Genomic DNA, 144,179 nt, shown 5'->3' with positions numbered 1-144,179 from the left:
CTTTAACTAGAGACTTTTAAAGTTTGTTCAGAAAATGATATTTTTTTTTATAAAATGATACATATGATTTTAAAATAGGTATTTTCTTAGTAAACGTGTTTGCATAATACTGTGTTTTGCAGTAGTGAATAATTAAATGAGAATAATTGTAAATATCATAAACAATGATATTAGTTTATAACTCTAGGATGAAAAGTAGTTTAAATTAAATTATTTAATTAAATTAAATAATTTAAATTATTTATTTTTTAATTTAAGGGAAGAGAAAGCTACTTACTACCAAAACTTTTCAGTTAGAATGATTTTTTTTTTTTGTCAACAGAAGAGACCATTATGTATCTTTTTTTTTTTTTGCTTTTTGGGTCACACCCAGCGATGCTCAGGGGTTACTCCTGGCTTTGCACTCAGGAATTACTCCTGGAGGTGCTTGGGGGACCATATGGAATGCCAGGGATCAAACCCAGGTCGGCCGCATGCAAGGCAAACGCCCTACCTGCTGTGCTATCGCTCCGGCCCCCCATTATGTATCTTATAAAAAACAAACAGAAAAAAATATTTGAGTATTAACTTTGACTGGATAGATATCCAAAAATGTACTTTAAAAATACGCATTCCAGCTCTCTTAGTGAAGGATACACACAAAACCAGAAGGAAATTTTGAACATGTTTTATCTAATTTAGTTTGGATAGTTTGGTTGTACCAGAAAAACATTTCAGATGTTCTTAAAAGAAAAATAACATTCCTTGGGCTGGAGAAATAGTATAGCAGGTATGGTGCTTGCCTTGCACATCTGTTCTGGACTGGAGTTAATCCCAGGAACTGTTGCACTGTCATCCCATTGTTCATCGATTTGCTTGAGCAGGCACCTGTAGTGTCTCCGTTGTGAGACTTCTTGTTACTGTTTTTGGCATATCGAAAATGCCACGGGTAGCTTGCCAGGCTCTGCTGTGCAGGCAGGATACTCTTGGTAGCTTGCTGGGCTGTCCAAGAAGGGCAGAGGAATCAAACTGGGGTCAGCCGTGTGCAAGACAAACGCCCTACCTACTGTACTATTGCTCCAGTCCCAGACACCCTATATAATTTCCCAGTACCTGTCAGGAGTGACCCCTGAGCCAGGTGGAAGCCTCAAGCACAACCACATGGGGACCCCAAACAAAGCAAAGCAGAACGAAATCTACTATTAACACCTTGACATATTTAAAGGTGCCTTTCTTTGCAGTCAACACCTAGTTCCAGTTAAATATTTATACATCTAAGGCAAAATTACTCAGGTTAGCCTAACAAAATTGCCTACATTATATACGTGACAAGGGTCATGGAGTTTTAAGGATATTTCACCCATGATTTATTCTCATGATCTTTTCCACCATTCCATCAATTCACTAAAGTGTAATTTTACGTTAACTTTGAAAAAAAAAGAAAAATTATTAAATGCATATTATTACTTCTGCTTCTCCTTCCCATGAAACAGAATGTCCTACCTTAACCATTTAAAAATCTGGCTTTACTTAAAATTTATTTTAATTTTAAACTTTTTAAAAAATCATGCAAAAAATAATATATATTTATATTTATATATTTTGTACTTGTAGTGCTGCTGCATCAGATCTACTTTCAGAGTGCCAGGTTCCCTCCACTATTATCTCAAGGTTACTACCCTCCAAGCACTCTTAGATTGCAGCTTTATTAAGAGGAAAACCAGGACCTCACAGGCTTTATGGAACCCTATCACTTGTATCACTTGTTACCCCATTGATCTTTGATTTGCTCGAACAGGCGCCAGTAATATTGCCATTCAACCCTGTGTTGTGCCAGTGTAACCCAATGGTATCTGCTCGTTCCAAGAACACAAAGAGCCTCAAACCATTCATTAAGGGTTTTGACGAAGAAGTCTGACCATCTCCTAGATGGGCAGCCACACAGTCTTTTGATGTCTTGTGGAATCCAGTTGGTAACAGCTCTAGTCCAACAGTCATCTCCAAGTCGCATTACATGTCCGGCCCATCTGATTTTCTATGACTTGGCAAACAAGACAGTGTCCCTGATTCTTGATCGTCAACAGAGGTCAGAACTCTGGTTTCCTTCTCTCACTTGAGTGAAATGTGACATTCCAAGCATAGCTCTTTCAATTCCTCTTTGGGGTACCCAAATATGTTCTCATCCTGTTTTTGTAGGGCCCAGGCCTCTGAGGCATATGTTAGTGCAGGAAGAACGGTGGTGTCGAAAAGATGTGCCTGGAGTCGGAGGTTCTTTGTCCTCTTAACCACTTATTTGACGCTCTTGAAAGCATTCCACGCTGCTCTCTTCCTCCTGCACAGTTCTGGCGCCTAGTTGTTCCTCATGTTGATTTCTCGACCCAGGTACACATAGCTGCTGCATTTGGAGATGTTCGTTCTGCCGAGAGCAAATGGAACATCAGGGACTAGTTCATTTTTCATGAACATTGTCTTGGTGAGATTCAGCTGCAGTCCAGCATTTCCACACTCTCAGTGTGGAACCCTAAGTAATCATTAAAAAGAAGCTTTTCTTTTATTTAGTGACCCAAAGGTTTTTGAGCAACACATTGAAGGAAGATTTGGGATGGGTTTAAAAAAGGCTTTTGTGAATACAGACAGAATCTTGTTTCAGTTCAGTAAAACTCCCCATACTTACAAACCTTTAAAATAGCCCTGCTGTGAAGATTCTTGAGTACACACTTTCAGTTTTAGTGAGTGCCCAATTGCCCTCCTAGGTAATTATACTTCTGCCACCCATCTTTGAGAATTCCCATCAGTCTAGATACTTGCCAACATTTGACATCAAACTCTGACATTTCTGTCAGTTTGGTAGGTAAGAAATGTTGTTCATGATTTTTTTTTTTACATTTTCTAAATTTTTCTAAAGGTTTTCTGTTCACCTTTCTTTGGTACCTTAATTTTCATTTTCTAAATGTTAATAAATTTGGGCCTATATGTTTGTCAGCCTTCTATAATAGTGAATCAATTGTCTTATAGTTACTTTTTTATATTATTAACACTAAATTTTGCAGTTCTTTTTCCATGTTAGATATTTCCATCTTTTGTTTGTTTATATATTGTAAATATTGTCAATCCATCTGTCACCATCTTATAGTTAGAATTTTAGATTCATCACTGTCACAATCATTTTAATATTAATAGCAATATAATTATAGTATAGTGTGTGCTTAACTTATACTAGGTGTATTTAAGTACCTTATTTGCATCACCTTACTAGATTCTCACAGCCCCCCACCAACTAGGTGCTGATTATATTCCCATTTTGTACATATAGAAACTGAGGTATAGAGAGTCTTTTTTTTATTATTAGTTTATTTTTAATTAGAGAGTCATCGTGAGGGTACAGTTACAGATCCATACATCTTTGTGCTCATGCTTCCCCCATACAAAGTTCAATAACCCATCCCTTCACCAGTGCCCATTCTCCACCACCCGTAAACCCAACATCCCTCCCCCCCTCCCCAGACCCGTCTCCCCCCACCCCACCCTGCCACTATGGCAGGGAATTCCCTTTTGTTCTCTCTCTCTGATTAGGTGTTGTGGTTTGCAATAGAGGTGTTGAGTGGCCATTGTGTTCAGTCTCTAGTCTGTATTCCGCCCGCCTCACCCTTCCCCCACATGACCTCCAACCACATTTTACTTGGTGGTCCCTTCCCTGAGTTACCCAGAATGAGAGACCAGCCTCCAAGCCATGGAAACAATCTCCTGGTACTTATTTCTACTATTCTTGGGCATTAGTCGTATAGTCTATTATTCTATATTCCACAGATGAGTGCAATCTTTCTATGTCTGTCTCTCTCTTTCTGACTCATTTCACTTAGCATGATACTTTCCATGTTGATCTACTTATATGCAAACGTCATGACCTCATTTTTTCTAACAGCTGCATAGTATTCCATTGTATAGATGTACCAGAGTTTCTTCAACCAGTCATCTGTCCTAGGGCACTCGGGTTTTTTCCAGATTCTGGCTATTGTAAACAGTGCTGCGGTGAACATATAAGTGCATATGTCACTTCGACTATACTTTTTGGCTTTTCTGGGATATATTCCCAGCAGTGGTATTGCTGGGTCAAATGGGAGCTCAACCTCTAGTTTTTTGAGAATCGTCCATACTGTTTTCCAGGTATAGAGAGTCTTAAGGAAAAAGAAATTAGGTTGTTCAGCCACCAAGATGGGCAGGGGGCAAGACTGCTGTAACAAATCTGTTTCCAGAACTCTCATCCTTAATAACCATACTGTTTTGTATAATTTCATCTTAATATAACACAATATCACAGAATGCAAATAACTTTGTACTAGTATAAATGACATTGAGTTTTTTTAATTAAAAATTAATTTTTATAAAGTTGTCCACAATGATTTATTACATTCAATATTCCAACACCAATCCCAACACCATTGTGCCTTCCAACCACCATTATTTTTAATTTTCCCAACCACCACCCAAGCCTGCTCCAATAGCAGACCCTATTTAATTTAATATTGCTTGTTATGAATAATTCACTATAAATGATCAAAAAAGATTTCCTTAGAAGAAAGTATGGAAGATTGTTGTATCCCACTCTGGAGCCATTAAGCCCTTGTATAAGAGATTACGAATGTGTTGCTACAGGTTAAGTCTTGTGTGTTAATATTTTCTTAATCGAAATTGGTTGCCTTATACTTCACATCCCATCCAATGTGGTGTGTTACTCTTAGTATATTGGTGGTGGTAGAATTTGAGATGTCTAGTGCACTCAGGGGAATTTTAAAAATTTGAATGGGGTAATACAGCTGAAGCTAAATTTTTAAATGGATGGTGACTTCGGGGTCTGGAGGCATCTCTGCAGCTTGCTGATCTCTTCAATACTTATTTATGAGTCTTTGGATCATGGCTGGTTAATGAGCTTATACTGTGTCAGAGGCAGTTCACAGGCATGACTGCCAGGCTCCTGGAAGCACAGGGAGATGGGGAGAGGTTGCTCATGCCTGACTCCATGAGAGCCTGGAGAATTTGGTCACAAAACCTACATACCTGAGGTTTTTTTTAGCACATTCATTCCTGGATGAGGCTCATCCTGAGCCTGTGGATTCTGGCCATGAGCATGGCGGCTGACATTGAGTTTTATAGCTAAAAGCTTTGGTCTGCATCATTTTGATAATCAATATTAAATTTAAACCATACTAGAGCTATAGATCAAAAAAGAATGAATGAGAGACAGAGAAAGCAGTTTCTTTCCTCAGAGCATACAGTATAGTAAAGAAGATAAGTGTAATATTTTGTGATGAAGACTCAGCAAACAACACTAAGGGAACATATGAAGGGGAGCTGTGACACGTAACCATGGAGGATTATGTAAGAATCCATGTCATATGAATGCTTTGTTTTTATATTTATTATTATATTTAAGGTTTTGGGGGACATAGCTTTGGTGCTCATGGCTTAGTCCTGCCTCTGCACTCATGGAACGCTCCTGGCTAGATTCAGGAGCCATGAGCAAGGCAAAGCCTTACATGCTATTCTCTCTTCAGTCACTACATCAATTTTTCGTCGGTTGCATTGCCTCATCTCTATCACATCTGGCAGTCTTCCTTTATCTTATATTTAAGTTCGTACTCAAATGTCCTAATTAGCTTAGTGATCTACTTGCTGAGATCATTTTGCACTCTGATTTGACCAGGCAAAATGTTTGCTGGCATTGCCACCATCAGGTCATTCGTAGTTTGCTTCACATTCCTTTGATACATTTTTCATTTTATCCACAAAAAAAAAATTGACAAGACTCCTAACTTAGATTTTGTAGACTGTCTGATCTCAGGTTTCTTATCAGTATCTTAAAAGAGGTTCACCCAAGTTATTTACCTAGTTCTAGAACTTTTAGAATTCAGAAGGGTCTTGAGTGGGGAGATGACCCCAGGGAGAGTTGTAGTTTTCTAACAGGCTGAGATAGAAGGAGGCTTTGACAGCGACTGCTGTTTCTTTTCCTTCTCCTCCTTCATGTTCTTTTAACTCACTTCCAATTTTTCCAAGGCTATATAATTCCATCAAGAAATTAATGAAGCTTTTCAGATTTTAGTTGTGAAGAAAATGGTAAGATTATTATCATCACTGCTAGTTCTTTGATTAATTTCTCTCTTAAAAAGTTAATACTGGACACAGTATGTAATTTTTTACTTCTTGTGTCTTTTGAAGGAAATAAAGATTTTTAAACAGCAGAGTTGTGCTCTTATATATTTGTAATATCAAAAAAGTATTAAAAATAGATATTTGTGATAGCATAAGAAGAAAGTAGAACTAACAGTAAAACCAATGGAACCAACGGCATCTTCACACCAGAGCTGTTTTATCTGTATTTTTCCTCTTACGTCATTCCAGATTGGTTATTTTTAAGCACACAAGCACAAATATTTATTTCTTGGCTGCTAGTTTTCGGTCTCACTTCAGTTTCTATTTTAGCGATTGTCCTATAAATGGACAGTGCTGTGATCTCACAGGGTGTTGGAAAAGGGTAGAAGAAAGCGAAGAAGCAAGCATGATGTCATAAGCCAAAGGGAGCAGAGCGCCTGTCCTGAGTGCTTTCAGCATCACAGTAAAGCTGGCACTAACTCAGGGAAAACGCAGCACCCCTCAAACCCTTTCCTGCACCCCTCCCAGCACAGGGCTCTTAACGCTTATGAGAGGAGAGCGAGATTCCTGATGATTTATTGAAGAGGTGAGGCTGCTGGGTCGTCCTGACTGCAGTGGTAAACAAGCAAGATGGAGTGAGTCCCTTCCCCATCCCTGGTTGAAAGAGGCAGAGGCAGAGGGAGCTGACACAGCAGAAATGGAATTGGCAGAGTCTGGGCCAGATCACAAAGCTGAGTATGAGAGGAGGGGGCTCGAGTGGTAGGAGAGGGAAATAGCTCAGAAACGGATTCATCAATAAAATGCACTGGAGTGATGTCTTAGCCACTCTAGCACTTGGGACACTTAGCATGTCCTGGATAATCAATGAACGTTTTGGATCAGAAGGGTAATTAGGAAAGTAAGGGACACATATACTTTCCTAGGAAAGAAAATGTGATTAGTTTCCGCATGAAAGTGTTTGTTTCTGAAATAACCTTCATGGGGTTAGTCTTTTATACTGTGCACACTATTTAATTCAGACATTTATTACTAGTAGTGGTATTAGCATTACTTTTTGGTTTGGGGGCCATCCCCAGCTGTGTTCAGGAATACTGGCTTTGCACTCAGGGATCACTCCTGGCCAGCCCAGGGGACCATACGAGATGCTGAGGATCAAACCTAGGTTGGCTGCAGCAAGGCAAATGCCCTACTCTCTGTACTATCACTCTGGTTCCTAATTCAGGCATATGTCAGGATGTGCCATCAAGGTTTAAGGTGGTGCTCTCTGCTTGGGGATTCTATAGATAGAAAAAGATACTTATTCAAAGCTAAGTTTCTGCTGGAGCAGTAGCAAAATTGTCAGCTAATTTTCCTCTTACCACAGCCCATTTCTTTTACCACATCACAAGGTGTCTATACGTGTGTCTCTGTTTGTGTGTTTGTGATATAAAGTATTAAAAAATAACCATACCTACGTCCTGCTACTTAATCCATTTTTATAATCTTAGGAAATTTGAGAAGGAAGTTTGCGAGTCTCTCTTTAGACTCTGATTATATAAGGTGAGATTCATTTTCCCATATGGTACAGGAATCCATCTTATTGCTTTGCAGTCATACTTCTGTTTCACAAGTCTATTTGCATCTAAGCACAGAGGAGGGCGAGGCTCAGAGTAAGGAAAAATGAGATGGGAAGGTAAAGAGAGAAAAAAAGGTGGAGGGCAATAGGAGAGAGAACAATTTTATCTGAGTTTTTCCCTCTTAAGATGAGCTTCAAAATGATTCAAACCTATTGGTGTCTAGTTGCTAGTTTGATCATGTTATGTTTATTAAACTCTGTCAAGTGTCACAGAATGTAATTTACTGATACCAGACACACAAACAAATAGGGCAAGACTTCTGTCCTGAAGCAGCTAAATCTGGGCAGAGAGGTCCAAAGTGTCTTAGTTTTAATAAAGATGTGAACAGGATGCTAAGCGAGAAGAGACCAATGCCATCAAACTCACACTCAAAGTCTGGAAGGCTCCCTGGAGGAGATTGTATTTTGAGTTGATGTAAACAAAGCAAATACTTTTGGAATAACAGTTCAGCATCCTTAAAGGCACAGGGAAAGGAAAAGGTTCAGTACAACTAGATCATGGGATAAAATCTAGAACGAGTGATAGGAGGAGGAGGAGCCGTCAGAAGCTGTGAAGCATACGAAAATTTTCCCTACTTGCTAATTAAATAGCTTGGCACACTTTTGTGGATGCAGGCAGATGACACAGACTCCTGGGTCAGAGTGAAAAAGACTTCATTATTAGTGATATTTATTAATAATCATTAAAAACTATCATGAGCACCAGCATAGAGCACAGTTTTCTCTCCCCTCCAAGTTCCCTACAGATAACGTGATGGACCAGACGGGTACGCTACTCATTTAGAAGATACTCTACACAATGTACTACTCCTGCATTACAGTTGAGGAGCCCAGAGAAAAGGGCACAGCATGGAGTAAGCAGGCAGCCAGGGATGTAGTCCTGGTGTGCAAGGGAATAAGCAGTTATAGAGTAATCATGCTGTAGTGACCTTGATCTACTTGCCTGCTATTGTAACTAGCTAAAGGAACCGCTCAAAATCTAATGAATGAGTCTTGAAGTCTGGCACTTTTTGCAAGAAAGTACAGTGACATTCATTAGGAAACTGTCTCTCCCAACAGGGGCTAGAGAGTTAAGCTGTGACTATCTCCCGGAGTAGTGTAGGCAATGATGACAAATTTCAACCTTCAGAGCTGAAGGTTCAAAGAGCCCTTGAAGCCTTTTAGTCAGAGAACGGTGATGATGGCACCACCGCCATGTGAAGAGTAACTTAGTCGTGTGTAGAGACAATTAGTCAAGACAACAGAGAAGAAAAAGAACGAGGAGTGAAGGCGAGGATTCTGTGTGTGGAATGAAGGGTCCAAAGCTAAAACAATGGAGGGAGGTATGGAGGAAAATTACAAGTCAGAAGGTAGAGAGAGAGAATCTCAAAGGGCCAAAGAGACGGTATAGTTTTTCCTGCCTTGGTGCTTGCCTTGCTTACAAGCAACCTAGGTTTGACTTCAGTACCTCATATGATCCCTATAGTCCTACCAAGTGTTTGAGCTAAGAGTAACCCCAGAATACGTCTAAGTGCAGAGTGAGGAGTAAGTCTGGAGCACTAGATGCTTTGGGCCATCTAGGAGTAATCCCTGAGTACTGCTGGGGGTGGCCCCAAAATAAAATCTCTCTCTGATTTCATTTCACTGGTATAAAACACATTTGACCTTTAGGAAATAGTGGCAAAAAGACTCATTCCTCTGGCACAGACTGAAAAATAATTGGGCATGTCATAGATATTCCATTTGTATTTTAGACCGGCGTGGGTGCTGTTCTAGTATCCCTCTTTCTTTCTTTTATGTAAGAAAATTGAAGAGTGAGGGGTTAAGAGAGGACAGCTGGCTTCCTTATTGGTCATACTAAACTGCACTGTTTTAAAAATATCATAAGTGTTTTAAGATAGGAAGGAGCAGGGACAGAGCAGAAAGGTCACATGCAAGAGACGGGCCTTATCTTTCATTGCAGTTAATAACAGGTTAAAGGTGAAAAGAAAGAGGGAAATGCTAAAAGCAAAAACAAGCAAACCATGGGCAGAGGGTCAAGTGGTGTGCTTTGAAGATGATTCATGTCAGTGATGGGGACGCATATGGACAATGTCCATTTGTGAAAGCTGTGTAGGTCTAGTAGTACCTACTAGATATCCCCATATTATCTTTGCTTTCTGGTGAGTGTGTGTGTATGTGCTCAGTATGTGTGTGTGTGCTCAGTGTGTGTGTGTGTGTGTGTGTGTGTGTGTGCGCGCGCGCGCATGTGCATGAGAGAGAGAGAGGGAGAGGGGGAGAGAGAGAGGGAGGGAGGATGGGAGGGAGGGAGAGAGAACTTGATATGTGTTACATATCTATGGAAAACAGTTCTTACTAGGAAGCAAATATTTAGAAATAGCCAAAGAGAACAATGAAAGTTCTTAACTGAGTGCTATCCAGAATGCAATCAAGCTCAAGATCATTTGTGATCAGTGAGAACTAATGTCCCAGTGTCTAAAGGGACAGGTATGTCTTTGTATCAAACCTTGCCTATTATTTAGTATACTGAATAATTACTGAATTTTATGGTTGGAAGGGCTTTTAGGAATAAAAATTTCTAACTTCTGGGGGCCAGAGAGGTAGCTGGAGCACATGCTTTGCGTGCAGGAGGTTCAATCCAGTGCACCATATGGTCCCCTAAGCACTGAGCCCAAAGCCCCCTTGAGCATTGTGTAGCTCAAATGAAACACCCCTGTCCCAGATTCTAACTTTTCATTTTTATGGATGAGAAAATTGATCCCTATATAGACTCAAATATATCTTCAGGGAATAGACAAGTGGAATAGACAGGGGCAGAATTGGCACAGAAATGGCACTTTTTAATTTATTGTCACTCATTCCTTGTGGTATACACACATAGCAAGAGGATAGATCCGGTGCTACATTACATGTTCAGACACCTTCAAACATCTTAAACTGCCTTTTCTACCATACATACATGGTTTTTGTGTACAGACATTAATCCAAAGACCTTTTACTTGCATGTTCTTAGACAAAAAAGTACTGTTTTGCTAGACCATCAGATATATTATTGAAAACTTCACCTTCTTTATCTTTTTATACCCTGCGTTTCGAAAGCTTCTTTGGGAAGCTCTCAGGATGATGGTGAAAAATATTGTTAGCTTGACACTAGCTCAAGTTTTCTTTTAGTAATCCTGCTGAAGACAAGGTTTTTCAGGAGACAAGGTAGTTTCTGCACTGTGAATAGGAGGTGAACAAACCACAGGGATAGAACAAGCAAAAGCTGCAAGGCCCTTGAAATCCTGTTTGGTATCTTTAGGAGATTTTCAACCTGCATATTAACTTTTGGAGCTTCCTCTGAACTGATTGTTTTGAAAATAGTAATCATATCATAGGTGCAGATCGTTTTCTGACATGAAAACACAGCTCATGCTTTTTGCTTTGTTTCCTGTGTCATAAAAAACCAACTCTAGTCTTTTGGGTCTCTGAGCAACTGGAAAAAAGATGGCCAAAAGGATCCAAGAAGAAAGCCGGTGGTCTGTTTTCTAAGAAATCTTGGTATGATGGAGAAGTACTGGCAATGTTGAATTATAAGAAATATTGGAAGAACACCATCATAAAAATTTAGGGAATCACAATGTCATCTGATGATGAACCAAAATTTCATCACAGGGGTAATGTATTAGAAGTGAGTCTTGCTAATATAAAGAACAATGAAGCTACATTTAGGAAATTCAAGCTAATTATGGAGAATGCTCATGACAAAAACTGCCTGGTGAATTTTCATGGTCTTATATCTCACCTAAGATAAAATGTTTTCCATGGCCTATGAATGGTAGACCATGACTGACTGAAGTTCATGAGTTTTTTGTTTTGTTTTGTTTTTTGTTTTTTGCTTTTTGGGTCACACCCTTTGATGTACAGGGTTTACTCCTGGCGGTACTCGGGGGACCACTTGGGATGCTGGGAATCAAACTCGGGTCAGCTGTGTGCAAGGCAAACGCCCTATCCACTGTGCTATAGCTCCAACCCCATGAAGTTGATGTTGATGGTGACACTAATAGTGCTTAATTGCTTCATTATTTTCATGAAGAAACGCAATAATTAGATTTGGAAGAGTTCCTGCACTTAGCACCAAGTCTGACAGATTCAGATCCAGATAAAAATCATGATCTGAGAAGTGCAGATAAATGATTTGAATGAAGTGATCAATAAATAGATTCCATACAGCACCAAGAAAGACAGAGAAAAGACTTGACAGTCAATTTACCCACTCTATGACATCTTTTTTAGAAAAGTAAAAATATAGAAGTCCAAGATTTAATTGGCAAACTTCATGCTTCTTGTAAAAGCTACTGGGAATGAAGCAGGTGTCAAAGTTGAATGAGCTGATGGATATAAACTACCAGTCAAGACTCTATTGAAAATTTAGACTTTTAGTGGTGACAAATTAAAAGTTTTATTTGTGAGGAAACAAACCCCAGCTTCCAGTAACAGGCTATGAGTCATTTCCCCCTAAGATGGGGAGAGGAAATAAACAGACACTTCTCTGAAGAAGACACACAAATGGCCAATAGGCACATGGAAAAGTGCTCATCATCACTTATTATCAGGGCAATCCAAATCAAGTCAACAATAAGATATCATCTCACACCGGTTAGAATGGCATCATCAAAAAACAAAACAAAACAAAACAAAATGGGCACAATTTGTGTTGGCGTGGATGTGGAAAACAAACTCTTATCCACTGCTAGTAGAAAAATGATCTGGTTCAACCTTTATGGAAAACAGTAAGGAAATTTCCCAGAAAAATAAGAACTGAGCCAGTGATTCCACTTCTAGGTATCTACCTCCAGGATGCAACACTGAAAGTTCAAAATCCAAAGACAACAACTAAAAAAGTCCTTGTCAACAAGACAGATATGAGGGGGGGAGGGTGGAAAAAACCTGGGAAAATTATTGGAGAGTTAACCCTGGGGGCTAGATCGGTGTTGGAACTAATGCTTAAAATTCAACTATGAGTAGTTTTGTTAAATCATGGCTCTGTAAATTCTTGATGGAAAAAATACCCAACCAACCTCCAGTAACAGGCTATGAGTCATCAATTCCTATATCCCTTTCCTTTCTTATTTCCAGAAAAGCCTGAAGCATCAATTATAAATAATTTATTTAATGTATGTTTATTACGATTTGTTTTTGTTTACTCTTAGATGAAACACTGCCAAATGTACTGAGGTCCATTTCCAACTCTTCTACAGCCAAGTCATCTGAAGTCTTAGAGTTCTACTTTTTTTCCTGAATAAAAATGAAAAATTCAGGTGCTGCTCCACTGAGTAGAAGCCAAAGATGTACTGAGAATTTCTCAGTCTTTCTCATTTAACACACATGTAATCCCCTCCCTGTGAGTATAGTGACAGTTTAAAATATGATGGAATTTCATTCATCCTAATAGCTTAATGACAAGTTCGGGAGAAGGAGGATAAACCTGGGTGAGTGTGAGCTAATCAAATGAGCTCTCAAAAAAAGAAACCAGAACCTTCCTTCATGGAGCTTTGAAGTCCTAGAGATATACTTGTTGATTCTGAAAAAAACTAACAGCCATGTTGTGAACTGTCTATAGAGGAGAAGCTCTGTAGGCAGGGCAAGAACTAGAGTGTAGCCTCCAAAACTGAGAGGAAGAAAGTGGAAACTTTGATACAGAGCTGCAGGGAATGCTTCCAGCCACCATCTGAGGTATCGTGGAAACAGATTCACCCCTCTATTAGCTCCCAGGTGAGAAAGTGGCACAGCTGATACCTTGATTTCAATCTCATGAAATCCTGAACAGAGAACCCAGTGGAGATGGTACCAGAATTCTGACTTACAGAAAATTTGAGGTAACAAATTTGCATTATTTTGTGCTACATGGCATTGCTAAACTAACTGTTTACTCAGGAAATCAATGCAGCTTCTCATCACTGAATACCAGAAGGTAAGGGAAGGGAAGTGAACATTCTTTTTTCTCCCTGTCATCAGCCACATAGTTAGGGCACAGGCTTGGTCAACCAGATGTACCTACTTTGACTCTAGAGGGAAAGACACAGACTCCAGGATTATTTGAGACCAACTGCAGAGGACAATTCCCGCAGTGGTGGTCAGTGTCTAGTAATGGCTGTCTGAGACAGTTTTCAGAGCACCTTGCCTATGACACAACTTTGTACCAGCCACAAGGAAACAAGTTCCCTTAGTTACTGACTGTTCTCCAGCCTTTAGTATTTATGAAGATTGATTAAATAGTCAGGATGAAACAATGGCAAATGTCTTGACCTATGGATTATAAAACTCTTATTATTAGGCCATGGAAAGAGAGTAGAAGGAATGAGGAGGTCGACTAGATATGATATAGAGTCAGGGGTGCAGGTTGTGGCACGTTGGTGGTGATGGTGGTGAGCAGTAACTTTTTATATCAAATCCATGAATGTTAACACCATTTTGTAAACACATTGCTCTAAACTGTTATTAAAAATCCTATGAACTATTCATTACTCTTCAAGTACATTTAATGCTGCTCTCATTAGAAATGGCTTCTGTTATTTGCCACGAAGAATTTGATTATAACTCATGCATGCAAAAGTACCCTGTAAATTGGTCAATTGCTATAATGTATTATCTTAATTGTCCCTCTGTTTTCACTTTCCTGCAGGCTCCTATATCTGACCTAAGGTTCAATCTAGTTATACTATTTATGATCATTCTTCAAGTTGATAATTCAATAAACAAGTGACAAGATTGTATGAACATGAAAAAACACACTTGCAAAATAATTGAGTCCAAATGCTTCAATACTCAGAATCGGGGTGATTCCTTGGAATTTGGAGGGGCTGCTTATGTGGAAAGGAGTTGCCTTTGGCTAAACTCAGAAGTCAAATGGAACAATCTCTGCCTGTCTTCAATCTTGTAGGAAATAAAGAGCTGCTGTGGGGGCCTCCAGGGGCCTCCAGATGCTTCCTTGGGTCTAGAGAACATAACATGTTCCAGTGTGATCAGATTTATATCTAGATTTCACATCTCACTTGCAATGAACCCGAGCCTGTACATATCTACACGGACTTCCTGCATTCCTGAAATGGAAGGGTACAGAATGGTGAATAAATGTGCCGACGAGCATCATCTTTGAAAATAAATTCCTGCAAAGCACTATTTAAACACTCTTCTCCCCTGCTTCTGCCCTCCCCGCCCCCTGATGCACCTCTGTGCATCTGCAGTGAATGTCTCAGGCATCCCAGGGGCCTTGTAATTAGGCTGGAAAGGAGGTCCAGTGATTAAGCACGTTCAGCACAGGCTTTGCTGATAAGCTCTTAGACTCACATGTTGGGATTTGGAGCTAGAACAAGTTTGAGGGGCTGGAGCAATAGCACAGCGGGGAGGGTGTTTGCCTTGCACACGGCCGACCCTTGTTCAATTCCCAGCATCCCATATGGTCCCCTGAGCACCTCCAGGAATAGCTTCTAAGTGCATGAGCCAGGAGTAAACCCTTTGTATCACTGGGTGTGATCCAAATAAAAGCAAAAAAAAAGTTTGAGACCCTCATTTAATACTAGAAATATTTGTTTTAACTCAATTCACCTAGGGCCAAAAGATCAACTTCTATTTGGCCAAAGAAGTTCTAGGGACTCTCTGATGAAAGATCTGTTCATAAAATACAAAAAAAAAAAAGAAGAGAAAGAAAGAAAGAAAGTAAGTAAGAAAGAGAGAAAGAAAAAAAAAGAAAAGAAAAAACACCCAAAATTAAAAAAAAAATCATTTTATTTTTCCAGTGAGGTTTGAACCCAATATCTTCTATGTGTGAAGCATGTATTCTATCACTGAACTACATCCCTTATCATAGTCTCTAGGTTGTTTCTGGTTTTAATTTTACAACTCTTTTATTTAACAGCTCAAGTTGGTAAAGTTTTGCAGGCAGCAAGGTCAGAAGCAGGGGAAGGAGAAAGAAGCCAAAAGTGTCCGGGGTACTTTAGTCTCTGGTTTTCAGAGAAGTGATCAAAAAACTATTTCTATCAGCATCCTGCAAAGGGAAATGTTTTTGCTCTGGTGTCTGACCAGAATTCTGGTAGGGCTGGAGTCAGAGAAAAAGTACTGGTTTCAGAGAGCACACGGGAGGGGGCAGGAGAAACAAGAGTTGGACTTACTGGGTTTCCCTAGAGTAACAGCCTGAGAATTAAACTTAATGCAAGTTTCTAAAGAGAGGGGGAAAAAAAAGCTAACAAGACCTCAATAGAGAAAGGGAGTAACTATAGCAATCTTGATGAGCTTTTTTTTCCTGCTTTTTGGGTCACACCCGGATATACACAGGGGTCACTCCTGGCTTATGCACTCAGGAATTATTCCTAGCGGTGCTCGGGGGACCATATGGGATACTGGGATTTGAACCTGGGTCGGCCGCATGCAAGGCAAACACCCTACCTGCTATGCTATTGCTCCAGCCCCATCGATGAGCTGTTTTAACTGTAACACTTGGACCAGAAATAGTGAGTTTACAAGGAAGCCAAGATGATAGGGTTACTGGACCCAGAATTGATCATGGGTAGCACCTTATCTGCTCTGGAGGGAAATATTTCCTAGAGGTTCATAATATTGCTCCAGTATTTAGGATATCCCAGCACAAGAAAAAGCAGATGTCCAGGGGACTTGCCTGTGTTCAGAGTCCTGAGACATCTCTGTGTCTGATTTATTGCAGAGGCAGAGGTGTGATTAAGAGTCACGGTTTTGTGCTGATCGATGCAGCAGAATCAAGCTGACAACCACCCTCTTTAGGTTGACTGCACTCAGAACAGCTATCTGTTCAGCAGATGAACATGGGCTGTGATGTAGTGAGACCTCACAGCCTTTAAATTTGCTCTTGGAGTGATGTTTACAGGCAAGTGAAAGATAATCTGAGCATTGCAAAGCTCAAAGGATAACGAAAAATTAGCTAAAAAGAGCTTGTCATGTTTCCTTGATGTATAAAATATGAATACAGTGATCAGTCAGGTACTTTATGCTTAGAATAAACCTCACTTTATGCACCTTGTTCACATAATTCATATTTGTTAAGTGAGAGCAGCAACTTTTAATCTAAAGAGTTGAAAGATTCCATGAACGAAGAAGGGAAAACTGATGTTTACAAATATTTTGACGTAGTGCTGGAGCCTGATGTGACTGATGACAGCCTCTTCCCTAATGCATGTTCGAGTTGGCAGTTTTGGTTAAAGATCTGGTGTGAAAGAGAGAGAGAAAGCATGAACTCTGATCAGGGCTCCTCCTACTAGAGAATTACAAGTGTGGCAGGGATATAAATATGAGCAGGATCATGTTGTGATTAGGTCAAGACCAGTCACAGTGGCAATCTCTACTGACCATTGAATCGATGCCTGCGATGTGCTGAGTTTTTGATGCATGAAAGCTGATATTTACAAGCAGCTGATAAGCTTTGTTGGCTGGGCAATAGACCTAAGAACACATACATTCTGTAAGAGGTCAGTTGCTGCTGCTGACAGTGATGATGGTGGCAATGATGATGATGATGATGAAGGTAACGAGGATGAAATCTTACCCTTAATCATACCTTTTTGCTTACAGGATTTATTTTGATTAAATAAAGGGTCTTACTGGGTCCCTATATACTACTTAAGTAAATCAGGCTTAGTTAATATTATTCACTGTATCATTGTTGTCCTGTTGTTCATCGATTTGCTTGAGTGGGCGCCAGTAACATTTCCATTTGTCCCTGTAGCGTTCAGGGTGAAGGGAATGAGGCCCATTATTGTTATTGTTTTTGGCACATCGAATATGCCATGGGTAGCTTGCCAGGCTCTGCTGTGCGAGATTCTGCATCGCTCTCTTCCGGGAGCTTTGTTTTATAATCTCTGGATCTTGGCCATTGATGGTGTGGGGATGGGGAGGGGCGCAGTTTTTGTGTGTGACTTCCAAGCTACTGGAAAACTGGGGATCTGGGTGGAGGAGGTCCAGTCCCCATTCGAACAGGCTTGGAGTTCTCAGCCACGGGTCCCGCATACCTAGGTTCCTCTGTCAGTTCTTTCATGGTTGAGGTTCATCCAAGTGATTGGAGAGTGGCCTTGAGCATGGCTGCAGCTGTGTTCTGGAGTTTTTCTTCTACTGGAGCTCTGCTTGGGGCAGGGAGGTGAACTCAACCTGCCCCCCCTCCGAGGTCCTGGTGAAGACAGCCTGGTATGAGGACAGGAGATTCTTATTCTTATTCTTATTCTTATTCTTATTCTTATTCTTATTCTTCTGCTGCAGCAATAGCACAGGGTTGGGCATTCGCCTTTCATGAGGTGGACCAGAGGAAGTTTAACTCCTCCGCCCCTCTCGGAGAGCCCGGCAAGCTACCGAGAGTATCGAGCCCACGTGACAGAGTCTGGCAAGCTACCTGTGCATATTGGATATGCCAAAAACAGTAACAATAAGTCTCTCAATGAGAAGACGTTACTGGTGCCCACTCGAATAAATCGATGAGCAATGGGATGACAGTGACAGTGATTATTATTATTATTGTATTGGAAACCTTGTGCTAAAATTACATTCAAAAGTAGTGTATCTTATGAGAATGGAGAGATAGCACAGTGGGTAAGGTGTGTGCCTTGAACACACTGACCTGAGTTTGATCCCTGGAATCCCATGTGGCTTCCTGAGCACTATTAGAACTGATACCTGAGTGCAGAGACAGAAGTAAGCCCTGAGTACTGCTGGGTTGTGCCTTCTGCACCCCCCACCCGAAGTCATACATGTTAAAACAAGAACTCATCAAAATACATAAAAATAAATGATTGCATACAAATTACCCTTCCTCTTCACTGTGTTCCATCAAACTAGCCGTGTGTCATTAAGCAACTTATTTAACTCTTATTGACCTTGTCTCCTTATTTCAACTTTTGAAGTGCAAGGAATGAAGATGATGATCACTGCAAATAGTTCAGTTTTGTTGTGATTCCATAAATGTTAGCCAGTTAAAATCAGTTGTTCTATGGCCACGATCCAGAGACTCCCAAATATATCTCAGAGGAGAGCAACAGGCTGCAGAATTGCCTCTGGGTCCCAGAGTCACCATCTCACTGGGAGTTTAACTCCAGCTGTATCACCCTACTCGAAATTTTAGAATTCCTGGACATCTCATACTCTACCCCACTGGCGTACCGAGAGTAACACACCATATTTCATGGGGTGTAAAGTAGAAGGCAACTAATCTTGATAAAAAATTAGCATACAAGGCGCAACCTGTAATTACATGTTAGTAATCTCATGTACAAGGTTAAAATGGCTCCAGAATGAGATATAACAATCCTCACACACTTTCCTCTAAGGAAACATTTTGAGATCATTTTTAGCAGATTATTCATGAAAATCAATAAAAATAAATTATTTAGGACCTTCTTTTAAGGCAAGTTTTGGTGATGGTGGGAAATTTCAAAATGATGGTGGTGGGAAGGTATAATATAATGGTGGTGGGATTGGTGTTAGAATATTGACAGAAATAAATTCTTATGAGCAACTTTATAAAACTTAAATTAAATTTAAAAATAAAACATTTGTTCTAGATATTTGAAATTTCTTCGACCTTTTGCCCAAGTATCTATTTTACAAAGCTGACAGAAAAGGCTTTTAATAATAACAACAATATCTCCCTACATTTTCCTCTATGGACCTTATAGGTTCATGTCTGATATTGAGGTCTTTAATCCACTTTTATCTGACTTTTGTGCCTGGCATTAGACAGAGTTTTGTGCCTGGCATTAGACAGAGGGAATATTGTCTGCCATGGAGGCGGGGGTGGTGGTGGGGTGGTGGGAAAGGATATACCGAGGATACTGGTGGTGGGGAATGTGCACTGGTGGAGGGATGGGTGTTTGATCATTGTGTGATTGTAACCCAAACATGAAAGCTTGTAACTAACTCACGGTGATTCAATAAAATTAAAAAAAAAGAATTAAAAACATAATAACAACAATACTTCTACCAATACTAGGTTCAGCAATGTGGACCTCATGGTCCAATACTAGTTTCTGGTGCTGCAGTGATTGAGGGTCGCACATCCTATATCCCACAGTGCATAGGGGTCATTCAAGGACAGAGATTGGATTCAGAGTCTCACATACACGAGTCATGCTTGCCAGCCCTTTGAGTTATCTTCTAGCTCCATTGAGTGCATATTACCCAACAACTCTACTTCTCTGTGAGACCTTCCAAACGATAACTCAGCAACTATCCTCAGAGCAAAAGGCGTTTCTTTCCTTTCTACGTTCTTGAAGTCTCAGATCTTGGTCCAGAAATTCCTGGCTATATTATTTATTTGATGCCTTAAAAAATGTTAGGAAATTATTTTATTCATTAATTTTGGTTAGGTTTATAGGAAAATGGGATCGGATGACCTAGTTATCATTGGGCATAAGGAGTCTAAAATTTAGAATGTTCCCAATAGTCTTTATCATCATTTATAAATCTAAAATAAGAAAATAGTCAGAGAGTGACCAAGAGGGAGAAACAGTTGAAACTGACATAAAGAAGCCTAGCATCAAGAGGAGGGGCTTATTTCCTTAATATATTAAAATCTATAATTATTATGAGTTCATATGTAACAAATTACCTCAACAGTTAGCAGCTAGGAGAACAAATGTGTATTTCACAATTCTTAGAGCTAGAAATCTGAAAGCAGAGAGGCTCTGGCTTAGAGTTTCTTATATGATTGTAGTTAAGGTGTTGGGTTGGGCTGTAATCTCATCTGAAGGCTCAGATACAGTGTGATACCCACTTCCAAGGTTTTTCACAAGACTCTTGGTGGGAAACTTAGGTTTCCACTGGCAACTTGCTGGAGATCTCATCATATGCTCTTCTTTAGCAACTAGCAGAGATGATGGCTGATTTTCCCCCCATATAAGAGACTCCAAGGAGTGAGCCACCAAAAGAGAAGTGTTTAAGGTCTTTTATAAGTTCATCCTGAAAATTAAATTTCATCAGTGTTTCCAGATACCATCATTTCCTAGACTTTTCCCATTAGTGACACCTTTTCACCTGGAAACTTTTACACAACCGAGGGATAAATAGAACAGTTAGTGATAATAAATCATACAGAAGCTTATTTTATTTTATTTTATTTTATTTTATTTTATTTTGCTTTTTGGATCACACCCAGCAATGCTCAGGGGTTACTCCTGGCTCTGCACTCAGGAATTACTCCTGGCGGTGCTTGGGGGACCATATGGGATGCCGGGGATTGAACCCGGGTCGGCCACATGCAAGGCAAACGCCCTACCTGCTGTGATATCGCTCCGGCCCCCAGAAGTTTATTTTAAAACAAATATGTGAGTTGTTTTACAATCCCCATGTTCAGTGACATATGGAGTTGCCACTCACAGTTTAAGAAGAGTGGCCATGGGGCTAGAGCAATAGCACAGCAGGTAGGGCGTTTGCCTTGCATGTGGCGGACCCAGGTTTGAGTCTCAGCTTCCATATGGTGCCCCAAGCACTGTCAGGAGTAATTCCTGAGTGCATGAGCCAGGAGTAACCCCTCCTCTGAGCATCGCTGGGTATGACCCAAATATTGAAAAAAAAAAAACCAACAAGAACAACAAACAAATAAACAAAAAGGTAGCTCAGATAGAGAAGAAAACACTAAGTTTAGGATGTTGGGAAGACCCATTCGGGTTGGAAAAGGCGAACTAAAAGTAGACTATAGACCAAACATGAAGGCCACTCAATGCCTCTATTGCAAACTATAACACCCAAAAGGAGAGAGAACAAAAGGGAATGCCCTGCCGCAGAGGCAGGGTGGGGTGATGGGGGATGGGGTGAGGGTTGCGAGTGGGATACTGGGATCATTGGTGGAGGTGAAAGGGCACTGGTGGAGGGATGGGTCAACAATCACTGTATGAGTAAAATGCAAACACAAAAGTTCATAAGTTTTGTAACTGTACATCACAATGATTCTCTAATAAAAAATAAGTGTGGCCATATCTATTGATCCCTCAAACCACCCTGGTTACAATACAGAAGGAATTTATATAAAGTTGTGAATATCAGAGTGTTGATCATCCGTGGTTGTCTGGGAGATTACCTGCTATACTTCCTAGAATTCAATAAGAAAATTTTTAAAAATACCTCAACACCAAAAACTGGACAAAAGACATAAAATCTGCTCATAGAAAACACATGTAAAGAATGCATGGTAGCATATCTTAAGTATAAAATATCCTCAAACTTTCTCAAAATAAGAATATTGTCAGTTAGAATCATGTTGAGCTATCATTTTTATTCACAAGATAATATAATATAATGCACTTTTGAGGATTTAGGAAAACCGGGCCTCATACTTTGTCAGGTGGCAGACCTTGGTAAAACTTCTATGATGAGCATTTTGGAAATAATTATCAAAAGTAAAAATACACATTTTCCTTCATTCAGCAATTCTATTTTTAGGAATTTTTCCTAAGCATAGTCTTTCACATGTGCAAAATGATGTTTGTATGAAGGTATTTCCATATCAACTTACCATAGTAAAAGATTGGGAGCCATCTGATTTTTTGTCAATAGAGAAGTGATTGCATAACTATGGTAAAGTACATATAATAGCCTATGCATTTTATTTAAAAATGAGACAGCCTCTTTAATTTAGAATTTTCTTCTATATGTACTGAAAGATATATTTTTTAAAAAAAAGCAGTGAAAGCAAAGTAAAAAGCAGTGAAAAATATATACCCAAATATTCTTACATAGGAATATAGCAAATCTGGAAACATATGTTAGATACTGAAATTGTAGAAGGAACTAGGTCAATAGGGAATTAAGAATATGAAAGACAACTATTTTTATTCATAGCATTGTAATTTTTAATTTTATGGTGTATGCAAATATTAGCCACTCAAAAATAGCTAAAATATAATGAAAAGAATATTTTAATGATCTAAAATGATGGTGCTTTCATTTAAGTTGGTATCACAGGAAATAAAGAAAAATAAAATTGTCAGAACACGATGAATAATTGAACTGGAAAGCAGAAGAACTGAGTCAAAAATGGTGATTAGATTATTGCTATAAGAACTCAAGTAGATAGAATACAGAGAACCTAGGAGTATAGCTCTTAAAAGAAGATTATGTATTTGATAAAACAATTAAGCTTTTGCTTTTCTTTTGTTTTTTAGGGGCTACACTGGAGGTGCTCGGGGTTTACTCCTAACTCTGTACTCAGCGGCCATCCCTGGGGGAGCTCAGGGGACCATATGAGGTGCTGGTCACCTGCGTAGAGGTCACCCCCTACCATTGGACTGTTCCTCCTACCCCCGATTAAGCTTTACAGGAAAATAAGAACATTTTTTAAAAATTGAGGTTATTCTTTTTACTAGCATTGCATAAGCTTTTTTTTAGTTAGGGATTGTATTGAAAAAAAATTCCATAGGTACCATACAAGAATCAATCCCTAACTGCTATTTGTCATATTTCTAAAAATTAAATTTCTGAAGACAAGTTATATCCTTTCAGAAGATGGATTAAATGTGCCCAGATATTTGAACTCAGTGAGTATAAAAAATATTAAAAATAAAATATCTCATTTTCTTTTTAACCCGAGGGGAAGGGAAGACAGGTGGAAAACAGATGTAGTTGTTAATTAGAATGTGGCATTTACAAAACAGAGCATAGTTTGTTTTACTATCTCTAAGAAAAGGGAAGAATTAATTTAGCCAGCAGAGGGCTCTCATCATTCCATTTACTTGTAGGCCTAGAACTATTCATGTTACAATGGAAAATACAGTTGAAAACCAGAAGAGAATATATATTCTCTCTTACCCCATTAACTTTATACCACCACTGTCAGGGCATTCTGCCAAGGCTTTTTGTTATAAGATGAAAGAATTGAAACTCAGCAAATGTGCTTTAAATACTGTGTCTCCAAATGTCAGGGAGGGCTTCTTTGTCTTTCTTGAATAATAATAATATAAAGAATATATCTCTAGTGCTTTGCAATGCAAGAACTGGATTGGGAAGAATTCCCATATGTTGGGTGGCAAAAATAAGGATGTTGCAAGTGACTGTGGCCATGTGTGTTGAAACTTTAGTCCTGTGTAAATACTTAGAAAATTCTGCATCTAGGATTATTATAATTGTATTGCCTTTTTTTTTCTATTTAATTCTGTTGAATCATGTGTATGTTCTCTTTCCTCTCCCCAGTAACAGAATGGACCTAGGATAATGTGATGAGATCTTTAGATTGATTTTGTGAAGTTATGCACACAAATTTGTTTCCCTCCCATTAAAATATTTTGTTTTGGTTTGGGGGTCACACCCAGCAGTGCTTACAGCTGGCTCTGCTGCTCGGTGGACTATATGGAGTGCCGTGGATGGATCCTGGGTCGGCCTTGTGTAAGGCAAGCATTCTGCCTGTGGCATTATTGCTTTGGCCTCTCAAAATCTCTGACCCATTATCTGCTTCAACTATTTTATGTAATTCAACACTGGACTGATTTCTAGAGTCATTATAATATACAATCTGCATAATAACTCTAACACAAGGTGAATATTACTCTCCAGTTTATATGCTAGAAAACCCACTTTTGAAAGGTTGAATGAATAATCCTAGATAGTAAATACTATGGAAGCAGGACTAAACTTAACCAATAAAGCTCACATATTTTCTAATGCTGTCTTTCTCCAACCCTCCTCCATATAACACGCTTTTATTTTGTAACTTATCTTCTGAACATCAGTCTTCTCCAAAACTATCCTGAATTCTTCAGAGCTCTGTTTTTTTGGTGGTGTGGCTGTGTGATCTGTGGCCTCTGCCATGTCTACTGGGAATGTAGCTTAAAGATAGGGCACAACATCCCAACACCCTCCCACGGGTGGGAGGAAGGGAACAGGAGTGGTCCCAAGTCCTCCATCACCCACAGTGGAGATATTTAACCCCAGGCAGGTCTTTTGCATTAACTGTTATGGTTTAACCATACATATTCAGCTTGTTTTACTAATAAAAGCCTCTGACTCTGAGTCAGGTAGGGTAAATAGGCCACCAGCACAGAAATTCTGATCCTTGCTTCAGACTTCATGTGTTGATCACTTGTGTTCATCATCATCATCATCATCATCATCATCATCATCATCATCATCATCATCATCATCATCATCATCATCATCATCCCGTTCATCGTCGAATTTCTTGAGCGGTCTCAGTAATGTCTCCATTCGTCCTAACCCTGAGATTTTAGAAGACTCTCTCTACTCTTCCTTCCCAATGATGCTGCATTGGAGGCTCTTTCAGGGTCAGGGGAATGAGACCCAGCTTGTTACTGGTTTTGGCATATTAATACACCATGGAGCTTGCGAGGCTCTCCCATGTGGGCAGGAAACTTTGCCAGGTTCTCTGGAGGGAGAAGTAGGCTATAAGATATCGCTTCCAGAAGCTTGCTTTTAAGTCTCTGGATGCTGGCTGTTGATGGGATTCCACGGTGCTGGGGGCAGTCCCTGGGTGTGACTGCCTAGCTACTGGGAAATGGGAAATCTGGGCAGAGGAGGCCCAGTCCCGATCCAAGCAGGCTTGGAGGTCTCAGCCCCGGGTCCCACATACCTGGGTTCCTCTGCTGGTACCTTCATGCATGAGGCTCGTCCGAATGTGTGGAGAGGGGCCTTGAGCATGGCTGTGGCTAGACTCCGGAGGTCTTCAGCCTCCGGGAGCTCTGCTAGGGGCGGGGAGGGAAGCTGGAGCCCATCCCCTCCGAGGGGCCCTGGGGAAAACAGCCAAGCGCCTGGGCTGGAGACTCTTTGCCACTAACTTGTGACTCTCACTTATGTTAAGCTTGTATAATAATGGGTCTTGTTGCCAGTGGAATGCATATGGGCCCACTACCTAACAACAAAGGTTTATGAGTTTCCCACTTATCCTTCTCATCAATTCTTCTGGTAAACAATGGTCAGGATGATATATGGGGTTGGTTATAAAAATCTGTCTCCCTAAGAGTAGGTATCACAATCAGGAAGCCATGTCCAAGGCCATAGCCTCGTGAACGCCTTTGGCCTCTGTGAGGATGCATAGGAACATGCATATGAGTAGAACAGACCCAGCATCTCACATGCAAGCTTCTAAGATTGAGCATTCCGAAATACCAAGTCTGCTTTTAGTCACATGTGGAACAGTCTCAGAAGCTAATTTCCAAAGCAACACCACACATTTGGGTCTTCTTTCTGAAATCTGTTCCACCGAATGGGCTCATCTGAGAGAGGACAGATTGTTGTTTCCTTGATTGGATGATGTAGGATTTCAGGAGACTCTTGAATGAAGAGAGGAGAGAGAATTTGACAAACATAAGAAGAGGCTTATTATAGGTATATGAGTCACAGGGATTGCAGAACAATTTTCTGTGGAGGGACAAGAGAGTAAGGGCGGGCACAGAGCAGTGCTGGACAAAGGGAAAGAAGGAAGCAAGGCCAGGGGAGGGGAAGAGAGAGATGTGAGGCAGTCAGGGTCCTCCAGAGAAACAGACCCCTTGGGATGTTTATATAATGTACATATACCTACATCTTTAGATACCTACGTCTACCTTATTAGATAGATGTACATTATATATGTCTATCCTTATTAGATAAGACATAGATGTAAAGACATCACTGTATCACTATATCACTGTCATCCTGTTGATCATCGACTTGCTCGAGCAGGCATCAGTAACATCTCCATTCGTCTTAGCCTTGAGATTTTAGCGGTCTCTCTTTACTAGTCCTTCCCAACAGTGCCTGGAGGCTCTTCCAGGGTAAGGGGAATGAGACCCATTATTGTTACGGTATTTGGCATATCAAATATGCCATGGAGAGCTTGCCAGGCTCTGCCGTGTGAGCAGGATGTTCTCGGTACCTTGCCAGATTCTCTGAGAGGGAGAACTAGGCTATAAGAGGTCACGAGGCCACAAAGACATATGTATGTCATTATGTTTATATCCTATCTAATCTCTATCTGTACAAAGATATTGCACTACCTCCCATTGTTCATCGATTTGCTCAAGCGGGACCAGTAACATCTCCATTGTGAGACTTGTTGTTACTGTTTTTGGCATAATGAATATGCCACAGGTAGCTTGCCTGTCTCTGTCGTGTGGGCAGGATACTCTTGGTAGCTTGCCAGGCTCTCCGAGAGGGGTGGAGGAATCGAACCTGGGTCGGCCACACGCAAGGCAAATGCCCTACCCACTGTGCTGTTGCTCCAGTCCACACAGATTCACACTTTAAAGAATTAGCTAATGCTATTTTAGAGTCTGATGACTCTAGTATATGTGGAATGGGGTAGCAGGCTGGAGGTTAGGGAGAGTCAGTGTCACACTTTAGGCCTAGAAGTGTTTGACTGGAGACCAAAGGAAGAGTTGAGGCTACTGTTCACGTCCCAGGTTGACTGCTGGCAGAATTCCTACAAAGATATTCCCTTGTGTTCTTCCAAGCTGGGGCTCTTTCACTGCTAGAGAAGTGCGTTGGGGTCTGCAAGTAGATGTAGAAAAGATCAGCCAGAAAACTCTGTAGGGTTCTCAGAGCCGTTCCAACAGCCTGGTGCTGCATATTCTTCAAAGTCTCCTCTAGCATTGTCTCCAATACTAGCCACAAAGGGGTTAACTACCAAGTTGTTAACTTGGTAGTGACTGATGGTACCAGAGTGTTGAGAATTGGCGTGATGTGAGACATACATTATTAAGATATAAAGCCATACTCCTGGAACAGTATTGCCAACCAATGGTAAATTAACTAAACAAAAAAACCAAAGGAACCAATTATAACACCAAATTTGCCAAGTTCTAGGATGACAAGACATCTGAAGGAAGCTAAGAAAGACGTTGACAACTCTCCTAGGTGATATTTAAAACAATCTTGTGAGGGGCTGGAGTGGTAGCACAGCAGGTAGGGCATTTGCATTGCACGTGGCCAACCTGGATTCAATTCCCAGCATCCCATATGGTTCCTGAGCATCACCAGGAGTAATTCCTGAGTGCAGGAGCCAGGAGTAACCCCTGTGCATCACCAGGTATGACCCAAAAAGAAAAAAAAATCTTGTGAGTGTGTATGTGTATGTGCATGTGTGCATGTGTGTGTGTGTGTGTGTGTGTGTGTGCGCATATGTGTCTCTGTGTGTTTGGTGTGCTAGAGACCAAACCCAGGGCCTCACACATGCAAGGCAGGTACTTAACTGCTGAATCACATCATGATCCCTATTTATAACAATTGGAATCTTCTTATATCCAACCTTTTCTGCTGCAAAATCCAAAGAAGTTTCAAAAATGAATTCCCATGAACCAATGTCTCTGACTTTGTACATTAGAAGGACCTAGAAGTGCTTTGGAAACTCCTAATAACTTTTCCATATCTCAGACCAATGTAGAATCTCTGGAGGAGGAATACGGGCAATATGTCTTTATAATCTCTCACATGATACCTGTTATGCAGGCAGAGCTGAGTAGCTCTGCGATGTACACGCTGTAGACCCACGGACATTCTCTCCCATTCTTAGTCTGAGGGTCTACTCATTTAGCTGATTTTCATGGTCATTCTAGGTGATTCAGCTCAAAGCTTTTCCACAATAATTTCTCAGAGTCTATACCATTCCCACATGTTTTAGATTTTGTTTGTTTGTTTGTTTGGAGCCTCACCCAGAAGTACTTAGGACTTATTTCTAACTTTGCTCGGGAATTATTCCTGGCAGAGTTCCCGGGGTGGTGTGCTGGGGAGAGTACCTGGATTGGCCACATGCAAGGCAAGAACTATCTCTCTGGGCTCTGTTTCAAGCTTACAGTGAAAACATTTAACCTTTGACCTTGTGAGACAGATGGAAAGGTACTGTCTACTCAATGCATCGTAAACGAGAAATCACCTGGTGTCTAAGCAGATCAGACTGGACTTGGGCTGTTCTTGTGAAGATCTGCCATAGTGCCTTTTTCTTTAGTATTGGGATAAATAAATAACCAGATTTTAATTTCTACCTTTCAGGGGAGGACAGCGGAGAGAACTAGAAGTAATAAATAGCAAATAGTTGTCCTAGACTAGCTGTTTAATGAAAAATTTAAGCTTGGGGAGACCTGCTTGAATTAAGAGATAAGAAGAATTTAAAGCAGGAATTTCATGTCTAGTAACTTCTTGGTTCCTTCATTTGTAAACGATGGTAATGAATTAGGAATAGCTCTGTAGTACTGTCGCACTGTCATCCCGTTCATAGATTTGCTCAAGCGGGCACCAGTAATGTCTCCATTGTGAGACTTGTTACTGTTTTTGGCATTGAATATGCCACATGTAGCTTGCCAGGCTCTGCTGTGAGGGCGGGATACTCTCAGTAGCTTGCCTGGCTCTCTGAGAGGGGCGGAGGAATCGAACCCGGGTCAGACTCGTGTAAGGCAAACACCCTACCCACTGTGCTATCGCTCCAGTACAATGTCACTGTCACTGTCATCCCGTTGCTCATCAATTTGTTCGAGCAGGCACCAGTAACGTCTCTCATTGAGAGACTTATTGTTACTGTTTTTGGCATATCCAATATGCACGGGTAGCTTGCCAGGCTCTGCTGCGCGGGCGCGATACTGTCGGTAGCTTGCCGAGCTCTCCGAGAGGGGGCGGAGGAATCGAACTCGGGTGGGTCCGGTGAAAGGCAAACGCCCAACCGCTATGCTATTGCTCCAGCCCCTCCAGTACAATAGTGTCCCTTAATATTTATGTCTCCTTATACCCTCACCAATCTTATGTGGTGGTTGTGAAGAGGTTGAAGATGTGAATACTTAAGAATCTTAAAACAAAATTTTCCTGGACTTAGGGTGGTTCCCAAAATCAGTAATTGGTGTCTATATAAAAGGAGAGTGAGATTGAAACACAGATTTCAGATTTTCTTTGAAATTACACAGTATAGACACTTACAGGTCAGAAAGTTATATAAAGATGGAAGCAGAGATTGCAGCCATCAATCACAAACCAAGTGTTAGGAGAAGCTTTTAGAAGGGAGATTCTTCCCAAGGTCCTTAGGGAGTTTGTGGTGCTGTATACTCCAGGGTTTCAGACTGTTAGCTGGCAGAGCTAGGAGGAAACCAATTTGCATTGTTTTTAAGCCATCCAATCTGCAATCTTTTGCTAGCAGACCAAAAACAGTATAGATAGAAATAACCACACTGTTTCCAGTCTGTTGCAACACAAAATCATTTATACTGTAAGTAAATCTTATTGGAGTTAGCAACGGCAAGGTTTTAGCTAAGTATTCATGGAGATCACTTAGATACTGGGTGAAAAGTCTAGCTTGATGCAATTCTATGCAAGGTGCCAAAACTATGGGAACTGTGTAAGGGAGGAAGAAAGAGAAAAAACAAGTGCGGATTATGGGAAGAGGTCAGGGAAGGCAACAAGTTGAAATCAAAGATCTGCCTGTCCTGGGTACTTCTTGCACTGTAGCACTGTTGTCCCATTGCTCATCGGTTTGCTCGAATGGGCACCAGTAACATCTCCATTGTGAAACTTGTTGTTACTGTGTTTGGCATATTGAATACGCCACGGGTAGCTTGCCAGGCTCTGCCATGTGGGTGTGATACTCTCTGTGGCTTGCCAGGCTCTCCAAGAGGGATGGAAGAATTGAACCCGGGTCGGCTGTGTGCAAGGCAAACGCCCTACCTGCTGTGCAATTGCTCCAGCAAAATACAGGACCTTATCAGACTCACAAACCCAGCTCCTTGTAATACACATGAGCCTCAAATTTACTTCCGTTCCATCTCCCTAATAAGCAGCACAAGTGATTCATGCACTTCAGACATTTCCAGTAACTTCATTAGCTTACACAGGAAAGTTCCCTTTCACATAGTTAATACATTCACTCTAATAATCCCTGCATATCCTGGGACAGGAATGAACTCTATGTTTGCTTTTTGTTTTAAAACAGGGCTTTTATTCCCTTTATTTTAAGATTTACACTAAAATTCACAGCCCTAAACTCCAACGGAGGGAAACTGTGACTAAATTAGTGGCAGACAGATCTCCCACTTAGCTTGGTGACATCAGTTACTCAAAGGTTGACGTGGCAGGAAAAACCTAACACAGGAAAATACAGGCGATGTCAATGCAATCTCTTTACAATGAAAAGAATTTTATTTAACATTTAAAAATTGGCAAAGCCATGTTAATGTATATGTAATATGGCAACAGAAGTGCATTTTAGAAGGGAGCTAGAGATCTTTCCGTATGGAATAAAACACATGTAGACTGAGAGTTTTCAGAGTCACTTACCAGATTCCTGGCAAGGTAAAAGTCATACTGTATTTGTTTTCCTGCCTCTACGTCATCGAACTTCATAATTTGAATCTTAATAAAATTAAGTGTTGAGTGAAAACAAATCCCTAAAGTGTAACCAAATATATCTGCTCAGGCCAGACTTAAGCCTCAGCGGAAGGTTTTGTAAGCTCTTGTAGTGGAAGCATTTTTTCTCTTCTTCCTGTCAGCATCTCAGAGGAGCTGAGTCTAACAGAACAGCTGCTAACAGTGAGCTGAAAAAACAAGACGTGGTTCTATGTTCCCAAAGGTGTTGCAGGATGGGAGGATGTAAACCTCTAATCTTAAATGCAAATGGTCCAAGTGATGACAACTACATCCCTGCCCTCAGGCCACGCCATGCCTATGGTCAGGTGATACATGTTAAAGTGCCTTGTTCAGTAGAGAAATAGACTCCGATAGTATAGTACTTGAATTCTCTTGTTGGACTTAGAAATCATGTACATTTTTTTTATCTCAAATAGAAAAATTAGAAAATGAAAGGACAGATCCTTATCTCTACAACTCTTGAGTGTTAGTCTCCCACTGTTATTTTATATTCCACAGATGAGTGCGACCTTTCTATGTCTGTCTCTCTCTTTCTGGCCTCACATTCTGGGGAAAAAGGCAGCTCAGACAGAGAAGGGAACACCAAGTAGAGGATGCTGGGAGGACCCATTCGGGTTGGAAAAGGTGAACTAAAAGTAGACTATAGACTGAACATGAAGGCCACTCAATACCTCTATTGCAAACTACAAACACCCAAAAGGAGAGAGAACAAAAGGGAATGCCCTGCCGCAGAGGCAGGATGGGGTGGTGGGGGATGGGGTGGGGGTGGCGAGAGGGATACTGGGATCATTGGTGGAGGTGAAAGGGCACTGGTGGAGATGGGTCAACAATCACTGTATGAGTGAAATGCAAACAAAAGTTCATAAGTTTGTAACTGTACATCACAGTGATTCTCTAACAAAAAAATTTTTTTAAATTTATTTATTTTTAATTAGTGAATCACTGTGAGGGTACAGTTACGAATTTATACATTTTTGTGCTCATGTTTCCCCCATACAAAGTTTGAGAACCCATCCCTTCACCAGTGCCCATTCTCCACCACCGGTACACCCAACATCCCTCCTACCCTCCCCAATCCCATCTCCCCCCACCCCACCCACAGTGGCAGGGCATTTCCTTTTGTTCTCTCTCTCCCATTAGGTGTTGTGGTTCGCAATAGAGGTGTTGAGTGGCCACTGTGTTAAGTCTCTAGACCACATTCAGCCCGCCTCACCCTTCCCCCGCATGGCCTCCAACTGCATTATACTTGGTGATCCCTTCTCTGAGTTGCTCTCTCCCCAGAATGTGAGGCCAGCTTCCAAGCCATGGAGTCAACCTCCTGGTACTTATTTCTACTATTCTTCTATTCTTGGGTGTCTAACAAAAATTTTTTTTTAAATGAAAGGACAGAAAATAATGGGATCTGAAGCACATATTAATAGTACGTGTGCTTCTTCTAAGTTTCAAAGTACATTGTATTTCTGGAGATGTCTCTCAAGAAAGATTAAAATCCAGCGGTGGAGTAGAAATTGTTGGTCCCGGTAGATGTTTGGATTTTTTTTTGGCAGCCACATCCAGCTTGGAGGTGGGGCACATGATACGGGGGCTCCAAGCAAAAGTTCCAGAGGCAATGCTCTCCAATCCTCTGAGCCATCTCCCCAGCCCATGAGCTTCAATTCTGATGTGACCATGAGACTGTCTTAAATCTGAGTGTCAACCAGATTTAAGACAATTTATAGATTTAAGCTCTATATTATACACTGTGAACTGTGAAAAAGACACAGTGGTGTGGAATCACCTGGCAAAAGCAGTCAGTGTACTCTTAATAAGTGTCCATCTGTCTTCAACACTTCAGGATCTCTGGGATTGGTTGATAAGATTTACTTGGCAGGCGGGTAAGAAGGAATCTTGGGAAAGTTCAGCTCTGTCTAACGCTCTTCAGGACTCAGTGAAATCCAATTGTTTTTCCCCTTTGGCTTTTGCTCTGTTTCCTCTCTTCTTAAGAATGGTGACAACCCAGTACCACATTTTATCCCCAACCATTAAGCAAGTCTAAATTCCTGTCATGCCAGCCCCAGAAAAATGAAAACTGGAATGAAACAGAATGGCATGTCACAGCTATGCCTCCTCTTTCCACTCCTCCAAAGGCATGCAGAATGTTGTTGACCCGTCGTGACTGTATAGCTCTATTTTGAGATGCTCTAACCATAGTGAGCTCCCTCGGGGAGGGCTGGAGAGCCAAGACACATACTCACATGGTAAAACATGGTGAACAAAGTGAGGTTTGTTCTCAGAGCCTGCACGTAACCCTTCTGTATGTGTTCCCTTTCTCACAATATCCCCATTTTTATGCAGTTAACCATATCATCTCTCACATTAAACCTTGCGTTTATCAAATATCCTTCTTTGATCTTTGAACATGAGTAAGTCAACAGGTCACCTCATGAGCATCTATATATTAGATTTGTGTCTCCCTATGAAAGGGAAGACAATCTTTCTAGGAGATTACTCTGGTTCATTAGTAACATTTAGGGTGACAGGAAGAAAAGTGGCTTTTTGTGGTCCCAGAATATTCAGGCCATTAAAGTGCTAAAGAGTTCTCTGTTATGATGATGTTAAGAGTCAGACTAGATCAGACTCCATTGATAGCAGCTGTTAACTATAAAGAGTGAGTAAGCAGGACCTAAAGGATCAATTGTCATGTGAACAACATTTATCATTTGTGTTCTTTAGTACTTTCACATGGTGCAATTAGGTCTTGTTAAGGTCATGGACAACATGTCCCTTGCCTCAAGGAATCTGCAAAAAAAGAAAAGAAAAGAAAAGAAAAGAAATAGGGGACATGAGATATCTTGGTCCTGAGCAGTTGTGTTCACTATTTTAAATGGTGACTTTATTGAATCAAGGTAGGTATTATAACATGATTTAAAAAAAAGACTCAAAAATAATTTCCCCTGGCTTCTATATAGTGAGAAATTGGATGAGGATTTGGATTAGACCAGGTCTCTGCTGTAGTTTACGTTCTTTTCTAGCATCCCATGCTGGTATGGATAGAAGTGGAGAGAGAGTCAGTTGAGGCAGACTGATGGAATGCTGGTAGAATTGTTGTGACTATAACTGAAGGAGGGAATAAGCCCAAGATAATGGTAGAGCAAGTGCTAAGCATGTACAAAATCCTGAGGTTGATCTCAGCGCTCCATGGCCTCCCAAGCATAGCTGGGTGTGGTCCTGGTGGCTCCCAAGGATTGCCATGTATGACAGTTACAAAAATTGAGGTCCAGAGAGATGGTACAGTGGGATAAACGCTTGTCTTGCCTGTAGTCAAGCCTGGGTTTGATCCCTGGCACCCCAGGTGGTCTTCCAAGTACTGTCAGGATCCCTGACCACAAGCTGGGAGTAAACCCTGAGCATTGCACACACACACACACACACTCCTCTCTCTCTCTCTCTCTCTCACACACACACACACACACACTCCTCTCTCCTCTCTCTCTCTCTCTCTCTCTCTCTCTCTCTCTCACACACACACACACACACACACACACACACTAAAACTTTCTAGATGTGACTTTCCAGTAAGTTCTGATTTGACAGCAAGTTATATATTCCCTAGTAACTGGCAGAGACCACCGTTCAGGAAGTGTCCCCACTTTAAGGAAAATCTTAGGGATAGAAACAGAAATGTATTGAAAGCAAAGGAAGGAAACTGGATTCATTTTTGTTTTAGGGAGACAGAAAATAAAAATTCCTGATGGTTCATCCTCCTTTTTGCTGTCATCCTAATTTCTCCAAGGGAAGGAAAGACAAAGCAGGAAGGGCTGTTATTCAAGACCAGGTTATTCCCTGCCGTGGTCCCTGCACCCACTGCCTGTTCAGCAGAGGATGTTCAGGGACCCCAAGGCTGAAAAAGACAAGCTTTAGGGGGGAGGGGGTGGGGGCTGCGGAAGGGAGCCAGGCGTTTCTCCCTTCCCCTCAGAATCCTGGCCAGTTTCAATTTACATAACACAGCTTAATCCTCAGAAACAGGAGCCATGAGGCAGGTCTTTCTCTTTTTTCCCCCCCCCTCCAAGACACGGAAACCTTTATTTTCTCCCTCCACCACAAACCGGGGCTGTTAAATAATATTGGATAATTGCACCTGTCGTACTCCCCATATTGTGCTGAGGAAAAATAATTGCTGGTTTTCTGCCTTGCAGTTTAGCTGTGACTCCATCATTTGACTCGGAGCATGTCATTTTCTCCCATTTTAGACTGTGTACAGTGAAGCCGAGTGAAAGGACTCACGGATAGCAACCCTGCATGTGTGAGTGGGCGCCGGCCTCATTCAGCAGCGATTTCTAATTTATACAGCATTGAAAATCCACGGCTATAAATAAACAGTTCTGACTGGCTCTGCTGCCTACTCAAATGCTTTATTAAAAAAAATAAAAGGCACCACCAACTGCATGAGACAGGAAAACAATGTCTGGCTATGGATTCTGATTTCTGACACTTGGACCTGGGGGCGTGTGCGAGGGGTGGGGGCGGGGGGGGGGGAAGGCACCCAGACAGGCTGACGTCAGTGCTCTGCCAGGCAGCCTTCTGGGAGGCTGGCCTCTCTCCTCCCTCCAGCCCCCTCAGCAGTCCCACGTGCAGGCGCGATGCGTTTGGGGATTACAATGTATGAAACTGACTTCCTGTTATGACAAATATTGCAAGCAAGTAGGTGCAGGATTGCTGAAAATAGCTTGAGAAATGCATGACCCTTTTGCAGGGAGGGAGGGGACTAATTATTGTTGAGGCAAATGCGTTTACTGTTTTCCCCAAGTTTGACTACAGAGACTGAGTACCACTTGGCTGGACCAGTCTATGCAGCAGATGGGGTCACCGTTCCCTCTGAGAGTTTTCACTGAGCAGGAGTTCGACCACCTTCTAGTGTCTAGTCTTGTGAAATCATGCATTTAAAGGCACCTACAATAAAGAGGAAAGAACGTGGGCTTGGGAATCAACCATCGTTGTGACCTTGGTTCAAGGCTTCTCATCCCGTCCCAGTGGTATGCCTGGACTTCTTACACAGACTGGAGAGGACCAAGGATCTATTCCCATCACTTCTCAAATATTCGTGCAGCTTGGCAAAAACCTTATACCCTGGCTTCAAGCATGAAAAAGAGAAAACACAATAAATCAGGCCCTTAAATTTTTATTTTTCCCAGAAATGATTTTTATAAAATTTCTAGCACACAGTATCAGAAATTATGATCTCATTGGCAAAATAAGGACAGAATACTGGTTTGTGGAGATAGAAAAGAGATTGTGACGTGCACATGGTTGTAAATTATACAACGCTATACAGATTTTGTTGCCAGTGTTAGGTAATTACTGTTATTGCTTTGTAATGTATTTCCTAACTATGACAGGCCTAACACTAGAAAAATTTTAATAGATGTTCAAAAAGGGTTCACTGCTTGTCTTTTGTGGCTTCTTTATTCGGCTCCTGCAGAACTGATGAAACACTGCGTGCTTGTGTTTGTGCTCAGTGGGAAAGGGGTATGAGGCATTTTTTGGTGTTGGAATAGATATTATACAGAGGTCAGTCATGCAGCAATCAAAGTTTAATTTGGTCCCAGGAAGAGTGAAGCCACAAATAGAAACGTGAAGGTTGAGTGTAGCCCAAATCTTACTATGACTTGGAGAAGTACACAGCCCAAGTCATCTCTGCAGTGTGGAAAATTTGGGTGATCTCCTGTGAGCTTCACACTTGGGGAATTTCCACCTTGACAACTGTTTCTAGGCTCTTGGTGAGATCAATGGCTCAGAGCAGTCAAGAAACAGCAGTTGTGAGTGGTATTTCTAGCTCAATCCAAAAAGACTCAGGGCCCATATTCACATGATAGAAAGAGTAAGAACCAGGCCTTGACAATGGACTTGATAATTGTCAATGTCAACTTGGTCTCTATCTTAGTCTTCTTCGGGATTACCCATCCTACTGAGATCCTGCCCTCTTCCCTAAATCCTCAAGACTGCTCTCAATGTCTAATTGAACCATCATTCCTCCTGTATAATGTTATGTGGCCCAACACCAGAACTCATGATCCAACTGTATGGATTGGTGACAGTAGAATTGAACATATTTGCCCCTTAGACAACAGTGATTTGAGAGTTTTTTTAAATGTTCCTGTAAGTAAAGAACTATAAAATATCCACTAGAAAAAGCAGAGCAGGGTTCATTAATGTGCATATTAAGTTACATAACAGTCTGCTTTGTTAAACCATGAACTAACTCAGTAAGGTGCATTGTCAAAAGCAGCCTCAGCAATCTTCATTAATCATATCACTTCCTATTCAAATTATGCTGCAAGTAAAGTGTACATTTATTTGATGAATTAATATTTGAGTGATATTAATTATTTTAGGGCCACACCTGGCAGTGCTCAGGATTTACTCCTGGCTCTGCATGCAGGAATCACTCTGGTGGAGTTGGGGGAACATATGGTGTGCTAGGAATAGAAATCAGGCTAGGGATAGAATGTCTGTGTGCAAGGCAAGCACCCTACTTGCTGCATTACCTCTCTGATCCCAGAGTATAGTATATTTTAACATTGTCGCCCACTTGGCAGAGCCTGGCAAGCTACCCGTGGTGTATTCGATATGCCAAAAACAGTAACAAGAAGTCTCACATGGAGACATTACTGGTGCCTGCTCGAGCAAATCCATGAGCAACGGGATGACAGTGATACAGTGATACTATATTCAATGTTTATACCTGCTCATAATATCTGACCACAGGGGGATGGATTTCCCAATATGTTGTATAATATTTTCTCTTTACCCTAGAAAATTTGCTATCATACCAAATAGTCAACTTCAGATAAATCAGCTCTAGTTCTGTCTTGGTCAGGGGTAGAAATCAGTGAACAATCCATTAAAATAGCTAGCACAAGAAAATGCTTATTTTAAAGAATGTTGGCATTATTCAAACGTGGCAAAGGAGTGGGCATTAGAAGTTCTAAGAGGAAAAAGCTATTCTCTTGGTTCTGGGATTAATTGTCTGGCCTCACACTGGTAACTTCTCATCTAAGTTATTAGCATCCTTCTCTGTAAAGTGAAGGGTTTGTATGATCCTCACTACTGTCTTCTCTAAACATTCTCTACATCAACTCTCTGTGAGCAGTTTTGGACGTTGACCATAGCCCATTCTCCACAGAGGTCAGATGAAGGTTACAAATTCTGAAGAGCAGGAGTTGTTTGTAGTACATCCATTAAACCTTTCCAAAGAAACCAAGAGTTCACAGATTCAGCTATCTCCATATTGAATTCAAATATCAGCCCCTGTTACTTTCTATTTGCTATGCTGTTCAATGCTTCCCTCCACCACCGCACTACCAAAGAAAAGAAAGAAAGAAAAAAAGAAAGAAAGAAAGAAAGAAAGAAAGAAAGAAAGAAAGAAAGAAAAAAGGAAAGAAAGAAAGAGTAAGAAAGAGAGAGAGAGAGAGAAAAGAGAGAGAGAGAGAGAGAGAAAAGAGAGAGAGAGAGAGAGAGAGAGAGAGAGAGAGAGAGAGAGAGAGAGAGAGAGAGAGAGAGAGAACTCAAACGCCTGTTTTTCTTCCTCCTTAATTCTTGGAAAATGGTGTGTAATCACTTCCTCTTTTTCTTTGGCTGTGTCACTTCACCTGCACAAACAAGAACAGAGAGAAACCTCAGACCCAGGATTTCCCTACCAAATATTGTGGTGTGGGTGGACATTCAACCCTTACTTGGATCAGTAGAAAGTTGAGGGATTTTGCACAAAACAAGAAGGTATACTGTAAGGAGAGCCAAAACCAAAACCAAAACCGAAAAAAAAAAAAAGCCAAATCAAATCATACACCACTGCAACTAAAGGAGAAAGAAGCAAAGGTACTGCCCCTCCCTTTGCCAGTCATACAGCTTCCCACATGGTGCCCTTTCCTGTCCTCTGGCTTCTGAAAATATAGTATTTGACATTCGGGATTATTTTTATTCAATATACATTGGTATATTGTATGACTATGCATTGGTATATCCATATTCAGTGATTACAAATTTTTCCATTAGATTTGAAAATACTAAAACTGTTGTTGTTGTTGCCAAGTGCAATGAATCCTATCTTGAAAATCTTTTTCAACTAAATTTCTCATTTATTCTGGGAAATAGAGCCTTTTAAAGGAGTCTTGACTTGGTATTTGCTACAATGACCTCAAGCTCCTAATTCCATGCTTCACACTCTGAACAGAAAACATTAATTATACTCTAAATAGAAAACATTAAATATATTCTTCAAATTTTATTTTGTTGGAATTGTCCTTCAGAGGGCTTAGAAAATGATAACAAATCATTACCTGTGACTTTCTCAATACACTGATTTCCCTCCTGAGCATACAGCCATTCTGTCATCCATGTCTTCGTACCTTTTAGCCATTTAAAGGGCAATCCTCTCCTGCCTCCTTCCATCCATCAATCTAGACTACCCCCTTACTAATTTATCCAGCTTTATAGACTTCATACTGCTTTCAATTATGCTCTCACTTATCAAAGAATTTTGATGTGAACTATCTCTTCTCCAGTTGAGGTTTTTTTTTTGTTATACCTTTAAGTAGAAGCAGTATCTCCTTATTTCTGAAGTTTACACATTGGACCTTTAATGAGCTTTTTTTTTTAACTAAATCGCACATAATTTCCTCATGGTCAAGAGTTCAGTTAATATAAATTTCTCATATTTATTCCACTGCATGGCTCCTAAGACTTTATACATATTAACTAACCCCAGGGCCTAGAGTCTAACCGCAAATCACAATTCCATTTCTCCACCCTCAAGAGCCAAGCTTTAAGTCACATTTAAAAATTGCGACTAAATATGAAGAGAAGCAGCTCAGGCAAAGTAAAGATAGTGGGAAATTACTTTGAAGGAGGAGATCAGGTGGCTCTTTTCCTTGGATGAGTCTCTTACACCCAATACTACGCAGCATTAAAAAAGTCCCATATGCCCAATACACAAAGAACTACCCTCTCCAACTGTGTTTCCAGGTACAAAAGTTACTTTATTTTGTATGGTATGTTTATCACAGAAATCATATTTTTCAAATGTGTTTGTAGCTAATGGGAAGGATCTTCAGTTATGAATGTCATGGAGCTTTAAGCTTGAGTCTTCAAAATTTACCTATGACCATATTTCCATAGTGATCATGAAAAAGAGCTAGAGATAAGCTGGAAAATAGGAATTACTATACTTTCTTATCAAAAAAAATTTTACAAAATGATTTTAAACTTAGGGGGAATTGTTGCTTGCTATCACCCGTTATTTCATTGAGGGGAGTTTTCCCAGTGATTACATTTTGGTTATTTAGAAAGTTAGAATCAACCCTGACTTATTTATGTTCCTTATTTATCCTGTTAAATAGTATCAGAAAGTAGATATATTTTCAGGACATACATTTAATATTCAGCTTGTGCAAGTTTACTGCTGACACAAAAAAGTAATCATTTTAAAGCAATACCACTATGCATACTGTTTGTAATTTATGCCTAAGCATTTCAATAGATCCACAGAATAAATAAAAATAGTATTCACAAAGCTTTACACACGTGTATATACAACCACATAAACTGACAAACTTGGTTATGAAAACTTCAAATGCATCTACCTAGTGTTAAGTGTGCTGACTTGGACACGGATGAGAAGGCTGTTAGTTGGGGCATGAGGAATTAAAGGCATGAGTTTAAGCATCAATGAGTAATAATAGTGCAAAATTAATGGAATGGAGACGTTACTAAAGGCTGGATGGACAAGGGACAAAACTGAGGAAGTGGGGGAAGAAATAATTTTGAGTAGACTGACTTTGAGGAAGAGAAGACGTTAGGATAAGAAAAAAAACGGATATATTCTTCGCAATGACCATTCTGAAAGTCTGAAGATCTAGTTACTTCTAGATGAATCTACATACCAGTTACTTCTAGTTACTTCTGTATGAATCTACATACCCTCAGAAATTGTCCCACACATTCCAAGTTTACATTTGATTCCTACTCTCACATCCAATCACTGCTCTTGTCAGTCTCTTCAATTTTTACCCAGGGACAGGAGACAAAAAGTGGGTAGAGGCATTCTGCAACTGTGGCCAGCACTACCCTCAGTGCAGTCATTGCCCTGGGAGAACCCAAACCTGAACAAGAATGTTTGTAGACCAATGATAAGGTTTACATATTAATAAGATAATAAAATATTAGATACTAATAAGTCAGAAGGAGTCCAGGGTCCTGCAGCATTCAGGACCTTGTCCTTGGACCAGCATTGCCAGTGTTTCTTGAGTACATTAGAAGCAGAAGCACAAGCCATCACTCTACCTCTACTCAAGCAACCTACATTTTTAACAAGAGTCTCATAATTTGAGAGACATTTAAAGATGCATAAGGAATGCTATTCTCTGACAGTTATTATTTTTTGGGGGAGGGGAGATTTTTGGGTCACATTCGGCGATGCACAGGAGTTACTCCTGACTTTGCACTCAGGAATTACTCCTGGTGGTGCTCGGGGGACAATATGGGATGCTGGGGATTGAACCCGGGTTGGCCATGTGCAAGGCAAATGCCCTACCTGCTGTAATATCACTCCAGCCCCCTCTGACAGTGATTTTTAACTTTGATTATAAACTAAAATAACTGGGAAGCTTTAAAAAAATCATCTGTCCCTATTTCCAGAGACATGGATTTAGCTGTCTGTAATAGGTCTTACTATCTTGTTTGTGTGTCTTTGGTCTACACCTGGTGGTGCTCAGGGATCTCTCCTGGCAGAGTTTGGGGGACCATGTGGTATTACAGGGATTGAATCTGGGTTGGCTGCATGCAAGGCAAATGCCTTACCAACTGAACTATGTATCTGATTCTAGAATTGCTATATACAGAGTGATTATATGTGAAGTTCAGATTAAGTCCAACTACTGCTAGATGCTAGTGATGCATATTGGGAGAGTCTGGGCTGATATTTTGTGACAACTCAGTACTTGGCTGGTGACTCTCAAGCAGATCACAGTGTCTTGGGATTTCAGAAAAAGATTCCAGCTATTTCTAACTCTGATTTGCCTGATCTCTATTTCATTCTGTCCATTCATAAGTAACTGCACTATCTTTGTCAACCTAGGCCCCATTGCTTCAAAAAAGGAAGTTTTTACATTTAGTCACCATCAGCTGGGAAAATTGGTAATTCATGTATAAAATTGGAAGTAAAGAGTAGAATATCTTATAGAAGTTTTTTGTTTTTTTCTGAGAGAATGGTATTAGGATTATTAGTGATAGGCCTAGCCCTATACACCAGACCTAATTCATAGCACTTGACACTTCAATTTATGGCCTTATATTCGAAGGGTGTCACTGGTGTTATCTATATGAATAACAAGAGAAAAGCTACTGAATTTCCTGCCCAGGATCACAGGACTACAAGTAGCATGACCAATGTAGGAACCCAGGCCATTTGGCACAGAATTCTTCCTCTCGCTCCCTCACTAAGGTACTTGAGTTTCTGCTTTTAGCTAAAGATGTAAGAAGTAAGAATACAGGGTTAGTCCTAGGGCTTTACAGACTAGGTAAAAAACTTGTTTAGAGAGACATAGAACTACTGAGAGGGATTCACGATGGAGGAATCACACAGTTGATCAAGTTAGACTAAAGTGAACCATACGCACACTTGAAAAGCTGGTTGAAACAAGGTCTTTACTAGGCAAGCTGAATGGTTACCCAACTTAGTGGTCATCCTCTGAACTGAAGTGCATTACCACAGGTTCTGTGGTTAGATTGTGGCCAAAGGAGGGAGAAAGCGATAATGTTTGACTTCTATTTCAATGCTCTTCTCCCTGTTTTGTATTACTTTTCTTAATATGCATTTTATTTTCAACACTGCTACCTTAAGTGTACCAAAGGCTCACTCAGCCATGCTTCTTGGACTCTGGCAAATACTTGATTCCCCAGTTGTTAGAATCATACTGTGATCACTCTCTCCAGAATTCCTTTGCATGAAGTATCTTCTTGAGACCAAAGAGAAGAGCTGTGGAATGTCTTTCTGTCTGCATTGATGGATGCATTGGGTGAGTTAATGAAAATGGAGAATCAAAAATGGATGATGCATGGTCCTAATCCGTAAGAAGTGCAAAGACAGATGTAAAAACAAAGGGGCAGGCCAGAGGTTATGTCTGGGGTAAAAGTTGAAGAATAGATATAATGGAAGAGTGGTTGTTGTAGAGTAAAGAATATGAAAGGCAGAAGCCTATGAGGCAAGGCCAATGCATGTAAATGTGTGAAGCAAGATCAATATATGTGAAAATCAAAAAGTTTGGTGGTATTGGGGAACACATTGGGAAGAAATGTAAGACCTGAGGCAGAAACTGGCTCATAAAAACCCTGTATGCAATTCCAAGGACTTGTGTTTTCATCTGTAAATTGGGTAAATACTCAAAGTGTATTATGCAGAATAAGAAATGAACAAATGTGTTCACATAGATAGCTCTGATTAGTTTTAGGCAGTTTAAGTGTTCACTTTCACTGAAAATTTGGTAATTTAATTTCTCTTTTCATTCTTATCCAATCATTTGTAATTAATTCATTGTCACTGTCACTGTCGTCCCATTGCTTATCGATTTGTTCGAGCAGGCACCAGTAACGTCTCTCATGGTGAGACTTATTGTTACTGTTTTTTGCATATCGAATACGGCACGGCTAGCTTGCCAGGCTCTCTGAGAGGGGTGGAGGAATCGAACTTGCAATTAATTACTGTTCAAAAGTATGTTTATCAGTCTTTTCTGCTGCTATCATAGGAGGTTTTTTCTTCTTTCTGTTTTGAATATAGAGAGGAAAGACATAAACACTACAATATCTCACTTATGTATTGTCACAAGATCATTCACCTACGTATAATGTAAATGAGGATTCATATGTTGATATTGACCTAGTTGTCCAGTGGGATACAATTCGAGTGAAAAATTGCATATAGTACTAGCATTTAGGCTTAATACCTGGAATTTTTGTTGAAAATAGTGATCCTCAACAATATTAAATGGGGGAGTGGAGTGATAGTACAATGGGTAGGGCATTTGCCTTGCACGCGGCTAACCCTGGTTCTATTCCCAGCATGCCATATGGTCCTCCAAGCACTGCGAGGAGTAATTTCTGAATGCAAAACCAGGAAACCCTTGTGCATCTCTGGGTGTGACACAAAAAGAAAAAATAAAACCCCAAAACAAAAAGACAATATTAAATGAAACTAAAAGTTATTTTTTTAATTCAATTGATGCTTAAGGTTCACTGCAGTGCAACCATCATTATTAAATATGTTGTACTTGATTAAAAAAACTTACTGTTCTCTAAAATCTAAGTAATTGGGTTTCTTATATCCTATTTATTTCAAATTTCCAGTGTTATTCATTTCTTCTTTCCTATCTATCTTTGTTAAAAAAATATTTGAAGAAGTTATCAAAAATCTTTATCTTTATCTAGAACATCAAGGAGGAAAATCTAGTCAGAATTAGATATTACCATATCTGAGTGTCAACACTTTCTTCCTGGATGATTTCCTGTGATTCAGATTCCTGATTTTTGAAGTAACCTTTAGTATTTTGTGTTTTGAATGTCTTCTTTTCAAGAAGATTGCCTTTGAGATTTTTGTAACCAGTTAAATTTTCCTAGATTAAGCATCCTGTGTGCAAGCACTCATAGACACACAAAACCAATTGCAGTTTTATTTCTCTAGGGTCTCTGTCTCCTCTCAGAAAGACACATTCTTGTACTGAACCTTCTGAAACTGTCATTTTTTGCATACACGGGCTTATGTTTTCACACCAGTTCATAGATTGGGTAGAAGATGCCACTTCTGCCATTTCTATTTTGATAGAACAGAATGGCATGTGGGTGTGTGATGTGGGGGACTGTATGTGACTCTTATTTTCCTTTCTATCGAAATTAGGGTAGAGTTCCTGCACTTCTCCTTAGATTAGGGGGAAAATCATGAGTTTTTGCAACCCAAATTTTTGCCAAGTTGTTTTCCCAACCAAACAATATCCTGGGGGTGGGAGCAGGTATATTCTTCTTTCACCTGAGTGGTGAAAGAAGAAAAAAGTCTTTAATTTTAGAATCAACCAAGATCAGATTGTTGTTTTTGTTCTTATGGGAAAAAAATGGTTCTACTTACCTATAATTAGAAATCTCTGCTTTTTTCTGACATTTTCCCATTACCCAAGTCCCTAAGTGAGAATTCCAATCTCAAGTACAAGATGTGATTTTTACCTGATAAATGTTTTAATAAACGGTGAGAAGCACCATAATAGAAGAGGAACAGGAACTCATCTAAAAGTTAGAAGGGCTAAGAGGATCATCTAGACTCAAACCCCTCAAAAATAAAGCCTTGACATTTCAACAGTTTGCATTATGAGTTATTATGATTCATCCCTTTCATAATCAGTTATTATTATCACTTATTATTTCTTAAGCCTCAAGAGAGGGAGCCCCTGAACCCCTACTATCTTTTGTTCATTTGTTTTTTGGGGGGCAGGGCATAAGGAACAGTGATAAGGGCTTACTCCTGGCTCTGCACTCAGAGATCACTTCTGCTGGGGCTCATATGGAGAGCCAGGGATCTAGTCCAGGCCAGCTGCATGGAAGCAAATGCCCTATCTGTCCACTGTACTCTCCAACCTCATAAGCCCCTGTCTTCATGCTGAGAATGGAGACATTTTACTCTCTGGGTGCTAAGTTCTCTGATAAAGAGTTTTTTTTTCAGTATTTCAGTTAACTCATGGGTTATTGGAGGGAAGTAGGTTGGATGTGATGTGGTCCTCGAGAAATGTAAACATTCCCTAGGAGTCTCCTTTGCCTACATTGGTAAACAGAATCTGGGTTCTTTAGACAAAGGCATTAAGCATCACTGTCTTTGCCTTTAAATTCATTTTTCCTTCTCTTTCTAGTATAAAGTGAGTGATCCTAAGAAAGAGTATTTCTGTTGATAAAAAGGAAACAAACTGACCCCATTTCCAGAAGTTGAGCTTCTCTCCAAATACGTAGATGCCGATGATAATGATGTAGCTGAGGAAGAAGAAGGCTGCAATTCTCACTGAGCTGAGTTTGGAAAGCATAGGATACACCCATGTACCTGTTTTAGTGTAGAGCCATGTAATCCTGCAAAAAATGACAAGTCACAATGATTAGGAAAACAGAGAGGGGGGCATTTTTTAAAAGATATTTATTATTGGATGTTAGAAATCTTTTTTTTCTTTTGTGTCACACCCGGCGATGCACAGGGGTTACTCCTGGCTTTGCACTCAGGAATTACTCCTGGCGGTGCTCAGGGGACCATATGGGATGCTGGGAATTGAACCCGGGTCAGCTGCATGCAAGGCAAACGCCCTACCCGATGTGCTATGGCTCCAGCCCCGAGGGGGGCATTTTCAACTTAATACAGTGGAGTTCTGAATTCTTGTCAGATTAAGAGAAGCCATGGGACATTTGTCAGCAGGCAAGATGTCCCACACAACTATAGAAGTCAGTCTTTCCTGGGTAAATAGACATTAGTGAGATTTCTGTTTTCACAAAGTAGGTTGGTTATTTTAATGAATCCACTAAAACTCAATGTTAGTTGAAGGTTATGGGAGACTATCAAACTCGTTATTAGCAAAAGAAAAGTGTAAGAATAAGAATTTTTTTCCTTTGAGGAGTATAACATGTTGAACATATTAATTGAACCTGTTAATGTGCAGTCTATTTACTAGCTCTCATCCAGATAAGTGGGGCTAGCTTTTCTGTAGATTAAGTCAAATATTAGCTTGTTAATTATTCAAGTCTACTGAGGTCAGAAGGGCTGAGAAGAAGCATTGTTGCTCTGATGTGGGGAAGGCATATATTAGTTACAATTTATAACTGGTTAAGAGAACAAAATCTGGAACCAGGCATCTATGATTCATACTGTCACTTATCAGCTACACACATTACCTTGAGTAATTTATTCAACTTTTATGGTCCCCTGCCTTCACTTTACAAAGCAGAGGTGCAAATGGCATATACCTTACAAGGCTGTTGTAAAGATTAAGGAACTTAATGCATAAAAATTACACAGAATAGTGCTTACACATTATAACAATTTAATGAATTTAAAAGCTTCTTTCCTTGGAGGGATGGCACAGTGGGAGTCTTCTCAGCAACCAGTTTTTGAAGCTGCTCATCTCCTGTAACAATTAGGTGGGCTAGGTTATGGTTCAGGAACAACATTAAAATTTGAATGGATACCCCGGGTTGTCAAAATAATTAAGATGGAACAATAAAATTATACATTTAATTAGGCTTTCAGAAAAGCAAATGTGATCTTGACTGTTCCAAAAACTAGAAGGAAAATGGGCACTGGTGGAGGGATGGGTACTCGAGCATTGTATGACTGAAGCACAAGCACGAAAATATGTAAATCTGTAACTGTACCCACATAGTGATTCATTAATAAAAAATAATTAATAAAAAAACCAAAAAACTTGAAGTCTGAACAGACATTTCTCCAAAGAATATTGTCATTAATGCTATTAATCAGGGAAATGTAAATAAGAACTACAAGGACATAGCACTTCACAATATTGTCGTATGTCTACAATATTTTTAAAAGCCTTAAAGGGGGTATGGAAAAACAGAAAAGTTTTGTAAAACTGGTAAGAATATAAAGTGGTAAAACTACTGTGCCAAACAAGTTGGCAGTTCCTTGAAATATTAAACATAGAATTAACTAGTAAAACAGTGGTGGCGGTGGTAGCAGTGGCAGCGTGGACCCTGGGTGAGCATTCCTAAGAGGCAACCATGTGGGATTCAAATGCATGGAACGCTGTTAATGCCCTGCCCACAGGTTGGAAAGGTGGAGGGCATGGCTTCCCCAGCAGGTGACCTCTGATGCAGCTGCCAGTTATACTCCCCCACAAAGCCCATAAGATCGATTTCCAAAAGGGCTCCACATAGTTATTCTGTAACAGCAAAATGGAAGGGAATATCCTAGAAGGGGAAGAAGAGATCATCACCTCCAGACTGCGACAGGCACTATGGGAAAACAGCCCAGAACCCCACCACCAGGAATGGATGAATATAGGAGTCTTGAAGCCTCAACAATGAATACCCACATACAAAATCTCTTTGAGAAAAAAATTCAGAAATGAAATGGTGAGGATGAGATCAAAGAAACAGTGGAATGGGTAGCCAATCAAATACAGGAGAAACTGAGAGCAGAAGTAAGAAAATTACAAACAGAAGCGTCATTAATAAAAAATTTGTTGGATGAATGAAAAACTCAATGGGTGATCTCAACTGTAGAATAACAACAGCCAAGGATAGAATCAGCGAGCTTGAAGATGAACTGCAGAAGATGAGCTGCCTATTCAGGCAACAACAAAATAGCTCAATGGTTGGCAGAACTATGGGGTGAATTCAAGAGAAACAGTGTAAGAGTCATCAGAGTCTCAGAGGGATAGAAAGGTAGCACCAGCAAGGTAGTTACAGTTAAAGACATCATTGCTGAGAAGTTCCCAGAGCTGGAGAATGCAGGCATCCAGATCCAAGAAGCCCAAAGGTTATCAGCTATCAGAGACCCTAGTAAGAAGTCTCCAACACTTATCCTAGTCAGAATGACAAATATTATAGAGATATGTGTATTCACAAAATAAATTATATGGACTCTCTCCTGCCACGTGCATTTGGTGGCCATGAGCCTCTTCCCCACCCTGGCCTGCAGCCACCACCAACAGATGCATGAAGAAGGGAACAGGACCTTCAGGCTGGTTGGTGATTAGTTGCAGTTTATTCCAATCTTCATCCCACCATCTATTCCATTCTCCCTGTGCACCTATTCCAATCTCACTGAGTACTCCATTCTAGTTTCACACTTTGCCTCATTCCCATCTCCTCCTGTCCCCATGTTCCTCTCATGTCCAGTCTTGCAGCAGCCTTAGTCTAAAGCCCCACCCCCAAAGAATGGGGGGGCAACTACACCTAGGTAGCACAGTCAACATATGAAAGCTCTTTCTTCTGGGAAGTTCTTTTAAGACAAAGATTTCCTCCTGCTAGGAGATCCACTCAAGGACAGAATTTCATCTAAGGACATAATTCTCCTTTCCTTAACCCATAAACCATCATCTTAGATTTACTTCTTAATAATCTTTCTAGTCACTTTGTACAGACACAGTAAGAGATATATTAAGCTTATAGGGTGGCTCACCTAGGGACATCTCACTATAGATCCCAGACTATAGTCTTAGGGCCAGATTAGTCCTTCCTAACCCTAGCAAGATCCTTGTCCAGTCACTTCTCTTTGGACCATGACAGAATTCATCCACAACCATGCTCTTAACTTAATGTAAGTTTTATGGCACTTGGCCTGTCCTATTTTGATGCTAAGGTAGTTTACAGCTTGCCCGAGGTCCATCCAGTCCCTTTACTGGGACCCTGTTTTGGGGGTGCTAAGAACTAAGGGCAACTGAGACTTAAGTTGAGTAAGTATGACAGATTTCCAGAAGTAATTATAATTCAGAGTCAATTAACTCCCAGGCATAGCATTAACTGTCTTCCTGTGTCTATACAAAAAGACCTTTCTCTAAAGTAAACTATGCAAAAGACATAAGGGAAGAAGAAAAACAATATTTAACTTATAAATACAAAATTCAGAATCCTTAGAAGGATTTGACCTTATAAACCACAGGCCCGATTAGAGAAAATGAGTGAATAACAGATAGAGAAAGCAGAGCACAGAGAAGTTAAAGATGAATACTGAGGAAATTGGAGTTATTTGGGAGCATTGTGATAGGGTATACACAATAAACCTAAGCTCCTTGAGGCAGATATAAACCAATGTTATCCTACAGAGATACAATATTGAAAGCAGCAAGATCGAGAAGAAAATTACACACAAAGGAGCATCCCTTATTTATAGCAGACCTATCGCATGAAACTCTTCAGGCCTGAGGGCAGTGGTGAGATATAGTTTTAAAAAACTTAATGAAATGAAGGCCTCACCAAGAGTATTTTACCTGGCTAGACTCTCATACAGGTTTGAAGGAATGATACACAACTTCATAGATAAACAACAGCTCACAGAAACTTCATAGACTCAAAACCAACCATAAAAGAAAGACTAAAGGGGCTGCTGTAAGACAAGACAATCCCCCAGAACACAACAAATTTCTACAGAAAGATGGCACAAAACCCCATAATAATAATCTCTCTCAATGTCAATGGAGTAAATGCACCAATTAAGAGACACAGAGTGGTAAAATGGATTAAGAAACTAAATCCAACATTCTGATGCCTATAAGAAACACATTTAAATACCATAACAAGTACAGATTCAAAGTACAAAGCTGGAAAACAATTCTTCAAGCAAACAACTCCTTGAAAAAGGCCAGGGTGGCTGTAAAAGTATCTGATGACATAGATTTCAGGTTGAAAAAGGTTAGAAAGGACAGTGAAGTCCATTTCTTAATAATCAAAGGATATGTACATCAGGAAGAAATAATATGTTTGCACTCCTAAAAGTATACACACCCAATGAGGGGCTACCAAAATATTTAAAACTGCTAATAGACTTCAAGGAGGACATTGGCAACATCACAATGATAGTTGGAGACTTCAGCACTGCCTAGTCACCTCTTGATAGATCAACAAAGCTAAAACTCAGCAAGAAAATACTGGCTTTGAAGAAAGAAATGGAAGAGAGAGGGCTAGTAGATATGTAGGTATATACAGGATTTTTTATCATCAAAAAGTGGAATACACATTCTTCTCCAGTACACACGGGACATTCTTCAAGATAGACCACATGCTGAGCCACGAAACATGCATCCATAAAATCAGGAGATAAAAAATGTATTGACAATCTTTTCAGACCATGATGCACTTAAAATAGAAGTTAATCACACACAGAAAATGGAAAATTGAATCAAACACCTGGAAATTAAACAGCTCAGTTCTGAAAATTAGTGGGGTAGAGAGGAAATCAAAGAAGAAATCAAAGGAATACAAACAAATAAGAATGAGGACAGAGCTATAAGAACTTGTGGGGCACAGTAAAAACAGTTTTAAGAGGAAATCTTATAGCTGTGCAAGCATTCATCAGGAAGGAAGAAAAGGACCACATAAATAACTTGATGTGGTTAAAGGGGCCCAAATTAAGCAGAAATAAGGAAACAGTAAAACATAGAGTAGAAATTAATGAGATGGAATTCCAAAGAACAATCTAAAAGATCGATGACCAAGAGCTGGTTCTTTGAAAAAATAAATAAGGCTGATAAGAGAGAGAGAGAGCGAGAGAGAGAGAGAGAGAGAGAGAGAGAGAAAGAGACAGACAGACAGAAAGAGAGAGAACCCTAATAAAATGAATCAGATATGAAAGGGGGTCATCACAACAGAAACCCCAGAAATTCAAAATATCATCAGAGATTTCTTTGAGAAACTGACACCACTAAACAAGAGAACCTAAAAGAATTAGATAAATTCCTGAATTCCCATAACCTCCCAAGGGTGAACCAAGATGATCTAAAATAACTGAGCAAACCTATCACTATGAGGAAATTGAAACAGTAGTCAAAAGTCTTCTCCAAAACAAAAACCCAGACCCAGATGGATTCTCTAATGAATTATCCCAAATCTTCAAAGAGGACTTACTGCAGATACTTTTCAGACTTTCCCGGTAAATTGAAGAAACAAAAACACCTTGTTTCTATTAAGCACGTATCACCCTGATACCAAAAGCAGACAAACACCACAAAAAATCAGAATTACAGACCAATACCGCTGATGAACATAGATGCTAGATCCTCAACAAAATACTATCAAAAAAGATCCAACAATGAATTAAAAAGATCATATATCATGACAAAATAGGTTTCAAACTGGGGATGCAAGGATGGTTTAACGTTTATAAGTCAGTCAACATAATACACCATATCAACAAAAGAAAAAATAAAATCCATATGATCATATTTATAGTACAGAGAAAGCATTTGACAAGATCCAGCACACATTCATGATAAAAACTCAACAAAATGAGAGTTGAAAGAACTTTCCTCAGTATAGTCAAAGCCATCTACCACACACCCAGAATAAGCATTATCCTCAATGGGGAAAGATTAAAAACCTTCCCTCTAAGATCAGGTGTAAGACAAAGTTTCCACTCTTACTACTTCTAATAATTGTAGTACTAAAAGAGCTTGCCATAGTAATAAGGCAAGGAAAAAAAAACATCAAATGCATCCAAATAGGAAAGGACGAAGTCAAGCTCTTTCACTATTTGCAGATGACATGATACAATATTTAGAAAATCCTAAAGACTACACAAAAAGGCTCCTAGGTACAATATATTTGTATAGTAGGGTGGCAGTTACAAAAATCAATACCTAGAAATCCATGGCTTTCCTATATACAAATAATGAAAGAGAAGAAAGTGATATAAAAAAAATCCTGTACACAATTGTGCTTCAGAAAATCAAGAACCGCAGTATCAGCTTAACTAAGGAGATAAAGGACCTGTATAAAGAAAACTACAAAATGCTACTTCAAGAAGTTAAAGAGAACATGAGGAAATAGAGATAATCCCCTGCTTGTGGATTGGGAAAATTAACATTGTCAAGATGACAATATTCCCCAAAGCACAATGCATATTCAATGCAGCCCCTATAAGGATATCCATGACATTTTTCAAATAAGTAGACCCAAACAGTTCTGAAATTTATATGGAACAATAAACCCCCAAGAATATCCAAAGAAATCCTTGGGAAAAAGAAGATGGGTGATATCACTCTCCCCAACTTCAAACTGTACTACAAAGCAGTAGTAATTAAAACATCATGATATTCAAATAAAGACAGACACACAGACCAAAGGAAAAAAGTTGAATATCCTGACAAGGCTCTCAAATTTATCATCACTTAGTCATTGATAAAGAAGTGGGAAGTATGAAGTATGAAATATGAAATATGAAGAGCAAGGAAAGCCTCTTCAACAACTAGTGCTGGGAAAACTGGCAGCTACATGTAAAAAAAATAAACTCAGACCTCTTTCTAATACTATGTACAAAATTCAAATAGATTAAATATCTCAACATCAGACCTAAGTCCATAAGGCACATGGAAGAAAACATAGGCGAAACCCTCTATGACATTAAAACTAAAGATAAAACACCACTGACCAAGCTAGTGTAAGCAAAATAACTAAATGGAACTACATTAAACTAAGACACTTCTTCCCTTCAAAAGAAACGGTGGCTAACTTGCAAAGACAATGCACAGAATGGGAAAAATTACTTATGCAATCTCATCTGATAAAGGGTAATATCAAAGGCATATAAGGCACTGGTAGTTCTTTACAAGAAAAAAGCATCCAACAGGGGAGGAGAAATGAACAAAAACTTCCCCAAAGAAGAAATTTGAATGGACAAAATGTACATGAAAAATGGTCTACATCATTAATCATCAGGGAGATGAAAATCAAAACAACAAAATATCATCTTACACCACAGAGATTGGCACACATCCAAAAGGACAAAAGCAACCAGTGCAGATACTGGGAGAAAGGGATTCTCATTCATTGTTCATGAGAATACTGACTGATCTAGCCTTTTTAGAGAACAATATGGGAATTCCTCATAGAACTTGAAATTGAGCTTCCAACTTACCCAGCAATACCACTTCTGGAAATATACCCTGGGGGCTCAAAAGTATACAGCATAAAATGTCATTTGCACTTCTATGTTTATTGTTGCACTATTCACAATAGCCTGAATATGGAAACAACTCGAATGCCCTAGAATAGACTATGGAATAAAGAAACTATGGTACATATACACTATGGAATACTACATAGCCACCAGGAAAAATGAAGTCATGAAATTTGCTTATAAATGGATGGATATGGAGAGTACCATGCTGAGTGAAATGAGTCAGAAGGAGGACAGCTATAGAATAACTGCATTCATTTGTGGTATATAAAAAATAATATGTAGTGTGAGACTAATATTCATTCAAGCCAGAGAAAAACAGGGGGCCAGGAGGACTAGTCAATGGTTGGAAGCTTGCTGCAAGAGTGTCTGGGGTGCGCGGCAGAGGGAAGTTAGGATAGAGAAGGGACCAATATGAGAATAATAGTTGGAAATGGTTATTTTGGATAGGAACTGGGTGCTGAAAGTAGGTAAAGGGATATATCTGATAACCTTTCAATATCTATATTGCAAACCATAATGCCCAAAAGAATATACATACACACATATATATATCCATATGGATATATATGAAGAGAGAGAGAGAGAGAGAGAGGAGGAAAATGCCTAGGCAGGCAGGAGGTGGGCATGTGAGGAAAACTGGGAACATCATTGGTGGAAATGTACACTGGTGAAGGGTGTTGGAACATTATTTGACTAAAATCCAATCATAAACAACTTTGTAACTGTGTATCTTATTTTAATCAATTGTAGCACTGTAGCACTGTCTTCCCATTGTTCATAGATTTGTTGAGCAGGCACCAGTAATGTCTCCATTATGAGACTTGCTGTTACTGTTTTCGGCATATCGAATATGCCACGGGTAGCTTGCCAGGCTCTGCCTTGCGGGCGGGATACTCTTGGTAGCTTGCTGGGCTCTTCAAGAGGAATGGAGGAATAGAAAATGGGTCGGCTACATGCAAGGCAAATGCCCTACCCACTGTGCTATAGCTTAAAAAATAAATTTTTAAGAAAGGGAAAAATATTCACACATAATTTGGCAATTCCACTTCTGGGTATCTGTCCAAGGAATAAAAAGTAAGGCCTCAAAGAGATCTTTGTATGACCATGTCCATAATAGCATTAGCCACAATTGATAAAATATAAAGGCAATTCAAACACTCATCTACAGGTAAATGAGTTTTTTAAGTGAACTCTTATTGGGACTGGAGAGATAGGACAGAGTGTAAGGCACTTGTCTTGTACTTAATCGACTATGGTCAATTCCCAGCTCTCCATACATTCTCCCAAGCCCTCAAAGAAGTAATCCCTGATCATAGAACCAGGAGTAAGCCCTGAGCACAGTCTGGTGTGGACCCAAAACACACACACACACACACAAATTAAAGCAAATTATTATTATTCAGTCTTAAAAAGGAATGACAATCTAAAATATATTTACAAATGGAATGACCCTAGATAATATTGCTCGATTTGCTTGAGCAGGCACCAGTAACGTCTCCATTGTGAGACTTGTTGTTACTGTTTTTGGCATAGTGAATATGCCATGGGTAGCTTGCCAGGCTCTGCTGTGCGGGTGGGATACTCTTGGTAGCTTGCCAGGCTCTCCGAGAGGGGCGGAGGAATCAAACCCGGGTCGGCTACGTGCAAGGCAAACGCCCTACCCACTGTGCTATAGCTACAGTCCCTGGATAATATTATGTTAAAATAAACAAGCCAGTTACAAAACCCCCACATATTGTTATTCATTTAGATCATTAAATTCATAGAAACATAAATTCGTATAGTGGTTTCAGGGTCTGGGGAGGGAAGTACAGAAGTTAAGGGATACAGAATTTCAGTTTGGGAAGAAAAGTTCTGAGTCAATAGTGGTGAGACAACAGCACTGTTAAGTTTTACTGTCATTAAACTAAATATTTGTATTGTTAAGATGGCAAAATTTATATTACATTTATTTCACAATAAGCACATTTTAAAAAGAGGCATCACAGAGTTTTATCTGTGTGTGGGGGGAGGGAGCTACTTGATCTCTGTCCTGGCACATTCTCCCAAACTTACCTAGAAGTTGCTCTTACGTAATCAAAACTTTACTAGATTGAGAACAGAAAATAATCTACAGTAACTCTGTGAAGTGTGCTTCTACTAAATTCATCTTAGAGTTTTTTTGTGCAGCATTTGTCCCCCACCCCATCCCCATCCCCGAACTCTGCTTCTCAGGACAGGATAGAGATGAGGAAAAGGATAGAAAATAAATACCCCTATTCATCAAGGCATAGGCATTTGTGCCCAAAGACAAGAAGTGAATATACTCTAAGTACGTTGCTTTATTTGGGCTGGAGCAATAGCACAGTGGGTAGAGCGTTTGCCTTGAATGCAGCCGACCCAGGTTTGATTCCTCCTCCCCTCTCGGAGAGCCCGACAAGCTACTGAGAGTATCTTGCCCGCACAGCAGAGCCTGGCAATCTACCCGTGGCGTATTTGCTATGCCCCAAACAGTAACTAGTCGCACAATGAGAGACTTTACTGGTACCCGCTCAAGCAAATCAATTAGTAATGGAATGAACATATTTTGCTTTAATTAAATATGTTTATATGCTTGAAATTAGGTCTTCCTAGTTCTTATACACGCGTATAGTCCACAAAAATAATGACATTTCCTAGAGACCTAGGAAGTTTCTGCTTATTCACTTCAGTTTTGTTTCTTGAGCATAAGGTTTGTAATGAAGAGTTCCTGAGGTGAGATTACAAAATCTATGCTTTCAAAGGAAAAATGCAAAGAGTTACAGATGGGTTAACTGACAGTAAGCAAAAAATTTAAAGTACAAACAGGATATTAGGCAAGACAAGCCATTTAACAAAGGGCAATCAGCAGGGTATGATAAAAAAGGAAAAAGTAAAAGAAGGAAAGATAGAAGGAAGGGAGGAAAGAAGGGAGGAAGAAAGGGAGGAAGGAAGGAAGGAAGGAACGAAGGAAGGAAGGAAGGAACGAAGGAAGGAAGGAAGGAAGGAAGGAAGGAAGGAAGGAAGGAAGGAAGGAAGGAAGGAAGGAAGGAAGGAAGGAAGGAAGGAAGGAAGGAAGGAAGGTGCTAATTTGATTATCTACAAAGACAAGATCTGTAACTTTCATGCCCACCCAAACACTGGGATACAGCATATTTTTAAAATTTTGAATGCATATCTGTTTATATGAAGCCCCAAGATGTTGGTTCCTCTGTATGCAGTTGCTATAGATAGTTATTAATTGATTGACCTACCAATACTGAATCTCTAAAACTGGGAAATATATATAGTAGTCTTGCAAATTTCAGTTAATCTGATGCTAACTTCATTACTAATTCTAAGAGGCAAAGGATTCTAAGATTAATAACCTTCTGAAGTTATCTGGAGTGTGAATCTAAGTGAGTCAGAGTCGATAAGCCGGGGATGTAATTTATCAATAAAGCATATGCCTTGCATGCAGGTGACATAGCACTGCATCATCCATGCAAAAAAGTGAAAATAAAAAATAAACCAAAAATAGGTAGAAAAATGGTATATTTTATAGTTTTTCTTCATCCTAAACTTTGAAGTCTTAAATGATTATCATGAATTTTCTCTTTGTTGTACCAAGGTGTGGAAATAGAAATCTATGGGTTAGAGATCAGTAGACTAGATTGAGTTTTGTGGGCTTTGGGAGATTATTTACTTCAGAATATAATTCTTAAAAAGTTAAACATCATACATATCATTCTGGGGCTGGAGCAATAGCACAGAGGGTAGGGCGTTTGCCTTGCACGCAGCCGACCAGGGTTTGATTCCTCCACCCCTCTTGGAGAGCCTGGCAAGCTACAGAGAATATCCTGCCTGCGCGGCAGAGCCTGGCAAGCTACCTGTGGCATATTCGAAAAGCCAAAAACAGTAACAAGTGTCACACTGGAGATGTTACTGGTGCCTGCTTGAGCAAATTGATGAACAATGGAATGACAGTAACAGTGCTAACATCATTCTAGTTCAGCAAAGTCAATAGAATAAATGGAACATCTGCTCCAAGGTTCTCATGATGATTTCATACATAAATGTGTATATGTGTGTGGGGGGGGATAGGAGGGTGTGTTTCCTGTTCGCCTCTGATTACAGAAGACAAGCACAATTTATATTAATCCTCCAAGTTAATGGAAGACTCTACCCCCTCACCCCACCCCACCCTCACCTCTCACAATCTTATCCTACTGGGAGCAATCCCAGAATCTTCGAAATCCCATCTTTCTTGAAAAATTCAGGTCTGAATTTCCAAAGGGAAGTTCACAAGGCAAGTGGTTTTCAACCTTGGCTCAGATGTATCCTGAGCAATCAAACCATAGTCTTTAGGAATGGAGCCCAGATATGAGATTTTTCAACTGACTTTTTTTACTTACACCCAAAACTATTTCTTTCACAACGTCTCTACATCTATTAATGGCATCACCATCTTGCCAGTCTGCTAAGTAAAAATTCTCAGACTTATCCTTGATTTTCCCTTTCATTTGCCACCTACGTACCAATTAATCTACAGAACCTATTCTGTTCCTTCTACAATGTGTTTTAGATTTGTCCTTCCTTCCTGATTTAATTCTCCTCAGGCTGTTAGAAAAATGCCTGATTTCTCCAATCGCACTTTGGCTGAGAAGGAACTGAAGTTTGGACAAGAGGGATGAGAAGTATAGATAACCATTTATTCTCCTAGACATCCATCCTCCAGTCCTCTTCAATCTGCATCCTGGCTGGGCTGGGCCCCAAAACTGTAAGGGGAATTATGCAACATCTTTTTAGGTTATCTTACATGAGGGCTACGGTGTCTATTGTGAAAAATCAGACTGGGATTCTGATCCTCACTATAATTTCAGATTTTAAAATTACAGTGCATCTGGTTGGCTCCAAAAGAAATATATCTTTCAGAAAAGATTAACAGTGGCTCTCTAGTAAGATGTTTTACTACAGTGCAACAGCAGGAGAAAGAGGGTCTTGGTGAGATGGCTGATCATGAAGCAATGCTTGGAAGACCTTTCTGGCAGTTTGTAATATATCCAGCAGTAACTATGCTTTAGTAGCTCTGTGTAAATGGGTGCATGAAATAAAAGATGCATTACATCTGACAACTTTCCTGTGGGACTCCACCTGAGTGTTAGAATAGTATAGAACAAAGGAAGAGAGAGAGAGTACACCAGGTAAAGGTGTTTGCCTTGCAAGTGGCTGACCCCACTTTGGTCCCCAGCACTCCATATAATCCCTTGAGCTCAGTTGGGAGTGATCCCTTAGCACAGAACAAGGATGTGACTCTCTTCCCCCCATCCTCCCATCCTCTAAGAAGATAATCATTTCTCTTGTTTCATAAGAACTCGTTGTCAAGTGCCTTTAAAAAGACATCCCACGATTATTGGACTATCATGAGTTATCTGTTGACCCTTGCCCTGATCATGCAACAACTTACACACTAGAGACACCTAAACTATTGGTAGACTTTTGGTCTGGTAGTAATGCATTGTAGGCCAGGTGAAGCTGTTGTCGGGGTCAGTAGCATCTTTCTACTTCTACCAATACAGGGGGCTAAAGGGAAATAGCATGGTTGTTTTGCTAGTTGTGGGATGGAAGGTTTCCCTTATAAACCTTAGTGGAGCCAGGCAGAGATGCTGGCCTTTGGACACTAGGTCTTATGACCTTACAGCATGTGTGGGAGAGCAATGCTCAGGGCGGTGTACAATATGAACAAGCATGAGCCTGCATCGGATTATTGGAGTTCTTTAGGAACTGAAGTCCTGAGGTCTGAACCAAACAGGGTGTTCCAAGCAACTGAATGTGAGATGACACAGGAATAATGAAGAAGCTATAACTAAAAGCAAGACAAGTTTGTTAAACTGACATTCCTGAAGATGACAGGAACATCTCACTCACTTTCATTTGATAATCTTTCGTTCTATTTTGTTTCCCATGTCTTGCCACTCATTTTAAGTACAGCTTTCAAAATAGCATTTGGAAAACATAATTTGCTGGCAAAGTCTCCCCTAGTCTCCCATTCCCCACCCTGCTTCCACACCATAAAAATAACAGCCAAGAGGCTGGAGCCCTAGCACGGAGGGTAAGGCATTTGCCTTGCACGCGGCCAACCCAGGTTCGATTTCCAGCATATCATATGTTCCCCTGAGCACCGCCAGGAATAATTCCTCAGTGCAAAGCCAAGAGTAACCCCTGTGCATCACCGGGTGTGACCCCAAAAAGCAAAAAAGTTAAAAAATGGAAAAAAAAGTAACAGCCAAGTCACACACCTTTGCTGTTTCCAACCTCTACCTGCATCCACAAGTCTCTGAGAGACGGGAGACTCCAGTGATATTTCTTATTAGTCTATTTCACTACAGGTCTAGTCAGCACAAATTGCTGACCACTTCTAGAATGTGTGCTGCACTTTTTTTAAATTAAAAAAAACTTTTAATTGAATCACCGTGTAAGGTTCCAACACCTGTCTCTTCACCAGTGTACATTTCCCAACATGAATGTCTCCAGTTTCCCTTCCTGCCTCCAGTCTGTGCTTTTGTTCATTCTCTCCCACTTCATGCTCAATTCAGTCAGCCCTCAGGCTGCAGACTCCATGCACACCTTTTAGGAAACCCTTCTCTGCAACTGCTCTCACTCCTCTGCCTTTCTGGCACTTCTCACCTGCTGTTCTTAACGTTTTGTATGCCTGGTTCATGTCTGCTTATTAAGTATAAACACATGACAGACTAGCTTGGGCCTCATATAAAGTAGTATAAAAACTTTGTGTTTTTTTAAGGAAAATCCCTGCCTTAGGGGAAATATTTGTTCGGTGAATAAAAATCAGCAGTAGGGGCATTTCTATTTTCCTGCTTCTTACTACTGTTTCAGAGAAAGGTAGGTGAGAAGTTTGGGTAAGTAAGAAGGGAGGAGCAAGTCATCATGTTTATAGGTGACTAATGCCTTCCGAAGGAAATGGAAGATTTGCAGTTATTGCTACTTTGCAAAGTTTTATTTTCCCACTTGGGTTAGCCCTCCAATTTTGCAATCTAAAATAACTAAAATCAAGTGCCACATTGGAGGCAGTCCCCTGTTTCAGGGGATATTTTTAGGACTCGTAACATAGTCTTAGCAATGAACTGCCTCTCTGGCTCGGAGCTATTGCTGTTTTTCTGACTCATGGCCGTTTCTCACGCTCTTTCTAGTCTGAGCTCATATTCTTTCCCTCGATCTTGCTAAGTTGTTTCCCTATTTGACCATCCAAATGGACACACGCCTAACAGCTGACACACAGTCATTTCCCTAAAAAAAAAAATGTCCAGGGATATTTTTGGTTTGTGGAAATTGTTGATGATCACCTCTGCTGCGAGGGGCTGTGGACTCCAGAGGTGGCATATGGCTGGTGATGGGTAGGGGATGGAATTTGAACCCACCTATCCAGGGAATGAACAAACAGAGGGCAGTTGAAAAACAAAACAACCACCTCCACATGCTCACAAACCATTGTCTTTGACGATTTCTGCTGACAGCAAGTCCTGATGCACCAAATGTTGATTTAGTGCTTCATTACTTATAAGGTGGTGCCCATAAAAAACCCACTCCAGTTCCCCTGGACATTCACATGACATTCACCTGCCGGGGCCAGGTATCTATCTCCTCCTCTGCCATCAGTTCAATAGCTAATCCAAGTGCAACACTTCAAACTAAGAATAGAAGGACATGGTTCTTTCGCATCCCACCCCCTTTTGACATTTAATGGTGTATTTTACCTTTGTAAGTTGCTGTTGCACATACCTGGCCATGAGAAAACAGAGGAGAACTGAATTTGGAAATAGGTGACCTGGTTTAAGTTTCAGTTCCAGCTCTGATGTGCCTGCCCATTTGACTCTGAGAGAAAAGTCATTTAACCCGTTGAGGTTTCAGGTTTCCCACCTGAATGATCTCTAAGTAACTTTCCACCCCTCAACCTTCCATGTTTTCTTTGCAGATTGATTGAGACTGTCATTGGTTGGCTAGTATCAATTACCCTGAATTACCACAAATGTCATCAGTTAGTGTCTTTGTTTGGTTCCTCCTTAAAATATCCTCATCAGTCAGAATCATCTTTCTTGCACATATAAACATTTCACGCTTCTACTTAAAGCTTTTCCAGGGAAAAGACCTCCATTTAAAAGTGTGTGCAAATGTGAATTTCAACAAGTTCTTTACCTGTCCTGCAGCTCAGTTTACATTCAGCTGCTTCTCCCCTGGCAGATATTTTTTTCCACCACCTACAGGGATTTTCCACATCTTTGTTGATTTAGCACTGTAGCATTGTTGTTCATCTATTTACTTGAGCGGGCACTAGTAATGTCTCCACTTCGAGACTTGTTACTGTTTTTGGCATATCAAATACGCCACGGGGAGCTTGCTAGGCTCTGCTATGCGGGTGGGATACTTTCAGTAGCTTGCCAGGCTTCCTGAGAGGGCCAGAGGAATCCAACCCGGGTCGGTCTCAAGCAAGGCAAATGCCCTACCTGCTGTGCTATCACTCCAGTCATATACTTAGTTCTTGGATTACAGCTGAGACATTACTTCCATGAATACAAAGTACTCAGTATTCAAAAGCATTCCGTGCTTAGAGTACCCCAATATAAGCTCAGAAGCCTGTTTTCTCACCGATTTTGCACTTTCTCTCTCCCTCCCCCTCACTCTCTCCCTCCCAGTCACTCCGTCCCTCCCAGTCACTCCGTCCCTCCCTTCCTCTCTTCCTCTCTCCCTCCCAGGAAGGCCCCAAAAGTTTGCAAGCATAGTGTCTCACACAGTGAGGAATCCTCAGATCTTAGCAAGTAACCAGCTTAAACCTCATGTTCTAAAAGTCCTTTTTAGTTAAAATGCAAAGGAGAATAGCATAGATCATCTGGAGATTTATTGAACACGTGCCTTATTCAAGACAGAAGATGCAAGAAAGATTTTGGTCAGGAGATGGGAGGTGCAGAAGAGCAAAAATAGCGGACCTAGCAAACGGGAAGAAACAGCCAAGGAGGAACCACCATTGAGTTCTTTGCATAAAGTTCTTGGCTTTCAGACAAGGCTGGTGGTAAGGCCTGTCTGAGTTGTTTGGTATGTGTTCTTTCCTGGCTTCAACCGCTGGAAGAACACTCTGCCAAATAAACTCCCCAAACTGTAGTCACATAAGGATTGAGATAATTCAGATTGATAGACATGAACAACATATTTAAATTTAGAATTACCACAAATTCTAAATAAAGAATATTTTTAATTTATTTATCTATTTATCTTTATTATTTATCTAAATAAAAAATAAAGGAGGGACATTGTGATGAGCTTCCAAAGCAGTAACTACATGGGACATGGCCTTTTCTTGTGAAGCAAAAACATGGCAGTGGATAATAAGGCTATAAAATGAAAAGGGAGGGGCTGGAGCGATAGCACAGCGGGTAGGGTGTTTGCCTTGCACATGACCGACCTGGGTTTGATTCCCAGCATCCCATATGGTTCCCTGAGCACCACCAGGAGTAATTCCTGAGTGCAAAGCCAGGAGTAACATCTGTGCATCGCTGAGTGTGACCCAAAAAGCAAAAAAAAGGGGGGGATTTTCCAGTTATTGGGGGAAAGCCAAGTGCTTTCGTTGGGCACTATTTTTATTATGGGTTTTTTTTTTTTGGTCACACCCAGCAGTGCTCAGGGATTACTTCTGGTTCTGCAATCAGGAATTACTTCTGGCAGTGCTCAAGAGATCATATGGGATGCTGGAGATTAAACCTAAATCAGCTGTATGCAAGGCAAGCTCCCTACCCTCTATACTATCTCTCCATTAAAACACTTTAATTATACTTCAGAGAGCTTATGGTCCATTATAGTCCCCCAAAAACCACCAGAAGTTAGTCCCAAGCACAGAACCTGAAGCCCTGAGCATAGGTATGGCCCCCAAACCCCCAAAAAATATTTTCATTTCAAGTGTAACTAAAAATTGGTATTTCCTTGGAGAAGATAATATGTGTTGCTTTATAGTATGTCATTCTTCATGAGCAGGAGAGAGGAGCTAATGTCTGTTGCATGTGTTTATGTACAACTCTGTATTGGGGACACTTAAGGTTCTTTCCATAAATAATCAAAGTGAGGCAAAAATTCTCAGTTACAATGCGAAATACAGATAAAACAGTTAAGTGTCAACTCAAGATAAAGACACTCATGGAAAGCAGTGTTTTCTTCTGGTATTAAATAGTCTTTAGGCATTAAATTACAAATCTAATGAATTTTCTTTATATGGTTCTTACCTGCCCATGTAAGAAAGGCAAACAACAGACAACAAGCTGAGTCCTATTTTCTTCGACGGATAGGCATGTTGCCTCTGGAAGATTTCAACTAATGAGAAGGGCAATATCAAAGTATGCTATAGGAGAAAAATAAGACAAATCATGTCAGGATCACCTGGCTATCCACAATAGCTCTTACTTTCTACTCCTCCTCCAATATACCTTCTTACACAATTATCAGAAGCAACTCTCACAAATTTGATTCAAATTGTACATTGTACTTCTTAGATGCCCAGGGACCTAAAAATGGCTCTCTACTGTCTATTATTCTGGTCCAGACTTTTTTGCCTTTGCTTTGTAATGCGTTATCTCCCTTACTGATCCCGCTTATTACATACAGCTCGCCTCTTCTGACACACTTACACACCACCCACACTCATTCCAGGCACACATCCCTCCACTGTGACAAGATTTTAGTCTCTTTAGTACTTGGCAATGCCTGCTCTCACCATTACGCTTTCTGGTTACGCCACGACTCTGGGTGGAACATGTCTCCTCTCCCTATATTCATATTCTTGGTGGTCAAGCTTCTGAGATCATGTCTCCAAATAGTCTTCTCACTAATTTCTCCCATTCAATTCTTACCCATTTATAAACTGAACTGTGTAGTCTAGCACTTATGATGTGCATTTGTACGCCAGAGTAGGGTGGGCAGAGAACACAGCTTAGTTGTGTGTCTGCATTCTTCATTCCCCAGTACCATGGAAGTGTCCTGTTGACCGTGTTAGTTGCATGGGGTATGAGAGATCCTTTTTCTGAGATTCTTTGTCTTTCCACTTCTGTCCTGCTTCACCCATTCCTCCATACCTATTGGTTTCCTCACATCTTTCAGATCCTTTCAGATCCTTAACACTAGATTATTTAAATTGTGTAATCAAGAATACAGGCCTTTAAGAAAGAGGTTTTATCAGCACACGGCTACCAAGACTAGCTCCTTGCTGGGTTATGCAAACTGATTCGGCAAAAGTAATTGGATGTATGTGCAATGTCTCTTAATGAATAAGTGAACATATTTGTTAAGCCATACTCTGTGCTTATTGATACTATTCTTATTATTGATACTATTGGTCAGTTGTATTATATTTGTATATGTACATTTATATACACATATTTTCTTTAGGGGTCATACCGGTAATTCTCAGGGGTTATTCCCCACTCTGAACTCAGGAATTACTCCTGCCTGGCAGTTCTCAGGGGACCAGATGGAAAGTCAGGGATTGAATCTGGCTTGACCATGTGCAAGGCCAACACCCTACCCGCTGTGCTAGTACTCCAGCCCCTTATATATATTTTTGATTTGCAACTATCATTCCTCTTTCATCCTTGCTCTTCAATTTTCTTAATTCATGGGTGTCACTTGTTTCTATCCTGTTTCCATTCCTATTCCTGAACCCCATGGTAGCTTGGTCACCACACAGTTGCTATAGTCACTGAGGCCTACAGTAGCCATGTCACCATAGTCCCGTGCCCAGATACGTGCTGGCACCCTGAGTGCTGGTTCTGGGTGCTGGTATTGCTGCTTTGCTGGCAGTCACATCAAAATTGGGCGTCAGTAAAAAACAATTTAAAAAATGTAACAAGGAGCTAGAGATACGGGGCTGTGTGCCCAGTACAGCCACCTGCCTTGTTGCCTGCTGCCTTCACTCTGCTTCCGTCAGGAAGAGGCACCGCTATCAGGAAGCATTAACTGTCCCATTATACTGGCCATTGATCTGACAGATTTTAACCCTCCCCGCAGTCAGCAGCTTCTGCTCTCTACTTTAATGATCATTTAGAACAGGATTCTTGCCGAATAATGTGGTGTGTTTGCATTAAGAGCAAATGAGTTCACAGTGATTAATGCTTTTACAACAAATGACTCAGAAATGCATGATTGGTCACCTCTTCCAGGATCTTGCCCTTTGCAAGTGACATTCACTTGGATTTCCAAATGAATTCTCTCTGATGGCTTCTGGGAAGTCTACTTCAGTGATGTCATTAGTGATGGGTCATATACTTAATACTAACGAAAAGGACTTAAAAAGAAGCGTGTTTGGGGGTAGTAAGACTGAGGAAAAGAGAAAGACCACGTTCTATGAGCTTTATGAATATCGAGCTATTGCAAAGAGCCAATTATCACACAATAAACGTCTTGGTTTTCAGAATGTACTGATATTTCACCTCATGTTGACATAAATTAGCTGACCTTTTAAGTTGGCACGGTTTTCAGAATAAAGGGGAAATTCAGTAAGAGAAAAATCAAATATGTTTTCTGCTTCCAAAAAATCTAATAATTAAGCTAGGATTGACACAAATTAGAATGCTGCCAAAAATTACTGAAAACAGTGACTCATTCTGTATTTCAATTAACAGTTTCTCAGTTTCCCTTATAAACAGTGAAGCTGACAAAAATTAATTATCTCAGAGGGGGTAAAATATTTCCTTCCAAAGTAAACAAAACATCATTGGTTGAAACAATAGTCTGTTTAGAGGGGATGGAATAAAGCTATCTTTCCTTGTCAAGTAAGCCATCATTTTGGTAGATTCTTCTTGAAAGATCTCATTCCAAAAGATCTCATTCCAAAAGGATAATGTGGTTCTACCCCCCTCCCCCATTCTTTCTACTAAGTTGCCTTCTCTTCCTGACCTTAGTTTTTTTCCTATAATCCAAATATTTTCTAGAAAACCCTTAAATATGAAATACTTAATTAAGTACTGATATGCTAATTGCACTTTATATTCCTTGAGTACAAAATGGCCTTTTAAGTTACTTGTAGATAAGTACTAAATTTATCAACATATAGAAAATTCTTGCAAAGTTATGTGAGTGGTAACCCGAAATATAAACTTAGAGAGTTACTCACCTCATACTAATAAGTGACTTCCTTGTGTATGAGAGAAACCTATAAGAGCATGCGTTTGTGTGGCCTTTAGGAAATGGGCAAGCCCTTAATCAGTGGGATGAATTAATCTGTTTTTCATTGAAGTCCTGTAGGGGTCAAGGAAGAATTCATAAGCCAAGGATAGGCACACATTTAGTTTTTTTTTTCTTTTTGGGTCACACCCGGCAATGCACAGGGGTTACTCCTGGCTCTGCACTCAGGAATTACTCCTGGTGGTGCTCAGGGTTCCATATGGGATGCTGGGAATCGAACCCAGGTTGGCCGAGTGCAAGGCAAACACCCTACTTGCTGCACTATCACTCCAGCCCCTACATTTAGTATTTGTGAAAACCCAAGATCTTAATTTTCTCTAGTGAAAGAAATTCAGGAAGCCTACACATTTTACAAATAAGTAGTATCACATTAAAATATGATCTCTGACCCTTTGATTTTTGTTTCCTTGCTGAATTGACTCTGGTATTGTATTGACTGAGTAAAACAAAACAATTTCTTTTTAGCCTGGTTATTGAGAAACTTTAGATGCTATTTACATGTTTTAGATATTAAACCTCAGATGCTATTTATAATAATGAATTTACTTAACATATGCCCCCTTAATTTTTATCTTGGTATTCTCCTCCTTCTTCCATTCAGGAAACACTTATCTGAGACTTTCTTTCTTCAGTTGGTTCTTTCACATCTGAGGTCCTATTCTACAAGTCCCTATGATTACTTTTTGGTTTATTTTGCTAATGGATAGTTATTTTTAAATGAAGCTTAATTGCATTGACAAGACCTCATTTCTGGGCCCAATAGGAAAGATCATTTTGCTCAAGTGTATTCAATACATCTTAATTTTATTATTTAAGAAATGGAAGACTTTAGAAAAATCTCCTCAGGGGCAAACACATGATCAAAACATCAATTAAAATGTAAGTGTAAATGCAGCATGCGTGAAAATGATGGCAAAATAAACCTTAACCGAATGCCATTATACCAAAGCTTATTATTACACCGCTGGATCTGTTCCTTAAGTTTGAAAATTTCTTTGATATAAACACAAAATAATTGTTGTTTTCTAATTTCTAGTAAGATAAGCTTTGGTTTTGATCTTACAGTAAAAAGTTAAGAACTTTTGCCTCATTTTTTCCCACTGTAGCTTATGCTTCCCTATAGGTTGGGATAATTCTGATGGTTTGTCTGAGAATTCTTTGCATCTAAAACAAAGACTGTTTATATTCTCCAGGTCTTGGTGCTGTTTCAAGATATTAAAATATTAACATCTGAAAAAAATCTGATTTATGTAAACCTGAAAATATAGACATCTGTAAACTTTTTTTTTAAAGCTCTCCCACATAGAGTACATGCAGGAATCTTTTCAGTCTCAAACACTAAAGTTTAAAAGATAATTGGACTTGTAAAAATTTCCTTTTCCACTCTCTAAGAACTCAAGTACTCAGCCTAGGCATTACTGTAATTAGGAGTCCTGTTAAGATGCAGAACGGATTGGAAAATAAACCACTCACAGAAAAAGCCTTCTCTTTGACCTCTATATCTATCTAGTTGGGCTGACTACCAACCTGGCAAAATTTTAGAAAACAAAGTTAAAAACAAGTTATATTTACTGTAAAAGAATGTAAAAGAATAATGCAACAAAAGCAAGATGGATTGATGATAGACAAATAGACTTACGATGTAAATACCGTAAACTAAGTGGCAGGTCATACAGATGTTCACTGTAAAATTCTTTCAACTTTATTTCATGTTCGAAAATTTGATAATAAAATGTTGGAGATCAAGTTAATAGTCTTTACTAGCCTAGAGAAATGAATTTCCCCCACTGGACTGTGAAAGAGAAGAATGTCATTATTTATATACTCATGAGTATTGAACAGACTGTGAAATGAATCCGAATTGTCTAAGAAGAGATCCTAAGAGATGTCACTTACTATATACAGTTGTCTTGGCCAATATTTCAAAGCAGCATTCTTCCACTAGGAAGTAAGTCTGCTTTGAGAATTTCCAGTCTGATAAAATGGCTATTTAGAATCTTTTCAGTTAAGGATAAGACAAAAGAAAGATATGGGATCTTAGAATCCTGGAAAATAGGAATTTATCTGTCACTTCCTGTTCTCTTCCTTTTCTCTCCTCCTCTGCCACCCTAAATCACCCAAATCCCTTCCTCTAATTTAACTCTCTTCAGTGATAATAACACCCTAGACACTTGCTGTAATCACTTACTCATTCCTTCTCATATTCAAACTTGATTCACTTTCCCCCTCAAATACTTCCCCTAGCTGCCTATTCTTTTATCTTTCCCAGAACTACCTTCCTAGCTTCCCCTTATTTTTGGTGCATAATCAACAGTGCAATTAGACCAACCTTCCTAAAACAAGTTTTATGTTGTTATTTCCTGATCAGAAACTATTTGGGGTATCATACTTTTCCACAGTATGTCAACAGGCTCCCTTCTTTTAGATTTAAAGCAGTCTCCTGAGTATTCTTGCATTTAATTCTGTTTTCTCTCCCGGACTCCTATTTTCTCATTAACTTAACTCTTCTTTAATTTTTCTATCCCATCTAGACACACAGCTTTCAAGAACACATATATTTACATGACAATAAAAAAATCGGACTACTGAAGCATAAATATATCCAAAAAATAAGTCTTGCTGAGCTGATATTATTAAGATTCAAGAAAGAGACTGAATGCACTTAGATGCTTTTTGATTAAACAAAATTGAATTTTCCCCATCGTAATTAATCCTCAAGAAAATTTCAAGCATCACATTGGTACTCAGTTACCCAAATGAAGCAGAGCTCTGAAGTGTACCTTATGTCAAAAACAGTTCAAAGATCTCTGTGCCATTAACTGATAAAAGTTGAAAGCAAAAAAAAAAAACAATCTATTGAAGAAGATTCTGCAAGTAAGAAGATACTATTTTATAATTATGTGGCTGTTTGATAATCAGAGCAGTACATGGATTCCAGAAATACCATTCCCCCCGGGTGTTTTTGTTTGTTTGTTCAATTATGAGTCAGACAAGAGCCAGTATTTTATTGTCTGTTTAGAGCTTGGCGTGTAGGCTGTATACCCTGTTGATGACACAGAGATCTAACTGCTTGGAGACATTTAGAATCAATGGCAATGCTGATGTCCTTTTATTGCAAGTAAAAGCATCACTAACAAACCCATCTTGCCTCTTGGTGCTGGATCAACAGTCCTTTCTGCCACCTCTGGGGTTATGTCACTTTCATGTCACACCCACCCCATGTCCTGAAGCGTCAGATACTCACTTCCTTTCCTCCCACTCTTCTTCTGGTCTGCCCCAGAATCTCCACTGATTGATTATATCCTGTTTCACTTTTGTACACTGTCAATTTCATGTATTTTTATTCTTGTCCTGACGTAGGTCATAAACTCTGAGGGCAAAGCTCTCATTAATGATATTTTTTCACAGATCCCTTACATCCTTTGTTTAATACATTCTTTTTCACTTCAGTTACCTGATCCTATGTATTGTAAGGTAGAAGTCAGTCTTTAACATGGCCCTCGAAGCCTGTTATGATCTGGTGCCTATCCTATCAGTGTCCATGCCTCACCTATGGCCTCCACCCTACCCCGATGCCCTAGTTACCCTGCAATATGAGCACACTTTCCTGTATCACTGTTGATAAATTGCCCTGCTCCTGTGTCCACCTCATCCCTTCCTTTCCACGTTCCTCTCATCTTATAGGACTCAGCAGAGAAATCACTTCTCCTAGGAGCCTTTGAAGAAAGAAGCCTGAGACCTTCCTTTACCAGCTTACACCTCCTGTGGTCAGCCCCAGCACAATCCCACAGTAAGGTATTTACTTCATATAGTGGCCAGACCTCCCGAGGAAGAAACAACTCCAGGTTTAAGGCTGCTACCATGCTTATCAGTATCTAACAAGGCACTCAACCAGTTTTCTCCACTGGCATCGATGAATGAATCAATGCAATTAATGGAGTGGGGTCGACGGGGAAGTAGGGGTTGGATTTATGCTTGGTCTGGAACACAGTCCTGTCTGCCGGTGTGAGAAGATAGCATCTGTAGCCAGAAACAACTGACAAGGGAACCAAAAAAAAAAAAAAGATATTAGGGTCATTGAGTCCATCTCACTTCAAGCTGGTCATCCTTACTCATTGTCGTAGCAATAGAAAGCCCCCTAAATCCTAAAAGTGGGTGTTGTTGGTAGGGAAATCTGAAGATGTGATTTCTGGGAACAGCTCCAGTACCCACACTATGGAAGGTCACCATCTGTGAGTGGGTTGTCCTACAAGATGGTGAAAAATGTAACCAGCAAAGGCAATTCTCATTTCCTTGAAGGACCCCCCAGCCTGTGAACTCCCATTCTTAGACTAGACTAGATGGAAATCCAACCCGGCTCCACCCAATACCTTTTCTTTATCCTCTCCTCTTCATCAACCTATAATCTACACTTCCTCCTCGCTTCTATGTCTGGTTCCTCATGTCACACATGAAGGCTTGCTTCTAAGACAGATGGGCAACTCTCTAGAAAGCTGCTCCAATTTGAAGGAAAGAGACTGTTCTTTTCAAGGAAGGGAAGTTTCTGATGTGTGAGGATCTGCTCTTGCTTTTGAGCCACTTTCTTCGCAGGATACTTTTCCTTCCTTATAGATCTCATCACAATATGAATAAGGAACTTAGAACAGAGTCAGCTGATTTTCTGGGAGGTTACAGCAGTTTTTGGAAACTTCCTGTAGGCTAAGGCTCTGGGACAAAGTTCCAAACTCCCGCATGACTTATTCAGTGATGAATTAATTTCCGCATTTCCTCTCTCTTCACTCTGCCTTTTCCTTGCTGACCCATCAGAGTATTCCTAAAGGGACAGTTCATTGTTCTGTAAGAATAGCAGTTACTCATTGGTGAGTTTACCAAATGCAAGTAGTGTGTTGATTTTGATTTAGTCTCTATGGAAGGGGAGGAAGGGGCACACGAGCTCACTGTGAAATCTTACCAGTAGAAAGGGGAGTGACTGGAAATGGGGCCTAGATAGGAGAATAGAACAACATGTTTGCTTGGGAAATTCCCTCATTTCATATCCATCAAATATTTCATGACAAGCAGTGTTTTCAGCACTATAAGAAATTGAAAGAAATTACTAATGAAAGTCAACTTATATTTGCTGTGACCATACAGTGTCATACAGCAGAGCCTGGCAAGCTACCCATGCCATACTTGATATGCAAAACGGTTGTAACAACCGTTTTGTTACAACTGTTTGTAACAACGACGGTTCTCATTCCCCTGATCCTGAAAGAGCCCCAATATGCCACTAGGCGTGACAGGGACGAATGGAGAACGAAATGGTATCCACTTGAGCAAATTGATGAACAACGGGATGACAGTGATACAGTGATAGAGTGTCACATGAGTTCTATGCTATTCTAACGTCTTATGAAGACTCTCAAATATTTAACAACAGCACATAGCACTGGACTGAGCCCTAATTGTTCATAATGGAAGGTAATGCTCTCTTGCTTACTATGAAGAACTAATTCCCTTTGGCAACTAGATAGAAATCTTTCTAACTCCAGGGCTTTTTTTGGGGAGTGGTGGGAGGGAAGTCACTTCTTTCTTTCCTTCTTTCTTTCTTTTCTTTTTCTTTCTTTCTTTCTTTCTTTCTTTCTTTCTTTCTTTCTTTCTTTCTTTCTTTCTTTCTTTCTTTCTTTCTTCTTCTTTCTTTCTTTCTTTCTTTCTTTCTTTCTTTCTTTCTTTCTTTCTTTCTTTCTTTCTTTCTTTCTTTCTTTCTTTCTTTCTTTCTTTCTTTCTTTCTTTCTTTCTTTCTTTCTTCTTTCTTTCTTTCTTTCTTTCTTTCTTTCTTTCTTTCTTTCTTTCTTTCTTTCTTTTCTTTCTTTCTTTCTTTCTTTCTTTCTTTTCTTCCTTCCTTCCTTCCTTCCTTCCTTCCTCCCTCCCTCCCTTCCTCCCTCCCTCCCTCCCTCCCTTCTTTCTTCCTTCCTTTCTTCTTTCTTTCTTTCTTTCTTTCTTTCTTTCTTTCTTTCTTTCTTTCTTTCTTTCCTTCCTTCCTTCTTCCTTCCTTCCTTCCTCCCTCCCTCCCTTCCTCCCTCCCTCCCTCCCTCCCTTCTTTCTTCCTTCCCTTTCTTTCTTTCTTTCTCTTCTCTTCTTTCCTTTCTTTCTTTCCTTTCTCTTCTTTCTTTCTTTCTTTCTTTCTTTCTTCTTTCTTCCTTCCTTCCTTCCTTTCCTTCCTTCTTCCTTCCTTTCTTTTCTTTCTTTCTTTCTTTCTTTCTTCTCTTTCTTTCTTTTTCTTTCTTAAATTTTATTGAATCACTGTGAGATAGTTACAAGCTTTCATGTTTGGGTTACAATCACACAATGATCAAACATCCATTTCTTCAGCATTGCTGGTGGTATCTCAATGTCTAATTATTTTATACTACACCACCTGTTGTATCATTTAAAACATTTTCTCTCTAGGTTTCTCTAGATATCTGGAGAGACAAGCCAGGGATTAATGCACTGGCCTTATGTGCAGTTAACCCCAGTTTTACTCCAGCACTGCACGTGGTTCCCCAGTATCCCCAAGAGCACAAAGCCAGGAATAAGCACTGAGCACCAATTAATATGACCCTAAGTCCCCCAGTCGCTTTAATTTTTTAAATTAAAAAGCAATCATCACATAACTTATTCACAAAAAGCAAGAGTGAGGGGGGGATGGTAATTGGACCAGAGGTGACATAAGGATAGTGGTAGAGGGTTATATATATATATATGTATTTTGATAGTGGTCATGTGTCCTAACTTTATACATCAATGCTCTAAACATATTACCTATATTAGAACTGAGAAAAAAAAGACTACAAAAATATTTTCAATTATACATAATTTTTTCCTTATAACGATCAAAACAAAAGATATGTCTATAGGACATCAAAGTAAAGGTGTCTGGTAGGGTGTTACTCAAGAGAAAACTAGCTGGAGATAAGGAACTTGGGAACCACAGTGTTAGATATACCTTTTGTTAATGGAAGTAGATATAAGAATTAAAGGAATAATATGTGTGAGAAGAAAAGTTGTAGGAGGAAACACTTTCAAACTTAAGCCAGGCAGAATCAAACCTTCACATCATAGCTGATTAGAATCAATCATGTGGAAGAGTACATGTCCATTGCTGGCTGTTTAGCATTACCCTTGTCTTCTATTCAAGGTGCTAGGGACACCCCTCACCCCCACCTAGTTGTGACAATTTAGACATTGTTAATTGATCCTTGAAGAAAGGAATTAATCCCAATAGAGAATCTCTTTTGTAAAGAGATTCTCAAATCTCTTTACAAAGGAAGAACATCATACAGTACAGTCTTCAAATGTCTAGGGGCAGACAAGGAAATGCTATTTCAAGAAAAATGTGAACAAGTAGAAGAGTATGAAAGTCCCCTGTTATTTAGAGATGAGAAAGCTATGATCTATGCTACACACTTACCTCACCTCACACTGTATCATTGCCAACCTATGTATACCAAGACCATAAGTGGCAACGCCATTATAAACACATTACCTTAAGAATAATAAATTTAAAAATTATTTCAAAAATTTCAAATAAATAATTAAAAATCAAGTCGTAGGAAATGCTTAAAATAAATCTCCTACACATAATTAAAAAAAAACAAAAGCTGTGATGCACATACAGATGATTGTTTCTTGTATTTCAAAATTGTTCTTTCATCTTTCTTCTTCTTTCCAGGCTGAGTCATATATCCCTAGTCCAGTCCCCTGTACATTTGAGTTTCAATTACTGGTTCATAATAGGCTTATTTTTTCTGATTTTTCAAAATTGAATCACCAGGAGATACACGGTTACAAGGTTGTTCATAGTTGGGTTTAAGTCACACAATATTTCAATACCATCCCTTCACCAGTGTACATTTTCTATCACCAATATTCCAAGTTTTCTTCCTGCCCACCCTCCTCACCTGTCCACAGACTACGTCTATGGCAGGCACTTTTCTTCTTCTTCTTCTCTCTCTCTCCCTCTCTATCTCTCACAAACATACACACATTCTCTCACACACACATACACACATTCTCTCTGTCTCTGTCTCTGTCTCTCTCTTTCTTTCATTCTGGGCATTATGGTTTGCAATATAGGTACTGAGAGGTTATCATTGGAGTCCCGGGGTGCTGGGAAAAGGTTTACAAATAAAAGTCTGCACAAAGTTCATTGCCATCTGTCTCACCAATATCAAAGGTGCTAGAAATATGGACACATTTGTAATTATAAAATTTGGGAAGCTACATGCCTATTTGCCCAGATACATCCTGGAAAAGCAGGACTCAGGCAAAGATACAGGTTTCCTGAGGCCAAGAAATTGGGCTCATTTTCCTACCCTGGTCTTCTCAGATAAAATAAGACAAAATTTCTCAAAAGATCATAAAATTCCCACTCATAAATTAATAAAAATATGGCTTTTATGAGTTTCTAGATGTGTTATAAGAGGGAGGGTAAAAATACAGACCCTCTTATTCTCAATCAATTTTGTGTCAGAACTCCCTGGAAGAGCCCTCTGAAATGATGATTTAGTTTCCAGCACCTCCTTCCTTCCCACCCCCCCCAACTCCCCTCCACCATCCCCCAAGCACAAAGGTTTTTATTTTGTTTATCAAACTCAATGCTTTTTGCTAAAATTCTTCCTCTCATGAACAGTGAAGTACTGAATTCTCTGCCTTCATGAAATTATTCTCCTTTCAAAGAAAGATGACTCTGCTAGGCTCTCCACCCAGATGTGACCCCGAGTGGCTGCACATGAATGGCTCCTCCGTTCCTGAACGCCCATGATCCTGGAGTCCAACTAACTACTTTCGGCACCCAGCGGCTTCTTGCAGAAATGCCTCTAGACTGTGAACTAAGCTACGGCTCCATGCTGCCCCGGGAGGGGAAAGGTTTTTCTCTCTTGGCCTTTCCTTTCCCCAACAGCAGCGTGGCAACTGCCATCTTATAAGACCCACTAAACAGAGGTACAAGCTTGCAATGATGTGACTTCTGGCAGAAATTTCCCTGGGCTTAATTACTAAAATAGCAGAAATCCAAAACCTCATATGCTCTTCGTTCTCAGCAATGGAAAACAAATTGTCAAATGATGCCTTTTTGGCAGGTCTGATTGTTGGGGGAAAATTCCAAATAATAATAGTGAATTTTTTGTTGAAATATTGAATGTAATCAAAGTAAAGGGAAAGTAAAGTGAAAATCATCAGCCACACAGGCAGGGGGTGGGGGTGGGATGAGAGGTATACTGGGGTTCTTAGTGGTAGAACATGTGCACTGGTGAAGGGATGGGTGTTTGATCATTGTATGACTGAGACTTAAGCCTGAAAACGTTGTAACTTTTCACATGGTGGTTCAATAAAAATTTTTTTTTTTTGCTTTTTGGGTCACACCCGGCGATGCACAGGGGTTACTCCTGGCTCTTCACTCAGGAATTACCCTTGGGGGTGCTCAGGGGACCATATGGGATGCTGGGATTAGAACCCGGGTCGGCCGCGTGCAAGGCAAATGCCCTACCCGCTGTGCTATCGCTCCAGCCCCTCAATAAAAAATTTTTAAAAAATGACTCTGCTATGTGCCACCTATATTTATTGCAGTATTAGTCACAGTAGCCTAGATCTGGAAAGAACTGAGATGTCAAATAAGAGATGAATGAATAGAAGAGTTGTGGTGTATGTGCACAATGAAATATAACTCAGCTATAACTGTAGCACTGTAGCACTGTCATCCCGTTGTTCATTGATTTGCTCGAGCAGGCACCAGTAACATCTCCATTGTGAGACTTACTATTACTGTTTTTGGCATATATGAATACACCACGGGCAGCTTGCCAGGTTCTGCTGTGCGGGCGGGATATTCTCGGTAGCTTGCCAGGCTAAAACAAAATATAAAATCTTGATTTTCTACAGTGTGAATGGATCTGGAGGGGATCAAGCCAAGCAATAAGTTAGAAAGAGAAAGATAAACATTGGATGATCTCATGTATATGGGATACATAATAAACAAAACAAGGACATGGGCAGTATTTGATGAAAAATTACTGACAATAGGGGGAGAGGAAGGCAAGGACAGTATGAACATTGGAGGAGGGATATTGGCAATTTGGTGGTGGATTTGGTGGATTTGGATTATACCTAACACAAAATCATTAATATTCTTATTAATCAGTGTTACCTCAATACAGGATAAAGTTAAACTAAGTAAAATAAAAAACTTGATGCCATGTTAAAAATAAACTTTATTGCTATTGAACTGCTAAATTTTCAAGTTTCATAGCAACCATGAAAGAACTTGTGCTATTCCCATTGGTGGAGTATTTCTTATACATATAGTATGATCATGCATACCTCACGAATATTTAGTTTTTCCATCAGGAGGAACCTGTAGTTGACCCTGAGAAGTATATTTTTCAAGTTCAGTGCCAACAGGGCAGTAGAAAGGTGGGGGAAAATTAGTGTTTTATATGATTTTAGAACTTTAGGGAAAGACCTTTTTTTTCAATAAATGTTTCTATTCTCTGACTACCTTTCTTACATCATGCTACCTCTGTGAACATCTGTTTCTTCCTCTTCTTAATTTCAGCCCCTGTTCTCATATTCCCTGTTCAATAGCTTTTATGAACACTCTTTGTCAACATAAACACCCAGTTATCTAACTAACATCCCAGGAATGGTGGCAGTAAGAGCAAAGTAAAGACTGAGAATGGTTCTGCTGGAGAGTATCCATTTTTGAGCCACAGTACCAGTGAGAATAAAACATCACCTCTCTCTAACAGAACATGTTAGTTACTATGACTGCACATCTTTTCAAACATAAGTCATAAATATAAACAAGTAACATAACACATCCCACAGGTATTTCAAGGTGTCGGTAATCTCTCTAGAATTTTCCTCATAGAACTTTTTGTAGAAAATCATACTTTAAAATTTCGACACTTAGAGTGTCAGTCAGAGACTCTGAAAGCAGAACTGCCAAATGCTTCTTTTCTTCCTCTAATGCCCCAGAGACCTAGAACATGCCACTCTAGGATCCTAGTTCTGGTGCCAAGTAGGACACAGAGAAATGGTCAGAGTTGGGACCAATATCTCATTTATTCTTTAATATGGTAATAGAAATTTCTCACATGCCAGGTGCTGTGTAAGGTGCTAGAGAGTAAATGTGGTTCCTGATCTTGTAGCCCTTACAAGTTTTTTTGGGTGGTTTTTTTTTTTGTCTTTTTGGGTTTGAGGCCACACCTGGTGATGCTTAGGGCTTACTCCAGCTCTGTGCTCAGGTATCACTCCTGGTGGGTTTAGGGGATCATATGGAGTGCCAGGGCTCGAACCCGGGTTGACCACATGTAAGGCAAATGCCCTAACCACTGTCTTATCACTCTGGCCCCATACTTTGCAATTTAACAAGGAAGACTTTCTATAAAAGAAGTAAAAAGACACACAGAAACCAATTATGGTATGTACTATGAAAAACTCTATGCATGAGAAGTGGAGGGACATATTTTAGGTAAAGTAGTTTAGGGAAGGTTGTTCTGAGTTCAATTTAAACTGGAGCTTAAATATAATAAAGCGGTGGAAAAACAGAATCTTCTAGGCGAGAAGAAAAGCACTTTCAAAGGCTACTGGAAAGTTTGGAGGTGGTGTGCTAGTTTAGATAAGAAGTAACAGTGGGTACCAAGTTGTCAACAATTTGGCTAGAAAGTGGAACATTTGACACATATTCCGTGGAGTTAGAAAGGACAAGATTAGCTCGTTGGATCTGATGGTGATAGGATGGAGGAAGGTGGCAAGTTCAATGCTTGCTTCTTTCTAGAGCCTTTACGAGCATCGCGGATCCATTTCTAGAGGTACAGAAATAATAATGCAGGACAGGTTAAGCAATGAGTATGGCTTAGAAATGAGTATGCTTGTCAGTACACAAGGGTGTTTGTGGCATGCCTGTAGATGTGTTTACTGAAGCAAAGTCAAAAAGGCTGCTAAGAAATACACATCTGGAACTCAAGATGTGAGCTGGAGACCCAGTATTATGGATGGAATTAAATCCAAAGGGATGGATATGATTAGACGGGAAAGAGTACCAGCTATAAAAGAAGGTCAGGGGAGATCTGGAAGATCAGGATCATTTAGACTGCAGATAGAAGATACCAAGGCAAAGAGTAAGTTCAAGGAAAATGAGTCTGTGTGACATCAACAGACCCAGGAAAGTTAAGTTTTCCCAAACATCACTAAGATGTCTGTCAGTTGAGAACAAAAACAGAGATAATGGATTTGGCAATGTGGTGACAATTGGTGACCATGTTAGGAAGAATGAGCTGGACATGTATAGGTATAAGGGTCTAAACTTTTTTCCTAAACTTTTTGAGCCACAAACTAAACTTTTTTTTCATTGGGAGACTTACTACTTTTCCTATGGCTTGAACGACAGTGCCTGAAGGAAGCTTCTTATTTGTCACGCCTTTGCACCTTGCAAAATTCTGTTGAAAATCAGACTCAGGAGAAAACAAAGTTTTAGCTTGCTGTTCGTCTGTGTTTCAGATGGTAGAAAGACAGTGTGATCTTTTCCACGAATTTGATTTCATCTTCTAGAGTACTCAGTTTGAAAGAGTAGGCACCAGAGAATAATCTAGAAAGTTTTGCGAATCACCATAGTCCTAAGCTACAACGGCACTGTGCTTTATTCTAACTTGCAAAAGTATGCTAGTCTGGAAAATTGAGGTATGGTGGGAAGACACCCACCTATGCTGGCAAAGACCCCAATTAAGGTCATCAGCACCTTGGGGGAGAGTTGAGAATTTAGTTTTTGAAATCTCTTAACTGGGGTTAGGTGGGGATTCTCTTCTCTTGTGAGTAGGTCTAGGTCGTTTTGTAGTTTTGTGCTTAGAACTCCCATTTTGGCATTAAAGAGAAAGTGAATCAAGTCACCCTTAGGTTATTAAAATGAAACTTTCACACAGCTTGTACCAAATATAGGGAAAATCACTCTCAGTCTTTTATGTTGTATAGCATGGGTCACTCTTTACTAGAAATCTGATCACTTTGATATATCACTTAATGAACAAGAGCTTTTTTTCTTAGTTGAGCAAAACCTCTGAGAGTTTTTCCTCCGGGGACAGGGTGAGAAATAGGAAGGAGAACATTCCACCAAATTCCTGTATAATTTAAGATTGTTAAATGAAAGCCTATGGAATTAGCCATAGGGAACAGGATACTGTCTCTTAGAGATGGGGGAAAATATTACTTAGCTGTTAGTTCTCTTTGCTTATGTTGACCTTTCAAAGTCTTTCTGCATAGCAAAAGTAAAAGACACTAAGAGGGAATAAATATTTGTATTTAACACATTAGATAAAGAGTGACTATCCAAGATCTATAAAGCAGATACAAAGCTCAGCAAATGTAGCACTGCACTGTAGCACTGTCATCCCATTGTTCATCGATTTGCTCGAGTGGGCACCAGTAAGGTCTCCATTGTGAGACTTGTTACTGTTTTTTGGCATTATCAAATACACCATGGGTAGCTTGCTCAACAACAAAAAATCCAATAACCCAGTGAAAATAGGTAAAGGTAAAGAAGAAACACTTTCTTAAAGAAAACATATGGATGACTGATAGGAATATAGAAAAGTGCTTATTATAACTTATGAGTAGGGAAATTAAAATCAAAGCAATGAATCTTACAAGCACAAGAATGGTATATATCAAAAAGTCTGAAAACATTGTTGGTACAGTTGTGGTTAGAAAGGAACTCTCATTCGCTATAGGTGGGAGTGTCATCTGTGTCAGCCTCCATGGAAAGCAACATGGAGACATCTCAAGAAAAAAAGAATAGAACTCCTATATTGTAGGATAACATGGGGTTTGTCCTTTTAGCCTTGCCGCAGGGAACTTAGTTTACCCTAGAGCAATGGCCTTTCTGTATGGACACAGGAAGACAGTTAATATTATGCTTTGTAACTTGGGAGCTGATTGACTCCAATAATATTTACTCCCGGGCATCTGCTTTCTTAGCACCCCAAAAGCAGTGGCCCGACGAGGGACGGAATAGACCCAGGGCAAGCTGTGAGCTACCCTGGCATCGAAATGGGCCAGGCCAAAGCACCACAATACTCAACTATAAGTTGAGGGCATGATCATGGACAATGCTGTCATGATCCAAAGGTAATGACGAGAATAGGATCCTGCTGGGGTTAGGAAGATTAACCTGGCCTGAGGACTGTGGCCTGGAATGTATAGTGAGATGTCCTCAGGAAGAACCAAACTTTATATCTCTTACTGTGCTCATATAGAATTACATTGCTAGAAATATTAGAAGTAGATTTACCATAACTATTTAAGCAGATTACTAGCTCACACCCTGACACACCCTTGTTTGGAATCACACCCTTGAGTGGATCTCCTTAGATGAGATTTCTTTAGATGAGATTTTGTTAATCTCCTCAAGAAATGGTTTTACCCTTCTTTGTTGATTTGTTGATGTTAAATCCACCTTTGTGCTACTGCCCTATGTAATTTGCTATATAAACTGAGACTGTGGATCAGAGAAGGAGACAGAAGAATAAGACAAGAGAGACAGAAGAAGGAGATAGAAGATGATCCAGAGAGAGAGAGAAGCAGAGAGAGAGAACAAAATAAACTGATTGAGAAACCAGTTTGGCCTTCTTCCTTCCGTCGTCTGCCCTTGACCAACAGCCACACACAGCGGTTCCAGAGAACTGAACGTGGGCGGTGAGACAGAGCCGCCCGGAGAGCCCGTGAGTGCACACGCCCGTTGGTGTGCTTTAGTTTTTTACACTATATGACCCAGCAATACCACTTCTTGACATCTATCTCCCCAAAACTCAAAAATATTAATTTGAAAGGATCTATGCTCACCTATGTTCATTGCAGTACTTAGTACAATAGCCAAGATATGGAAACAACCCACATGGTCATGTACAGATAAATGGATTGTGGTTATACACACAATAGAATACTATGTAGCTCTAAGAAAGGACAAAGTCATACAATTTTTCCCAACATGGATGGAACTAGAGAGTATTGTACTGAATAAAGTCAAATGGGAAGTAATAAATACAGATTAATCTCTCTCATATGTGGGATTTAAAGATATACAGTAAGGAAGCAAAAATTGGCCAAAGGCAACATAATGAGAGAGGATCCATAGAACTGAGGTTTTTATTGTGTATAGGGATGCTAAACAGGGACTTTTGGGGGTCTTAGATGAGGGATATGGGCATTTTGGTGCAGATGCAGGAGTATGCAGAAAACCATCATTAACAGTACCATAAATCACAGTTACTAAAAAATAAAGTAAAACTTTAGAAACTGTATTTTCCTCTCAAATGTATTCTTGCCTTCCCATGGGTGACAACATTGCCGTCCCCAATTTATGACAATGTAGAATAACTCAATTATGAGATCCTAACATCATTTAAGTCGCTTTCCATACTTGTGGGCCTGAATGTATCCTACATTAGCTCTCATGGCCATGATTTTCTCTTTACCTTATGATAGCCTCTGGCCATGGGTCCATTTCTCATCAAATTGTTTCCTACTTATTTTTTTATTTTCTACTGGTTACCATGACATTAATTTCTATTATATTAGTGTCTGTTTTAAACATTATAGCATGGTTTATTTAACTTAACTTGGTATATAACTTGGCTTATTTAACTAATTATCTTTTGTCTTTGATGTCAATTAAACCCTTATTCTCTATTTCCATCCAGTATTTTAGTTCTTTTGAAAAATCACTATTAGAATCAGAATAGGTAGTACAGTGGGTAAGACAAGTTGTCTTGCATGCAGCTGACTCAGGTTCCATTCCTGGCACTCCATATGGTCCCCTTACCCACAAGGAGTGATCCCTGAGTGCAGAGCCAGAAGCCCTGAGCATTACCTGATGTGTTCCACAAGAAGGAAGGAAGGAAGGAAGGAAGGAAGGAAGGAAGGAAGGAAGGAAGGAAGGAAGGAAGGAAGGAAGGAAGGAAGGAAGGGAGGGAGGGAGGGAGGGAGGGAGGGAGGGAGGGAGGGAGGAAGGAAGGAAGGGAGGGAGGGAGGGAGGGAGGGAGGGAGGGAGGGAGGAAGGAAGGAAGGAAGGAAGGAAGGAAGGAAGGAAGGAAGGAAGGAAGGAAGGAAGGAAGGAAGGAAGGAAGGAAAGAAGGGAGGGAAGAAGGGAGGAAGAAGGGAGGGAGGAAGAGATAGTACTATCAATTTGATAAAATATTTATCATTTTGGACTTTTCCCCACCCCCCAACATTTACTTTCCTTGGGGTCTGGAAACAGCTTTTGTATCTGACATGTTTTTGCTTTGTCATTTTACATGATACTTCCAATGAATAAATTTGCTGACAGTTTTTTCCTTTAATGCCTTGAAGGTCTTATTTTACCCTTTCCTGGATTCTTTGTTGCAATTGAGAAATCAGCTATGAATCAGTAGCTATTTCTTTTCAGGAACTTACCCTATTAATCAGCAATCTGCGTACTTCTAGGAACATCTTTGTGTGTCAATTGTCCATGAGGTCTTAACAAGTGGTTAGATGTCTGCTTTCTATTCTATGTGGTATTTTTTACGAAGTTCTCAAATCCAACAATTAATTTTTTAAATTAATTCTGGGAAAATCACAAATTACCTCAACAAATATAACTCTTTGTTGGATCTTCTTATCTTTTAGTTTAACTTTTGGAGACTTCCATTACTTTCTTGTTATTCAATTAAACGTTTAAAATAAGTTATGGTGCACTCCATTGTGGGATTGCCCACATTCTAGCTCCAGGGTATGTGATTTGTCTTTACCTTATGAGCCCCTCCCTTCTCTCTCATTTCCCAAATAAAATCATGTTATTTAATAGAAATTAAATAACAAAATAGATACTTAAGTATTTAATTGAGTATAAACAGCTGTCTTATTGTTTTAGACTATTCCTCCACTGCAAAGCTACAGAGCTAAAAACAGCAGTCACTCAGCCTGTTTCCTTGGAATGGCTAGCTTCCTACCCATGTTAAAGGTTGTGGCCATAACTGGAAGAAACTGAGAATTTTTGGATCATTCAGAATTCCATTAATTAAAAAAAAGTCTATGGAGGGATTCTAAGAAAGATGACTATAGGGGTGTAGTTCTAAGAAATCATTCTCATTGGAAAGAAAGTCAGAGAAACTTCTCTTTGAACGGGCTTATTCAAGGGAACTGACCAAAAAGATGTGGTGAATCTCAGAAGTCTTTGAGACTTGTCATCACGGACTCAGCTGCCTGTTGTATGAATCGTGTAATTCATAGGTGCTTGTCTTATGATAAACTACTGCGAACCTCATGTCTGCAATCTCTTCATACATCTGTTCTCCACTGCCACTGGATAATAATAACAACTTTTCTTACACACCTCATAGAAATACTCTCATTAGCTGGACCTCACCTGAAATCAGATGGAGGGTAAGAGGGTTTCTAGGGCTTATCCTCTGCAACACAGAAGAGAATGGGGAAAGGGAGAAAGGGTTTCCACTTATCAACAATTTTAATTAGGACATAAAGGCCACTTATTAGACTTTATGGTTTGCATAAATGATTTTATTTCTTACTCATCACATTACTGATTATTAAGATCAGTTAATATACTATTTTAGAAAGCCTGATATTCAGAAAGATCTATTACTAAAATCACACAGCTTGATAATGGCAGAAATGAAGTTAAAAGCAAAACTCTAGGTTTCTGGTTCTTAAGTGAATTCTTTTCAATGAAGTGGAAATTAAGCTTGTAGAAAACATCTGAGATCAGTCATTTTGAAAACTTAGACACAGAGATAACAGACTTTGTCTCCATTTGCTATGACCTGATTTTAAGGGATCAAATTCCAGTGTCTTTCTTCTTGATAATTTGGCTCTTTCAATTTTTTTTTTTTAGTGCAAGCAAACATATAATAGGAGTGAAAATACACTTAGGAAGATGGATTATTCAGAAGGTGGTCCATTTTCTCAATTCTGTACTAGGGGGTTTCATGAATAAACTGCACCATATTATAAAAGCTACCACCCTCAAAAAAAAGATTGTCGAATCCAGACCCAGCAAAACCTCTTTCGGTGTGAGCAACTCCTCGCAGAATGTCTCCAGCCTGAGAACTAAGCCTCGGCCCCGTGCCCGCCCGGGAGGGGAAAGGTATTTCTCTCTCTCACCTCTTTCTCTCCGGGGATGAAGGGCGCGGTGGCCGCCATATTAAGACGACCACAGATTGGGTTTTCAAGCCTGCAATTATCTAATATCTGGAAGAAATCTCCCTGGACTTCTTGTTAAAGTACAGAAATTCAAAACCGCGCGGCCGCGCGACCTTATTTGTCTTCACAGTAGGTCTGAATCTAGTGGGGTACTCCTGACAACAATAGTGAGGTTTGTGTTGAAATATTGAATGTAACCAAAGTAAACAATGTAAAATGAAACTTATCAGTTACAAGGTAGGGGGTGGGGGGGCGGGATGGGAGGTGTACTGTGTGGGTTTTTTTTTTTTTTTTGGTGGTGGTGGTATATGGGCACTGGTGAAGGGATGGTTGTTTCAGCATTGTATAACTGAGACCTAAGCCCGAAAGCATTGTAATCTTCCACACGGTGATTTAATAAAATAAAATTAAATTTAAAAAAAATTGTCATTTACGTTAAGCATGCAATTCAATTTATTCCACTTATCAAATAACACTGGGCTGGAGCAATAGCACAGTAGGTAGGGTGTTTGCCTTGCACGCAGCCGACCCGGGTTCGATTTCTCAGTCCCTCTCGGAGAGCCCGGGAAGCTACCGAGAGTATCCTGCCCGCATGGCAGAGACTGGCAAGCTCCCCGTGGCATATTTGATATGCTAAAAACAGTAACAACAAGTCTCACAATGGAGACGTTACTGGTGCCCACTTGAGCAAATCGATGAACAACTGGATGACAGTGCTACCAAATATCATTCAAAAACAGTGTTTTGGGGCCGGAGCGATAGCACAGCGGGTTAGGCGTTTGCCTTGCATGCGGCCGACCCAGGTTCGATCCCCGGCATCCCATATGGTCCCCCAAGCACCGCCAGGAGTAATTCCTGAGTGTAAAGCCAGGAGTAACCCCTGAGCTGGGTTGTGACCCAAAAAGCAAAACAACAACAACAACAAAAAAAAAAACAGTGTTTTAAATTTTTTTTTGCAAGGAATAGAAATCTGTTATCATCATGCTACTGACTCCAATATTATTAGGTTAGTAAAGTATTTTAAAATATGTCAGTAAAAAGTATGCATATTAATTAAAATGTTCCCACATAGAAGCCTTAAACTTAATTCCCTGGGTTGATTGGAGACAAAAGGCTTTTATTAAACACTACTTGATTGTTAAGTATTTAAATACCTCTGCCAATCTTTACTACAAAAGAATATTTACTGTTTAGTAGAAAATGATGAAAACAAAGAGGACGACCTACCATCATACATTGTCTGTGAGACTCACATGTATTAACAGCAGCAAATACAGAATTTGATTGCATTTGGGTTTGGGGACACACGCTGTGGTGCTCAGGCCTACTCATGACTCTACACTCAGGGATCACTCCTGGCATGGCTTGGGGGATCATCTGGGATGCTGGGGATCAAACCCAGATTGGCATGGGCAAGCAAGAGTCTATTCATTGTATACTCTCTCCAGCCCCAAATACAGAATTTTAAAGCAAGGGTCTCACCCTTTTGTTCTTGATCAGCATGCCAGATATCTAAAATCAGGTTTTAATTCTGCATTTAAGCAATCATAATTAGATCATTATTGAGTGACTCGGCGCTCACTAACATGCCATTAGTCTTTTGCATTAACAGATGTGCTCTCTAATAGCATCTGGAACACATTTAGTTTTCAGTCCACTTTTAAAGTATTACAAGTATACACTTAATCTCAGCGTATAACCACTGAGTATAAAAACAGGACTCCCAATTTGAGAAAACTTTTCAGTCGCTCCGCCACACACACACAGGTTCAGGTGACCACCCCATGTTTAACACACATGAACTCCCTAGAGAATCAAGCTTTTTTTTTTTTTTCTTGTCTTATGTCCTCACTTTTTTTTTTAGCTTTTCTATAGTGTGAAACTTTAGAAGAAATGGATGAATCCAGTGAATCCAAAAAGATGATAGAAAGACAATGAATCTGATAAGTAAGAAGAGTTGATGAGATTTAATGTTTGGGGAAAACAGTATTTAACAGAAATAATTTATTCCTTGGATTGAAAGAGGGAAAATGGGGCAGGATAGAATTCAGAAACTCACTATCCCACTGTGAGATTGGAGTTCAAAAGGTGAGTATAGAAAACAGGGGCTGGTGTAGCCACCATCATGAAGACTAGATATGAAAGTGTGCTTATTTCAGCATTATTTGCAATTGTGAGACAGAAAAAAGACCTAAATTATCTGTTAGTGAATAACTGGAGAAAGATCAGGCAGTTTATAAAGCAGACTACTCAATAAACAATTAAGAGTAAACTTTTGCCACTTGTGAATACATGGATAAACCTTGAGAGAATTATGTTAAATGAAGTAAATCAGATAAATACGTACCATATGATTTCACTTATATGTGGAAGGATTGAACAAAAGACAACAAAATAAAATCCAAGTACAGAGAACAGAATAGTGGTTGCCAGAGTGAAGGAGTTTGGGGATTAGGTAAAGGGGGTCTCAGGAGGTACAAACTTCCAGTTAAAAAAATTAACAAGCCATGGATATGTAATAATGTATAGTATGGTGACTGCAATAAAAATTTTTGGTTCTTAGTTAAAATTTGAAAGAGCATAAAAGTTCATTTTGCATGATGATGACTTTATTGTTCTCTTGCAATGCATACAAATATTCAGTAATTATGTTGAATAGCTGAAACCTATTTAATGTTGTACATCAGTAATGCTTCAATTTTTTTTAAGCTAAAGAAATATTATACTGGCTAGTAATCCAAGGACCTAAGGATGACAGGGAGAGAGAGAATTTGGACAAACTTGAATTTCAAATCAATCACAAATACTGTTGTGTAGGTGAAGAGAAGGTGAAGGGGTCAAGGAAAGATATGGAAGGGCTGGTTGGAAGCCTCTCAACAACTCATATCCAAGGCAAGGATGGGATGCCACAATTGTCACAGTGCCTGCCTATTGAATTATGAAGTTGAATTAAGAATTAAGACAGGGGGGGTGGGGAGACGGGACTGGGGAGGGTGGGAGGGATGCTGGGTTTACTGGTGGTAGAGAATGGGCACTGGTGAAGGGATGGGTTCTTGAACTTTGTATGGGGAAAACATGAGCACAAAAATGTATAAATCTGTAACTGTACCCTCACAGTGATTCACTAATTAAAAATAAATAAATTATAAAAAAAAGAATTAAGACAGAGCTTTACTTTCCCTACACTGGTTGTCTAATCAGGATGGGCTATCCATTTGAATGTAGCAGAGCAAACTTAACACCCACCAGGTCGTTCTTGGGGATTCTCACTTCTGTTTTGAGCCCATGAAACTTCTACTTATTTCCTACCCACTTAGAATTTCTTTCTTCCAGAGGCCTTTCAAATTTTTGGTTATGAGTTTCTGTATCCTAGTTATTCTCCAGCATAAAATCATTCTTTCCAATGTTAGTATTGTACATGGTTGCCATGGAAGTGAGGATTAATTGCATCCCACAGGAGTGAAGACTTACAAGCAAACCCTCAAGGGTACCAACTGATTTAAATTATTCAAATTCCAGGCAATCTCTTAGAGGACACATGTATTTTTTGGTTATTAATTACATTTGAACCTGATTTTTAGACTTAAGATATAATTTCAGAGGGTAATTTTATTTTAAACATAGCTTGTTGATAAATAATCACTGGGTAATAGAATAGTAAAAACAAGTTACTCTTTAATAAACACTGAAAGTTTTCTGAATTGGGATTTTTCTAAAAAGGAAAAATATTTTTCTCATATCATTAGAAATTTCCAAGTCTCAAGAGATGAAAAAAGGCAGACACTGTGGATTGGTTGGTTCTAGTTATCTAAAACCTTAACTAGACTGGTAATCCTTTAGCAGTTCATTATCAGCATCTCCTATTTGCAGTAAGACTTCCTGAGGGACAGGAAGGTCTCATTGTTCTTACTCAGCTAGCTCTGCTTCCTAATCCCACCTTGGCTTCTGATTTCACTGCTGAGCTTTAAGCACTCATTTTACTTTCCAGTATTTCTCAGGTGAATGCCATTGCAGAACCTAACCTGTTTTCAATTAAGAAGTGGATGGACTGGCCTTCATATTTGGTCTATAGTCTACTTCAAGTTCGCATCTTCCAACCCGCAAACACGAAAGTTCATAAGTTGCTAACTGTAAATCACAGTGATTCTCTAATAAATTTTTTTTTAAAAGTGGATGGAATGAAAGAACAGCTTTCTAGAAAGTATTCTAAAACAAGAGGAAAACCCAAAAATAACACTATAGAAAATTTAATAGTAGCACTGATGCACTGTAGTCCCGTTGTTCATCGATTTGCTCCAGCGGGCACCAGTAATGTCTCCATTGTGAGACTTGTTGTTACTGTTTTTGGCATATCGAATATGCCACAGGTAGCTTGCCAGACTCTGCCGTGCGGGCGGGATACTCTCGGTAGCTTGCCAGGTTCTCTGAGAGGGACGGAGGAATTGAACCCAGGTCGGCCTCGTGCAAGGCAAACACCCTACCCTCTGTGCTATCGCTCCTCCAGAAAATATAATTACTGAAAAAATACTCAAACACCAGGGCATGGTGACTGATAATTTTTATCATTTTTTGCTCAGAAGCTTTAGAACAATGCTTTGAAAATCATTTTCCTGTGGTATGCCATTGAGGTATCTACTCATTGACTTTACCAGTATACTTCCATCTACCCTCTGAAATGCGGCATGTTCCTTTCCATTATGGTATTGGAGTCATTGTCAGTAGCTTATTTTGCCTTTGTGATGTGAACCTGCCTAAAGTATTTTATCCTCACCTATGTGAGTGGCCTAGGGTATCTTAGAATTGAATGGTACAACAGATTATAGTAAAAAGGAAAAGACCAGGATCCAAAGACTGTAGATCAGACTATAGGTGGAGAAAACAATGTAATATACTTTTCTCTAAGCCTTCAGAAGTAGCTTGTCAGTACCTTAATTTTCTTTCATGAGGCCCATTTTTTAAAACTTTATGACCTCTAGCACTCAAAAATAATATAATTCTGTTGTTTTAATTTTATTGTTTGTCTACCTTTTTTAAAAAAACAGGAATAACACTGAACAAATACCTACATCATAGTGAAGACTACCACCCCATTTTATAAAACAGTTCTTGTACAAATCACCATAGTTCACGATTGCTGAATAGAAAATTTTAACTCAGTCATCTTACTTCACCTTTTAGCAGATTTTAACAGAAAGTACTTCCTCTTTTAAAAACATGTTTAACTCCATAACATATAAATATAAATATATATGTTATGGAGTTAAAACATTCTTCAATCATGCATTTATTATTGGAACGAATTAAAATGTGAATATTATTGAATCAAAAAAAAAAAAATAAAAAAAATAAAAACATGTTTATATTTGACTTCTAAGATACCAAAATACATTAGGTTTCCTCCTAATTCACGACTTAATTGCTGTGTCTTTCTACATTTTTTCCAAACACCGAGCATTGGACTGTTGTAAGCCCAGTTCTCGGATAACTTCTGTAACCATATTCATTTCCTTGACAATCTTTTCTATTGGTAAAAATAATCATTATGATAAAGACAACCAAATTTATGCCACCAGACATAAATTTCCCCAGGCTCATGTTATCCAATTGCCTGCTCTGCAAGACTGAACATCTCTTTTATTGCCACAACACAGTAAATTGCATTGACTGTATTGAACATCTATGCTGAGATAAATATATAGTAACCACTGTCACACTGTCACATCCCCAGTGCAAGTCTCTATCATGTCTAATTGCACTGTCAACATCTTCTAATTGTCCTTTATTTCTCCCTTCCTCAACACATTTCCTCTATGCATGTCCTTAGTTTTTTGAATGTGATATTCTTGCAATTCAAGTAAGATATATAAGTGAAAGGTAAATGATATAGGTAAGTGCTGAGGAAGAGATGCATATCCCATAATAAAATGTAATTTAACATATACTATGCATGTTATAACTACACTCTAAAAGAAAATCAAGGTACTTATAAATCATATTTTATCATCTGAAAGTGCTTAAAACTATATATGCAGAAAGCTAAATAAGCTTTTTCTTAGCCTTCATATTGTTTTGTTTTTTGTGCCCCACCTGGTGGTGTTTAGGGCTCAGCCCTTTAGTACTGGCTCCATGCTCAGGAATCATTCCTGGCAGGTCAGGGGACCATACGGGGATGGCAGAAAGTGAACCAAGGTTGGTCGCATGCAAAGCAAGCACCCTATCCACTGTACTATTACCCAGTCTTTACATTGTTAATACAGCTAAATATTAGAAGTACTCATTCAGATATCATCTCACACCACAGAGACTGGCCCACATCCAAAAGAAGAAAAGCAAAAGCTGTTGGCAAGGATGTGGGGAGAAAGGAACACTCCTTCACTGCTGGTGGAAATGCCGACCAGTTCAGCCCTTTTGGAAAACAGTATAGACGCTTCTCAAAAAATTAGAAATTGAGCTCCCATTTAACCCAGCAATACCACTTCTGGGAATATGCCCGGAGAGCCAAAAAAAAAAAATACAATAGAAATGACATCTGCACTTGTATGTTCATTGCTGCACTGTTTACAATAGCCAAAATCTGGAAAAAACCCAAGTGCCCAAGAACAGATGACTGGTTAAAGAAACTCTAGTACGTCTACACAATGAAATACTATGTAGCTGTTAGAAAAGGTGAATTCATGAAATTTGCATATAACTGAATCAACATGGAAAGTATCATGTTAAGTGAAATGAGTCAGAAAGAGAGGGACAGACATAGATTGCACTGATCTGTGGAATATAAAGTAACAGAATAAACTAACATCCAAGGATAATAGAGATAAGGACCATTAGGTTTGCCCTACGGCTTGGAAGCCGGCCTCACATGCTGGAGGAAAAGGCAACTCACACAGAGACGTGAACACCAAGTAAAGGGTGCTGGGAGGACCCGCTCGGGTTAGGAGCTGCCAAAAATAGACTATAGACCAAGCATGATGGCCACTCAGTACTGCTATTGCAAACCGCAATACCCAGAAGGGGAGAGAGAACAAAAGGAAATGCCCTGCCACAGGGGCGGGGTGAAGAGGGGGAGGGGTGGGAAGGTGGGAGGGATACTGAGATCATTGGTGGTGGAGAATGAGCACTGATGGAGGGATGGGTAGCCGATCATTGTATGACTGAAACATAAACACGATAAACATGAACGTTTGTAAGTATGTAACAGTAACTCAACAGTGATTCACTAACAAAAAATTAATAAATAAAATAAAACAAATGAAAGTACTCATTCAGGAAAGCAGGTAAAGGCTTCTTGAAAAAAAGTACCTTTTCCAATCATACTCTGAAGAAAAATCGTAAATCCGTCTAAGTCATGTGAGGCCTAGTCTAAACACTGACTACATTTGTAGCAGTCTCCTCTTCATTCACTTGGAATCAGGTCAGCTGTCCCTCCTCTTGTTTACTATCATTATCAGTATGTCCTCTCAGAGTCTTGAACTTGTTCTTTATGAGGAGAGGCAGTTATGACCACCCTGATTGCCCAATGCTGCAGTAAGTCATTTCTAAGCCCCCTCAACACACAGAGGTACACACACACACACACACACACACACACACACACACACACACACACACTACTCTGTTCTTTTTCTTTTCCTTTTGGGTCACATCCAGTGATGCACGGGGCTTACTCTGGCTCTGCACTCAGGAATTACTCCTGCCGGTGCTCGGGGGACCATATGAGATGCTGGGAATCGAACCTGAGTCAGCTGAGTGCAAGGTAAACACCCTGCCTGCTGTGCTATCGCTCCAGCACCACTCTGTTCTTACCTGCTTTATTTTTAGTTTGATACTTTAACCACCTGGCATTCATCAATACCCAATCATCAATATTTTGCAAGTTAATTATCTTTTCTATTCAAATATGTATGTCCCGCAAAGTCTTTTTTTGCAACAATCTTGTTTAATTTTGTGGTCCTCAGTCTCTAGAAAAGTGCTACCATGCTAACATGCTAACACTCTGTAAGTGTTCATGAACACATAATTAGGCCAATAAAATATCTTGCCTATAAACTGTCACTGTCATCCCATTGCTCATCGATTTGCTCGAGCGGGCACCAGTAACATCTCCATTTTGAGAGTTGTTCCTTTTTTTCTTTTTTTTGCATATCAAATACACCACAGGTAGCTTGCCAGGCTCTGCTGTGTGGGCGAGATACTCTCGGTAGCTTTCCAGGCTTTCTGAGAGGGATGGAGAAATCGAACCCGGGTCAGCTATGTGCAAGGCAAATGCCCTACCTGTTGTGTTATCGCTTACAAATTATTCTATGTAACTATGATATACATATAAAGCAATACATATTTGATATTGATGTATATTATTGATAATTATATTTCTTAGGTGGGAGCCCATATATCATATTTTTCTTTCACCTCAGAGGTAAAAACATCCCTCAGCACATAATAACTGACTTGAAAAATGAACAATTTCTATTTGTCTTTTTTATTTGAACTCAGGATTAGAAATTATCCGGGAGCCTTCTTTTCAAAAAAGTAAGTTCAGTGACGTCAGTGTATCTTATGTTAAAGCCCATAGATGGAATTTCGAGGTTCATAATCCTAAAATGTTACATAAAGCTTGAGGCTCAGAACCAATTCAATAGTACAGGAATTAGAGCATATGTTTTGCATGTGCCCAATCTCCTGCACATTCAGTCCCCTGCACTGTGTGTCCAGCAGGACACTGACCCTGCAGGGCCTTGCGGAGCACCTTGTGTTGAGCCACCTGCCCAACTGAGCTAGAATCAGCAGGTGTGGATATCTGGGGACTGCTTGGGAGGTTTGTCCCCATACCAATTTTTTATGGCTGTTTTCCATGGAGGAGCTATAGCATAGGCTGGAGCTACATGGCCGACTCAGGTTTGGTTCCTCCATCCTTCTCGGAGAGTCCGGCAAGCTACCAAGAGTATCTCACCTGCACGGGAGAGCCTGGCAAGTACCCGAGGTATATTTGATATTTGAGACAGTAGCAACAAGTCTCACAATGAAGACGTTACTGGTGCCCGCTCGAGCAAATCAATGAGCAACGAGATGATGGTGATACAGTGATACAGTTTTCCATGGGAAAGGGCTCAGATGTCCTCAGATCTACAGAGGGGTCATGTCCCTGAGGCTGATGTGGCCATAGTATGATGGGTAAGCATTTGCCTTGCATGCTGCTGACAGATTGGCTCCCCAGCACCTCATATGGGTCCCTGAATACAGACAGAAGTGATCCCTGAGCACAGAGCCAGGAGTATACCCCTAGCATGTCAGTTCTGCCTCACTCTCAACAAAGAACCTCTACCCCAAGCAAACAGACAAAAACAATTTCCCCATGGTTGAAAACCACGACAGGGAAATCCATTAGGAGATAACTAGAGGTCCTGTGGCTACAATAGAGGTCACAAGGTTTTGGATTTCTGTATTTTAGTATTTTAGTAACTAAGTCCAAAGAAATTTCTGCCAGAAGTTTGAGCATTGTGTAACTGAGACTTAAGCCTGAAAGCTTTGTAACTTTCCACATGGTGATTCAATAAAAAAAATTTTTAAAAATAAATAAAATAAAATAAAATAAAATAAAATAATAAAATCTCATAAAAAGAGAGAGATAACTAGATTGTGTAGGATTCTCTGCCTTGGGAAAGGCTGGGTGAGGACTCAGCAAAAGAGGAGAGAAGAGTTTGTCATACCTGATGACATACCAGAGCCCTCTTTAGTACTCATCAATTTCTGCTTAGAAGCCTAACAATTTCATACCAACCACATTTGAATGAGGGAGTGAGTAGGGACCAGGTGGGTATGGGTTTAGTGATGAAAGATATCTTACATGTCATGACTAAGGAAGGACCAAGTAGGTTTAGAATCTCTCTCCCCAGCAAATTACATAGAAGTTTCCAGACATTGCAGTCATGACCATGTGTTGATCACAGGCCAGGGTACCATCCGTCCATGTAATTACATATGTAATCACATATCAATTCATTACAACACCTATTTAAATATCTTGCATTAGTACTAACTGGTATCTTACTGTTTTGACCCTGCAAGGGTATGTTATACTCAACCAGATTAGATATGGTAGAAGGCAACATAAAGATCAAATATACCTTCGTCAACATAAATGTAAATCAAGGCGTTACACACATACCAAGTACTTAATATTATTTTAATGAATAAATGACATCACCTCAAACAAACTGTATTTGGCATGCACTTCAATTTAAAAACTCAAGTAAGTTCTATCTAGTAGCACTAAATTGTTTTGAAGATTTTATTGCCATCCAGGAATCCTTTGAGATTCTAAATCTCTGTGATCATGGATTGAAAATTCTACATATTGATTATCTTCATTTATGCAGTTCTTGATTTTGTGGTTATTTTTAAATGTAGGAAGCATCTAAAACTGGTCTGTAGTATATTCCACCTATCTTTTGGGAAAACCTGAACAATTTAGGTTTATTTCCAGAAAATTAAGTTTCTCAACTCCCCTTCAGGTGGGAAGCTGATAGTTTCCTTAGTTACTGAGTCTTCTTATTGCTATTTAAACCTGTCTCCTCTGGTGCTATCTTTAGTAATCATGAGGTCGGACTTGAGTTAATGTTTTCCTGGCAAAACCTGGAGGAATACTTCACCGTTCTTATTCTTCTTTCATGAAAACTAGAGACCTGATTAGCAATAAAACAGCCAGTTTGATCTACTTTAAATAAGTTCATCCTGGCAAAAATGAAAGTACTTAGGGTATGTACAAATAGTATCTATCTACATGTTGTGTAAATTTCTCACTGATGTGACTATTTGGTTTGAAAAATGTTAGAGATAATAGTGAGGTTTGAATAATTCTACTGCAATGGCAGGTCTCCTTGGAGCTAGAAGAGTAAAAAGGAAAATTCTAAAGACTTGATGAATTGTGGATTTTTTAGAACCACACTCTGTAAAAATGAGAATGATGTTTATTAATTTGACAAACACTTCTCATAAAATCCAGGGCAGCATCACAAATGACAACAGGGAAAATCTCCTGCAGCTAATGCTAGAGCAAACAATGTAAGGGCTGTTGTTAAATGAGAATCGTTCAGAAAAGTGTGACACTCATGGAAATAATGGAAAAAATGGAAATAATTCTTATATTGTGAAAGAGGAAAAGGAGCAGTGAAGAGAGAAAGTCCCTTTAGAGCAGGGCTAGTCAGCCCCCACATGAAGGCAGCTGGGACCAAATGATCATCACTCTAGTTGCCTTTGTAATGCTTTGTTGACGTTTTCCTTTGACTTTGGAAGGACAATGTCGAAAGTAGAACATACAAACTGATTTGGTAAAATTCATTTCCATATTCTTTCACACTGTTATTTAAGAAGTTAGTATAGAGAGAGGGGAGAGGAGAGAGAGAGAGAGAGAGAGAGAGAGAGAGAGAGAGAGAGAGAGAGAGAGAGAGAGAGAGAGAGAGAGAGAGAATCTCGAGGCTCTAGACCAGGAAGATTTAATGGTTAGGAAGAAATTACTCAGAAATTACTGAGATTTAATCTGGAAGAGGAAGAGATGCAGTCAAGAGGATAAGTTGGAGCAGACACCAAAGGAAGATGGAAGATGGAAGATAATTTTATTAGGGACTCTCAATATTGGTTTTGCTGATGCTAACATTTTTTCCCCTAGAAACAATCCTTTGGGGAGTTTCTACAGTAAATCTAGCTGAAATCTATCAAATTTGTGTCTGAAGCAAAGCAGACTGCTTTCTTCTTTTGTTCCTTAGTTACTATTGTCCTACATCTTTTGACCCCTAGTCCATCTCTCTAAGGGATGTATGATACTGATTAGTCAAGGGACAAAGAACCGAGTCCACAGAAATTGGGGAATTTGTGAGAGTATAAAAATCTCTTAGGTTGCAGTTGTGAAGTCTCTGCCTTGCTAAATAAGCTCACAGATACAATATATATTATCAAACACTGTGCTTCCAAAATTATTAAAAATCCATATGACTGTTTAGGAAGGTCACAAATGTTGGAGAGCACCATCATAACTATTTGAAAGAAGTCCAACATTACATTCACGTGGAAAACAGAACCCCAAATTTATAGAAAATTGTTTGGTAGTAGAAAAACTACTAGATGAACCGGTTCCAGTGCTGGGGACAGACAGTCATTTGACATTTAAATTTGACCCCAAATAAAAGACAAACTCAAAACACTGCCTTTTAATTATAGTAACATCTCGTTCAGTCAGTGGCACCACATCACTACTTTTCTTAGGCTCATTTTAGGTTTATTAGTCTACAGATGGGAATTTTGTATTTTTTTAAAAGTGAGACCTCTCACTTTTCTGAGTTAATCAAGCAAAAGTGATTATATATATGATTAGAGGCTGCCCTAAAAGCCTCCGTCCCTCTCAGAGAGCCCGGCAAGCTATCGAGAGTATCCCGCCCGCACAGCAGAGCCTGACAAGCTACCCATGGCATATTCGATATGCCAAAAATAGTAACAATAACAAGCCTCATTCCCCTGACCCTGAGAGAGCCCCCAATACAGCGGCATTGGGAAAGATGAGTAAGGAGAGGCTGACAAAATCTCAGGGCCCAACTAGGCTGCCAAAACAAAGAAGGACTAAAATGACTGTCTGTACACACATACGCTGGCATCAGAAGCATCCATTGATGCCTGGCCGCCCACCTATGAGATGGTGGGACTTCTTTGTCAAGACCCTGAACTAACGGTTTGATGCTTTTTCATGTTCCTGGAGTGAGCAGATGCCATTAGGCTACACTAGCATGCAACAGGGACGAATGGAGATGTTATTTGAACCCACTCGAGCAAATTGATGAGCAACGGGACATTGAGTGATACAAGTAATATCTCATGGTGATTCAATAAAAATAAATAAGTAAATAAATAAATAAAATACCATTTGTTTCCAATGGTATTTTATGAACTGACTAATCTGGAAGTAAAGACTGAAAAGTTTCACCGTTACTTTGAAAATCACTTCTGCAGGCAGTTCCAGTGATTCACATTGCACATTTCTTCTTCTAACACACAGACAACCTGGCTTCCACTCTGCTTGTCCAGGTCACTGATATTCATAAGCCGGTGGTCTGAACATTTCAGAATAGGTTTTGCTTTCTCTTCTACCCCTCAAAAATAAATTCATGAATAACGAAACAAATGAGGCTATAGTTTTAAAAATGTATACCATTTGTGGCTAACAGTTCTGATCCAATGTTAGCTAAGAAGCTGTTGTGCTGAGAGAGACTCTTTGGATGTTGGGGTGAACTTCTGTTTGTCTGGAGCCTCAATGGTGTTCGGGGTTACTCCCAGCTTGGTGCTTGAAAAATCAAGTAGTGCCAGGAATCAAACTTGGTCCTCCTGAATGCAGACTTTTCAACCATCTCCCTGGTCTTGGGGTGAATTTTTTAAAGTTTGCTTGATTCCATTTCTGTAAAGCACAGTGATACCTGCATACCTACACATTCAATGCTTTCTTAACTACAGCTATTAAGAAGTTGCCTGCCCTGATGCTTGTGGGTTTCTTCTCAATGACCTCACAAGAATCTTGTCTGGACATTCTGTGCTCTCAGTGACAACAAATACAGTAACCGTTTTTGTTCTTGTAGCATTCTCAATTCACTCTTTAAATAAATAGTGGAAGGAGAGAGGGGGAGGCATCAATGGAAATTGGGAGATTGAGAAGTCTGAAAGATGTGCACTCATACAGGCCACACACAGGGGTGCCTACACACACAGATGTACAAAGACTAATTGACTTCTATATTACTAAATTTTCTGCGTACTCACCATTGAATGATTCAACCATACTGGAAATACGTTATCTAAGTCCTTTGGGTAAATAAGTTCTCTATCGTACAGAAAAATGATCCAGAATGTCAAAAACACAAACTGAAAAAAGACACAAAGATAGCATCAGCGAGGTTTGTTTTCTTCAGAGCTTTCTAAGACAAGAAAACAGCAAAATAAAAATAGGCATCAGTCTTGAAGATAACTTGTATATATATTATAGAGGTGTAAAATGAACAACACTTTTGTGGACTTGCTATATTAAGTGAGTTAGGGAACAGTTATTTTTCATTTTGGAAGACAGAGAGATACAGATAAACAAGATTTGCAGACCATTACACCATTTCATCTTAGTCAATTTTAGCTATGTCTCTCTTTCCTGAGCATGGAGTCACTCTGTTGCCTTGCCTACTCTCTAAAGAGGTAGGAAATCAGAAAGGCTGTGAGAACAGTCACAGCTCCCAGGAGAATTCACATTCTTGCTAATTGGGAGTTGGATAATTCTTGAGAGCTTTTAGTTGATTCCATTCTATTTATTCTACCTTGACTATATGTCTGTATGTGTCTTCTCTGCTACAAAGTAATATAGAGGTAGAAAAAAATTAACTATTCATCCGCTCCTCTCATATTCTTTAAACAATCACTTTATAAGCCTTATAAAAATGAATAACTACACAAATCTATTGTTTCTAAGAGGGTTTGTTTTTTGTAGAGTCTTTAAGATTTTCTAGTATTTCATGTCATCTGAAAATAGTGAAGAGCTTGACTTCTTCATTTCCAATCTGTATGCCTTTGATATCTTTTTCTTCCCTAATTGCTATGGCAAATACCTCCAGTACTATGTTGTGTTGAACAAAAATGCAGAGAGTGGACAATGTTGTTTATGCCTGGTGTTAGAGGGAAGGCTTTTAGTTTTTCCCCTATTGAGAATAGAGCTTGCTGTGGGTTTGTGGTAGATGGCTTTGACTATACTGAGGAAAGTTTTCAACTCCCATTTTTTTGAGAGTTTTTAATCTTGAATGGGTGCTAGATCTTGTCAACTGCTTTTCTGCATCTATTGATATAATAATATGGTTTGAATCTTTCCTTTATTGATATAGGGTATTATGTTGATTGACTTGTGAATGTTAAACCATCCTTGCATCCCTGGAATGAATCTTACTTGGTCATGATGTATGATCTCTTTAATGAGCTGTTGGATTATTCTATTTGTTAGTATTTTATTATCTTTACATTTGTGTTTATCAGGGATATCAGCCTGCAATTCTTGTTCCTTGTGGTACCTGTCTGCTTTTGGTATCAGGGTGATATTTGCCTTATGGGAACTATTTGGGAGTGTTCATATTTCTTCAATTTCCTGGAAAAGCCTGAAGAGGATTGGCAATAGTGAATCCATCTTAGCCTAGGCTTTTGTTTTGGGAGAGCTATTTGATTATCATTTCAATTTCTATGGTAGTGATAGGTTTTTCAGGTATTCCAGATCTTCTTGGTTCAGCCTTGGGAAGTTATAGGAATACAGAAATTTATCTATTTATTCTAGGTTCTCCTGTTTTGTGGCATCTAGATTCTCGGTGTAATCTCGGATGATCTTTTGAATTCCTGTGGTTTCTGTTGTGGTGTCTCCCCTTTCATTTCTGATTTGGTTTGTGTGCCCACGAACAGATGACTGTATAAACGATGGTATATCTACACAATAGAATACTATACAACCACCAGAAAAAATGAAGTCACGAAATTTGCTTATATATGTATGGACATGAACATGAAGAGTATCATGATGAGTGAAATGAGCCAGGAGAGAGACAGACTTAGAATTATTGTACTCATTTGTAAGATATAAAAAGATAGAAAGAAAAACCAGTATGAAACTAATATCTACAAACAGTAGAAAGAAGGGCTGGAGTGATAGCATAGCGGGTAGGGTGTTTGCCTTGCATGCAGCCGACCCGGGTTTGACTCCTCCACCCCTTTGGGACAGCTTGGCAAGTTACTGAGAGTATCTCACCCATACGGCAGAGCCTGGCAAGCTCCCCATGCCATATTTGATATGCAAAAAGCCATAACAAGTCTCACAACAGAGACATTACTGGTGCCCATTCAAGCAAATTGATAAACAACTGGATGACAGTGATACAGTGATACAGTAGAAGGAAGGGCCAGGAGGACTGGTCCACTGTTAGAAGACGGTAGAAGGGGGCAATTAGGATAGAGAAGAGACCACTGTGACAATGATGGTTAGATATGAGCACTCTGGACAAGAATTGAGTGGTGAGAGTAGGTAAAACAATATTCATGATGACCTGTCAGTACCTGTATTGCAAATAATAATGTCCAGATGGAGAGAGAGAAAGAGAAAAAGAGGGAGGGAGGAAGGGAGAGAGAGAGAGAGAGAGAAAGAGAGAGATGGGATGGGGAGAAAAGTGCCTTCCATAGAGGCAGGCTGGGTGGGGATGGGGAATTGGGGATGGGGGTGGTGGCAGTAGGAAAACTGGGAACCTTGGTGGTAGGAAATGTACACTGGTGAAGGGGCAGATATTGGAACATTGTACGACTGAAACCCAATCATGAACAGCTATGTAACCGTGTACCTCACAGTGATTCAGTTTAAAAAAAATAAATTCTATGTTATATAAAATGCAGTAAAATCAGTAGAAAAGCTTGACTTTTAGAATATTTATGGGGGTAAAGGAATAAGTGTCCTGCAAAGCAAAACTGGAAACACCAGAACTTGTTGTTTTATGTTATTTGAGTTTGGGGAATTTTATTTTGCAAATAAGTTTGAAGTCTCAATATTCTAGGAAGCAGAACAATGACAGGTGGAAAGAGGTAGTTATTTTTAATTCTAGGCACTGCCAGGCAGCCTGTTGTGCTCTTGCTCAGTTTGTTCCCAGTTTAACTAATGAATGAAAACATGAGCAATGTCATATTAATGTGGACAGCTCAGTAAACAAGCTTACTGCCCTTGTGCATATTCCTTGCTTCTTCCCAATATGGTGTGGTCATTAGACAGTACACTTATATAAATAGAATTGCTCTGGTTAACATTAATGGTCTAACAAACACCTTAGACGCAGACAAAGTATTCAACCCTAGGTACAAGTCTCTTACATGACATATACATCTTTGTACTTACTGTGGATATTGGGAAAACCAGTGTGGCGAAAAGCTGATTTCTTAAAGCAGTTACGAACGTTATGTCTTTTTTCCCTTTTACTCCTTTCAGCACATCTTCCAGGAAGGCGATCCCATAGAAAATGGCCTGCAAGTACTGAATTCATTACAACAAATGAGGACATTTTCATTTCGTTTAATTAATACATTCTTCACTGACGTAAATCTCTATGCCTCTGGGAGCAATGTTGATTTGAAAAGGAGGGGGCTACGGGCGGTTTTGGTAGGGAGCCAATTCAAGAGCTGGTCTTCCGGTCCGCTGGGTTCTGACCTTGCTCACTAAAACTGATTGAGTAAAGTCATTTAGAGGATAATAATGTGTACAGTGTTTAGTGTAATGGACATGAGTTAAAATGGAAGCAAAATAAAGTCAGCTTTAAAGGAGAATATAATGAGATTGATACCTTGGTGGCACAGAGGTAGAAATACCCCCCACCCCTGTCAAAATAGCACAAGGGCTAGTCAAGTGCTAGTCATAAGGATGAATATGTTTAGGTCTCTTCCCAGGAATAAAAAGTAATAAAAATAGCTAGTGCTACAATCCATCAGAGAAGCCAAAATCTGGGTTGAATTTCATGAAACAACTCTGAGTTCTCTTAGGAAGAGGCACAAAATGGTACCATGATTATCAGAGGAAGAAGACAAAACTCCCTCCTCTTTTTAAAAGGAAGTTCTAATTGGCCAGAGAAGTCATCACTGTCATCTTCGTTGCTCATCAATTTGCTCGAGTGGGCACCAGTAACGTCTCCATTGCGTGACTTGTTGTTACTGTTTTGGGCATATCAAATACACCATGGGGTGCTTGCCAGGCTCTGCCGTGTGGGCAGGATACTCTCAGTAGCTTGCTGGGCTCTCTGAGAAGGGCGGAGGAATCAAATCTGGGTCAGCCGCATGCAAGGCAAATGCCCTACCCGCTGTGCTATTGCTCCAGCCCAGAAGAGGTTCAAAGATATATGCTGCATGCCCGAGGCTCCTATCTATCCCTGGAACTGTCAGTAATATCCCTGTGGCCCTTGAGAGCTACTGGATATGACTCCCAGGCCTCTGAGCACTGATCCCCAAAGAAGGGAGTACCCAAAGGTCTTAATAAAGAAACGAGATTGAGTGAAAAATGACCTAACTCTGAGAGAGAGGCCAGGGGGAGAGTAATCCATGGACTCTGGTGCCTCTATAGGTTCATTAGGGTCTCCGAAGCTAGGGGTAAGGGTAGAAAGATCTTACTCAGTAGAGGAAGGTCAGATAAAACCAAAATCTGGTCTAGTGGGTCACAACGATACCAAGTTAGATTGCCTTGAGGTAAATATGTGTCAGAATTCATCCTATTCACTTTCAAGCTCTGGGTTGGTGTAAAAGTTCCTGTATAGACTCTGCTCGAAAATTCTGACATAGGTAAATCCTGAACCTTGGGAAGCTTCCTACTGGTGGATAGGAATGGCTGTTGGGAGCCTCTGAGGGCTGGAAGGCTGAGAACTGGCCTCTTGCTACTCTCTGGACTGAGAGAAATAAAAATGTAAATAGATGAGGACAGTAAGCTCTCCCAGGGATGTCCTCGGTAGCACCAACAGCATCTCTGTGCTGGGTGAAAATGTAGGACCTTAGCCCCATGGCAGATTGTAGAATCAGAATCTCTGGCGATAGGAACCAAGAATATGTTTTATCACAAGCTCTTCAGGTGATCTTACCATAGACTACATCAAGAACCATTGGAATAGACATAAATTGATTCCTAAAAATGCTAACCAAGAATTCAAAGTTATAGTAGCAGACTGATTTATCCCTTATTTTATGCTAGGCAATTATCTAAGTTTTGAATATCTCATCAAAACCTTATGAGATAATTCCTCTAATATGCAGACGAGAACACAGGCACAAAGAGGTGAGCAAACTTCTCTAACATCTCATAAATCAATCCAGAAGGATTTAAAACCCAGACGCTGGTTCTGGGATTCTGGACTGTTTCTTTCTTTTCTTTTCTTTTCTTTTTTTTTAATGTATCCAGGTTCTTAGACCAGTTTATATAAAGCACTGTAAGAGGTCAGAAGAGACACAGTTTTCTCTGGGTGAGAGAATTCAGCATAACTTCAAGATATACTGATGCCTAATTCCCACCTCCAGGAGTTGTAATTTAATAGGCTGGGGGGGTGAGGTTTTGATGTCAGAGTCTAGACTTTAAGATTTAACAATTTCTCCCAGTTGATTCTAACTTGATATCCAAGGTGGAGAGTCACTTGCCCTGGAGAACTGCTATTTAGAAATCCATGCCTGGCTGTATCCAGAAAGACCCAGGAAACTGAATGGAAAGGGGAGAAGAAAATGCAGAAAGGGTAGGAAAAGGGAAGGAAGAGAGCTCTGTAGCACTGTAGCACTGTCGTCCCATTGTTCAACATTTTGCTCAAGCGGGCATCAGTAATGTCTTCATTGTGAGACTTGTTATTACTCTTTTTGGCATATCAAATATGCCATGGTTAGCTTGCCAGGCTCTGCCATGCAGGCAGATACTCTTGGTAGCTTGCCAGGCTCTCCAAGAGGTATGGAGGAATTGAACCCGGGATTGGCCGAGTGCAAGGCAAACGCCCTACTCACTGTTCTGTCGCTCCAGTCCTTAAAAAAAAGGAAAATAAACACTAATAAACACTAGGGAAATACCCTCAAAGAGATAGGACTGGCCACAGGGCAGCAAAATAGCAGAGATGGATCAAGTGGTAGAAATTTAGCAATGTGCAAGAGCTCCTTGGCCCAGAGAGAAGGAGAAAACTTCCAGTAAGAAGGGGAAATCCCAGCAGGGGTGGTGGTGGGGTGGCGTTTGGCCAAAGCTTTAAATTCTATGAAGACATTACCTCCTCAACACTCATCATTCTTTCCTGACACTCAGTCCTTAGGGGCTATGTAGAATTTGGAGTACAGTCATCTGCACATAGATTGTTAGACGTCACCTTCTCTACCCTGCCTCCCAACCCCACCCTCCCTCCCCCAGCTCTAACCTCTCCCCTGGTTTCACTTCCATCTGCTCAGGCCACGGCAGGCAGCTGCTTTAGTTAGGAAGGGCAGACATGGGGCCTGGGCCCTGGTGAGGAGGCCTGAGCCGTTCTGTCAACACAGCAATTAATCAGGCACTGAGCACTGAGTGTGTGCCAGGCCTTCCCTCTTGGGGCCAGGCGCCTCCACCCAGCATGGGAAGCCATGTGACTGTCTTCCTTAGCAAGTGTTTCTAGAGTTCTCCTGAGTTAAGCGTGCCCTGCCTTCCTCTTGCTTTCCCCAGTCACAGGAGATGGAAATTGGATTGGAGAAAAGAACACATTACTCAGAGCCTCCAAGGCTTCTCCGTCATCAGTAAAAATTTGTTCCACCCTACGAACTTGCCAATCACTGTTCCCGCTCCTCTCCCAGGCCCCACGTTATTTCAGACATATGCCACACGGTGAGGAGCCCACTGCCTGCAGAAGGCAGCCTTGTCGCCATCGAGCTTAATCCACATTGACGTGCTATTATCTGCATCAGCAGGAGTATTTATGGAGCCCCTCTGTAGGACCTCAAGAGGAAGGTGCTAGGGCGCGGCCAAAAGAAATAAATAGTCAAGATCTAGGGCATAGAGGAGCCAAGAAGCAGAGTTGGGTGCCAGGAGAGGAGGTGCCATGAGCTCACTCTGTAGGGAGATTTTCCAGAGCCTCAAGGGCAAGTTTGGCTCAGTTCCCTGAACCTGACAACAGTCTGTTCATTCTCTAAGGACAATAAGATGAAATGTGTATAAATGTGAACACAAATTGCCACCACGGAGAAAACGCTAGCTGAGAAGAATTGAATTGGAACTCGCCTCTCCTACCCCATTGAGATGTAAGAGTTATAACCCTCAAGAATGTCAGAAAGTGACAGCAGTTGGAAATATGGTCATAAAATATATAATCAAGTGGAAACAAGGGCTCTCTTTTTCAAAATTACTAGTTCCTTTCTAAGAGGAGGGGGTTAGAACACATAATATTCCAAGGGCAGGATGAGCATGTGAGGACAGGGAGAGAGGACAACCCTTGATAAGGCAGAGGGTTGAATTCAAGAGGAAACCAACTGTCTACTTCTTAATCTTGAACTTCTAGTGTGAAACTGTGAAAAGTTAGTTTTGTTGTATGGTACACCTACTCCCTGGCATCTCCTATGGCAATACTAACCAACTAATACAGTTGTCACATTAAAGTGAATCAATAACCTGACTTTGAAGAGTGTTTGGACAAAATTATACTCATTAGCATTCTCAAGTGGCTGGACATCCCAAACCAAAGAAAACAGTATCTCTAAGCTCAAAGTTGACTTCAGAACTGCTCTTTTGATTTACATATCTTGTTATCAGTCCTTCCCTAATTTTATTTCTTCTTGAATGGCTTTTTCTGGAATGTTGCTGATCTAAGTTTGTTTGTTGTCTTCTGTTTTTTTTTCTGCTAATGAATGCATTTAATATCTGGTAATTTATTTACTTTAAAAAATTATTAGTGAACTTTTAGACATTTACACATTTTGTTTTATTTGGACTTACATATATAATTGTTTAAGAAACCATAATTAAAGGTTCTTGATTTTTTTGTGTCTTCACAAAAATCTTGAAGTTATAGAAACTTATCCATTCTAAATCATCAAGTTTGTTTCTTGTCTTTGAGTCAGAAACCTCTTAAACTACCCTCAGGAAATGACAGCTTCTTTCATTAAAATCACTCCAAAGAGGAAGATTCCACAAGTGTTTTGGGCAAGACATTGCAGCTCTTGGTGGATGAGTCGACTGACCCAATGGCCAGCTCAGCACTCTGTGTTTGACTTCAAAGTCTGGGAATTCTTTAGGTTTTGCCTTTAAATGAGACCATTCATTTGTATTATTACAGTGGAAGACTTTTAAAAAATAAATAGCATATGACGGCTACTTATGATGAATATTTTCAGATTACCCGGATGGTGAGGGGTCTAATATCTGGGGCAAGTATTGAAAGACTCTGCCCAATACATCTCCATTGCTATAAGACTATTTCAGCCAACATGCATATGTATTTAGCTTAAGAAATATAGAAATGAGAGGCCAGAGTGACAGTACAGAGGGGAGGGCACCAGTCATGCATGTGGCCAACCTGGGCTCAATCCCTAGCACCCCATATGGTCCCTGAAGCATCACCAGGAGTGATCCTCCTTGTTTACAGAGATAGCAGTAAGCTCTGAGCATTTCTGGATATGGCCCTAAAACAAACAAAATATGTAACATATATATAAAAAAAGAATTTAAAAAGCACATAGGAGAAGTAATGATATAAAAAACACAAACTGGAATAAGGAGGAAGAGAAAAATTTTCAAAATAAAAGAAATTATGATTAGTAAGAAAGAAGTTTCCCTCTCAGAGAGGCTGGTGAGCTACAGAGAGTATCCTGCCTGCACGGCAGAGCCTGGCAAGCTACCCGTGGTGTATTCGACATGCCAAAAACAGTAACAAGTCTCACAATGGAGACATTACTGGTGCCCGCTAGAGCAAAATGATGAACAATGGGGCTACAGTGCTACAGTGCTAAGGAACAAATTGCAAGAAATAATAAGAATTTATTTTTTAGGTGGTAGAGAGTTAGTGCAGAGCTTAAGGCACATGCTTTGCCTTAGCCAAACTTGGGTTTGATTCCTGTCACTGCATGCCACTCCCTGAGCTGAGAGGGGCCCCAGGCCTTTTGAATCTCTTGAAACTCTGCCAATAAAATAATTCTTAGTCAGAGTTGTTAATCTTATGACAACTGGTTTTGCTGTAGCAAGGGTGACTATATGGTCAAGTATCTTACAGGAAGTATTGAGTTCTCAAAAAAAAGTAGTTCTTATCGGTTGGAACCATATTATTATTATTATTATTATTGCTTTTGGAGTCACACCTGGCAATGCACAGGGGTTACTCCTGGCTCTGCACTCAGGAATTACTCCTGGTGGTACTCAGGGGACTATAGGGGATGCTGGGATCAAACCTGGGTCAGCCGCGTGCAAGGCAAACGCCCTACCCGTTGTGCTATGGCTCCAGCCTGGAACCATATTATTATCTATTCAAGCGATTCACATTTACAGAGTACCTGTTTGTTGCCAGAAATTATGTTATATAGAGGTCAGAGCAGGCTCCACATTAATCTGTCTTTATGAAGAAGAAAAGAGGAGGGCAAGAAGCAAAAGACTCCACTGGTTGTGGATGACAGTGCAGTTTTATGGACTCTGCTGAGCCAGCCCTTTGGAGTTGCCCTGCAGTGAAGCCCTTGCACCCAATTCAATCAAGTCATCATCAACCCCAACAAGGGTCCCCTAAAATTTGCTGAAATAGTTTCCTTCTGTGGAAGGACCAATGCTCAGCTGTGACCAAATACCCCTTATTATGGGAGCCGGGGAACTGGGACCTTTATGATGGGGAGATGAAGAGAATGGGTCTGGGGAACCACAATAGTGCTCCATTTGGAGGCGCTGAGGCACAGAGAAGTAACACACTGGAGATCCACAGTGAGCAGGTGACAGAGCTATTATATTACACCAGTCTCTGGGTCCAGACAAAAATCTGGTCTCCAACCACTAATCTCTACACATGATAAAAAAACAAAATGCCACAATTTACTTAAATTATTATGTCTATTTGGGGCTTTGGTAGTAACTACTTCCTTCTATCAACGCTCATGGTTTGAAATGTTTGAGAATTAAGAGTAGAACTGTGGCACTGTAGCACTGTTGTCCCATTGTTCATCGATTTGCTCGAGCAGGCACCAGTAACATCTCCATTGTGAGACTTGTTAAATTTTTGGCACATCGAATACGTCGTGGGTAGCTTGCCAGGCTTTGCCGTGCAGGTGGCATACTCTCGGTAGCTTGCCGGGCTCTCCAAGAGGGATAGAGGAATCAAACCCGAGAATAACAGCCTTAAACCTTTTTGTGAAAGAGGCAGTTAAATTAAGCTACTTTGCTGAGCTTTAGTTCTGTATAAAAAAGACATTAACCAGGGACTGGAGTGACAGCATAGCTGGTAGGGCGTTTGCCTTGCACGTGACCAACCCGCGTTCAATTCCCATCATCCCATATGGTCCCCTTGAGCACCGCCAGGAATAATTCCTGAGTGCATAGCCAGGAGTAACCCCCGAGCATCATCGGATGGACCCAAAAAGCAAAAAAATAAATAAATAAATGAAAGACATTAACCAATGATAGAAACTAAATTTTTCCTCCCCAAAATGAGGTAGGAGATAATACATAAATAGATCCCCAGTTTCTCTTCATTTACACGATGTCTTGGAGTCTTAGCCAGGATTACTCTTGGATTTCTCTCTCTCTCTTTCTTTCTTTCTTTCTTTCTTTCTTTCTTTCTTTCTTTCTTTCTTTCTTTCTTTCTTTCTTTCTTTCTTTCTTTCTTTCTTTCTTTCTTTCTTTCTTTCTTTCTTTCTTTCTTTCTTTCTTTCTTTCTTTCCCTTCCTTCCTTCCTTCCTTCCTTCCTTCCTTCCTTCCTTCCTTCCTTCCTTCCTTCCTTCCTTCCTTCCTTCCTTCCTTTCCTTTCTTTCTTTCTTTCTTTCTTTCTTTCTTTCTTTCTTTCTCTTCTTTCTTTCTTTCTTTCTCTCTTTCTCTCTTCTTTCTCTCTCTCTTTCTCTCTTTCTCTCTTTCTCTCTTTCTTCCTTCCTTCCTTCCTTCCTTCCTTCCTTCCTTCCTTCCTTCCTTCCTTCCTTCCTTCCTTCCTTTCTTTCTTTCTTTCTTTCTTTCTTTCTTTCTTTCTTTCTTTCTTTCTTTCTTTCTTTCTTTCTTTTCTTTCTCTCTCTTTTTTCTTTCTCTTTCTTTCTTTCTTTCTTTCTTTCTTTCTTTCTTTCTTTCTTTCTTTCTTTCTTTCTTTCTTTCTTTCTTTCTTTCTTTCTTTCTTTCTTTCTTTCTTTCTTTCTTTCTCTCTCTCTCTTTCTTTCTTTCTTTCTTTCTTTTCTTTCTCTTTCTCTTTGCTTTTTGGGTCACACCCAGCGATGCACAGGGGTTACTCCTAGATAATGTACTCAGGAATTACTCCTGATGGTGCTTGGCGGACCATATGGGATGCTGGGAATTGAACCTGGGTCTACCACATGCAAGGCAAATGCCCCACCCCCTATGTTATTGCTCCAGCCCCAGGATTTCTCTTTCTTGACCTTGCTTTGCTCTCCTCAGGCAATATGTGACTAGGTACTATTGTCATTGTGAGAACTGAAGATCAAGAAGTCAAAATTCTTTGAGGTTCCAGAAAGTTTACGAAGAGGGGAGGCAAAGGTCATGTGTCTTGGGGAAGAGCTGGGGAACACTGGAGGGACCCAACAAAGACCTTCCCTGAAGATTCCAGTTGTATGGCATCACCTTGAACAAGGTTCCAGAAAGGAAGTTATTTTCAGAGGAAGCAACCCATATGAAGTCTGCAAGTAAAATTAAAGCTTGTACTCCCTTGGCGGCTGGAGCGATAGCACAGCAGTAGGGCGTTCACCTTTCACGCGGCCAACCCGTGTTCGATTCCTTCGTCCCTCTCAGAGAGCCCGACAAGCTTCCGAGAGTATCTCGCCTGCATGGCAGAGCCTGGCAAGCTACCCGTGGTGTATTGAATATGCCAAAAACAGTAACAATAAGTCTCTCAATGAGAGACGTTACTGGTGCCCACTCGAACAAATCGATGAGCAACGGGATGACAGTGACTCCCTTGGCATCAGTGATACTCCATGGTTGTGAATTAATTGTATAGAGAGGAAGGGACTCAACCTGCGCTGAGTGCTTAGATACAAGGTACCCAAGCCAACATGAGCCCCAGTCTCCTGCACTGCTCTGTCTCCATCATCAGCTTCTAAAGACTTTCCCACTCAGCAGCACATACATCTCTGCTTGAATCTGAAATCTCCACTTCCAGGACCATGCAGATGATCAGCCTTGATTGTGCCAGGGAAAGCAGCATCCCCATCTTGGTCCTATTCGAGCTGAGAAATCAGAATATATGGTTTACAGAAGGAGAGTCTTAAGCAGTGTGTGTGAGGAGAGAGTGACCCATGCTTGGATCCATCACCCACCAGCCTTCCTGCTCAATGATGTTCCATGAATTCACTCTTCTCTGTTATCACCTTCACCCAGAGGAGATGACTGAAAGCTCATTTTCTATCTCCACCATTACTGCCTACAGCATGCAGAGTGCTTCTGAGTACTCCCCCCATTTCAAGTCACATTTCTTTTTTGATCACTCAACAATTATGCATCATTTCTATTTAATAGATGTAGAAGCAAAAGGCACAAAGAAATATATGTCTCAGGGTCACAATAAAGAACAATTCCAGAGAGCCTGGTCCTAGAGCTTATGCATGTAACCACTGGGACTTCTAACAGAATCGACTCTCTGCAGGGCTAAATTTTAATTCCTGTCCCCCATTTAGGTCGACTATATCTAAACTGGACTGGAATGATAGCACAGCAGCTATGGCATTTGTCTTGCATGTGACTGACCCGGGTTCGATTCCTCCATCCCTCTAGGAGAGGCCAGTAAGCTAATGAGAGTATACTGCCCGCACGGCAGATCCTGGCAAGCTACCCGTGGCGTATTCACTATGCCAAAAACAGTAACAAGTCTCACAATGGAGATATTACTGGTGCCCACTCGAGCAAATTGTTGAGCAACAAGACAACAGTGCTACAGTGCTACATCTAAAATGTCTTTTCTTTGCTCTCCTGTGGCACCAGGCTGAAATTGGTCACTTTGACCAATTCTTAGTGGCACCTCTCTTTCCCTAGCACCTCACCTGCCTCTCTTTTGAATCCTCTGGGATAACTTTGGGAGGAAACGAGGCATGCTTTGAGAGCAGACTTACACTAAAGAGAAATTATCTCTTAAATGGAGACGACTTATTCATTCAACTAGAAATTAAAACTCTTTAAGGGGAATAAGATATATGTTCTGGAAAGCAGAATGGAAGAATGACTTCAACGAGATTGAGGGGAAATTTTTAAGAGTTTTACAGCAATTTATGAGAACTGTTACTTTAAAAATAATTTTTCCTTTGTTCTTTGGGCCACACCCAAAGACAGTGCTCAGGCTTTAATCCTACTTAATGCTCAGGGATTACTCCTGGCAGTGCTCAGGGGTCCATATTCAGGCCAATCCCAGGTCAACTACTTGTAAGGCAGCAATTTTCCCACTGTACTCTCTCAGACTCTGAGCCCCCCCCCGAATTTTATGAATTAATAAGCACAATTATTAGCTAATTAATCATAAGTTAACTTTAATCAATCATTAGGCGACACAACCAATTAATCGGTATACAAGACCTCTAGGGCTATAAACTTTAAGTCCCAATATTTCACCTTAAACAACATATTTAAAATTTATCCTTAAATGGATCTCCTGGAACTCATTCAACCCAACCCTGCCAGTTGGAAAACTGCATTAAGTCACACTTTCCAGATGAGACCTAACAGGGTATAAAAAGAAAATAGCCTCCAGCAAACCCCTCTTTGCTTACTTCCAAGAGCTAGAAGATGTCATAAAAGGCTCCATTTCTCAAGAATGCAGAAAAAGTGGAGGTCAAAACAGTCACTAAGTCTTTATTATGGACATCCTGTTTAAAGGTTGTAGACAGGCTAGCAGGGACCTTGGATAACAAATTCCTGTTTGGGAGTTATTTACAATTTGATCAGAATTTTAAGACATATGTGGGTTGAAATTAGAAAAAAAATACTATACATAAATAAGCAGAGACTGAGAGAAGCTATAAAAAAGGAAGGAAAAAAATAAGTGTGTGTTGCAGAGGCTTAGCAAGGATATTAAGGAGACTGTGAGATCTTGGGTAGTTTATGAAAGCAGCAAAATGAAGACCATGCAGTAGGTCTTCATCTGGGGGCATGAATATGGGAAGAGCAATGGCAGCAAGGAGCCTAGAAGCCATCACATCGGGTAATATCTAGGACTTTCTGCAGAAGACACCAGCCTTCCTGGAGCAAGGGGAACCCAAAGATTCAGCAGACAGGTGAAAAATCTCAGGAGTTGGGAATTGGTTCCATATGTTCGGAGGGAGCCACTATAGTTTGTTGAGTAGCAAACACCCCTTCTCAAGCTGAATCAGAGCACTGGAAACAAAAACACTGCTTTAGGAAGATTAGTGGAAGATTTGGATAGATAACAAGGACAATAAAGAGATGGTCTAGCTACCCAGGACAAATACAGTGTCTGTAAGGAGAAGAGCAGTGAAATGGATAAATAAAGGATAAACCCAGCAAAGGAAATACCAAGAACTATGCAGCTGATTAGAGTAACACAATATGATTAATACCAGGAAATAATGGTATCTTTACCAAGAAAGGTGACCTTAGATAAAAATGAGGGTTCTGGGACATGCAACTGAACTAAGAAAAATTAGGGAGATGATTTGTGGGAATAGGTGAAAAATCTGATTTTAGCTATGCTTAAAGATGCATACTGGAATCTGGTTTGGGTTTGATTAATCCTGGCTTTACACATTCCTCTTTTTCAACAAATCTTGTCAATCACTGTCACTGTCACTGTCATCCCGTTGCTTATCAATTTGCTCAAGCGGGCACCAGTAACATCTCCATTGTGAGACTTCTTGCTATTGTTTTTGGTATATCGAACACCTCACGGGTAGCTTTCCAGGCTGTGCCGTGGGGGCAATATACTCTTGGTAGCTTGCTGGGCTCTCTGAGAGGGGTGGAGAAATAGAACCCGGGTCGACCATGTGCAAAGCAAACACCCTACCCACTGGGCTAATGCTCCAGCCCCTTGTCAATCATTAAACATTAAATATAATTTACAGTATATAAAATACTCTAAATAGCAATAATAATAGCAACAAGTTATATAAAAGCTTTTGTTAGTGTTTTCTGATTTTCTTCTGATTTAAAAAAAGTATAAAATTTAAACATGCAAGTCACCTTGATCTTTTCAATCACAGTATATTGCTATATTCAAGCCTCAATTTTTTCAGGCCTGAATCCAAGGCTAGGAAAATGAACATGTAAGTGTCAGAATCTCTCAGTCTCTTTGATTTGAACTCTCAGTTTCTGCTTTCATATCAGAATGTCACTTTTCCTGATCATACATAAACTATACTGGGGATTGTGACTCCAAAACTTTGGAAAATATAATACTGAATTTTAATCTGAAACACCAATTAGCATCCCCCAAATCCATAGTATTTCTAGCTTTTAAACTAAAAAATTATTTTACCTATCTTCAGTACACTTACAGAATCGATTTTTATCCTATTTATGCACACTTCATTCATCAGGATATGATCAGTTTGGCCAGGAAGACAAAGAAAAAGGATCTAGTCACACAAATGGTTTTTAAACAGTCAAACATTGTGTAATTACCATTTGGTTAGGTGATTTGTCCTTTAAGATGAAGCCTAAGCCTATAAAAAAAATTGAAGTGGGATCTTAACATGGCAAAATGTGTTTTCTTTTCTTAGATAAATCTGTTAGTGTCTGTGTGCTGTAAAATGGCATTATTCCTTCATTGGAAATTGCACTTCCTACGCAACATACGCTACTCTGCCTTCTCTCTCAGACTTCCCCATGCAAAGTTCAAAATCTCTCTTGCATTTGTATCAGTTCCAGGTAAACCCATCCATGCAGTCTCCCGTTTGAATTCCCTAGAGGAGAGCTCCAAAGATAAACTTCCTCTTCAGGCACAGTTAATAATTAGCCAGCCCACCATGGAGCCTTGCATAATATTTTGATATGGGCTTCTCAGAGCAAATAAAAGAGAAAACCCAAATTCATAAGCAACGAAGATGGAAGACAAATTATTTTGTATGCAATAAGATCCAAAGGAGATTTGTGTAAAAGGCACCCACCCTATAAATCTTAGATTGTGTCCTGGTTTGCTCACTTACCAGGTTCAAGAAGGTCAAATACTTCCATTTCCCGCCATCCTGAAAGACGTAGGATTTCTGTGTATCCTCTTCTTGTAATAAGATAAAATAATTGAGGAAAATATACCAGCTCAGAACAATGAAGTGGTACAAGGTAAAAGAAATCTTCATCATGGCTGGTTGTTTGACCAGGGACCTATATGTGGTTCCCCCTAGCTTTTCTCTGACGTCTTCCTGGCGGGTGACGACCAAAGTCCTGCCACAGACTGTTACAGGTTATAAGACACACCCCTCTCGGATTGAGAGTTTCAACAAGGATGAATTTTGCTTCTCTCACTGACTTTTTTCCTGAAAATCTTAGGAGACAGGGTTATTTCCCTTTTCAGATTGTTATTATGTATAACATTATTATTATTATTATTATTATTATTATTATTATTATTGTTGTTTTCAGATACATTCTGATCTTACAATTTGAACAAGCTTCAATGTTTAAGCATTGCAGTGGGCAAGGAACCAGAAAAAGCAAGATTTTGTACTATTTACCTGGGGTGGGAGTACCGTGAAGTGAACTCATTCTGAAATACCAATACACTCATAAAATACCACCATGGTCATATTCTCCTTCCTTTCCTTTCCATTCAGAAATAAAAAGGAGATCGCAATAATATCTCTTGATAGAATAAAGGGCAGAGAAAGAGAGGGGAGAGTGGGGAGGCAGGGAGAGAGAGAGAGAGAGGGAAGGAGAGAGATTGTGTAGGAATGTTTAGTTAGGTCATGGGGAGAAGAAAGTAGAAAGAGAAAGTGTGTTGTAATCCTGTTCCTGAGGTCTCTGAGAAAAATGTTTCCTGAAGTAATATTTCTGAGACTGCAGGGAGCAGCTACAAGGGAGTTTTGTTTGTTGTACCTGTACCTCAGAGGACCAAGGGGTACCCAGAGCTGTATTCTGTTTGCAGACGTGTTCCTGTGCCCTAGGAGGGGTGAAGCATAGGAAGAAATATGTGGCCACAAGCCCAACATACCTTAGACATTGCTGGAAGGGAGTGAGTCTTTGCTTTTCCTTGGACAGGACAAGAGTGTGCTTAGGTTGGGAATTTTGTGGAACTAGGTTCTAAGACAGAAGGCACCTGAGAAAGGGATGGAAGTGTGATGTCTTGTGACATCAGCGGCTTGATTCCCTAAGCAATGAACTCACAAAGTTCTGAGTGAAGCCATAAAGGAAACGCTCCTAATGTGTTATAGAATTTTGTAGTCCCATGAGGAAGGTGCTGCTTGATGGTTTAACCAGGGTTTACAAAGGTAGAAGACCAAAGGTTTCCAATAAACTCATCAAAAAATGGGGACAGCTGATAAAGACACTTCCCAGAAGAGGAAAAATAGATCATTAGTAGACAGAGGGGAAAATGCTTAGTCACTTGTTATCAGGGAAATGCAGATCAAAGCAACACTGAAATATTTCACACTAGTGAGAATGGCATATACCAAAAAGACTAGGAAATGACCCGGTTTTAGTGGGGATTTGATGAAAAAGAAAAAGAGCCCTATTTTATTGGGGAGAATGTCAGCAATTTAGCCTCTGTTGGAAAGAAGTGGGGGAGACTTCTCATAAAACTAAGAATAAAGGGGTTGGAAAGAGAGGGTGCTTACATTGCATGCAGCTGAACCAGATTCTTTCCCTGACATGCTATACGGTCTCCTGCACACAGGCGTAATTTCTGAGTGCAGAGCCTGGAGTAATCCCTGAGCATCACAAGGTATAGCCCCCAAGTAAACAAAACAACAACAACAAAATTAAGCAAACAAAACTAATAATAAAACTTCTATACTATCTAGTGATTTCATCTCCTGGTATCTACCCCCAAACTATGAAAAATATGTATTAATTTGAAAAAATACTCATTGTACTTAGTGCGTTGCAGTGCCAAGTACAATAGCCAGGATATGGAAACACCACAAATGTCCAATGACAGGCAGATGAATGGGCTAAAGAAGCTGTGATGTAAGTACACAATCAAACCCTGTAGCTGTAAGAGAAGTTTTGCATTTAATGTCAGTGGAGATGGAACTGGAAGCCATCATGTTAAGCAAAAGTATGCTGAAGAAAAAGACAAAAGTATGCCTAACCAAAAAAACAAAAAAAAGGGAAGAGACAGGATCAAACAACGACAAACCCCAGACCTTGGCTTACAGACCTAAGATTTGTCGGGCGAGGGTGGGGAAAATAAAGGTTACAAGTGACAGAGGAACAATACTGAAGGGTCTTGGGCACTTGAGTGCTAGAGGGGTTCAGTAGGTTGCATATCAGTATTATAAACATTCACACTATTGAGACCACGTTGGATAAACTATCATCCAAATAAACACAAGATCAGGAAAAAGCATTTAAAAGACTAGAGGCTGTACACAGGCTGCACAGAAGCAAAATCAAACTCACCTTCCAACAGTCATCAGATCCCACACATTTGGAAGCTGAGGATGGGGACTGAAAGGCCTTGAGTTGGCATTAGAAAATCTCCACTGTAACTTTATAAAGGAACAGGCAGCCTGGGGCAGGGGAACAGCACACTGTTCCCTGGCCTTGGTTAAAATGATAAATGAAAGTAGCAGCTAATATTTTTAATAGTCCTTACTATCTGGGAATATATCAGTTATTGTACTATTATTTCAGTGCTTTGCCTATAGTGACTCACTTAACGCCATAGGCACCATTATGATGTAAGTGCAATTATGATCAAAGAAATGGGTGCCTGGGCTGCTAAATGACTAGGAAAAGGGACAGACTGCTCTCTAACCACTGGACTCAACCAGAAAGAAATATTTGCTCCTCATTCCCTCATGTTGTTTTAACAATGTTTCTAAAATCTACAGAAAAGCAGGGATTCAAAACAAAACAGGAAAAAGAAGAGGAAGACTAACAATAAAATCTCTAAAGTGTGTGTGTATGTAAATGTGGAGACTGGCCTTCTAACACATTTATTTTTGCTGCTTGAACCGTAATGCCCAGAAATAAAGCCTCATAAATATTGATATTTATATTTATTTGGAAGAGATCCATCATTTGATATAGGAATGCAATTTTAAACATTTAATAAATGACAACTTGTAATATGTATGTAATACAGGAGTATTAAATATAGAAACACAGGTTCCCTTAATTAAATATATCCTTATAAAATTTTCCACAAAAGTGTTTCCTAAGGAAGTTCTACATCATGATCCAATTCATATCATAATCTGCATCTCTGGTTGAATAACCAGATAAATTTTCATGACGCACTTTGGCCATCTGTCTCTCTCTCTGAGACCAGGTGGAGCATTGTGGAACAATCATTGTGTCATTACACAATATTTCAAACTGATGCATACTGAATCTGCTGTTAGTTTGCTTTTCACCACTCTCCATGTATCCGAAGATCTTCAATCCTAAATGAGAAAAGTGATAGAGGAGTGGCCACTGAGTTAAAGAAAAATGTAAAAAAATATTTTTTAATAAAAAATGCTAAAATTATTTAAAAAGCATACCTTACATTTTGATTTGACCATTGAATTGACACTTTTAATTATTTAAAGTAATGTTCTTGAAGTAACACTGAGGAAACTTAGCACACCGTCAGTTTCATGAGCGCATGTTAGCACTGTAGCACTGTCGTCCCGTTGTTCATGGATTTGCTCTGAGTGGGCACCAGTAACATCTCCATTGTGAGACTTGATGTTACTGTTTTTGGCATATCAACTATGCCACGGGGAGCTTGCCAGGCTCTGCCGTGCGGGTGGGATACTCTCAGTAGCTTGCAGGGCTCTCTGAGAGGGACGAAGGAATTGAACCCAGATCGGCTGCGTGCAAGGCAACTGCCCTACCCGATGACCTATTAGACTCTGGGGAATCCCTAGAAAAATAAAAGTTGGTTTTTTATTCACCCCGCTTTCATGTAGCTTATTTTCTGGCAGGGGAGATAGACATTAAATAATACTGCCAGGCATTAATTTATAATTGTGCTAGCTCTTGTGAATAACATATACTGTGGACTTCCTAGCAGAAAACAATATTGTCAAATCTGGGAATAGATAGGCATTTAGAAAGTTGACCATGACCATATCTTAAGTAGGGGCAGTCCTCAAACACTCCCCAAATATGCTGACTTATCTTTCTTTGTGAACTTTTCCTCCATCTGCTCCTTACGTGTTGGTGATTCTCTGGAAGTGGGTCTAGCCCATTGCCCATCTTACTGTGCAGAAACCATAGTGATTTTTCCCAATATCACAGCTTTAAACACTACATTCCAGGTTTTGACCACAAATTTTAAGCTTCTAGTCCTACTTCTCTCCCATCCTCGTCTAGATTCAAATTTATCTTTAATTGCCTGCTGAACATCTCCTGATGTCCAGATCCTATGGACCTTACAACTAATATGCCTAAAATTAACTCACTATCTTTCCTAACCCAACCTTTCGTCTCTATTCCCTGCCTTCTAAAGGAGATTTTTCTTGTCACTACTCTTTCCCTTACCCTTCAATTACAAATAACCACCAAATCCTGCCAAGTTCAGCTTTCATGTGAAACTCAAATTTGTCCTCTTTTCTCCATTTCTTCTACCACCGCCATAGTCTATTTCTCCCTAGTCTTAGAGAAACTCTTCCATGGTTTTCCTGCTTCTCATCTTAGTCCCCTACTATGCTCTTCATAGAGCCAGGGAGAATCGAAAAGAACAAATACCTCCCAGGTTTTAAGCCCATTCACCATGATAATAACACCTATAGGGTAATGTTCAAATTCTATAACTTTTTTTTTTTGGTTTTTTGGGGTCACACCTGGCAATTCATAGGGGTTACTCCTGGCTCTGCACTCAGGAATTACTCCTGGCAGTGCTCAGGGGACCATATGGGATGCTGGGATTTGAACCTGGGTCAGCCGCGTGCAAGGCAAACACCCTACCCGCTATGCTATCACTCCAGCCCCAAAATTCTATAACTTTTGATAAAGAATCCACTGATGTTCTTCAACGTCACTTAATTGGTACAATCTTCCTCCCACATCTGGCAATGTCATGTCCCAGTGACTAGTCCTGTCTCCTGTTTCTGATAGTTTCCTCATAACATTTCTCATTGGTTCTCTTATAGCCGTCCTTTAAAATACTGTTCAGTCATTTCCTTCCCTGGGAGCCCTTTCCCAACCTCTCCTCAACCTCAGCTAAGCCATACAAAATAACTTCCTCTAGATTTCATTGGACTAGAGCAATAGCACAGCAAGTAGGGCCTTTCATGTGGCCCACCCAGGTTCTATTTCTCCGTCCCTCTCGGAGAGCCTGGCAAGCTACCAAGAGTATCCTGCCCGCACAGCAGAGCCTGGCAAGCTCCCCGTGGAATAATTCAATATGCCAAAAACAGTAACAAGAAGTCTCACAATGTAGATGTTGCTGGTGCACACTCAAGCAAGTTGATGCACAATGGGACAATAGTGCTACAGACAGATTTCATTAATAGGTTGAGTGCCTCTTCAAATTTTATCTTGATTTATATAGTTCATTTAGGGTGCTATACAAAACTATCCAAAACAAGATGTCATTAAATAACAGAAATTTATTTCCCACAGTTCTAGAGGCTAGGAAGTTCAAGTTCAAAAGTCAACAAATTCTGTTTCTGGTGAGAACCCACTTTTTCTGCAGTTGTCTTCCTGCTGTATTTTCACATGTCAAGGGGCGAGAGATTTCCTTGGGGCATCTTTGATAAGAACATCAACCTTATTCACTGGGCTTCTATACTGATGATCAAATAAACTCCCAGAGGTCCTCCATGATAATATATTTTGGGTTAGGACTTTAGCATATCCAAATTTTTTGAAAAAAATTCATTTATATACTGCAATTAGTAATTCATCTTTTCCTATGCCTTTTAATTCAATGATAATGCATTTAAATTCCTAGATCTTATCATTGTACTGGGAACATATTAAGAAATTAATGAGCTCTGTTGAATAAATTAGTATATGCATACCTGGTGCAACTACTCTCATGTGTCTTACTATAAAGTTGACTTATTGATCAAAAGCTTACTACAGTCAATGTGTTTATCCGCTGGGTTATTTCTGGGTTATATGAAGGAGGTAGAATATGACAATGAATGAGATATAGTCTAAGCCCTGGAGGAACTCAGCCTAGTAGCAGAGACAGATATATAAACAAAAAAATTATAGCACGGTGTAGTAAGTACTATAATAGAGATATGCATAACGTACTAATGGAGCCTAAATTATCCTGCACATTATCCTGTCATTCTAAATTTACAGAAGATTGAGTTAAGGATGACTGCTTGAGTACATCATGGGAAACTCAAGAAATGTGTAGGAAAAGATAAGGACTAAAGTAATCTCACTGAGCAAAGCATTTTTGGCCACAAGCATTGATGATGGTTTCACCGGATGGATGTTATATCCCCTAAGCCAGCTCCAGAGAACAAATACATGAGAAATAAGGATTCCCACCTGATCTGGAGCACACTCTATGACCCAGGCTGGTTCAGTAATCAGTCACACTAGCATATTAATTTCCTCAAGCATGAATGGAGCTCAGGGAAACTGGAGCGGTAATTCCTTCCTAAATACATTAGCTGATAAAAGGAGACCAGGGCTGGCTTCTAAATAGACTGAAGGGAAGTCCTAAGCCCATGTGTGTGTGTGTGTGTGTGTGTGTGTGTGTGTGTGTGTGTATGGAGTCTTAAGCCCATATATAGACATTTATTAGAAATATATATATATTAGGAACATGTGTATATTCCTAAGAAATGGAGATATGGAGATATGTAAATCTCCATTTATATATCACTGTCATCCCGTTGTTCATCTATTTGTTCGAGCGGGCACCAGTAACGTCTCTCATTGAGAGACTTATTATTACTGTTTTTGGCATATCCAATACACCACAGGTAGCTTGCCAGGCTCTGTTGTGCAGGCTCGATACTCTCGGTAGCTTGCCAGGCTCTTGGAGAGGGGTGGAGGAATTGAACGTGGGTCGGCAGCATGAAAGGCAAATGGCCAACCGCTGTGCTATTGCTCAAATATATGAATAAATGCAAATATTTGTATATAAATATATAAATACGAATCTCCATTCACACACACACCAGGAATAAAACCAAGGAAGGAATTCAAAGACTTTTCAAAGTGATTGTCCACGGATAGTGTGGTAGATCAGGGTAAGAAGGCAATAGAAATGGTTGGGTTAGGTGAAAAGTTTACATGTGGAGAGTGGTTTCATTCTGATACAAGGAACTACTTTCAGCAATTAATTCTCAATGTATAACCAATAAATCCTAATCAGTTTAAGTGTTTCATTTTTAATTGAATCATCATAAATACACAGTTACAAAGTTGCTCAAGATTGGTTTCAGTGACACACCCATGTTCCATCACCCATCCTTTCACCAGTGTACACTTCCCTCCAACAATATCCTCAGTTTCCCTCACAACCCTCCCCCAGCCTGCCTCTATGGCAGCACTTTTCTCTCTCTCCTTCTCTCCTTCTCTCTCTCTCTCTCTCTCTCTCTTTGGCCATTATGATTTGCAATACAGGTACTTAAAGGTTATTATGTTTCTCCCTTTACCTACTTTCAGCACCTGGTTCTTATCCAGAGTGATCATTTCCAACTATTTTTGTTATAGTGGCCCCCTCTCTATCTTAGCTGCCCTCCCACCACCAGCACTTCGACAAGCTTCCAACCATGAACTATTCCTCCTCGCTCTTTGTTCTACTATCCTTGTGTATTAGTCTCATATTATGTTTTTTATATCCCACAAATGAGTCCAATCAATCTATGTCTGTACCTCTCTCTTTGACTCATTTCACTCAGCATGATACTCTCCATGTCCATCCACTTATGCACAAATTTCATGACAAGCCATCTGCACTTCTATATTCATTGCAGCACTATTCACAATAGCCAGAATCTAGAAACATCCTGAGTTCCTGAGAACTGATGACTGGATAAAGAAACTATGGTACATCTACACAATGGAATACTATACAGTTACCAGGAAAACTGAAGTCAGTTTTAAGCCTTAAGCTTTAAGGCACAGTGTGAGACATAATCACATTGCAGTTACCCTTGACCAGCACAGAATTAATTTTTATAATTTACACAAATCTTCAGGGTTCTCATATAAGATATACAAAGCCTATATAGAATAGATCATTTTCTGTTTGGTCACAGTTGGTGATACTTAGGAGGTACAAAGCCAGAAGTTTCAGAAGACCATATGGGATGCAGGGGATAGAACCCAGGTCATCTATGTGCAAGAAAAGTGCCTTATCTGCTATACTATGAAGCTTGTCTTGCATGTGGCTGACTCAGACTCATCCTGAGCACCCCATATGGTCCCCCAAGCCCTGCCAGGAATTAACTCTGATCACAGAAACAGGAATAAGTCCTAAGAATTGCTGTATATGCCCTCCCACTGCACCCCTCCCCACTCACACATAAAAAGACCCCAAACAACCAAATAAATAAAATTAAGGGCCAAAACATTCATAAAAGTTATCCACTCTGAAGTTGTTTGATGAGAGCATGTGTGTGTATCTAGCTACCAAACCAAACCAACTCTGAAAGACACTGGAACTGTTTTTGTGTGTTTTTTTTCAGTCTATGAGAACTTTCCTGTGCCATCACTTTTCCTGAAGCATTGGAACTTTTGATTAAACTATCCTTTTATTTAATCTTCCCCTATGCCTTTATAGAGGAATTCAGTCTTACATGATGATCTTCACAGATTCATTGAGAGTAACAGTTTGTAGTTGTTGATGTTACATATCCAATTAGGATACCAAAGAAACTTTTCTGTCTATAAGCATAAAACTGGCTCATGTTGTTTTAAGTTTATATCAAGCACAAACTGTTTGAGGTCAAATAATTCAGCCTCTTCATCTTTTAGATGATAAAATCAAAGCTCAAAGTGTTATTGTGTGCCCAAAGTCACAAAGTCATTACTAGAGAAGCAATGACCAGAGCACGTCTTAATCCAGTGAGTTTCACTGTTTCTTAAAATAGTCTGTTAGGTACCCAAATTTCTAGAACTTTCAAGAGAAGTCTGTTGTATGTTCTGATTTTTCTGGTCTTGACATTGTTGTTGCATACTTTATGAAGCTTTAAGTTTCCTTCTTTCATCATTGTCTTTCCATTTGAATTACTTCCTATAATCTCAGTGAGAACAAGTGTGCTGACAACCAAGATTTTAACCTAAGAGATTAAAATCTCCTTTGTTTCGGGAAAATACTTTTAAGATTAGAATTCATCATTGGTAATTTTTTTGTTTGTTTTAAGCACTTAAAATTATTTTGCAACTTCCTTTTGGCTTCTATAGTTTTAGATGAAAAACATATTTTTAGTTGAATTCATATTAATGTATGATTTCTCTCTAGCTGATTGGAAGATTTTTTTGGAGTCTTTAGCTTTTTGTTTAATTAGGATGGATTGTGCCATGGATTTTTTTTTTGGCTTACCATATTTAGAAAACATTCAAGTTCTTAAATCTGTAGACTTATGTCTTTCACCAAATTTGAGAAATCTTTTAGCTATTATTATGTAGTACTCCTCAATATAATTCTTTCATTCTCTTTTCTTGAAACTCAAAAAGATAGATTTTGGTTCTCTTGTTATATCACACAATAAATATTCTGAGTTTTAATTTTCCCCCAGTTTATTTTTTAGTATTTTCATCATTATCATCATCTCGTTGATTGTCGATTTTCTCAAGCGGTCTCAGTAACGTCTCCATTTGTCCTAGCCCTGAGATTTTAGAAGTCTCTCTTTACTCATCCTTCCCAATGGTGCCGCATTGGAGGCTCTTTCAGGGTCAGGGGAATAAGTCCCATCATTGTTACTGGTTTGGGCATATGAATACGCCATGGGGAATTTGTCAGGCTCTCCCATGGGAGCAGGAAACTCTCAGTAGCTTGCCAGGTTCTCCGAGAGGGAGAACTAGTCTATCAGATGCTTCCAGGAGCTTGGTTTAAGAGTCTTTAGATGTTGGCCGTTGATGGAATTACACGGTGCTGGGGACAGTTTCTGGGTGTGACCGCCTAGCTACTAGAAAGTGGGGCATCTGGGTGGAAGAGGCCCAATTCTGATCCGAGCAGGCTTGGAGATCTCAGTCCTGGGTCCTGCACACCTGGGTTTGTCTGCCCGTTCCTTCATGAGTGAGACTCATCCAAGCATGTGAAGAGTGGCCTTGAGCATGGCTGTGGCTGGGCTCTGGAGGTCTTCAGCTGCTGGGGCTCTGCTCAGAGCAGGAAGGGAGACACAACCCACCCCCTCCAAGGGGCCCCGGTAAAGACAGCCAGATGCGGAGGCAAGAGACTCTCTGCATTGCTCTCTTCCAGGAGTTTGGTTTTATAGTCTCTGGATGTTGGCCATTGATGGGATTACACGGCTAGGTGGAAGTTTCTGGGTGTGACAGCAGAGCCCCCGCAGCCGAAGACCTCTGGAACCCAGCCACAACCATGCTCAAGGCCCCTCTCCACACATTCAGAAGAGCCTCACACATGAAGGAATCGGCAGAGGAACCCAGGTGTGTGGGACCCAGGGCTGAGATCTCCAAGCCTGCTCATATCAGGACTGGACCTCTTCCACCCAGATCCCCCATTTTCCAGTAACTAGGCAGTCACACCCTTGTTCAGTTTTTTAAATTAGCAAATTCTATTTCTGTGACTATCTTCTGTCATCACCATTATACCATCCAAGGAGTTTTGTTTTCCTTCTTTCAGTTCTATAATTTGTAGTTGGCTCTTTGATTGTATGTATGGGGCTTCCCCCAGAGTGCTCAAGGGTCTGACAGCCATTCCTAGGATATTTGGCCAATCTGTGTGGGCCTGAGAGTTTAGTGCTCATCTGGTCATACAGTAACACTTGAGCTTGGTGGTGCTGGGGACCATCAGGGCCATACATACAGGTTCTCAGTGTGGCATGTATGGGGCTGGAACAATACCACAGCGGGTAGGGCGTTTTCCTTGCACGTGGCCAACCCAGATTCGAATCCCAGCATCCCATGTGGTCCCCTGAGCACCACCAGGGGTAATTCCTGAGTGCAGAGCCAAGAGTAACCCCTGTGCATCACTGGGTGTGACCCAAAAAGCTCAGTGTGGCATGTAGTTCCAGGAATTGAATTTAGAGTAAGGATGTGCTCCAGGCTTTTGAACTATACCCTGGTTTTTTTTTGGTTAATAAAGGAGCTTACTTTTTCCCCCCTCACATTATCTATCCTTATTTTGTTTTGAGAGAACTTGTAAATGTTTATTGAAGCGTTTTGTTTTTGTTTGTGTGCCTTACCCAGATGTGCTCATGATTTATTCTTGGCTCTGTGCTCAGGGATCACTCCTGGGGCGTAAGGAGATCATATGAGATGCTGGGAATCAAACCCAGGTCAGTCACGTCAAAGGCAAACACCATATCTGCTATTCTATCACCAGCCCTTTACTGAGGTACTTTTAAAATAAAAACTACAGTAATATCTTGGTCAGATAATTCCAGTATCTTATTTTTCTCAATATTAGTTTCAGTGGATTATCTTCTTTCAAGTTGCATTTTTCTGGTTCTTGGGATGACCAAAGACTTCCAGTTACATAATAGATATTGGATTACTGTCTTAAAAGTCTGTAAGTCCTGGGGAAGAAGAGATGGCCCAAAGGACTGAAGATCACGCTTTGCATACTGGAACCCCAAGTTTGATCCCCAGCATCGCATGGTACCTCTAGAACTTTCAAGTACTATAAGGAGTGAGCCCTGAACACCATCAGATGTTGCCCCAAAACCAAGAGTTTCTGAGTCCTATATAGATATTTAATTTCACATCAGTTATTCAGTTTTGGTTTACCACATTTAATTTGACTGAATTTTGTAGGTTATGCTTCCAATGGTGAATCTAATTTTATAAGCCTGTGTGATCTGTTCTGTTTATTTGTTTTGTTCATCTGATGCCACTGGGGTTGCCAGTAGGACAACCAAAAATATCTTCAGAAAGTACCAAAAGTTCCATGGGGTAAAATTCATCCAAATTCAGAGCCACTGCTCAAATCAGAAAAATTCAGTATGCCCAGTGTTGAGTACATTATGATTATGTGGGAAGGAAGGATGTGTTATTCCCCAAAGCAGATGGAATCACTTTGAGATCACAATTTGTTGTTGAATACACTAACTTATTTGGGCTGAGGTGAGAAAAGGGCTGTATTTACCCTTTTCTACATCTACCCATACTTGACTCAAGGAAGATACTTGTAATGCCTCGATAATGGAGCAGGATTTGATTTCCTGTATTACTCAGCTCAGAGACTAATCTAGCCTTTGACAAACAGGTAGTCTTTATTAAGGAATTATAGCTCTCAGGTTTCAGAGTGTAATCCTCTTAGCATTTTATATATTTGTGTGTGTGCATACATGTATGTGTATATATATGCATAAACACGCAGTTTTATGTTTTATTTTAAGTTACGTTGATAATGATTGTTTTCAGATGCCAGATGTGTGATAAAAAAATGAATGAGTGTGGGCATGACATGGTCTCTTGCCCGCCACGTGGCCATGTGCCTCATCCACACCCCAGCCTGCACCCATCTCTGCCAGCAGATGCATGAAGAAGGGAACAGGGCTGCCAGGCTGGTTGGTGATCAGTTGCCATTTATTCCATTCTCCCCACACCCTTGTTTCAGTCTCACTAAGCTTCCGGTTCCAGTCTTACACTGCGCCTCATTCCAGCTCCTCCCGTCCCCCATGCTGCTCTGCTGTGCCCTGTATCCCACCTCCAGGCATTCAGGGGAGAAACTAGGTGAGGTAGCACAATCAGCACATGATTCCTATTGGGGAAGCCCTTCCTATTGGGGAAGCTCTTCTAAGACACAGATCTCCTGCAGGAGATCCACTCAAGGGCATATTTTTATCTAAGGACATACTTCTTCTTTCCTTAGTCCATAAACAATCATCTTAGATTTACTTCTTAAATAATCTGGGGCTGGAGTGATAGCACAGAGGGTAGGGTGTTTGCCTTGCATGCAGCCGACCGGGTTTGATTTTTCCGCCCCTCTTGGAGAGCCCGACAAGCTACCAAGAGTACTCCGCCCGCATGGTAGAGCCTGTCAAGGTTCCCCATGGCATATTCGATATGCCAAGAACAGTAACAACAAGTCTCACAATGGAGATGTTGCTGGTGCCTGCTTGAGCAAATCCATGAGCAACGGGATGACAGTGATACAGTAATACAATAATCTTTCTAATCATTTTATATGAACACAGTAAGAGATATATTAATCCTATAGGGTAGCTCTCTCTCCTGGGGATATATCACTATAGATCCCAGGCTACAGTGCTCAGGCCAGATAGTTCTTTCCTTACCCTAGCAGGTCCTTATCCAGTTGTTACTCTTTGAATCATGACAGAATTTGTCCATTACCGTGCTCTTAAATCAGAGTTAAGTATTATGGCGCTTGGCCTGTCCTGTTTCGGTGCCAGAGAAGCTAACAGCTTGCCCTGGGTCCATCCAGTCCCTTCCTCTGGACCTTGCTTTTGGGGTGATAGGAACAAAGGGCAACTGAGGCTTAAGTCAAGTAAACATGCCCAGAAGTTATTCAGAGTCAATTAACTCCTAAGTTACAAAATCACTGTCTTTCTGTGTCTATACAAAAAGGACATTGCTGTAAAGTAAGTTATGCAAAGGACATAAGGAAAACAGAAAAGCAATATTTCACTTGCAAATACAAATCCAGAGATCTCTTATGAGTTTGATTTTACGAGTTATTTTATAAGTCACTACTTAGGGAAAAACGAGTGATGAATAGACAGGGGAAGCAGAACACAAAGGAGAAGTTCAAGTTGAATACTGAAGAGATGGGAGTGCTTCGAAGCATCGTGATGGGTTTTGGTGCTTATAGCAGAGAAGAGAGCACAAAGTTATCCTACACTTGCTAGGTTTTTTTTTAAATTTCTACATTGTTGAAATGACTTTACGTTTTAAAGTTTAAAAAGATTTTTTAATTAAATTTTTAAAAACAACTTTACATTTTAAAAGCTTAAAAAACTTTGAAAGACTTGTGGTGTTCTATCTAGGAGACAGACAGTATTTAATACAAAGAAGAAAAATGTTATAATTTTTAAAATCCCCTTGAGAAAGACAGACAGAAAGAAAGAGAGAAAGGAAGGAAGAAAGAAAGAGAGAAAGAAAGAAAGAAAGAAAGAAAGAAAGAAAGAAAGAAAGAAAGAAAGAAAGAAAGAAAGAAAGAAAGAAAGAAAGGAAGGAAGGAAGGAAGGAAGGAAGGAAGGAAGGAAGGAAGGAAGGAAGGAAGAAAGAAAGAAAGAAAGAAAGAAAGAAAGAAAGAAAGAAAGAAAGAAAGAAAGAAAGAAAGAAAGAAAGAAAGAAAGAAGAAGAAAGAAAGAAAGAAGGAAGGAAAGAAAGAGAGAGAGAGAAAGAAAGAAAGAAAGAAAGAAAGAAAGAAAGAAAGAAAGAAAGAAAGAAAGAAAGAAAGAAAGAAAGAAAGAAAGAAAGAAAGAAAGAAAAGAGAGAAAGAGAGAAAGAGAGAAAGAGGAAGGAAGGAAGGAAGGAAGGAAGGAAGGAAGGAAGGAAGGGAAGGAAGGAAGGAAGGAAGGAAGGAAGGAAGAATATACCAGATTGTTTACTATAGAGGTGACTCATTTGTTCAAAAGTAGTTACTTTGGATAATTGTTTCCTGCCCTCTGAAGAAACATACTATTCTGAAACTGTATGAAAATTAGATGAATCTCACAGGACACTTATTTACAAACTGGATAAAGTTAAAGGCCAAATCGGTTGGTCTCTTTGGCATTCTTTGATTGTCAAGCAACTCTTAATTATTACATGTTAATTATTTATCTTGAATTGTTTCATATTACTTGGTTGGTTAAAACACATCCATGATCACTAAATGTTTCACATCATTCTCCTTTTCACGGTTTTAAGCTGTCAAAATGATTCCCATTTTTATTTGGCTCCAAAAATAAGTGTCACACCAATACAGAATAAAATTATTCTCTCTCTTACTGTCAACTGAGTTAGATTTCTTTGAATTTTGACTTGCTCTGAATTAGAGAGCTTTATAGGTTTGAGGCAGTTTGGGGAACTAGGAGCACAGCCGAAAGAATTGTCTCCTCCATACCTATTTTTTTTTCTTTTGGGGTCACACCCAGTGATGCTCAGGGGTTACTCCTGGCTCTGCTCTCAGGAATCACACCTGGCAATGCGCAGATTACTCCTGGCAATGCTCAGGGGACTATATGGGATGCTGGGAATTGAACCTGGGTCGGCTGCATGCAAGGCAAATGCCCTCCCTGCTGTGCTATCACTCCAGTCCAAGAGACCTTCTACTATTTTACTGACCTTTTGTCTATCAAAAGTTTTGGAAAATTTTTAAAGTGCTATTCTACTTTTTCACCCTGGTCTATCTACCTGCCAAGATTCTGAGAGAGACATTTAAACATGATTTAGCAAAGGCTTAGACTGACAGTTGGTGAAGTACAAGCTTTTATTTTTTAATATTAATTTTTTATTTTATGAATTGCCATGAGAGCGGACTGGAGCAATATCACAGCAGGTAGGGCATTTGCCTTGCACATGGCCGACCCCGTTTCGATTCCTCTGTCCCTCTCAGAGAACCCGGCAAGCTACCAAGAGTATCCTGCCCACATGGCAGAGCCTGGCAAGCTACCCGTGGTGTATTCAATATGCCAAAAACAGTAACAACAAGTCACACAATGGAGACATCACTGGTGCCCGCTTGAGCAAATTGATGAACAATCGGACGACAGTGTTACAGTGCTACCAATAGAGCATTACAAAGCTATTTGTGATTGGATTTCAGTCATACCGTGTTTTGACACCCATACTTCTACCAATGAAGTATGACCTTTTATTGTCAAGGGATCCTCCCACATGAAGCCTCTTATCAATGTTCTTACTTTGTCAGTAAAGAGCAGGGGTTGACTATTTATTTATTTATTCATTTATACTCTGGAAAAGAACTACTGTACTTCAGGTCTAGGAACAACATCCCCTCCCACCAACACTATTATAATAACACTGACAGGTATTTATTTTTTTTAATGTAGTTTGGACTTTAATGGACTTAGTGTAAGTTTTCTTGGTTCCATCATCCTACTGTAAACTTTCTAAGTGCACACCGACTCAGGAGCTAAGAGAAAATTCACTGGAATTATAAGCCATTGGGTTTAGTGACCATGGAGAAAAAGCCAGAAGCTGTTCTACCGTCAGTGACATCATTATGGTAATGCTAAGAGAAAGAGGATCACCGAGGAAATGTTTATAAGGTGCTAGGTGATTTAAATGTCACTCAGATTACTTTGTGTCATTTCGGCGAGGAGGACAGCATGCAGTTAAAATGTCAGCTTCTAAAGAAGTGTGTGGGGGGTAAGGTGAGGGGGCAGGCACTTTGGTGGAGGGTGTGGTGTTGTGACATTACGTGCATGAAACTCTATCATTAGCAGTATTGTAAATCACATCACCTAAAAGAAAAAGAATTTAAACCAAGTATTCATTTAATTAACCACCTCTGGCTCGGTACACTTGTCTCCTAACATATACCACACTATCTATAGCTACTGTCGGTGGGCATTGCGTACATGGATGCCTCTGTGTCCATGTGTCTTCTTTTTCCTATGTTAATAAGTGTTAAATGACCAAACATAAGTGAGAAAAATAGAAATAAATACGTGTGAATACAGTGGCCCAGATGGTGAGATCTAAGGTCAGTGAATCCTACCGTGAATCCCAGCATCTTATCACTCCACCATTATGAGCGGGAGCAAAATCATAACTTTCTGCTTCTCAGTTTCCCCGCCTGTAGCATGAGAACGCATCCATCTCATGGCCTTTCAGGGAGTGCTGTAAAGAAGAGCTTATTCTGTAGTGAGTTTGTAATGAGCCTTAGGTTGCACCCTCAGAAGCATTTTGAGCAAGTCTGTCTTCACAGACGTCTCCTGACAGAACCATCTGGTCAACCACGAGTTTGTCACTACTGGAAAGTGCGTTTGGAGAACAGCTTTGGCAAAGGAAAAGTTATGATTATTTCCTAGGGCAGGTATAAGTTTAATAACAGGCTCTCCATGTAACTCGTTTGGATTCTTTCCAGAGGACATTGCTGGAAACAGCTTTAAAACTGATTTCAAATATGATATAGACCAACAATAAAATCTTAACTAAATAGAAGTCATGACTCAAGATCTGGGGCTTTCCATGAAGACTGTAGTGACCCCAAATTTCGCAATTTCCCAGTAACTAAAAATAAGCAACTAAAATCGACCTAAAATCAAGATCAGTGAATTATCACCTCTGAGAGAGAGTATGTGTGTGTATGCACGCGAGTATATCTGAGCTGAAGAGCAAGTTTATGAGCAAAGAAAAAAAAAGACAGTGTTAAACTCTTTTTCTTTAAAAAAAATTGTTTTAGTTGAATCACAGTGAGATACACAGTTACAAGGTTGTTCATTGTTAAGTTTCAGTTACATAATGTTACAACACCTGACCCTTCACCAGGTGTACATTTCCCCACCACCAATATCTCCAGTTTCCCACCCACAAGTGCTCCCCTGCCTGCACCCCAGTTTCTGTGCAGAATACAGATACTGACAGGTTATTATGCATGTCCCTTTACCTAACTTTCAACACTCAGTTCTTGTCCAGAGTGATCATTTATAACTATTATTGTCATACTTGTCCCTTCTCTATCCTACTTGCCCTTTGTCCTACACACACTTGTGGTAAGCTTCTTATAGTCCTTGATCAGTTCTTGTAGCCCCTGTTTTTCCGGCTTGGATATTAGCCTCATACTATTTTTTAATACCCAAAAAATGATTGCAGTTACTCTATATCTTCCCTCTTTCTATGACTCATTTCACTCATTATAATTCTCTCCATGTCAATCCATTTATAAGCAAATTCCATGACTTTGTTCTTCTACACAATGGAATACGATGCAGCTCTTAGGAAAAAAAAGTGGTCTTCCCTTTTTTAAACCAGAAATATGCTCATTGATAAACAAAAGTGATTTGTGGATAGCAGCAAAAAAGAGGAAAAGTTAAGAGGGCTCTTTGTTGACTACGTTTGAAGTTTCAGAAAACCATTCAAAAAGTGAATGCATAACCCAAATATTGTCTAGCATCAGATCATATGAATAACTGTTAACAGTCTGTCAGAAGCGTGATAGCAAAGGATGTCAGTGTAGGTAGCCCTAATAAACCACATAGAGATCTAGGGAATCCTGGGAGTTTTTGTTTGAGACATGGAAAAGCCACCCTTCATATCTCAGAGAGTAAAGAGAGAGAAAGGAATGAGTCCCTTGGTCCCTAGCAGGTCTACTCTTCCACCCTGATCCTTAGCTGAGCAGAGAGGCAATGGGAAACTGATTTGGGATCATCTTCAGCTAACTCCATAAAAGATAAAATACTTGTATCTCAGACGATCACTCTCTAGAGGGTGCTCTCGACTTCCCAGGTGATCCACCTCTAGAACACAACATTTCCGTCACCATTCTGAATGAGACAATGGACTGAATTCTCCACCATGAGGAAAGGCCATGATATACTAGAAAGTGGCTCTCAGTTGTCGCTGGATCTGTTGGTCTCTTAATCCAGAGCATCCAGCCTTCAAAACTGCAAAGAGGACATTTCTGTTGGTCCACTATATAGCCTACGGTATTTGGGTATTTGTGGTATTATAACAACCTAAAATGTCTGAGACAATATTTATGCAATACTCTACCCATTTCTTTTTTCATATATATATATATATATATATATATATATATATATATATATATTTTTGCTTTTTGGGTCACATCTGGCGATGCACAGGGGTTACTCCTGGCTCATGCACTCAGAAATTACTCCTGGCAGTGTTCAGGGGACCATATGGGATGCTGGGAATTGAACCCGGGTTGGCCTCATGCAAGGCAAATGCCCTACCCTCTGTGCTATTGCTCCAGCCCCTTCTCTTCTATTTTTTCTCCCTCAATTGGCATCCTGGCCTTGGGCCATCAGGATGACCATCAGTGCATGCAAGTAGCACTGGAGTTTGAACTTAACCATGGTCTTGCGTTTGTCAGACAAGAACTTTAAACAATTGAGCTTTACCTCCATTTTGTTAGGTAGAAAGAGACATTTTTTTTTTTTTACCACAGTGTGAGACAAAAAGATGATGGATCCAATGGCCTGGTGTGCACTGAGACTGAGCAAATGTTAGAATTAAGATTTAATTGCCTAAGCAAAATTTTAGAGTGAGGAAATAAATGAAAGTTATGGTTCAAAGACCTCAAGCTATAGTTATTAGATATTGGGCTCTTCAAAATCATTAAACTATTTTATTATGCAAAAATTTGGGTTGCTTGTTAATAATTTTTATTATTTACCTAAAACAAATATATTTTCTGTATGGTTAATAACTACTATGTTTCATTAACTACTCAATGGTCCAAGCATATACCAAACACTTTAAATGTGTGTGTTTCTTCTTTAACTTCTTAAAACCCTCTCAGACTATTATTACTGTGTCATTTTATAATTGTAATTGGGCAGTTTCAATCTGAGGATGTTCGTGGTGAAATAATATTTGTCCGAGCACACACAAAACCCATCGCATTCTTTATGAAGACTTGATCTAGCATTTTTATAACTATTCCATAGCTAAAATCATTTTTGAATGAAAAATTCACTAAAAAAATTGAAATCCAAGTACTGATGAAATAGCTCAAAGGACTGCAGAATACTCTAAAGAGTTTTAGGCTCAAGTTTGATCCTGATTACTGCAAGACTACAATTACCAGATGTAGCTCTGGGGACGGACCTCCAGCACCGCAAGGTCCAAACAGCATCGCATTGCTGATTGCATTGCTCAGTGAAGCGCTGGACTGCCTGGCGAGGTTGGTTAAGTGTTGCCAGGAGTGACCCTTGACCCCTGAACATTTCCTGGGAGGCCACCCCAAGCAAGATAAAATAATGCCCACTATCTAAAATTTTCTACTACACTTTCTTTCAAAATAATGGATGAGAGTTTTCCTTAAGAATAGGCTGTGTTTCCTGGAAGGTTTGAAAAATGGGAAGTTCTCTTTCCAACTGGGTAGCCTTCCAACATCTCAATTCCCCAAATGTTGCTTGTTCTTCTTTGTGTAAGGAATTTAGAATAGAGCTTGCCACCTGGATTCTCCCAATTAAGTTCGCCTTCAGCATCCATGTCAGCGTTGTCATCATTGTCATCATCGTTATTGCCTCCACAAATGATCATTTGTTATCATATAGCGCTGTCTGTAGCACTGCATCCCGTTGTTCATCGATATGCTTGAGCGGGCATCAGTAACATCTCCATTGTGAGACTTGTTGTCACTGTTTTTGGCATATTGAATACGCCACGGGTAGCTTGCCAGGCTCTGCCACGCAAGCAGGATACTCTCGGGAGCTTGCCGGGCTCTCCAAAAAAGACGGAGGAATCCACTACTAGAGGAACAAAACCTAAATGTTATGACCAATTTGTTATCTTATACTTTTTAAAAATCAGAGAACAGATTCCATCTCCCCACTCAGAGTGGATCGGTGTGTGTACTAAATAACGTCTTATAAAACAAATAAATCCCTGTGCTCATTATTAGGTCTTTCAGCAATGTATCTTTAAGTGGACAGCAGTTCATTTCTGTTTCTAATTCATCTTTCCCCTGGAGGAAGAGGGATATTGCCAAAATACTGTCCTCTCCATGACTCCTGACCACGCTGTCAGAGAAGGAAGCCTGCTTCTCTGTCCAAATAATGATTGACCTAAAGTCCCCCCTTCCTGAGGTGATTTTTTTCCCCATGTATATCCTCCTTTAACTCTAACTCAGACCCAGCTATCCTCTTGGCTGGGCTGCACACCAGAAGAAAAATCTCCAAATTTGAAACAAAATTTAGTTTGAGCCTTGCACCTTATGGACACAATTTAAAAGGGTCAACTGATGTTTTTCTGTTATATGTCTAATATGTCATGTTTCCATTTTTCCACTAAATGTTTCTACCAAACTATTTATAAATTCCTGGGGATCTAGGAAGATTGAGAGCCTAGTTCTTGGTGCGTGGTGCATAAGGAAATGTCGACTCTGAGAAATTAAAGTTTTCCCTGCAACTTCACTGAACTAATCTGTATTGACACCCCCTCATATGAGTTTGTTCAAGCAACTAGTGACACTTGTCTGGAGCACATCTTTTAAAGATATCAGTTATAGGCAATTATAAGAATATTCTGGGGCTGGAGCAATAGCACAGCAGGTAGGGAGTTTGCCTTGCACGTGGCCGACCCAGGTTCGATTCCCAGTATCCCATATGGTCCGAGCACCGCCAGGAATGATTCCTGAGTACATGAGCCAGGACTAACCCCTGTGCATGGCCAGGTGCGACCCAAAAAAAAGAGAATATTCTATATTCAACACTAGCCAACATTATATTTTGTGCTCATGGAGATTTTTATACCTCCACTGTTTAGTAATGCAACCACTAGCCATTTGCAGTATTAAGCTTCTGACTGATGTTAGTACAATGAAGAATCTGGACTTTTTTTGCATTCTATTTTAATTTACTGAGCTATCACTTGTTCTGTGACTAGTGGATACCATATGAGGGCAATGCAGTTATGTGTAACCAAACTTCCCAGTTTAGCCAAGTCTGAAGATTGAAGCTCAAAACCTTTAGCAGAAAAACAAGACGTTAAGACACTGTTCGCCCTAAAACAGATTCTCATGTTGATTATGCTTGGCATCTTTTAAAATGAGAACTATACATGTGTCAACAACAATATAAAAGGGGAGATATGCAAAAATAAAAAGAAATAACTAGGAAGTTTCCTTCCCAGAACACTTGGCAAAGAATTTTTCAAACAGAAATAATAACAATACTCATAATTTTAAAAACTAAAATAAAATTGGGAAGTGTAGTTCAGTGATAGAACTTAGCATGAATGAGGCCCTGTGTTCAGTCCTTGAAATTGCAGAAGAAAATTTTTAAACAATAAACAAATGAAGTGATGAGATTATACAGATTTTAACATCACTGAAGTAATCTATATAAAATCCAATGCAAATTACATGGAACATACGACCTAGATACTATTTTCAAACTTCCTGTGAAACTCATCAGCAACTGATTATATTTTAAATCCCGTTGGAAGTGGAAGACCATTGGGGAATAATTGAATAATTATAACCACCTTGATATTCCTGATCCCAGCCAAATTTCTGCTTAGGAGCCCTGGGAAGGTTTCCTCCTCAGTTAGGTTGCTTTTGGAAACTCTATCTACACCAACATATGGTCTCTCTGATAACCAAGTATCCTGAAGCTCACCCCCCAAAGGTGTCACACATTAAACATTGTTCTCTCTTGAAATACAGCTATTTTCTGAGAGGTCTTACAAGGTCATAGTATGCCTTTTAATTTTTCAAAATTTATTGCAACTATTGAAATTCTAAAGAAATAAAATTGATAGAGCACTGGTCTCCCATACTGTTGATTGTGCTTTACTATCAGTTAAAACAAATAACAGTCAATGGTGGAAGGAAAAAAATCAGTCTGGTAGAGCATGGTGAGTTGCTAGAACATTGCTTTTATAAAAGATTATCATTAACGGCATTGTAAATCACAGTACCTAAGACAAAATTAAAAATTTGAGGCTTAAAGAGATAGTACAGGTGGTAAGGTGCTTACCTAGCTTGCAGCCAATCCTGGTTTGAATTCTAGTGTGGCATATGGTCCCCATGTGCCACCAGGAGTGATCTCTGAGCACAGAGCCAGAAGCAAACTCTAAGCACTGCTGCATATTATCTAAGCCCCCTCAAAAAAAAAAAAACCCCAAATACAAAGACATTACATGCAAATGCATTATTACTTTCAACCCATAAGTTTTTTTAAAGCTTACATTGCTATCTTTAAAAATTTTTTAGTGAAATATTTTTTAATTTTAAAGATTCCCACTGCTACTTTTTTTGGTTCACTATTGTTTACTATTGATTTGCTTGGCTGTTTGTATTTACCTTAAATCAGTATTCATAGTAAAAATCATATATAATTTGAATAATACCAGTTACATGGATCAGAATGATTCTATAATAATGTTCCAAGTGCCTTTGCATCATATGGAAAATTTAAATTTATTATTCAGCACTCCTTGGACTTGGATTTCTCATAGTTTGTTTCTTCACATTTAATCTCTTCAGATGGGTTTCTTGAAATTAAAGTATTGAATGTGGCTCCAATGTGAGCTAATTTATTTGCAATCTTCTAGCAGTAGTTACTAAACTCCACTGTACCTGAGAAGTACTTGGGATTCTTGTTTGAAAACAATAGCAATAGGTAGCAGAGGGATAATACAAGGGTTCCAGGGGCCACATCCTTTGCATGTAGCAAATCCCGGTTTGATCCTTGGTACCACATATGGTCTCCTGAGCACAGAGCTAAGAATTGTCCCTGAGCACAGCTGGAGCTATGCTCAAAACCAAAATAACTGAAATCCTGATCCAAGAGATTTTGTTTCAATGGACTCGGGGAGAGTCAAAAACTCAGAACTCATAATAATACGAATTCCCTAAGTCCCTGAACTGTAGACAGTTTAATATTGAGCGTGATCATATTCCCCCTGCCCCGCCCCCAAAAATATTGGCGGAAAGAGTAGAAGTGAGGTATCGCCAATGAAAACTCAGTATTGAGTAAAACATTCTACATTGGTGAGTCATGAGCATCACATGATAACCACTGTTCAGAAGCATGATCTTTGTTGCACCATTTCTAGAAATGGGGGAGCAGAGGGAGAAGGCCTGCAGTTGTGGGGAGTAAGGGACGCGGTTTAAGTTCAAACACCACACCTAAACATTTGAAATAGGTTTTCTTTCTCAGAGGTTGTTTGTTTTGACTATGACAATTTTAATGAACAAAATATGACTTTAGGAATTACACCTTTAAAATTCTACACCTGCAAAGGCTGGGGATGTGGGGCTTGGTGGAAGGGAACCCGGGAACCCTGGTGGAGGGAGGAAGACACTGGTGGTGGGATTGGTGTTGGAACGTGGTTTGTCTAAAATCCAACTATGGATAACCTTTAGTTCATGCTGATTTAATAATCTTTTAAAAACTGATTTCTTGAAGTGTAATCAATGTGCCAAGAATTGCACATATTTAATATGTGCTTTTCCTAAGTACCAACTAAATTCTTTCCAGGTAAGTGGAGAGTTCACTGTGAGAGATGAAGGGAGGGCCCTTCAGCTTCCGTGTGTGCTGCAGGCCAGAGGGCAACAACTTCCCTACAAGCTTTTGGGGTATGTGGTGTGGGGAGAACCCCACAACTCCCTGATGCATCTTTCTCTCCCAGACTAGTAAGTTCTACGCATGTGTAAATATTTAAGACTGTCACTGTCATCCCGTTGTTCATCGATTTGTTCGAGCAGGCACCAGCAATGTCTCTCATTGTGAGACTTATTGTTACTGTTTTTGGTGTATCCAATACACCACGGGTAGCTTGCCAGGCTCTGCTGTGCGGGCTCAATACTCTTGGTAGCTTGCCGGGCTCTCCTCCAAGAGGGGAGGAGGAATCGAACACGGGTCGGCCAAATGAAAGGCGAACGCCCCACTGCTGTGCTATCGCTCCAGCCCAAATATTTAAGACATGGGGAAATTATGCAGGTTGTACTGGAATAAACAGTTGTTGTTTTTAAGAAATTCTTTGTTTCTTTCTTTTTTTTGCTTTTTTGGGTCACACCGGGTGATGTTCAGGGGTTACTCCTGGCTCATTCACTCAGGAATTACTCCTGGCAGTGCTTGGGGACCATATTGGATGCTGGGAATTGAACCCAGTTCGGCCGCGTGCAAAGGGAAAACTTTTCTCATTGCAAATAGAGAATAAATTACATTTCACTCCTAATTTTTTTAAAGGTAGAAAGATGGCTTCCATTATTGGAGATTCATTGTGTTCCAAAGGGCCCCGTTGACTGCTTATCTGGATAAGTGAGTTGGACACAGCCCAGTCAGGAGTGCATAGCAATGTAACAAGAGGCTGAACAAGCCTGGGCTTGCTCTCTGGATTACTATTTCAATGGCTTGTATGGTCTAGCTCTTCCTCTGAAGGGGTCACTCGACAGTCATCCTACGATATCATATGAAGATCTCACCAGGACTTTGAACTGTAGCACTGTTGTCTCGTTGTTCATAAGTTTGCTCGAGTGGGCATCAGTAACGTCTCCATTGTGAGACTTGTTGTTACTGTTTTTGGCATATTGAATACGCCATGGGTAGCTTGGAGGTTCTGCCATGTGGGCAGGATACTGTTGGTAGCTTGCCGGGCTCTCCACGAGGGATGAAGGGATCGAACCTGGGTCGGCTTTGTGCAAGGCAAACACCCTACCCGCTGTGCTATCGCTCCAGTTCTTTGAACGATAGCCTTATATTGCTCAACTAACCTCTTCTGACATTGTGGCTTCAAGTTTAGAATAGTTCAGGTCCCATTAGAGAAGGGGTCATGTCCAAAGAGGTCCTTCCTGTACTTTGCAAAATCGGTCCTGCTGATACGCATCTGTTTTGTACTTCCTCCCTGTAAGTTTGGGCTGGAGCTGTCATATGCCTGTACCTGACCAGATTAGGAAGTACCTCTACTCCACAGAAGCATTAGGATAAATTCCCACGGCCACTAAATTGGGTACTGTTTCATAATAAACAGGGATGAGATGCTCTGGATAAGATAAGCACTAAAAGCCAAAGATACAAAATGTTTCTGCTCTTGGATCCTACCTTTTCTAGGCCAGGAAAGATACCCTCTGGCTTCTTCCTCACCTTGATCAAAGCAGTAAAGGGCATTGCATGGCTTCACGCAACTCTACACTAGCACAGTAGGTGGGCCCAGGGGATAAATGTTCAGAAATGCAAATTTCGGTTTGGAGAATCCCCCCACATGCACTTCCTTTACTTACTCTGTGCTTCTGTTCTCCACTCCCAGGCCCACCCTCTCTCTGCAAGCGTCCACAAACATGTGGCACAGGCCTTGCCCGCTGACACGAGCAGGTGGGGGCTACCTGAGTCTGCTGAGAAGGAAAACGCAGAGAGCTCGGCCCCAAACCTGACTTCCTGTGCAGGGGGGGATTTCCACACCCAGAGCTCGTCCTGCCGAGACCCGATCTGACTAGATCAGAACAGGGCGTGGCGGTCTCATCTCCACCCAACCACCTCGCCTCTTAACCAAATCAGGCCTGGCCCTGGCAGAACGCTCACACGTGAACTCTTCTTCTTAAGATTTGTGGGATTTCCTCAGAATGGCTTTTTTTGTTTGTCTGTTTTCAAAAGGCCACCACAGAGGCTGGGGTGCTGAGGAGCTAAGTTTCCTTGGAGGCTTCTTGGCTGTTCACAGGCCGATTTGAAAATAGAAAGAAGACAGGCAGCTCTGCCCCGGAGAGTCTCAGAGGCCAGCTCGCCTGAAGAAGTCTGGGAAGGTGCTGGCAGCACACCTGACCAGTGAACCGTGGCAGCCGTGACCACAAGCCTGGGCACAGTTGCTGGCAAAAGAACAACTGGGTCCTCCCCTCCCCTACCTTTGCTAAGTGAAAGTTCAGAGGCAACTCCCTACAGAACTGGCTGGAATCTGATGATGCAGAAACAGGGAGGAGAAAGAATGCATGATGGGGCAGATGCAACTCAACAGGGTGGCGGGGAAAAAAAACAAAACCTGGGCTTCCTTTAAAAAAAATTGGGACTTCCTTTAAAAAAAATTACTGGGGGCTGGAGAGATAGCACAGCGGGTAGGGTGTTTGCCTTGCATGCGGCCGACCCGGGTTCGATTCCCAGCATCCCATATGGTCCCCTGAGCACCGCCAGGGGTAATTCCTGAGTGCAGAGCCAGGAGTGGCCCCTGTGCATTGCCAGGTATGACCCAAAAAAGCCAAAAAAAAAAATTACTTTCTTTACACCACTGATGTACTCTGATCCCAGACCACAGCGTCAACAACCCTGAAAACAAGAGATCCAAAGATCGACAACCAAATTTAAAAGTGTGCCTGTCTGAGCTGGCAGGCTTGGGGGGTGGGGTAGGCGGAAGGAAGCCTGGGAACCCCAGTGGAGGGAAGACACAGGTGGTGGGATTGGCGCTGGAACATGCTACGTCTAAAACTTAACGGTGGATAACCTTGTGATTCATGGTGATTTAATGAAATTTTAATTTCTCAGAGTATTATCCATGTGCCAAGAATTGCACATATGTAATGTGTGTGATCTTATGAATTAGGACGTATGCAAACACTTGGGATGCCATCTCTACAATGGTAACAGACAAACTTAACACCTCCCAGAGTCTCCTTGTGTCTCTTAGATAATTTTTTTTTACACTGCTCTTTTGTTTGTTTGTGGTGAGACTATTTAAACTCACATCTACCTTCTTAACAACTTTCAAGAGCCTAATAGAAGTTTCTGATAATAGATACTGTGTCTAGAGTAAGTCTCTGAAATTTGGTCATTTAACGTTAACTGGAACTGTGTTCATTGAACAACTCTTTATTTTTTTAATGCTTATATATATGTATATATATGTACATATATATTTAAATGAATCACCATGAGATTCAGTTATAGACTAACAAACTTTCATGATTATGTTTCAGTCATTCAATGATGGAGTACCCATCCCTCCACCAGTGCCCATTCTCCACCACCAATGTTCCCAGTATACCTCCCTCCACCCCTACCCCATCACTGTATCACTGTCATCCTGCTGATGATCAATTTGCTCGAGCAGGCTCCAGTAACATCTCCGTTCGTTCTAGCCCTGAGATTTTAGCAGCTTCTCTTTACTCGTTCTTCCCAGCAGTGTCTTATTGGAGGTTCTTTCAGGATAAGGGGAATGAGACCCATCATTGTTACTGTATTTGGCATATCGAATACACCATGGGTAGCTTGCCAGGCTCTGCTGTGTGATATTCTGCTGAGTGGATATAATTTTTCTTTTATTCAATCTTTGCCTGGTTTTCTCTGTAGTTACCTGAATTTTAGAGTTCCTAACTTCAAAATCTAAAAATCTACCCAATCACCCCCCTGATTCTGTGTCAGGCACATTCCCTTGTACTCTCCCTCTTTTTGGGTGTTACGGTTTTCAATGCAGGTAATAAATGGCCATTATGTTTGGTCCATAGTCTACTTTCAGCACACCTCTCCCATTGCAAATGCAATTCTTCATCTCAAACTGGTTTTGCATTAATTAAAGATAAAAAGAAATACCTAACCAGAGGAAGAAAAGAGCTTTAGGAGGATTTTCTTCCAAGAAGTAACATGAATTTATAATGGTTTTCAAATATGTTTTAAAGCACTGGAATTCTCTTTTAACTTTTTCCTAAGCAAACCCCTACACCTGAACCCCAAATGATAAAAGAGATTAAAACAAAACTCTTTTGGTTGGAGTTGCTGCTGACCTCAGAGTCTACACCCTCTCCTGAGCCATTTCTTATGGACAGGAGGGTCCAAAGGTTCACATGCAAAGGCACCACGATTTCTAGGACAGCCCAAGGATGAACAGGAAAAATTCTGGCTTTCTAGTCATGTAGATTTGGGTTTGGATGCTAATGTTGTTTGTGAGATCTTTGTATCCCAATGATGTTTGAAAAACCTACCCTTCTTTAAAATAGTGGTACCTTGGTTTCCTTATGGTGAAAAGGGTCTATTATACATATATTGTTATAGGTTGGAAAAACATGCAGTGATGGTATTTTGTATGACCCATGATATGTTCACAAAACTTATTGTTGAATTCATTATTTAATAAGGCCTTGGAACATGGGCTACCTTTGGGTCAGAGGGGGTAGTAGGGGGAATAGGGAAAAGAGAGAAGACAAAGAAAGAGGCAGCTTCAGCTAGGAATTGTTTTGGTTTTTACCACTCTATTTGATGTTCCTTCCACCAAAGCATCTTAGGGCTAAATTTGGCATTTCCTCTTTAAAAAGAGGACATTGGGGCAAAAAGATAGTAGAGGGCTTAAGCTGCACGCCTTGCCTGTGGCAGACTCCAGTTACAGCTCTAGCACCACGTGATCCCCCAAGCATCCCATGCTGCAGTCCTGGAGGTCCCTGAGCACATCTGGATGTGACCTTGAGAACCCCCGAGAACTGCCAGAGTAACCACAGGTAGTTCCAGACACTGCAGGACAACTCACATTGAAACACAGGTTCCAGTTGGCCAAGAATTCTCAGGAGGGACCCTGAGCAAGGGGAGAGCCCAAAC

At 40.1% G+C, this 144,179-nt stretch overlaps 1 protein-coding gene across 1 annotated transcript; it reads right to left on the bottom strand.

Annotated features, from left to right (window-relative positions):
- Nucleotides 1-38,629: 38,629 nt before the first annotated feature.
- ADTRP (androgen dependent TFPI regulating protein) lies at nt 38,630-115,103 on the bottom strand. The gene is made up of 6 exons (XM_004619965.2): nt 114,951-115,103; nt 102,049-102,183; nt 98,916-99,017; nt 63,980-64,095; nt 46,014-46,165; nt 38,630-38,664 (listed from the first exon to the last, which is right to left on the bottom strand). The coding sequence occupies exons 1-6, from the start codon at nt 115,101-115,103 to the stop codon at nt 38,630-38,632; spliced, it is 693 nt and encodes a 230-aa protein (XP_004620022.2).
- Nucleotides 115,104-144,179: the final 29,076 nt, after the last annotated feature.

The sequence above is a fragment of the Sorex araneus genome, chromosome 2 (genome assembly GCF_027595985.1).
Source record: "Sorex araneus isolate mSorAra2 chromosome 2, mSorAra2.pri, whole genome shotgun sequence".
NCBI lineage: Eukaryota > Metazoa > Chordata > Mammalia > Eulipotyphla > Soricidae > Sorex > Sorex araneus.
Note: the sequence above shows the minus strand (reverse complement) of the source record. Positions and strands in the feature narration are given on the sequence as shown.

Coding starts and splice junctions, on each gene's coding strand:
- ADTRP (XM_004619965.2), bottom strand. CDS start 115,103: ATGATGAAGATTTCTTTTACCTTGTACCACTTCATTGTTCTGAGCTGG. Junction 102,184..114,950: donor ATTTGACCTTCTTGAACCTG/GTAAGTGAGCAA, acceptor TAATGAATTCAG/TACTTGCAGGCCATTTTCTA. Junction 99,018..102,048: donor TGGTTTTCCCAATATCCACA/GTAAGTACAAAG, acceptor GTCTTTTTTCAG/TTTGTGTTTTTGACATTCTG.